Genomic DNA, 104,367 nt, shown 5'->3' with positions numbered 1-104,367 from the left:
CCAGTGACCTCCTGACACCTCCCATGGGAAACTTTAAATTGACAAGAGTATTTGCCAAGTAAATACAAAAAATTGCATTAAAATAGTATTGTTTCTGACTTAATCCTCCTGAACTCAATGAAAGTTAAGTTACGGTCCCCGCAGCGGCTATAATGCACTAACCTCCTTCTAGATGGCAGTGTGTGTGGATACGTGTCAGGGCTGACTGAAAAACTCTTTTACGCACTCAGAAGTAGCATTCACTTGGGAAACCGAAAATAAAAACGCCAAAAGCTAAGGTACACCTTGTTCCTGGATTATCCTCGTATTTTGGTTAAAACTATTGTGTTCCATGTTACGCAACACTACCTAGAGTCAAAACATTGTTAATTTGTCCTACGAAAACAAAAGGCAACGGCATTTCACGGTAGTTATACCCTGGTTGTTTATTCTGCCATGCTTTTGCCGGGGTAAATTACTCAAGAATGATTGTTGGGACTCTTGTGAAATATTCTACCTTTCTTATCTGCCATTTGCCAATTGTTACTCTGCAAGCTGATGATCAGGAATGGAGCGATACCAGAGTATACCGCATCTCAGGTGTCTCCATACCATTTCTCCCCACACCTAGAGAACAGCCCTGCTACCCAGCAACGCTTGCTGGTCATTACTAACTCCGACCCTGCTCGTTAAGGGTATTCCAGGAGACACATCACTCAACTGGGGATCTGTGGTTTAGTTCTAGGAATTGTCCCGTTGCTTCCTCCCCAGCAAATGATTTAATTTATCCTGCAGAGATGACTGCATCTATGTCAGTCATTATCTCCCCTCATTTGTCGTGCCTTCTCTTCCCAGTCTTTTTCATTATTAGTTGCAAAACCTTCAATGTATGAGGTAACTCTGCCTTCATGCTCCCCATCCCCATCATACAGAAAAGGAAGAACATAGTGACTACCACAAATAAGAATGTTTCCAGAATGCAATACCAGAAAAATGCTCACTGACTAATGTGAACTAGCATATAGGGAAACAGCACAGATCATTTGCTGACAACTCTTTGGAGCACAGCTGCCTCAGCTGTATTTCAGGACTGTGACACAGATTAAAAATACCTCCCTTTTTTAGGGTATGTGTGACCTTCGAGAAGAACAGTGGTAGAACTGCATTAGCAGTTTGCAGTGATGCTTGCGAACAGGTTTTTGGCACACTTACCCCTTGCCAGTGCCCTAGTCACATCCACAGGCAGAGAGTTGCTGTTTGCGTTTTCTGGGACACGTGGGAAAACATTACTTGAAAATGAGTTTGACTATAGCTCATACAAAGCGTATATTTAAGAGGTATTTAAGGGCTGATTCTTCGCTAAAGGGATGGAATCCAGCTGCCTGTTTTCTTTGGCCGAGAGTCAGTTTGATATGATTTACATTTTCAGAGCTGGCTTCACAAAGAGCAAACCAGAGAGTTGGTTTTTAAGCTTTTTTTGTGTGTGTGTTTTAGTGAGTAAGTATTTTACAGTCCGAATTCCTGGTTCCACAAAATCAGTGATTCCAGGCTGTGGGACAATATAAGTAAGCACAAAGGCTGGAATTTATTGCTAGTAATGATCTATGAGATAAGATTTTCAACTAAGCCAGTGCAGAGAGGTCTTTTGCCAGATGTGTAGGAGTGAAAGTGACACAAATGTACCAAAAAAAAAAAAATTTTGGCAATCCCAAAGTGATTATACAGCCTTGTAGCGCTAGCAGCCTCAGGGAATTCATTTTGTGTCTTAATGTCTTCATTGACTTAAAAGCCAAGTCCCAAGCTTTATAAAAAAAATCCAGAGTAGTGCCACAAATGCTCCATAAATCTATCTCACTTCCTTAATCTTACTTGGAGCAAAGAAAGGTTTGGGTTTTTTTCTACGTTCCCCTCTTTGTAAAGAACTGTTATAGCAGAATGATAGTGATTCTGCAACAAATCACCGGGGAACTGGTCCCTTCATTCCTTTACTTTCATCCCAATGTAATTCAAAATTTCTCTTTGCAGTCAGGCTGCACTGGAAATCCTTGCTTTTTGCTTCTATCACAGACAAAACCAATGGTACATGGCCGGTACACTGATCACATCCAAACCTCTGCCTGCATCCTTTGCTAAGTGTACAGACATTGCAGAAAACCGAAGCTGTAAAGCAGCTTCTGCACCTTTCAGAAAACACAAGAAGTATAATTTGTGCCCATGGGAATGCAACTTTCCTTGCAGCTCAGGATACATTCCAACAAGGGATGCTTCAGTCAAAGGAAATGCTTTGCCTTGGTATAAGGACACTGCTTTGACTAGTTTGGGATGGAAATGTTAGCACACTTCAAATGCTGTAATGCATTACTTTATATCCTAGTACACAGACCCTTACAAAACCCATCTCATCACTCACGTTATCTTTGATACCACTGCAGAACTGTTCAAGTGTGGCAGAAATGTTTGAAAAGTAAACATGCTGATAATTCTACTTGCCTGTCAGATAGCTCTGCCCAGCAGGCAGTTTTAGTAGGAAAATGCTATTTTAAGGAAATAAATCTTTTTGAAAAAACTAGCTGAGCACGCTCTTAAGAACTAACATAACAAGTTGTTAGGGTTTTTTTTGGTTTTTTGGCAAACTATCAAACTGTTGCAGCACTCAAAATTCTAAAATGGCTTCATTTAGAATTTAAACCAGCTAGCAAATTCTTCTTGTAGATTTTGCTCTAAAAACACATGAGTTTCATATGGAAAAATGTCACATATTTATCCTGGAGCATCTTCCCAGTCCCTGCTCCTAAGCCTGGGAGTGTGGCACAGCTACGTCCAGACTCTGTTCCAGGACAAAACCCAAACTGACTCTCACTGCAGAAGGGATCGAGGTGAAGGGAGCACGATGCTTTTCAGCAGATTCCCTGGTCTGGACGGTAGGAGGAACTGCAGGACTCTCCACAAAACACAAACAAACCACAGTACAGACATGTCCTTGCTGTTTTTATGCACATCCCTTATGCTTTAATGACCAAAAAAGAACAAGTGGTTTTTAAGAGTTGTTCCTCTGTAAATTCACTTTCAGTAAGTAGTGCTCTTAGAATAGGACACCTAGAATAAAGTATTTGTTGAAACCTGCAGAAATTTCTGAGTTTTCATTATGTTGTCGTGCAGTGGCCCAAAACAGAAATATCCCTAAATCACCTGCCATAGAGCCTATGCTCTGCACAGACTTGAAAATTTCTCATCCAGAAAAACCGAAGGGGATGCTTTATATGTTCTGAAGATAGATTTAGTGTGAAAATGTGTCAGAGGTTCCAGCCTGCTATGTTTCGAAGGATGCTTTTCTGAGGATAGGACCCTGAGGCTTCGGCCAGGCATGTTTGCTCTAGCAGGGTTAATTTGAACGCAGGACCTCTCTAGATAAAATAGTACAGCGCTGTGAATTCTTCCCTCTTCATGAAACTTCTTGACTGGCTTTGTCTGTCTCAAAGGATTTGAGAGGGGAAGCTGTAGTGCATTTCTAGAAATACAATAAAAGACAGAATCTAGGAATTGCAGACCTGACGTGATGGATACAGACTTCTCCCAATGCCCACAACCTCCCTCCACACAGCCCACATGCGAACAGCGTCTCTGCCTCTCCTCAGCAGTTCCACCTCCCCCTACCCAATACTGTATTTTTTTGTTCAGATAGTACACATGCCAAGTATCCAGTCTCCAGACGTTCAGCTTCTTTCAGCTACTCTGGTAATGAGGTGTGGTAATGAAGACTAAGTAAACTTTTACGAATGATGAATATCCTTTATGATATTATGTTTTTCCTTATTTTTTAAAAATTGTTTTGGCCCCAGGACTCATCTAATCTGTTTATGTTTTGAAAGCCCCAGACATTTGTCACAGTGTTTCTGAACATAAAACTGGAGTTTAGTCACTCCAGCCCACTATCACTTACTCGAAGTGGTTGCTTGCAGTTCTGCCTGGTCTCAGTCTAGAGTCAGTAACACAATAATTCTACTTAAATATTTATATGGTTACCAGTTTACTTTCATGTGTGTTATGGGTCTGCATGGCAAGGTTTTGGTAGCGGGGGGCTATAGGGGTGGCTTCTGTGAGAAGCTGCCCCCATGTCTGACAGAGCCAGTGCCAGCCAGCTCTAAGACAGACCCACCGCTGCCCAAGGCTGAGCCTATCAGCGATGGTGGTAGCGCCTCTGTGATAACAGATTTAAGAAAGGGAAGAAAAAAACTGCAGTGAGACGGCAGTCGGGAGAGAGGAGTGAGACGATGCGAGAGAAACAACTCTGCAGACACCAAGGTCAGTGAGGAAGGAGGGGGAGGAGGTGCTCCAGGCGCCGGAGCAGAGAGGTTTGCCCCTGCAGCCCGTGGAGCAGACCATGGTGAGGCAGGCTGTCCCCCTGCAGCCCATGGAGGTCCATGGTGGAGCAGATCTCCACCTGTAGCCCGTGGAAGGGACCCCACGCCGGAGCAGGTGGATGCCTGAAGGAGGCTGTGACCCTGCGGGGAGCCTGTGCTGGAGCAGGCTCCTGCCATGACCTGTGGCCCCATGGAGAGAGGAGCAGGTTTGCTGGCAGGGCTTGTGACCCCGTGGGGACCCACGCTGGAGCAGCCTGTTCCTGAAGGACTGCACCCCATGGGAAGGACCCACGCTGGGGCAGTTCATGAAGAGCTGCAGCCCATGGGAAGGACTCACGTTGGAGAAGTTTGTGGAGAGCTGTCTCCCGTGAGAGGGACCTCACGCTGGAGCAGGGGCAGAGTGTGAGGAGTTCTCCCCCTGAGGAGGAAGGAGCTGCAGAGACAATGTGGGATGAACTGACCATAACCCCCATTCCCGGTCCTCCTGTGTCGCTCGGGAGGGGGGAGGTAGAGAAACGGGAGTGAAGTTGAGCCCGGGAAGAAGGGAGGGGTGGGGGGAAGGTGTTTTAAGATCGGGATTTATTTCTCACTATCCTACTCTGATTTGATTGGTGATGAATTCAACTCCCTTTTCTCACCAAGTTCAGTCTGTTTTGCCCATGACAGTAATTGGCGAGTGACCTCTCCCTGTCCTTGTCTCAGCCCTGGAGCCTTTCATCACATTTCCTCTCCCCTGTCCAGCTGAGGAGGAGGAGTGATAGAGCAGCTTTGGTGGGCACCTGGCATTTATCCAGGCCAAACCAAAACAACGTGAAACACAGGGGTCAGGTCATCAAGAAGCTTTGCCCTGTGATTTGTACATAGCCTTTGCAAGTGGGTAAAATATTAATAGCTTTTTAGCCGCTTAAAATTTGCTAACAATATAGCAAACTATTAAAATGGCATGTAAGTATTGCAAAAAGTCTAAGGCAGTCAATAATTCTAAAACTACATCCCGAATCACCTACGAATCTTTGGGAAAGCAGCTCTAAATAGGACTGGGAGATACCTAGAAAAGGATTGAACAGAGAATCCATCATGCTCCATCCCCACAGGAACCTCCCCTGTGGGCACAGCGCTAATTGCAGAGAGGCAAAGGAGCATTATGACTCACTCTGCAGCCTCACAGATGCGGGCTGCAGCTTATCAGCTGCATGCAAGGCAGGAAAAAAGATCATTCGATTCTAGAATAAACTTATTAAGAATGGATTCTTATGTTTCTGTACCTCTTCTAAAATCTTCACAGCTGTGCCACCTAATTTGGTTTCTCTAAATAAAATTTCTCTAAACAAACATGCTTTGCTTTTTCTTTAACCTTGTTTGTAGTAAGGGCAATTTCAAGCTTGTTGGTGAAAGAGATGCAGGCACTATGTTCCCATCAGCGTAATGATCATTCAAATTAAGTTATTGACCACCTAAACACACGAGCACCTTACTGCATTTGTACAAGGTACAGCAGTGGACGCTGCAGCCAGGCTATGTGTCCACCCTTAAGCCCAGTCTTTTCCTGTGACTGGCCTGGAAGAAATGTCTTAAGGCAACAAAGAGCTCCCCCAAACACTGAGAATTTGTAACATGTTTATCCTTTAATGCCACAGCCACTTCTTCTGTTGCATATTCTCTCACTGCAATGCAAATTTAGTTATTAAAAAAGCATCAATACGTGCAAAGGTACAATCTCAGCTTCACCTTGTCAGACAGCGTCAGTTCACAACATTAATACATAAATGATACCCTCCTCAAGAAAACATGAAACTAAACAGTAATCAAAAGTCAAATGTCATCTCTGTCTTGTCAGGTTTGAGACGCAGCCAGGCAACTTTTGTCTATACTCCAAACTAGATGCCTAGAACACAGAATAAAGATGTAAAACTAGAAGCCAAAACATACTGAAAGCAGAGCAACCCATTTCTCCTGCCTCCTCACGAACAGAAGAACAGGAGAGATCCTTCTGGCGGGATGCAGAAGCCTTAGAAGTATATTTGTATTACAGTCATTGATGTGGTTACAACTAGTTCACAACACAGAAAGTGCAGCAGGGGCAGCACAAAACTCAGTTTGCCAGCAAACTGGCTGGATCAATAACAACTGTGCTGAGCTCCATGCTGCCAGCATTTCGCTCACTGTACCGGAGCTAGGCAAGTCAAAGCTAGTGCTCACTGCAGCACAGACATCTTGTAGGAAAAAAAAAAAACAACAAACCCACAAAAAAACCAAACCCAAGACCAAACCACAACCCTCTCAACCACCCCAAAAAACAAAACCACAAAAAAAAATCACCAACTCTTTAATGAAAAGGGAACAACGTCATCGAAGAACATCCTTGCTCATTTCCTCCAGAGACCGAAGAAGCTGGCCACGCTTCACTATGTGCTGTACTCGCCAACACAAGCCACCAATACCAGCATGGCCATCAGCGCTAAACTCTATTACTAAACTGATGCCAGTGGGAGTTTTGGAAAGGAAATCGCCACTGCATCTCCAGGGGTCATTTTATAAGGAAATAAATTTAGCCTTTTTGGTCTGTGCTCAAGATCTATACTGCTTGGGAAAGATGGGCTAATGTGGACATTACAACTGAGGACACATCATCCTTTCTGACAAAAAAAATAGCTACAAAAATAGTTTAGTACAAAGAATGTTATCTCAAAACAAAACCATGCTTATTCTTCCCAGCAGAAATAACCTTAATGTTAAAATTCATTCCTGAACCTATAAATAAAAAACCCTCAATGACTGTCACAAGACACTGTCTTCTGTTATATTTTCTCTCTGACAGGACATAACACCTCTTGTTCCATGATTCTTATTGAGTCTTTCATAGTCACCTCAAGATTTTAAGGATGGAACTCACAAATGAATTAAATATGCTTTTATATGTTTATTCTCACAGGCAAGGGTTTTTCTGCTTGGCACTCAGTGATTCAGTTTTGGTTTATGAACCTAAATATACAGACTGATAACATGACTTTTTCCTTAGGGGTCAGTATTGGGACCGGCACTGTCGAACACCTCTGTCAGTGACATGGACGGTGGGATTGAATGCACCCTCAGCAAGTTTGCTGATGACACCAAGCTGTGTGGTGCGGTCGACGTGCATGAGGGATGGGATGCCATCCAGAGGGACCTCAACAGGCCTGAGAGGTGGGCCCGTGTGAACCTCATGAAGTTCAACAAGGCCAAGTGCAAAGTCCTGCACAAGGGTCAGGACAGTCCCAAGCACAGATACAGGCTGGGCAAAAAATGGATTGAGAGCAGCCCTGCCGAGAAGGACTTGGGAGTACTGATGGATGAGAAGCTGGACACGAGCCAACAATGTGTGCTCGCAGCCCAGAAGGCCAACCGTATCCTGGACTGCATCCCCAGCAGCGTGGCCAGCAGGTCAAGGGAGGAGATTTTGCCCCTCTGCTTGGCTCTGGTGAGACCACACCTGGAGTCCTGGATCCAGCTATGGAGCCCTCAGCACAGGACAGACATGGACCTGTTAGAGCGGGTCCAGAGGAGGCCACAAAGATGATCAGAGGGATGGAGCACCTCTCCTACGAGGACAGGCTGAGAGAGTTGGGGTTGTTTTTGGACTAGATGACCCAAGAGGTCCCTTCCAACCCCTACCATTCTGATTCTGTGATTCAGCCTGGAGAAGAGAAGGCTCCAGGGAGACCTTACAGCAGCCTTCCAGTACCTGAAAGGGGGCCTATAGCAAAGCTGGAGAGGGACTTTTTAGAAGGGCATGGAGTGATAGGACAAGGGGTAATAGCTTTGAGCTGAAAGAGGGCAGATTTAGATTAGGTATTAGGAAACAATTCTTTACTGTGAGGGTGGTGAGGCCCTGGCACAGGTTTCCCAGAGAAGCTGTGGCTGCCCCCTCCCTGGCAGTGTTCAACACCAGGTTGGATGGGACTTTGAGCAACCTGGTCTAGTGGAAGATGTCCCTGCCCATGTCAGGGAGGTTGGAACTCAATGATCTTTAAGGTCCCTTCCAAACCAAACCATTCTATGAATCTATGATTTTTCAGGCATACAGGTTATCCTGCCGTCAGGGTCACAATCTTCCAGGATACTTTGTAGTACTAGAATAGAGATTGGACCTGGCTTTGCTTTCAGTGCATTAGTGTATTTTCGTGCATTTAATGCTTTTGGTTTTTGGTGCATTAGTTTACAAATGTCTCTATGTTTCAAAAGATTTCCATGCTAACAAGTGGAATCTTATTCTGAAATGTCTCAGACTACTACTTAGTTAAATTTCCCAAGGAACTAGATGTAATATATAGTGCATCTGTCAGCCCCTCTTCCCAATTACTTACAATTCATTGGCAAAATCTGACAGAATATTTGTAAAGATATTAATATTCTATATGTTTTATGGAAAACAGCGGTCATATCCAGAAAAGATCTAAAATGTAATGTCTCCCCTACAGAAAAGGGTGCAGCAAAGGTCAGGTTACATCTTCTCGTTAGCCTGCGAGTTCATCAATTAGCCAGTGCTGCTGAATGCCAGGCATAGTATACACTGCCTTCCAATTTCAAGGCAGAGGAAAATCTAAAGATACTTGGAAATGTGACAGAAACAGGAATTATTGCAGCAGGGTTTAAGGAGGAATAGAAAATATGATTTTTTTGGCAAAGAGGGCTGAAGACATGGGGGGAGGCCCGTAGGTCGGGTGGCCCACAAAAGACAGTGAAGGTATTGGCAAAAGGGAAGGAGGAGCACAGAGGACATAGTAGGTTTATTGCACCAAGGATGCTGGACGCAGAACACAGAAAAAAGAAAGAAATCCGGTGTTACCAGTTCTGATACTGCCATTTTGTCTTTTGCTGTTCTGCCTATCGCCCTTTGCTTCTTCATTTACCCAACGGCTTCCAGATGAAAAGAAACGGCATACGCTGGAGAAAAAAAAAATTTGTGCCTGAAAACCAACTTCAGAAGTACAATTTATTACACCAAGAATGTGTAAAATACATTTTCACAAATACGAACAAATATTAATAGACATTGTAATTGTAGAAATCCAGGGATTTCAGTAACTGGAGGGCCTTTTTGCTCAAATCCATAATCTAATGGTTCTCTGCCCTGTGCAACCCATCCTTTGCATCAATTACTTAGTAAAAATTGTGCAAGGAACTAATGCACTGTACATAACAACACAATTGTTTCAAACAGGGAGGTCTCCTTGTGTAAAAATGTGCAAAGCACAGTCCTCTGCTTGTGGCTAGAAGGGAGAATGAATAAATGCTTCAAGGTAAGAGCAGTTCTGTTCCTGTCAGTCCTGGCGTCAGCCCACTCCAGCCACTCCGAGCCAAACACTCCACCTGTGCGAGGGCAGTGGCATACATCAGCACGCACACCCACGGTTTTCTACGTAGATTGTGTTTGTTTGAAAATTAACTACTGCTGCTGCTCAGGAAGTAACATATTTATCTGATGCTCTTTGGAATGTTTACTGCTTTGGCTAGTATCCCAAAATATATTTAGTATTTTACAGACTTTACATAAAACATTACCAAAGACCAGCCCCGATAAAGGGCTAATCTTTTTATCCTGCTTCCCTGAACTTTCATATTGCTTCCCTGGTGCACCACCTGTATTTTAAATTCCTCTACCTTTTTAACACATATTTTGCATTCCTTAGGCAGCAAACCAAGTTTAGACAACAATAATTGTGTTGCTTACAAAACTATGCTGCAAAGGCTGGCAAATTATTACAGGCAACCTGTATGAGATCTTTTGGAAAAGCTACGGCCCAAAGTGAAATCCAATTGTGAGAGGAACTTGTTTAGATTCAACAAGCCCCTATTTTAAACGTACCAATCATCCTTTTTTCTGTAGTGTCAGTGCTCAGACGGCAAGGCAGAGGAACACTACGAGGCATGGGAATATTCTGAAGTATCAGATGTTTATACCCTTCTCTTCTATTTATGTTACAATACTCCCTGGAAAGCACAGACACAGACCAGAACCCCATCTGTAACAGTTTTCCTAAACTCCAGAATTCATGGGGGAGGAAACCTTATTTCTTAATGAACTGTAGATATTTAGCACTTTCAGTATTTCTACTACTAGGATTGTTTTTTTTTTTTAAATTATGTATTCAGTGTGAGCACGCATTTGGAAATCCTGATAATCACAGAATGTCATTACCGTAGGAAACAACCAAGCTAACAAATCCAGACAGCAAGGCAGAGAAGCCTGTCGCGCTATCCACTCACACGACCCTCCACAACCTGTGGAAAAAAAAAAAAATTAAAAGGCTTTTTATACGCACACACAGTTCAGCAAGAATGCCAACAAACCTGAATAGCTCCAAACCTCATGCAAGAAGGAAGCTTTCCGATGGCTTCCTGTTCCAGTTACAGGTGGGATCTCTCACTGGAACTCATAGGCAAACGTACACATTTCGCTAGGTTTCTCTCACCATGCATAGGCAAGGTGCCTCACCCAGTTCAAAGCGTGTGGGTTTTGTTAAATCCCTTTTTGCTTTTTTTTTCTTTTTAATGACAATTTATATGTACCTCGAGGTTTACTTCCTCCTTTACGAGTCTTGTAGAGAAGTATTTCAGCCTCTGAGGCAAGCACCTCACCTCCTGAACATGGCGGGGGGGGGCTGTCCACAGAGACACCTCTTCGGGGCAGTTTCTGCCCCACCTGATGATTTCACCGAGCAAGGCTAACCACTCACTTTCCGTCACCCCGCGAAAGGCGCGCACACCGCCGACCACCGCCTCACGCCGCGCCCGAGCTTCCGGCAGAGCGCTCTGCCAGGGCCTCGGAGACGGCCCCAGGGCAGCCCCTGACGCGCCCGGGCCCCCGCCCAGAGGCGGGAAACGCCGCGGCTCCCCCCTGCCCCGGCCTCACCCCCTAGCCCTGGCCGCGGGGTAGCCCCGGGGGGCCCGCCGGGAGAAGCCCCCGCGCCGCCTCAGGAGCGGCTCCTCGGCTCCTCCTTCCACGACCCCAGGTGCGTGGCCCGGCCTTCCCCCTCCCCAACCGGGCGGGAAGCGCCTTCCCACGGCACCTGGGGCGGCGGGCGGGGAGGAAGCCGAGGCCGCCACGGCCCGGCCCCCGGCCCGCCCCCGCCCGTCAGGGGAGGCGCCGCCGCTGAGGGGAGGCGGCCCGGGCCCGGTCGGGGGCGGCGGGGGGGAGCGGCCCCCTTGGTGGGGCGGTGCCGGGCGGGGCGGTGCCGCCCCTCGCGTCAGCCCTGCGCGGCGGGGCGGGGAGGGGGCGGCGGCCTCGGCGCTGCCGTCCGCGGCGGGAGAGGCACCGGTGGGGCCGGCGGAGGCGACGGCAGCAGCTCCTCAGGGGAACAAAGCGGGGGCGGCGCAGCCCCCCTGGCCCGCCGCGGCGCCGCACGGTGAGCGCCGGGTGAGGGACGGGGAGCGGGGCGGTGCTCGGCCTCCCCGGGGACTCTCCCGCCCCCCCCCGGGGCGGCTCGGCTGGGCTCGGAGGGGCCGCAGGCCCGACCCTCTCCCCGTCGCGGGGCGGGGTGACAGCTCTCTGCCCCGGGGTGCAGCTCCCGGGGGTGCCGGCCCGGTTCGCCCCTCTCCCAGGTGGGCGCGGGGACGAGCGCCTCGGCCCGCCTGCGGGGAGCCCGCCGGGCTGGGTGGCGGCGCCCGGCCTCGGCACGGATCCCCCCCCCCCCCCCCCCCCCCCCCGCCGGGGCCCCGCGGGAAGCGCGGCCCGGGCCGGGGCTGCCGTGGGCACTGCCGAGCCCAGCGAGCCATTTTCTCTCGCCGGCGGAGCAGCCCGGGGTGGCTTCCCCCAGAACGGTTTTGTTTTTTTTCTTTCTAGGGTGCGTTTTGGTGGCGGGATCCCCCCTCCCCTCCCCCTCCCTCCCCGCAGCCACTCGGTGCCCGCACCCGGGCCGGACACGCAGCGGCCGCGTTGTCCTGGCGATGCGGCAGCAGCGCTTCCTGCTGTAAATCACTTGGCGGTAGTTTTCCAAGCGCTCCTTAAAGGCGGCCCTGGAGTGAACCCTCTCCTCAGCGCCCGTGGTGAGCTTCGAGCCCGCTTCTCCAGGCTGGTGCGGGTAACGCGCGCCGGTGGCTTGCGGGGAGATGGTGGGAGTGTGGTCTGCTGTTGGCTTACTCCTGGCGTAATTTCCCTCGCTGTGCCGTGTTGGTGTACGCGCTGTTGTTGTGGACCCAGTTGTGGTTACCGTCGCCGTCTTCTCATTGTGGAAGAGGCTAATTTCAAGGAAACGTTCAGAGGTACACCTGTATTAAGCAAGAACTACGAAATTAAGCTTTGTTATGATGCTGTACTGGGGATAGCTTTTCGTTCTGGAATAATTTGAGAAAATAGAAACGCTCATGATTAAAACTTGTGGGGACTTGAATTTGAAAACTTTAGCTGTTAGCATTTGTTAAAATATTTTAACTAAATAGATATATAAATGTAGATTGCTGTTACTGTTTATTGCTAGTTTAATGTTTCTTTCATTTATTGGATATGTCTTCTGAATTAGTCTGAAGATCTTTCATTTTGTTCCTTGTGTGAGCATCTTCATGTAGAATAAACTTTTTCCAGCTTATTAATGCCTCTTTCACCTCAAAAAATTTCAGAGCACGGTCAGAAGAGGAATGGATGTAACATGATATCCTTGGAGAGCTCAAAACACACAAGTTCTGCAAAGATTTTTGGTTAAGTAATACGAAGAAAATGGATGAATCAGCTTTGTTGGATCTGTTGGAGTGTCCTGTTTGCTTAGAGCGCCTTGATGCTTCTGCAAAAGTCTTGCCTTGCCAACATACGTTTTGTAAACGCTGTCTGCTGGGCATTGTGAGCTCGCGAAATGAGCTTCGATGCCCTGAGTGCAGGACTTTAGTGGACTGCAGTGTTGACGAACTTCCCAGTAATATTTTACTTGTTAGACTACTGGATGGCATCAAACAGAGGCCTCGAAAACCCGGCGCTGGTGGTGGGACTGGTGGCACAAACGCTTTAAGGGTCCCCATCAACACTGTAGCTAACTGTGGATCAAAGGACCTGCAGAGCTCTCAAGTTGGACAGCAGCAAAGGGTGCAAGCACGGAGCCCTCCTGTTAGGGTAAGTACCTTGTGATGGTGGCATTTTGTTGCAGTCGTATCTTTTCCTGCACTCTTTCAAAACGCTTGATGGTCTCTGCTTCAGGATAAGGGCAGTCACATAGTAAATACATCAAAACAGCTTTTTTGAGAATTGTTGTAGATTTCTAGCAAAACACATCAGTGTTCTTATCTGTATTGGTTTAATGTTATGTAGATACCAGTAATAATATGTCCTTATTAAAACACTCAGTTGTTGAGGTAAGGAGAAGAAAAGCATCTTGATACCTTAATTGTCTTATTAAAAGGAAGTCAAGTAGAACGAGATAAATTATGTGGAAGGAAAAACATCTTATGAAGAACACTTGAAATTGTTCTTGGTTTGTGAACTGCAAGATTAGAGATTTTATTTTGGCTCTTGCACTTTCTGTAATGATTCTGACTATCATTTAATTCCAAGGAAATTTACTATAACGAGTATTAAACACGAGCAGGGAAGTTACGTTCTTGTTGAAGTCGATGAAGGTTTTGCCATTGGCTTCTAAGGAGCTACATTTTTACATTCTTTGAAAAGAAATCTTTGAATTACTGTCGTCAGGCATGTTATTTGTACTCTCGGTCCTCGCCCCTTCCTTAATTAGTTTTTCCTCAAAGTATTTTTTCTAAGTGATTTGGAAAATCTATGTACCGTGATAGTAAGACATTGCCTTCCTGTTCCTTCCTAGGATCTATGCAACCTCTAGACTCTGTCATACCTCATAATCAAGCCTCAGTAGCCTCATTTATGGTTACTCATTCTAGAGCCTGTATTGGGAAATACAATTTTATGAGATGACTGACCTTGCTCTGTTTTCTCTAATGACGAGACAGATCAGCTTCTCTGAAAGGTCTTGCTGCCCGTTTTGTGATGCTTGCGTATTTGACGTTCCTGTGTTTGAAGTGAAGTTTCTGAATGGTTTCGGTTGTTTCCTTCTTGTGAAGTTTATTTTATTTTTAAGAAATGTCTTAAGGATTTCCAAGGAGAGGGCTTAAACATGTATTTGGCAGGACTAGTCTTTATTTTGAAGTATAGCTGAATGACCTGGTTTACTTACCCAGTGAAGGAAGTTACACTGATTTGTCCTCAGTTGTACTTACATGATTGGAATCTCTCTAAAACATCCTAGCTACACCTCTTAAATTTACGTGAGGATTTAAAATACAGGTGTTCTTCTATTAGACTGTATTGTTTTCTCTGCTTGGTAGAGACTCTCATTAGGTTCTTTGCTTTATAATATAAAAGTAATAATTAACATGCCACTTCCTGTTGATGAGTTTTGTTCTGTATATAGATTAATTGGTAAGGGAGGAGAGATGATGTAGGTTATTTTTTTTTTTCTTTCAGACGGTAAACTTAAAAAAATACTGCCAAGAAGCTTCAGCAGTATCAAAACCAATCTGGTCTTCTCGAGAACTTAAGGTGTTTACCATGATACCTTGCATTTGCAAAAGCTCTTCAATTTAAAACAAAGCAAAATACCCATATAACTTGCTTATATATTTTCGTGTCGACCTTTGTAAATAACTGTGTGTTTTCAGAGACAGCTTCTCCTCCAAAAAGGCTTCCTGGGCAGCAGTGTACTGCATATGTGAATGCACTTCAGAGTTTCTCAGAGCTTTATTAGAAAAAAGGAAACTGAATACGGAAAATTCTCTCTTATTTTTTTGATGTTCTTTAATATCCTGTTGTGCAACATTTGCATTTCCAGATGTTGTACAGAGTAGAAAGTGCTAACATATGGAATGTTGCTTCATTTTATCAGTTATGCTGTACCGTGTGCCATTAAAATTGTGACCATGTGCATTCCTCATGCAATTAACTGCTACTCGGTGTGTATTAGTGATAGATTTCAACATTTTACAGTAAGTCTGAATACATCTTGGTTTCTGGGGTTTCATAGGCATTCTTGTGTCTTCTTTCCTTTGGGAGACAGGGAAGGATGAACTTCCTATCTTTTGTCCACTTTGTCCAGACCATTTTTTACTAGGAAGGCAATACTCTTAAGAACACAAGCCGACTCTGAGGGATAAGAACTTTCCCTTTTTCTGTATGAAAAGAGTTTTTTAAAAAGAAGTCCGGATAGCAGAATGCCAATTTAATGGACAGTGTTGAAGTGAGTGCCCTATTTCTTTTGCTAACTGTAACATAAAGATGGTTGCAAATACAGTTCCTCTCTGGGAATTGGAGAGGAAAATCTGTTTCTAGATGAGTGGCAGAGTCAGATTTCCTAAACTAATTTTGCTGAAGGGCAACTAGTAAATGAAAGTTGCTGTTACGTTAAATGAAGTGAACGTGGATGAAGGCTGTCAAGTCATAAACATTCTGCTTATACCCTGAAGTAATACTAAGCTCATAAATGCCCTTTCAGAGGATGCCATAATTTTCAGAAAAGGTTAATACAGCCTGTACTGCAGTGTGATTTCCTGAACTGTATCAATGACTATGGAGCTGCCAGCCCTGTTACTGCGCAGTACTATGTATATTGCACTCTCTGTATGTATGTGGTGACACATGGCAATAAATAAACAAATGGTTCCTTGAGTCTTAAAACGCATGAAGCTGGGTGGGTGGTGTGGCTTAACAAATCCTGTGCTGTGTGTCTCCCCCACTGCAATAACCCTGTTTCTTTCCATAACCTCTGTAATCTTTCACCGCTCTAACAACTGCAATTACTCTCTGCAGTTTCTTAACCTCTTTCTATTCCCTGCTGTTTTCATGCATAAAACCTACTGCACCTTTCCCTGGTACTGGTTGGACAAAGGCAGCATACTGCTGTACCTGATGGAAAACTGTTTGCTGACTGCCCAGCTCTTCTGTTCTGAGCAGCCAGCTTGCCTGGGAGAGCAGGTAATAGTTACGGATATGCTGCAGCTTCCTCTCTGGTATAGATGCTAATTTAAAGCCTTTCTCTCTTTCTTTTTTTCTTTTTTTTTTTTTTTTAAGTGAAAACCTTCGGTTAGGTTGACAGCTTGGGAGAGCTTTAAGAACTGCAGCCTGCTGCCAAATCTGCTTGGGACTGGTCATCAGGAGCAAGTTATTGGGGGCTGTTGAGGGGCTACATGATCACATGAGCCTTGTTTCCTTCAAAAGAGCATATGAAAATTTTAGGGTACTTACTTTCGGATTTATGCCCGTGTTATTAATCTTGTCATTTTCACAAAGTATGTCGAGTGGGTATTATCATAATTTCCTTATGGTAGTTCTAGAAGGGTATGCTTATTGCAGGAGTCTTAAACGTAGCTATGTACTTAAGTTGATAGATGTTGGAGAGCTGTTCTAATTTCTGTACTGGAAGATAGATTTAAGATGATACACATTTAACTTTTCCCTTGAATTTGTATGTGCCTAAGACATACCGGTTCTCCAGCTATGTTCCGTTTGGTCCAAGTTTCTGAAGTTAGGGCTGTTGTCTCAGCAGAACCTAGAGCGGAGTTGCCTAGATAGTCTGAAATCTCATCACTGTTGGAAGTATTTTTTAATTATGTTTTCAGTTGTTCTCTGGACCAAGTGTAGGCAGAAAGAGATAAGCAAAGGGTTCAAATGATCTCCCTTTTCAAAAGAAAAGCATGAATAGCTCAAAAGTTGTCTACGCCTAAAGGAGTTGATGCTTATGCTAAATAAGTATTGATGGTGTAATCTGAGTATATATTATACTGTATGTCAGTGGGAAATCTTGTCAAGAAATGTTACAGTGCAGACAGTGAGAAAGTGCTAAAGCTTTTCCCTTTTCTTGCTTTTATTCTGGAAAGCTGATGGAGACTTCTGCTGATAAAACTTGTGGTGAGGTCTTCTTGAAATAACGGTAAAGGAACTTTACAGGCTAGTAAAAGATGCTCATTTAGGTGTTAAAAGGGGGCTCTCTAACTGCATCAATAAATTCTTGCTCCATGCATTCCTAAAACTTTGCTTTTCCATTGAGAACGGCTAACATCTGAGATGTTTGCGATAAATTCTTTTGAGCTGAGGAGGAAAGAAAAAACAGTGAACAGGAGGTTCTTCTGTGAGTTTCTGCTAATGCTCAGCTGTGTTGCATTGTAGTGTAAACCCACATGTCCGTTCTCATGCTTATGTGACACAGGAAAGCAACAGTAGAATTTTAATTCCCACATCCATACTGCTGCAGGAGCGGTCCTTTGTGATACAGTAGGCGTGCCTGCAAACTACTGAAGCAACTTTAATGCCAAAAGGGAAAATAAATGGAGCCAAGTTCTCTTCCTCGAGCCATGGCGTTTGACCTCGGTGCACAGCTTGGGGCAGTAGGGACGATGGGCCACCTTCTGGTCAGTGAGGACTTCAGCAGGTCACGCTTCTCTCTCTGTTGGACTCAGTGCGTGATGTTAGCAATCAGTTTTCTTTTATCCTAACCACTCTGGAGAAGAGAGCTGAGGGGGGCAGCTCGCACAGTTTGACTGTTTCGCAGTGTTCAAAAACCTGACACGAGCTGAAACAAGTGCTGCTGCTGTTGTAGCCACGGTACTCGCTGGCCTGCTGAGATGCCAGCAGAACTTAGTTGTCAAAGGAGACTTCTTAGATTAGAAAACTTCTAGTGATTAGCAAACAACAATGGGACTGAAATGTGTGTTCATAGACCAATAACTGTATTAAAGGATTGAAAATAAATATGGAGATTGCCAAGCATAGCAGTAGGTGTAGATTGAGACAGATGTATAATCGTCTCTGAACAAGAGTTAGCCGAATAAAACAGTACACATCTGCTGGTCAGGTACTCTTGAAGAGGCTAACATTGTGGTAATAGGTCAGATTGTAAAGTATGCCACTTTGGCAGGGGGAAAAATGGTGGTAAAAATATGCAAGAAACAGTGGCTAGTGCAGTTAGTTTCATGATTGGTATTTGTGATGGCAGGCTGGAGAATTGTTACTTGATCATACTGATTTTGAGGACTGTGTTTATACAAATCTGTACAAAATCTGCTTTCTGCCATATTAAAAAAAAGGGGAACAGAAGTGTATCATACTGTTGTCTGTGTAGTTTTAATTATGCATTCCTGTATGTATGCCATCCTAGAAAAGTAAGGAGTGTCAAGGTGCAACTTTAACATGGGAAATATCTTAATTTGAGAATGTGGAGATGGGCGTCTTATTCATATTCTGGCATGATCATTAGAAAACATTTTGGGAAGTCTCTTTAAATCATGTATGCACACTTCTGTTTCCTCTCACACTTTCTGAAATACCAGATTCTGCTTTTACATTTCCAATTGCTTGTACAATTTTAATTAGTTCTTTGTAACACTTTTGTATCCTATGTTAAGCTAGATAAAATTTAATGGAGATTATAAATATAAAAGGAAAATAGACTGTGTCTCATGGTGTTGATGTGTTTCCTCTCAGAGATAAGTAATTAAGTAAAGAGAGGGAGGACAAGCAAAAGGAAGAATTGTCTCTGTATCCAAAGGCATTGGGCTGGGATTGAGAGCTTCCGGGCTCAGTTGCTGGCTCTGGCACAGGCATCCTTTATAACCTTGCACAGAGTCGTTCAAAGCTCTTTGTGCCTGTTTCCCATCTGCAGATATGACTGATAGTACTTCCTTTGTTTGACTCGCTATTTAAACTGTATACTCTTTAGGGCAGAGATTGACTTTTTTATTTTGAATGTATCTATAGGGTGTTTTACAATGGGTCCACAGTCTCAGCTGAGGTCAGTGGATACTGCTGTTCACTCTTTAAATCGTTGACTTCCGCATTAGTGGAGAGCTGTTCATTATCCGTTTCCTGTGCCAAAGATGGTCCAGTGCCTAGTGTTACATTGTTAAAAGGATTTCATTCTGTGTTTGGGTGTTTAATAGAGAATCACATACATGCCTCAGTGAGGAAAAGCTAGACACTTTAAAAAAAAAAAACGAAAAAACTGTGTTCTGTTCTTCAACTAGAGAAATCTGCATCTGACTGGCACATTAGTGTATAGATATGAGTATGTTTTGAAGAGAAGAAAGAGAATATCATAATGTGAATGGTGTTGGTAGCACAGAGATATTTAATTCCATACTTTGAACCTTGATAACAATCTTTAACCTGTTAGCTAACATTAATCTGCTTCATAAAATAGCTGCAAAACTAGTGTAATCCCTTTATTTAGAAAATAAATAAGTTTTGAAGTAAGTTAATTTATAAACTAAAAAACAGATCAACAGTATTTAAGTGTGATAATCGAATCACTGTTTATTTTGTTCTGATACCCTTTTTTGTGTGTGTGTTAGTGGAAGATATTGTTGTATGATTGCTTTGTTTTCAGGTGGAAGAGGGGGCTGTCTTTATTTCCCTTCATTTTCCAGTTTAATATTCTTCCATTTCTGTAATTCGTTTAAAACTGCCTACCTGAAATAAAATGGTGTCTTTTTTTCTACACTGTAATTTGACTGGTGAGTTACAGGTTATTGCTCTACTCAGAAAGCTTTGATCAGTCAGAAAATTTAAACTTCTGCACAAAAAGGAAGTCTAAAGCCCTGACTTTTAGTGGGCTTATGAAAGGGAGCAGTTTTCTTGAAAGAGAATAAAAAACTTTTCATTTTTCTCTTACTACCAACAGAAATAAAATACTAATAAAATTGCTTTACATAGGTGGTCGAGAGTCTGGTTAGAAAGGTCAGTCAGTAGTGCCATTGCTGTGTTTCTCTATGCATGGGGTCTGGCTTTCTGCAGTGGGTGCTACCTCTGGTTTAGTGGCTTAACAGACATCCTTGACGGCAGGAAGAGCTAAAGGGGCTGGGTGGGATGGGGTCAGCTAGAAGCCCTGCTCCTCCGTTCTTCTTTACCTGAGTGAAACCGTTTTCACATGGTACTTCCTCTTCTTACCCCTGTGTTTAGTATATGGATAGGAACTGGGGAAAATAGCAAGCCTCAGACTGCAGCTGTGATAATAAAACTGGAAACTTTTCTTTGGCTCCATTGTTGTCCTTTATTCAAACGTTGTCTCGCCTCTGATCTTAGTGTACTACTTCCAAGAAAAAGAAAACATATATCTTTCTTCCCTCTTGTGTCCAATTTGTCCTTGGCTGTGTCAAACACACGGAAAACAAAATAAGCAATGAGAAAGAAAATGCTCTGTTGAAGTATGTGGACTACAGACAGTATTGTGATATTTATGGCTAAATCTGCTAAATGAATGAAGAGCATAAAAGTATACGTTAATATTACTGTGTTGTTTAGCCTCCTTTGGTTTGAAAGTTTTGGTTTGGTGTTTTTTTTTTTCCTTCTCCTTTAACTCATTGCCTGTATGCATATCCTAGTGTGGGCAAGAATTGTCTCAGTGATTAAAGCCAAAATGCCATCTGGTCGACCCTGTTCATACGTACACCTCAAAGGAAAAGTATGGATCTGTTATGTATCAGTTCCTGTCAGATGCCTCTTTGTTAGTAGACAGAAAAGCTCATCTCAGAAAATCAGCAGTGAATTCTTGGGTCAGTTGCATTAAATAATTTTCTCTGCTTTTCTTTTCACATCACCAAATCATAGTCTTCTTGGAGAGCTATTTTTTTTAGACCAGGAATGGCTTCTTTGAGGTGAGCTGGGTTAATTTTAGGAAGAGAGCGGCCCTGAGATGGGAGAATCACACATCCAAGTACTCTTTTCTGCACTTCTTATCTTTCTTCACCCTACAAACTCAGGAAGATTGCTTCAGCCTTTCTGATCTGTCTTGACATGCGAGTGGGTACCTTGGCTCTGGCATGTGTTCAGAATACTGAAGTATGGTGATGTTGCATGCGTTACAGATTTCCATCTTCCCATAGATCTAAGAGGGAGAGAGGAAAAAAGCTACTTCAAAGGCAATTTCTCAGAGATGACGTGTGTCCGCTTAGGAGTGCTGTGTTGCAATTTTGTGGAACTAGTGGAGTTCAGTTATACTTCAGTGTCTGCAGTCCAAGCCTGGAGCATTAGGACAAGGAAGCTCCACTACTTCAGAAGTCCTTTGCTGTCCTTCGGTTTCCAACTCTATCAAATTCTGCAGTGCTGACAGCTGAAGTTATCATCTTGGCAGACATCTCGTAGACATAGCACTGTCTGTGCAACCGGAATCCTGGGCATAGAGGGGGAGATGGCAGCGCAGTCCTCTGATCGTCGGACTAAACAGCGGGGCTAGTCCTGGTTGGAGCCTTGCTCCACTGAGAGTGCCTGAATAACTGCTTTCATTTATTATTGTCCCATAGATGTTGCTGAGGCTGCCATGCAGTTTGGGCACCAACGCCCTGGCTGGTCTTGGTCAGCACAGAGGCAAACAGTCCGTTTTCTCTTCTGCATGCCCTTAAACACCAGGAAATTGTTGGGACTCAGTAAGATGATCTGGAGATAAGGACAATCACTCCAAAGAGAGAAACTGAGTCCAGTATTTGGAGTTCTTTGACATGTGATGCTTATATGCATAACTTCAAAATGTCATTCAGTGTTTCCTGGAAACATACAGCTTTGGATTCTCCATTTGAGGGGAAAATGAAACACAGAAGTCAAATTCAGCTCTTCATGTTTCATTTACAGACATTGATGCCAATGTGTCTCAGAATCTGAGCCTGCTAGGTATATGAGAATCAACTGTGGTGCATATGAGCAATCCACCATGGAAATCATATATCCCTGTACCCTTAGAAGCTTAGGACTGTGACACTCATTTGACACTTGTTATGGCACTCAAGCACATGGTTTGTTATCCAAAGTTAAGTTTGTGTAGTGTAAGAGTATGAACACTTCAGAATTTAAGTAATTTAATTTCTTGTTTAGATCTTTGTTCCTATTTGGCCCTTGATTAATTCACCACCACCACCTATAGCATAAGCACTGAAATTCTCAGGTATAAAAAAACAGAACCTGCAAGAATTAATCTGATCGCCTAAAAATGAGAACAAGATTCTCTTGCGCATATGTATGCAGTGTCTCTCTCACACAGTAATTTTGTTTGAAACAAAGCTGATACGCTCAGCCTTCCACATATGATTTTAAAAATATGGTGTAAATTTGTGTGTGTTGTTGTTGTTGTTTTTTTAATTGAGCTAAAAGCTCTGGTCTGGTGCTTTAACTGTTCTTTCTTTCAAGTTGGCATGATTCTTCAGAGTCAAATATAGATTGTCCGTTTTTATTTTCTGTAAATGTGCAAAGTATAATTTTACAGTTTCTATCTGGGAAGTGTGCTATTAATCATAAATGCATTTTGATCAAAGGTAAGCATTTCAATGCTGCTTAAAAATTAATACAGATATCATTTTCCTCTTCTCTGAAGTGAAGAAGTGCTGCCAGTGTTGCACGGAAGATAAGCCAGGCACCAGAGAGTGTCCTGCTGGACTCCGTAAGGCCGAAGCACTCCTCAGTCTTCAGTGTTCATTTGTTAATAAAACTGGATTTGTGTCATGGCCTTGGTGTCGCAATAGGGCGAGGTAACTCTGCTCTCCTTTTTATAAAGCAAAGATATGCATATTACCTCTCATGACTTCCTCAGCACCTAAACATGTACATTAAAAGCTTTTTAAAGAACTGAAGCACTGTTTTATCTTGTGTGAACGACAGTTTTACAAGACAAGCTTCTGAAAAGCTCTGGTTAAAGACAGAAGGACTCACTCCTACCAGACTTTCAAGCTGCTAAACTCAAGAAAAGGGATGTAGTCTTACTTACACAGAGGAGTGAAAGGATCAATACTGAATAATTTGAAAGAAGTCTCTTCAATTATTCTTTATCAGCATGCTATCTTAATTCTTTAGGTTATAGACTGCATTTTATTTATACAAGAAAAAGAGGAAGAATGAGGCGCTTCTGACTGATTAAAAAGTGTTAAGATGAGAAGTATTCAGAGATAATCAGATGACGATCTGAGCTGGCATATATAGGGCATAGCTGTTCTAGCAGCTTGTTTTAAACAAATCCAGTAGAGATGAATTCCGTGTGCTGTGGTTATGTGCCTCTGAATAAAGGTGAAGCTTTTATTCTGAAGCTGAGAGCTTGCTAAAAGAAAAATCAGTGTCTTGTGGACCTTTACTTGTTCATGTATGCCAGTGCCCTGGTCTCACATGGTCTTCTTTTTCATGAGCTACATAAACATCTGAGAGGAGGCTCTTAAATCTTATCCACACTGGCAGGGTTAAGCCATTTTCAAAACCTGTTTAATTTAACACAGTTTTAAATCCACAGCCTTATTAAGTTAACAAGCCTTCAGCCTTGCCACCAGGTTCTGTAATCCTCTTAGATCTTCAGTCTAAGCAGGGTAGGGATAGTCAAGAAGTAGATGAATAGATAATCTTTCAGAAGACATATAGATCTTCCAGAAGTAAGTGTTGATATCCACACTGAATTTTGAAAGGTTGAGAAAGGCTGATCTGAACTTCCATTGAGTATAAGACATACTTCCACAGTACCTATAACTAGAGGAAAAGGTTGAAAGGACTATCGCTTTGTTTTGATAGGGGGCAATAAAGGATTTATTTTTTAATGCATTCATTCCTGGTTTGTAGCCCAATAGAATTAGGTTAAATTCTAAATATAGAGTGGGATAAATAAAAACAACAGTTTGTTTCCTTGCCGTTATGCATATGCAGATTAAAAGCTTCTTTGTGGTTGTTTCACAGACTATCTTTGAAAATCTTTCAGGCAATCAGTAGTCTGTGGACTAGAATTTAAAAAACATTAATGCAGATAATGTGGTATTGGCCACCTCTGCAGGCTGCATATTAATTCTGTTCAGTTTTGGCTCTTCTAGCCCTGCTGAACTTCAGCTGTGTCTGTCTCCTGAGCAGAGCTGCTGAGGTAGTGGAGCTGAAGGAAGGAAAAAAACAATTTATAATGGAAGAAGAGTAACTACAGGATCCCTGCCAGGTGTATTCAGCACAGCATGTTAGCAGAGGAGGTGGATGTGGGGTATGAGCCAGGTCTGGGACACGCCAAGGGTGACCTTGTGTTTGGAGAGGGAGATGGAAGAGCTGAGCACAGAGTGAGTGTGAGGCATGAAAGCAGTCGCTCACCTCATTGAAAGAATAGGAGAAGGCCTCTAGCAGGAGATGACTGAACAGCACAGAAACTTCAATACTGATGAAGACCCAGAAGGTCAAGGGAAGAGAGGATAGTGGATTATGTGGAAAGAAAACAAACTATGGTAGATTTGGAACATAGCAATAGACAGATTGGATAAAGAATAATGGGGAAGGAAACCGGATTGAGCAAATGAGTCTCTGCTCACTGGAATTGAACTAGAGACCTGGTAAGGAGGAGGTGCTGGAGGAACAAGTGGAAGAGGTAGCGTGATGTTTGAGGAAGGTTCTGGAGAGCATCAAAATAGAAAAGTTGATACGGAGGAGCTGCCTAGACAAGAGGTGAGAACAACAAAAATTAACTGTTGACTCACATGCCATGTATATTCTTTCAGTATGCGTGTACTTGAATTTTAAAATACTGTATTTATGTTTTCATTGTTTATTTTGAATAGTGTGTCATGTACTATGTGACATGTAGAATATTTCAGTTCCAAAATGGTTGAAGAACTTCCTGTTCAGGACTGTGGGAGTTATTTCTGTCATATCTCTCAAGCACTTTGAGATTCTTCACAGGGTTCTAAAAATGTCACTTTTATTACCAGTAAACTATTCTCACAGTTCTTATAGGACCAATAAAGCTACAAATTTAAGTCTTCCATTCATTGAACTCAGAAAGATTGTACGAGACGGTGGGCTAGTGTCCTAGGAGTTGCTTGGAAATCAGAAAATAGTCTTGAAGAAGCAAGTAAAAAAAAAAAAGCATTTGTGACTATTGTGATTTGGTAGCACTTTCTTTCGCCTTGCTTCCATGTGGTCCTTCAGTTAGTAATAGCTGGAAATAAAGACTTAAACATCCTACCGGCATTACAGAGCATGGGTACAATCTTACATACTATTCGTTTGGTTTTAGTCAGGACAGATAAGAAGAATGAATTTTGTGGTGCAGGTTCTCCAAGCAAAATAACAGAATATTTTCAGTGTGTTTTCAGTCACTTGGAGCAGCTCACCCTTCTGTAATATGCTTAAAAGGACAACTATCCTTCTAGAACTGCGTTTTCAAACTACATTATTTTTGTTCAGAAAGGGAGAATTTCGTTTATCTTTACTTTCACCGGAAAATGGAATTGGTTTTTCAGTGGAGAAATAGAATAGCTAGTGGGCTGTTTGTGGAAACAGATTCCCAGAGCAGTTTACGGTTTCAAGAAATGTTTATCTTCTCATAATGAAACCTCTGAACTCAGAAAGAAACATAAGGGATAATGAAAGATTATTTCTAACTTCAGCTCCTGTTGTGGGTATGTGCTCTTTACTCAGGAAATCATACTTTTTCATATATCCAAGTCAGAATGGTGTTGCTTGCAACAGGGAGCTGATGTCATCTATGCTTCCCTGTTTGTTATTTTACCAGCTCCCTACCTTGAAAAGGAACAGCATAAAAGAGGTCAAAATTGATTTTAAACAGCATAGAAGAGGAACGGGTTACTCTGCGAGAGTTTTACACTGAAAAAAAAGTCTCCCTATTAATACTCTTGTTTCAGATTTTCTGAGTTTGCACTAAAGGGAAGTGTGAGTTAAAAGAGCATAACTGTCAGAAAGGGTTTGTGCCCTCTTTTTCCTGCAGCAATCACACAATTCTACATGCACACTCAAATCAAATGCCATTTAAAAAATATTCTCTGAGTAAAATTTTATGTAATGTGGCATCCTTAATCCTTTTAGAGCTTTTTGAAATGTCTGCAATGCACGTGCAGTTAGGCTATACCACACAATTCCTTATTTTTTGATGTTGATGGGAGTTACTACAGTTAATGAGATTGATTGATGAAGTTTTTGCCCTTGTTTGTTGTTTTTTGTAGACTATGGTTATCCAAGTGGATGTGTATTTTTATTTGGAGTGTACTGCTCAGTTCACAAATAAAGAGGTCAGATTAGAAATGGTTAAAAAAGAAGAAATAAAATTATTTTAGGGCTAATTTTATACTTGCAGTAATGGAAGGGTATGGATTTATGATATTCAGAGGCACAGTCCTCAGAAGAAATATGTGTGTGTGAAATTTTCCATCTGCTTACAAGGAAATTTCAGTGCAGCTTCAATTTGATATAGTCAGATTGAAATTCAAGGTAGTTTACCTGAATCAGACAGAAGCACTGACTTGGTCATTGTAATCAGACATTTCTTATAGCTCAAAAAATCTTGTAGCCCAGTATGCCGTGATCACAGCATATTTGATGGCTGGGCTTGGTTAGTGTGGCCTATAGTAAATGGAAAGCAAAGTATTCCAAATCACGTGTTTCAAGCAAATGTTAAGCGGTTGCCTCCAGGAATTCATAAGTTTTGTTTGCATAAGATAGCTTGTGATGTTGGAGAAATCCTCTTCCTGCTTAAACAGATAACCTCCCCTTCGGATCTGGGTGTTGGCTGCAGTCTCGCGTAGGAAATCATGGCACGCTGTCTCCTAACTGCTATTTATAGCGTAAGGTTAGGACCCCACATCTTAGAAACAGAATTTAATTCTTGGGAAGTGAAATACCTCTGGTTCTCAAAGCTAGAACATCAACAAGAATTTGTAAGATTTCAGATAAGCTGAAATAAAGTTATGCACGAATTTTCCGGGTTTGAATGCATGAATGTGTTTAAAACTCGGATTCACGTTCTTTCCACATATTTCATTTTGGGGAAAGAAGTAGAGTCAATGACACTTTTGGTAGAGTGTGGCTTTCCAACTTAGGGAAAACCCATTGCTTTGTACAAAGGCAGGCCACACTTGGAACAGGATTCGAATGGCAGGGGCTTTCCCAGCACCGCAGAGCTCTGGTTTTGGGTGCAGACTCCAGTTACTGAAGTCTGCACTGAATCTGCTGTTAGGTGACAAACTGTGCTTTCTTGTCGAAGAAGGTTGTTGATTTTTATTAGGACAAACTGATCTGGACGTATGTCTTAGTAGTGGTACTCAGTGGATGAAATAGCCTTTGATTTGTGCTTTTGCTTTTAAAAAAGAATAATTCTTGCAGTTTTCATTCTTCTGTTCAGCATATTGAGTTTAATAGAAGAAATCTGTCCAAAGTGGTTTTATGTAAACACTCGCTGTGTTTATATTTTTCAAGGTCTTGTAGCTGTAGAAATAAAATTGTAGTTTTGAACTTTGCTATTAAAATATACATTGGAAAATACTCTGTTGGGGTACAGACGAGTGTTAATGGCTTCCAGGAAAACAGATCTGATAAAAATCAACAGTAGATACCCTTCATTAGAGGGACGCTGGTCTTGGCATTCCTCTGGTAGCTGCAGCAATAGAAGCTGCTGCTAAAGGTGCTGATCAGTGCCCCTCAGAGCCAGAGAAAGAGCCCTGTGAGGACTGCTAAAACTGACCGAAAGTGCTGGAGCTGGGTCATTGGTTAGTGCCTGAAGAAAATTTGATTTTCTGAGAGGGGGTTAAAAAGAAGGAAGAAAAGAAGCCGAACTGCGCATGAACCGGCCAGGCACCAGACAGCACTCCAGAGAGCACGGGGCTTGCTGGTAGCACTAACAGTCACGGGGTAGGTGGGTGCTGTTTCCTGGTCATGTTCTTTTCAGAGAATCATGATTTCATGGAAGTTCTTGGTAAATACTGTTTTGAATTATCATTTTATCTTTCTAATGTAGGTAAGCCAGCAAGGACCTACAAATGTTGGGTAGCTGTTCAGATCAAGGGCTAACAAATACTTCGTATTTTTCTCTGTGCTTTTTGTTTGTCTTGGCAAAACAACATTTTCAAAAGACACTGGAAAAAATAGCGCTGGATACAGAAGTCTTGTGTTTTTTCTGTTTTATCATTTTGTCAGTGTGCATTGAATCTGCTTTAAGTGAATCACCTTAATTAAGCTAATCTAGCCTTTGGTTCAGTATTCCACATACTGTGAAGATTGGTACTGGTGATCGTAGTGGCTTAATGATGGAGATTTTGGCCCCCCTTTCTAAAACTGAAGTTCTTCCACTGTGTGAAAATAAAATATCAACTGGAAAAAGGATTAAAACCCAAATGCCCACATCCTAGGTGAGTGCTTCGGTCGCTGGGCCAGAGAATGGTTTTGCTGTCCCCTTCAGTGCTGTAACAGAGGTTAAGGGGAATCCAGGCCGAGACATCTGTGGTTTGGTGGTTGGATCTCCTGTCATGTTGGATCATGTATTGCTGGTACTAATGACAGTTTTTATGGAAATAGCACCTTTTTTTTTGGTAACATTTCCTGTTTATGTATCCAGTGAATTATTTGGTGAGATGAAATAGTTCTGATTATATATTTTGTCTAGAAAGCACAAAATTAAATACGGCTTGAACTGTGGTTTTGCTCTATTTTTTTACTTGGATGGGGAACATTTGTTGTTTGTGTTGGCTTAGCTGTGATATTTCTCTTCTCATTTTCCTCTGTAAAATAAAGATGAGATTAGGAGAAAATAGTTCATTTCTGACTTCTGTTTTTAATGAGAAAATAGTTATCTCTTGGGATAAACTTCGAGATGTCGGAGTGCTATTGTTTTGAAAGAAACTAATATTTATTGAAGCATAATTAAGTTTTTTTCACAAGTTAAATCGCTTTTTAAAAGACAGCTTTAAAAGCATACATAACTTTGAATATTACATTTCAGGTTAGCTATATCTCTCTGATCTTGTGGGAATTATATTCCTGTTCATGAATTTGAAGGAAAAACAACAAAAATCGTAATTTCAGTGTAATGTTATTCCCTTAAAAATAATAACCAGCAAATTGGACTTGATAATCTTAAAGGCCCTTTCCAACCTAAATGATTCTATTGACTCTATGAAATTGCATTGAGATGTATGTGGACTTCAGTTTTTTGTATGATGTTGCACATTGTATCTAGCCTTTCACTTTTTCCAATTCAGTGTTCTTAATAAGAAAGGAGTGTCAGATATGTTCTTTCTAGGTGGTAGAAAAAATGATTAAATTTTGTGTGCTTTATGTTACAGCAGAAAATGTGTGAAAGCCTGAGCAGTGAATCTGTATTGAAAACGAATCACTGAGCAATGTAATATTCCTTTGTTTTCTTTTTTAAAAAAGCAAAATAGAACAACAGTCTTCTGCCTCCAAGGAGAGAAAATAACTGAGGCTATACAAATGTAGTATTACTGAGAAGTACTCATATTATGGCTGTAGATGAAGACTAACTGTTCTACTTGATGCATGCAGATGAGGGCATAAAAGTGACTGTAATGTGCTATATAAAATGTTGGCACTGGAAAGCTGAACTGCTGGTGTGTAGAAATCATCCCTTTGTTCTCTTCCCATGTTCTTCATTTACTCTGCAATATTTCAAATAAAAAGCAAAACTGGGATTTTTATGGGTGTATTCTACTGTTTGCCTTTTTTAAACAAAACCACTTTTTTTTCTACATTGCTTGATTATTTTTCTGTTAATGTAAATTATGTATTATTGCTTGAGGGTTTTTTTTAATCCCTTTTTTATTCAAGGTGCTTCAGTGATGATTGTCTTACAGCTATAACAATTCTTAAACCCTTAGCTTTGTTGCAATTTGTGTTGGTGTCAACCATTTAATATACTTTTGAATTTAGAAATGTGGTCACCCAGCAGAGTGTGTGCAGAAGGGGCTGCTGGGCGGGCTTGGCACTCCCTGGTCTAATCTACTCAGGAATAATTAGTACAAGCGTTACAGATAGTTCCAGCCAGGCGGCATTAACACCAAGTTTCTAAGAAACCACTTGCATCTAGTTTTGTTTCATTAGTATTGGCAGTGATAGAAGCAGAGGAGTGTGCTGCCAAGGTTGTTACCAGTGTATGACCCAGGCTGTTCGTGGCTGGGGGGGAACCCCAAACACGGGCGCCTGGCTGACATCAGTACTGTGCTTTAGAGGTTGCTTAGGCCAAGGGTGGCAAAATTAGGAGAAATTCTTACTGTAAGTGAAGTTGCACTGGAAGCTTCTCTGCAGTGAATTGTCCTCGAATGGACAAGACTGTTAAATGCTAAGCCTGTCCACCAGCATTTTCCTGTGTGTGCTTTTCATGTTTGGATTTTTCAAACGATAACGCTGCCATGAAATGTGCCACCAAGGCATATCAAAACTGCTGTGACTGTCAAAAACTAAATGTAGCCTCTAGCACTTTAACAGTAAAAGCTGTTCATCTATCTCTTAATCTAGTACATTGCTGAGATGAGAAAGAAATGTGAATAAGCAGTAGAGTCTTTGTGAGTATAGACTTAATAGTAGTAGAGTAAATGATAAAGTTTATTAATGGAAGCCTTGCCCCACACTTGCTCTTGTTAAAATTCAGTGTACTTTTCATGTCAATTATTGGTGAGAGATCTTAACTTAAATACTATTTTCTGAAACTAATTTTAGGCTTTTTTTTTGCAGCAGGGAGATGTTTATCCCACATGCTGTTCTGCAGAAATCTGTTGTTGCAGCCAGGTGGGCAACATCAGATTTGGCTCTCTGACCCAATTGTGTTTAGATCCTTATGTTCTTTGGCTAGACTGACAAAAATTTGACTGTTAAGATGCTAGATACTGCAGCTTTGATCACGTAGCTGAGCTTTGATGTAGGTTTCCCAACGTATTCCAAAAGGGACCCACTACAGGTAGCCCATAGGTAGCACTAGAAAACAGCACATGTCTAAAATCCTGCCTCTCCACAGCTGAATGAGCTAACTCTGAAATGCAGAGGACTATGTAGCTGGTATTTCACAGTTTGAAATCCTCGCCTGGGAGTTAAATGGTTATGTTGATGATTCCTTCGAAAGGTACTTTAAAAACAAAAAAAGTCCCCCCAAAACAGGGCAGTCACTTAAAACAACAGCAGCAAAAAACCCCACCCGGTATTTCAGTGACTTGAGTACTTCCCAGTATACAGTGGTCTGTTTTTCTCAGTTTGTAGAGCTGTAGACTCTTCTGCTTCTGGAGGGTGGGCACTGTCCACCCACCCACAGGCTGAAGAGCTGTAGGTATCTCCACCCCTCTTCTTCAAGTCATGCCAGGAAGAAAATTTCATTCATTCAATTCTGAAAGGTCAGTAGAAAAAGAATGGGGAGTAAGGCAGGTATCAGGGCTGGTGAGCATCTCTGCTCCAAGAAGATCTGACGTACTTAGTATTGCTGGATAACAGCTGTCTCCAAATCGGCACAAGGGATGGTATTCTCTCCCTAATTTCTCAAAGGTAAAATTGAAGCTTCCTTTAATGCTCAGTGTGGTGAGCTTAGTAAGTGCCGCTAGTGGCAATATGCTAAAATTCTGATATAATACAGTTGGAATAGATACAAGGTAGTAAAAAGCGAAAGTTTTAATCAGGCACAGAATCATGAAAGAGCCATAGCTAAAGATCATCCGTAGACACAGTTCTGCATTTTAGGTCAAATTTTATCAAATCACTTGTATGTAAAGCAGGTGAGAAAAGTATTTCTCACAGTGATAAAAGTATTTTTGTTGGGTTTTTGAAGTTTATGAGGGGTTGTTTATATCTGTTTTGCTTCTTAACGTCTCGGTGACTTTAGAGGACACAGTTTTAAGAAGACAAATTTTAAATGGATGCCGGATGATACTTGGATTAATTTGGACTTGCCAAATGAAAATCAGTCTGATTAACTCCAATAGAAGGTAGAAGGGAAAGAGGTGTCGGCATGCTGACTAGGTAAACAAGGGTCACACCATCTTCGTTTTTTGAGATAACTTATATTTTCTTTCAGATACTGTGCTTGTATTCAATAGTAATTTTTAGTTTCAATATTAAAAATTGGCTTAAAGCCTATTTTACTGTAAACCTTTAAAAAATCAATACTGGATACTATAATGTGAGAATAAATTTTCATTGGCAAAGAAGACGTTCTATGCTACTATTTAGCATATCCTTACAAATTATGTGGGGGAGAAATCCCTTGTAAAAGAAAACCTGATGTGTCAGATGCTTAGAGAGCTTAGGATTCCAAGCTACTGTAGAAGTTGCTTCTTCTGGTAGTATTTCTGACTCAGGAATTCCTTGGGAAATTACTGGGACACAAGCTATGAGCTATTCTGTAGTTCCTGCCCCTAAATTATTCTGGGGTGTGGCAGTGATTGACTATGCACATTGCCTTCTTCGTCTTGATTGGAATGGCCTCATTTATAAATTAATATGTGTATGAAGAAGCCTGGAACAACAGGTTAAATTGTAGTCTTAAGTGGTATAAATAAGGAAGCAGCCACAGGTTCCATCAAGATTTCAGGTCTATGGTACACCTTAATGCATAACCTAAACATAGCTCTTAAAATATATGACTTCAGTAGTAGTTGGAAAGTATTAATTTCTGCAGTGGTAAAATATTTCTTGTTCTCTATAAGTGTGCAAGTGAAGATACTGAAAATTAGTTTCAGTGTACACAACTGTTGAAAAGGCACAAGAAGGTATTGTCAAATAAGAACTTTTATTTTCTTACTAGCGATTCACTTGGTGGATAAACTTATGGCAAGTTATATTGCTTGTATTCCTAGGTTTTTGTGAAGAAGACAGACAAGAAATAATTTTTCATTAATTTCACCTAAGACTATATCTGCGTTTTGACAATCACCATTTTTTCCTGGTGTTATTTTTTTACTTGCCGTTGGATTCTTCATTTGAATCTGAGCCCTTAGTAAAAAGATTGTATTGTGATACCAAAATAATTTATAAAATGTATGTAATGAATTGGATTGCCATTTAGATCCTGTTTTCAAGAGGTGGGGAGGCGAGGCCCAAAGTTCTCAACAACTACATTCAAATAGAACAGAGTTAGACTGAATCTGATTCACAAGACTCTGTCCAGTAGTCAAGATGCATTTTACATACCACTCGTTTGGTTTTTAACTTTCCTTCTCTGCCTGACTTTCTTATCAGAGTAGCTTATCTTCCTGTCCGTTGCAGTAAGTATAGCAAGCTGTGAAAATAACATGCTGTTTTCCGAGGTGTGATTGAAGCACATTATTTCCTTTCAAACAAATAACAGGTTGTACTAGAAAGCCGTTTTCACTTCAGTGCGTGTGTGAAGGTGGAGGCACAGCAACACTATCAGCATACTCCTATATTCAGTAGTCAGTTTATTCATACATTTGTAAATATTGGTATATTGATGTGTTCAGCCAATGCTACATATACACAGTACCTCTTCATACATTATCTGTCCTGTACACTTGTGCTTCCGACCATATTGGCAGTTTTCTCCCATGCTTTGGTTTTACATATGTGTAGGGACCTTTCTAGTGCTACACATTGTGGTCAGGATCTTTATATGGTGCTTTTTTCTGGTGTTCTTTCACTGTTTGAGAAACCAATATAGATGAATCACCATCTCCAGTGTAGTTTTTGCTGTGGTAATCTCAAATACACGTATTGAATAAATGCAGTTTATTTCTGGAGCAAATCATGAAATATTATGTAATGAAATTAGGTAGTTTGGTCTGTTTATTGGAAAAAATGCATTTTTTTTATTTCATGGGCAGATGAAAAGAGAAATACTGAACAAAGTTAATCTTTGTCCAATGCTATATCCAACAAACTCTTTCATGGTGCTTGTATGACTTAGTTTTGTTTTTTCACAGCTAAGGTTATTGCTTCTTTTTTAGTTTCTGTTTATCAGGGGTTTTTTTTCTTTGCTGATGGACTCACACTTTTCAAAAGAAAGGCAAAGCAAACATACTATGGGGAAAAAGAATCCACTCCAACTGAATTTGCTGACTGAGATGGCCTTGTATCACAGCTCTATAATGAATCGAGCAGTTGTCTTTTAGTTCGGATTCATATGGTCGAGGTTGCTCCCTAGCCCAGCCAGAAGAAAATATGGCAGTGCATGAATTTGATAAAATTTATATCTTGCAAGATAGAGTATTCTAGCTGTGGAATTTTTGTAGCTTTTTGTAGGTTTAGGTGGAGTTGTGGATTATGGAAAAGAAAAAAAGACTGGAAGCACTTACAAAAATCTAAAAGTTACAGGATGAATTCAGAAACGTCATTTTTTACCCTCAATAATAAAATGCCTTAATGAACACTATCTTGTAGTTAAGACTGTGAGATACCGTTAAGTTCCAGCTCTTAAATTCAATATATCACATTGGGCAAATCACTTAGTGGCTCTGTGAGCTGAATCATGATCTTTGACAGGTTTATCTCTGGCAATTTAAGCTGTTATCGCTCCTGCCTTCTGCTGAAGGTTGCTGACAAAGTCAGCTGAGACTAATTGGCAGGTTATGAACTATGCCTGCTGAGGAGCCAGCACTTGGGTTTGTTTCCTGTTGTCCTTGCCAAATGGACAATAATCTCCAGCAGGAAAGTGGAGTAGAAAATAGAGGAAATAACATTTTAGATGTTGTAGTAATGTCTTCCAGAGTTTAGCTCTTGATCTGTGAAATGTATAGAATACCTTTTAAAAAAAAAAAACAAACACACAAAAAAACTTTGTCCACTGCTTATCTACTTTGTACCTAAGATTGAGCGAGATTGGAATCATCTTGTGCTGTATTTAGACACTGGAATGAGAGAACATTCGGGTGCCCTAAAAGAGAAATAATGCATTTCTCTAGCTTGTGCAATTAAATCTCTCAATTGTTGTAATTTACAGAAAGATTGCCAAAGTCAATTGTTTTTCATTTATTAAATATGTGAAATGTGCTTTCTTTTCTGCTAAATTTTTAACCCAAAAAACCCATTACACTCCAAACAAATCTTAAAAGTAGTACAGTTTTACATAAGCAGGCATTTGTTACTGAAATAGTAAATTAGTGGTTGCAATAGTGGACTTGCATTGGTAAAGCAATAAATGAGAAAACTGGTAGTAGCAAGCAGACGTAGAGCTGGTTTTTGGACACCATTTTTCTAATTGTATTTTGACGCCTAATTTGATTTTTTAAAAATATTTTTTTGAAGTAGTAAGTGGAGGAGGTCTGTTATCTACTGGATATTTGACATTCAAAAAGCCCTGCATATCTCCTTCTGTTTTTTAATGAAATGAGCACATAAAATTTGTATATTAAACAAACCATTTAGCTTCTAACACATTTAGATCTCCTTGGAGGGTGTAATAGATAAGAAATCTCAAACATGGAAGTACTGCATATTGATGGTGTTTATAGTAGAATATTGTGTGGTATTTTTCAGATGATATATATTGCTCTTGAACTCTGTAACATAAGAAATCAAGGTTGCTTGCTCATAAATGAGTTTTTAAAGATGGTATCTACATGCTTATTGAAATGGAATCATTGTACTGATGAAATGGAATGAATAGAAATTTCCCAGTGGCAAGCAGAATATTAAAAGAGCATAGGCAAGTCTTGGCAAAATTGGTTACAAACCCCCTGTAGATTATAGCAATATAAATCAGATTTTTTTAGCATAAATTAGATTAACTGTATAGGGTGCTCTGTGATTTTTTTTTTTTAATTACTGTTTAAGTATTTCTGGTACACATTTAATAAGCAGAAAAGTGGTCTTTTTCTTGTTCTAGCTGTAAATGTACAGCTTTACTAATATGCAGTTGAATATTCACTTCAGAAAGTTAGAATTAAATAAGCCTACAGTGTGCAATCCTTAATTGCTTGCAATATGTCTTCTTATAATACAGTTTTTAAAACCTTGGATAAATACGTGTTTTGATTTACTCTGCTTAGATCGATAAAACCTTAATCAGTCACGTGAGAAATACACAGTACATTACTGCAGAGCATGCTGTGGATTAAGTGTAGTACCTGACAGTAGTAGTAAAAATTTGAAAACAGAGATTACCCAAGTTTCGTTAAGATTACCCAGCACCGTTAAGTTTTCTATGTCTTATAATACATAATAAAGAGAATTCAGCTTCTCTGCCTAGTTAATTTCTTGATCTTTTGGAAAATTTAGCTGTACAAATTTAACTTTGTAATGAGTGTTTCCTAAAGTATGTGGTAGATGTACAGGTTTCTTCTAACTGGTTTGCTACCATTTGCACAAGTAGGATTTTTTTTGTCGTTGGCATGGTTCAGCCCAGATATGCTTAAATTAATCAGTAATAAGCATGATTTACCCACAGAGCTTCATGCTTTATTTTGGGCTAGTTAATGCAGTCTGGAGGTTAAATACAGAAAGTTTTATCCTATGAAACAGAGAGAGTTGAAATAACCAATTGTGTATGTTACCACGTTAGTTGTAAAAATTCTGTAGTATAAGCTTTTCTTAAAGTCCGTATGTGTGCGTCATTTCAGAGTATGGTGTTGAAGATGCTATCAGATTTCGCTCAAATGATCAGAGAACACACAAGAAGCGTTATGCCCAGTCGCTACTAGTAATCACAACTGATAAAATTCAGAGGTTTTGCTCTCCTCATTTGAAGTCTAGCTATCAGCATCTCATGCTGTTATGAGTAACTACAAATATCTAAAATAGGAATAGGAGCAAATGTTTTGGGTTGCTCTAGGCCAATTTTGATACAGAAACTGTAAACCATGAGCTGTGGCATCCAATATTTTTGTTTAAACTGAGGGTGATTTTTTTTTAAGCTCATTTGCTATTTGAAGTAAAGCAAATCATCAAAATCAGAAATTTTCTGTGTTCTGTGAAAACCTTTTCAACGACCCCCACAGCTGACTACATTTTTAAGGTAAATTTCACTTTTAAAATAAGAAATATAAAAATTAAGGGATTTTTCTTCAAATTTATTCTTCATTCTTCATTGAAACGGGAAAAGTGTACAGTCTATCAGCTGTATGCCTCATACGATCTTCTTGTCCTTCAAAAGCAGACTTGTTTCCGAAGTGCTGGGGGCTTCCAGCAGGCAAGCATCAAGTAGGTTGACTTTTTAGGTTCTTTTTTGAAGTTTCAGTTTGTTAATTATTGTAAAATGCCCTGACACAATACATTTTGTTTTTACTTCTGCCCAGTGTTTTGCTACAGAAAAGCACCTGTTTTAGTAAAGGAATAAAGCAAACTGAAGCAAGTTCCATCGTTTTCCAGTTCTGCTTAATTAGACATTCTTGTGGTTTTAGTTTACATTATTTGTCATCTGGTGGTAGCCAAAAGCCTTTCGTTAGAGGTAGTTAGAATAGATATGATACTGGGAGGAGAAAACTGTATTAATTGTCTATAGTTCTTGCAATCTAAGAATTGAGCACGGTTCAAATCACACTAGGTATGATTAGAATTCCTGTTTGATGGATTGTGCGTATGTCACCTTACATGTGGGGCTGTGCAGGAAAGAATTTATCATTCTTTTTTAAAAAAAAGCCATTTTTGATTGAAGGCAATCACAACATGTAAGCCACAATAACTTGTAAAAGCAGTATGATTTAGGAATTTGGTCCCCCTTGATCTCCATGCTGGAAAAAGGACTAAAACTTTAATCGTTAGTAGCTAGGCAGAGTTGTCTTTAGTTGTAGGAGTGGGTGTAATCACCCCCTGGATGTTCTTCCTACACATCCTTTACACAGTTTTCCAAGCATTTAGGCCTGTGCGGATCAAATCCCAAATGATCACATAGAAACATGAAATTTAAGACTGTAATTGTAAAATGTAGTTTTTCCTTGGTTCCTGTGAATCTGAAATGACACCATGCCCTCCAAGAGAGTGACTCGCACTGTTGTCTGACAGCATTAAAACGCGGAAAAGTTTTCCTGAAGGAAAACTCGCAGAAGAGCAGTTTCTGGTGGGCGGCTCGCCGCTGGGCTGCGAGAAGATGCAGGCTGTTAGGCTCTTCCCTGCTTCTCCTCTGAAGTGACTCGAGCTTTTCACTGTTGCATCTAAAAAGATTAAAGCTACTCTTACGTCGAGTTTTGGTATGTGGGAGGCTATTTGAATCTTTCCCCTGAAGACAGTAGTTCAGATACTCCTGTTGGAATGGGAATTGGTCCCCTTTTAACCAGCGCTGTTATTTGTTGCCCTGTTCAATCAGAGCACGATGGTAAATACTGCTCATCCCAGCAGGCAGCTGGAAGGCAGGCAAGAAGAGCGGCTCTGCGAACTGCCGAGGGTTTCAGTCTGAGGAGAGAGAAGCCAGTTGGCAAGGCTGTAAATGACTTGGGCTGATCTTTGCACCCATTTGTTTGCCAAAGTTGAGATGTTCTGAATTGAGGGGTGGATTGCAGGGGGGCGCATTTTAAATCTCCATGCGAGCTTCAGCGGCAGGAACCAGCTAACACGGTTGTGTGAAACCCTCTCAGTGGTGACTGGTACGGTGACTGGCAGCTGGGTCAGTAAGTGGGATGGAAAAAAGCAGGAAAGAAAAAGGATAAAGAATGAAATACCGTGTTCAATCTATCGACCGTCCTTTTATATGAGGCCTCTGGTTTTCCACAGCAAACAGTTTGATGTGATACGGACGCACTTCGTTGTGCGATTTGACACGATGCTGTAGAGTTTCCAGCGGCAGTTTTCATTGCATGAGACTGAGCTTTTGGAGCCACAGAACTATAAATGAAAGGGAAGGGGGAAACAAAGACTTCATTTTTCTTGCTAGTGTGTAGCACAGGCACGGGGAGAAATATCTGGTGAATTAAAAGAAAAGGAGAAGAAACGTTTTTCCCTCCAGGGTTGCTGTTTCACAGTAGATGGTTGTAATCTTGAATCCTTTCAGTGTCTCATCATCCACATCCTCTAGAAACTTTTTTTTTCTGGCAGAGATTTAAATTGTGCCTTTTTCACTGGGTTGACTAAACTGTCGGTGTGAACAGTGTTGTTAATGTTTTCTATCATTTTTGTAACTCAGTTTTTCCTGTTTGCATGTAATGTTTATTTTTAAAAAGGATTATTCAAAACAATTATTTTAATCTTTGTATCCCCACTCTATATATTTCTAAGAGTTAGGTTTGATTACCAAGGTATATCCTAATATGTAGGAGTGCTAGGGTAGTTTAAAATTTTGAGCTTTTGCAGCTGGCGTTCTCCTGTAGTCTTGGGATGTTTTCATATTTTATTGCTAGTGCCTTTTGCTGCTCTTGGGCAAAGAACTGTGGTCAAGGAAAATTGTATTAGTCTGTATTGGTGGCTGCAAAAATGCCGTGACTGTATAGTAGTTGAGGAAATTGAAGGTCATTTGTGTTTTAGACTCCCAAGGTACATTTCTGCCTTTCAGGTACTTTTTCAAAGAAATTTTCAAAGGAACATACTGTACCTCTGCATAGGTGAGCAATGGTTATTAGAAAAAGTTCAGTCTCTGCTAATTCTGGCTGGACTGCATCAGTGTGTTACAGAAGCAGGAGGTCTGCCTTTGTTCTTCAGTGCCAGTGTATCAGAAATAGCAACCGTGCGAATATGTTGTGAAAACTCTGTTAGCGTAGATAAGGGTTATGTCTCTACTAAATAAATTCAGAGTTCCAAAGGAGAGGTGTGAGTGTATGGAGATCACATACAGATTGGACTGAGATGGGTGAGGGAGCAGCCCCTTGTCCCTTATGAACGTATGATGAAATATTGATGAAGATATGGGAGCAATGAGAAAGAAGAAATAATGAGAGAAAATAGAAATATCCTTAAATTTTATATTTTAATGTGGTATTTCATTGTGTCTATGGTTAGTTCACAAAGTCAGTAAATTCTTTTGGTGAGTTTATGGGTAAAAACTCTTTCAGATTACATTGGAGTACAACATGAATATTTGTCTCTGAGCATTCTCCCAAGTCCTAACGATTTCTTTTTCATTTTTTTTTCCTTAGACTAAAAGAGTATATATGTTCTCTTTTAAAGACCAGAACAAAAGTGGCAGGAAAAAATAAGGCAATAATGAGCTGCAATGTGTTACAAAAGGATGAATGACATTCCTAAGGGAAACAAAGTAGGAGGGCAGGGCAAAGGTCATTTAAACGCTGGACAGTAGCAGCTATTGTCTGCTGGGAAAAATGAGGGCCAACAAAAAAGCATATTTCTGCTAAAGAACCGATATTCCCTGCACCAAATATTCAGAGAAAACAAAACAAACTCTAACCTCCGGCATTCTCCAAGTGCTTCCTTCTGTGACTCTAAGCCCTTAATGCGTCTGCGAAACGGAAACCTATTCCCAAAGAAGTTAGTTATATTTTAACTGTGTAAATTTGTTTCTTTAATGTATTCAGCTACATGTTTTGAGGGATCAAGATGGAAAACTGTGCATTTTCTAACTCGTATGTTAAAATACTTAATTTTTCTGCTGTGTCCAAAACATGCTTCATATTCAGATAGCATAGTAGGTCTTTATCGAAGAAAGCTGCTGCTCTGCTTTTGCTGTCAAGCTGCTAATGAACTAGCCTGTGCCAAAATATGAATGAGTACTAGCACTTGCTCACCTAGAAATGAATGTTCTGTCTAGCTTCTGGTAACACCTGCTAACTTCTAAACTGTATCCTTACGTTGCTTATTTGTTGTGAAAAACAGAAGAATAAGAGATTTTTTTTTTTTCATGGGTATAATAAAATGCACAAAGTCTGCTGTGGTAGGGATGCTGGCTACCCATGTAATGACAAGCAATTTCCAAGATGAGTCTGTGTGCGTTGCCGTAAGTGTAAATGTGTGTGTGAGCATTTTTGAATCATGACTTGTGAGTTTAAAAAGCATTTTGCAAGCTGTAATAACATAGTCATTAACTATTGCAGTAAATATTTTTTTGAAATAGTATTTAGTTTTTCTTGGATTTCCTGACATAATTCATGATTTTTTTTTTGAGTAACCGGAGTCCCACTGTACATCTGGAGATGACTGATTTCTAATTCATAGATCCTTTGAAATGCTAATACACGAACAGTATATAGAGAATAGCTAGGCTGATGGGCATTACCTTTTCCATTTTCAGTTGCCTGCCTCAAATACTGTAATCCTGACTGTGAGTCAGACTTCAAAATCATTTGTCAGAATGGGAAAATATTCCACACAAGGAATTTAAATTGTCTGTTTAATAGAAGGTTTGTGTTTTTTTTTAAATAACTTTAACTGCAATAATTTTCTGGAGTATGTTGATTATTCAACACTGGAAAATACAATTGCAGAGCATAGTTTTTCAATGATATTTGCCTTCAAGTAGGATGTAGAGGATGAGGGGAGAAACCTGTACATTCACTTTTTTTACTATTGTTATTTTTAACAACTAGGAAGTGTACCACAGTTACAAAGTTTTAAACTTTTGTGCTTAGACTTTAAAGTTGAGGTTACACCTCAGTCTGTGCTGATGAAAGTACAGGTGATGATAGTATGTAAGCTCAGTCACAGTATTTGAATCCAGTCTCAGTTGCCCACGTGAGGGAGTGGAGCTCAGTCTGTTCTGAGGAAGGAAAGAGTGAGATTGCTGGGAAGGGGAGGTAGAGAATAAGAACAAAAAAATATTTAAATTGGTAAAAATTGCAGATTGCAGCTGGTTTCTCCTGGGCCAGATGTATTTACATGAGATTACCTATAGCTAACTAAAAATAAAGTCTAAGTCAGGAGAGAATATATGTTACAGGTCTTAAAGCAAGGGACGAATTCTATAATGTGATATGGGCTAATGGGATACAAACAGTGCTTTGTTCTAAGAACCTTGCGTTTGAGTTACTTTAATCATACAATTGCTTGTAAGCGTTCTTTCCTCCTTCTCCGAGGTATTTTAATGGTTATTAGCTGGTCCACTCAGGAAGGCAGGGCCAGGAAAATGCTGCAAACCAGAAATGCAAGGAAGGGACCACGTGTTTTTTTCCTGCAAAGGCCAATACTTTCGCCTCTCTCTGTTGTCAGAGAAGGTTGAGGCTAATAGCTGGTTCACCTTGGACAACCACAACACAAACGCTGATACGGCAAAACTACTTAGTGTAGGCCCCAACAAAATACTGTCTCAAGCATTCTACATAGTAACTGCTCTCCTCACTTTTTTGTCCTTGAATGTTTGGAAAGGAAAAGCATTCCCCCTGTCACCTGTCGATATAGCATCATTTGGTCTCTTGGTAGCTAGCTGAGCCCTTCAGATATTCTGTCTAAAGTAGTGGTTGCATGATGTCTTTTTTTTCCCCAGACATCATAATCGAACAAGTTTCAGTGTTAACTGATAACACGGCATCTGTTCCTAAGTATGCAGTAGTTTCCTGTACGGAGAAGTGTGTGTGTGTGTGTTTTAGCATGCTGATGTTTGAGCTGCCATCACTGGTACCTGTTGTATGAATCTCTGAAGTACAAAATGCTGTCCTGTATTCTGTTAGGAGAGCTAAAGAGAAAGGAAGAAAACAAGTCAGCTGAAGGGAATGAGGACTTTTGGTTGTTAACTTTTTGCCTCTGTCTGTAAAATGAAAGTTACACCACTCCCTCATGGAAGCGATTTTGAATGTTTATAAATAACTTTATTGTGCTTAACATAACTAAAAGCTTATTGAGGGAAACCGAAAATTTGGTATTCCACAATGGTCAAAAGAGTAAGACATGGAGATTTAAGATGACTGATTAATGATAAGATAATACAATGCAGTCTCTTCTCTAGAAAGTTAAAACAGGGATTGTGTGATTAGAGACTGTATTATAGTGCACGTATAGGGGGGACAATGTAAAGTCCTGCAGGCAGTCTCAGCTCAGCATTTACGAACTTTGAGGACTTGAGTGTGTAATGTTACTGGCTTTTAACATAAGTTGTATTTGAAAGGGAAAGACAGTAGAAGAACTACCTTGTGTCTAAATGTGAGTAGTTCCCAGTAATGGACTCGTAAGACTAGCTTTTCTGTGTTGTTGGAGTCGTTGCTTTGTTGTTCGAGTAAAATGCCTTTCAGCTTTCGATCCCAGTATGACACCAATAGGTAAAGTACAATCTGTCTACACTATCTGCTTTTTCTCTGTTTCCAGGGGGAAGGCTTTTTTTGGGATTGTTAGTTTTCCACTGTTGCCTGGATGGGTGAAGTTAAGCATGATATCTTACAGATTTCTGTTGTATATTTTAACCATTTGGTAAAAAGGGAGTGAGGGAGGAGAGCTACTGAGATGCTCCATGGGATGACACCTGTTGAGCTGGTTACTTGGCTGCCAGGAATCTGGGATCTTATCAATCCAATTCATTAAAATTATTAAACCATTGTGTGCTTTGTATTTCAGTCTGTAACCAAGGCAAAATACTAACACTTTCTGAAGCTAATAAGAAAAGTTGTCTTTACATTCAAATTCTAATTTGTGTTGCAATGTGTCTTATCATTAGCCTTCCTCTTCAATATAAAAATGGTGTATTAACTTGGTCCAGGATCTCCTAACTTGCACAGTGCATGCCTTTCCTCACCCTCTCATTTTCCGTACTTCATTTCCCATCCTTCATGTCTTTACTCAAGTGCTGGATTAACTTCCTTATTTGATAAATATTTTAAATAAATTAAAATGCTGATTGGCATAAAGGTGTCTGTGGCTCTGTGGCATCACTGCTGCTTCATCTTTGGACAAAACACAACAAAATGGAGCTTTTGATGCTTCTGGAAGGGACTAGCTGAGCAGACTGGTATCTGTCACGTACCTGATCTGAGGAACTGCTGAACTCCTTGAGAAGGTGGGTTGTTGCTAAGTTGATGTGGGAGGTAAACGTGTAAGTACAGAGTGCTTGTGCTATGGAAGTCTCTTCAGAGGCCTCTTGTTCTAGTCTTGGGTAGACTACTTGTCCAAAACCTTTCATCACTGGATATGTGGAAACAAATGAGGTTTTGGGGGATTTAGATAAATAAATAGTTGTGGGCAGCAGTGAATGCAAGGCAATAGGGATCAGCTAATGTTTGGTGAGGTAATGATGCGGAATTGGTGGCTTTGTTGGAATAAACTAATTGCTGGATATAGGGGGGGAAAAAAAAAAGATCACCGTAAGAATTTGTTTGGCAAATGCTATGGAAAAAAATAAATTGGGGGGGCTAATCCACACCCATAAAATGTAGAGGGTTAAACTAACAGTGTTAGAAGTTTAATAGTTTCTTTTTTTACCATATTGCGTATTTTGGAAGCTTTATCAGGATGGAGTATAAGGAAAAGTTATTCTTACTAGAAGACTTTGGAAAAAGCTATTAATTTTATGAAGAGTAGAAGATAGAACTGAAGCCTGGAGAAGCAGAAAACTGTTAACCTGTAAAATAATTAGCTACTCCAGGGATAACTGCTTGAGGCAAAGACAGGAGGAGGGGAGAGTTTGGCTTGTACTTGCAGTCACAATGATAGTACAGGTACTTACATGGAGCTACACCTAAATATAATTTTTCATCTACTAAGCACCAAACCACCATATGAGAAGAATCTTATTGCTTGAATTAATTTGTAGCGCTTTAAAACTTTGAAGAAGTGCAGATTTCTTCAGTTCCTAAAATTAAAAGGCAAAACTTCATTTCTTAACTGCTACATTGAGATTTAAAAGCAAATATTTTTGTATTATGACCTCTGTGTATGTGTAAATATTAAAAAAAAAAAAAGGATGGTAAATTGGCTGGAGACAGGTAGAACTATGTTCTGTTTTATTTTATACAGTCTAAATACAGTCAAAGTTGTGGTTTTTTTAATAGATAATTTTTATTTTGACTTGTATTTTATTGATATAATCTCAGTTGATTTATCATTAAAATGATCTTTTAGGGGAAATGTAATGGGGGAATAATCTATCTGTGGTTATGTAAAGCAAGTAATTTAGTACATTGTGTGTTCCAAAATGTCAGCTGCATTTTTTTAAAATCTAAAATGTGTGTTGTGGATGACCTCATGGATGATGACCTCAATGAAGATACACTAGACTGGGATCTTCGCCTTTCTCCTCTTGATGTAAGACCTTTCTTTAAACGGGCATTTTGAGTGGCAGAAAACAGTAAATTCTTGCAGAAGGCTTTACGTGTATGTTATATATATGATGTTAAGTATAGGGTTTTTTCTGCGCTTGTTCTTGGAGTTCATTGGCATGATAAGACATGATGTTTTAGAAGCAGCCGTTACCGTCTAGTATTTTTAAGACATAAGCCTGCTTCACTGACTGTGAAGCAATGATGCCATAACAGAAAGTAACAAGTCAGAAGCAGCAATAAATTATTTCAGGTGAATGACTGGCACAGTTAAAGTCTTTAGATACAGCTTGAGAAAGCATACCAAGCTAAAGTCAGTAAGATGTGGTTTGTAGCAGAAACTGCAAGGTGAGCTTTTACATGGCAGTACGTGGGTAGGCCTGGTCCTTACTAAGGGCCAGCTAAGTGATGAGTTGCTCCTCGAGTTTCTGACCTGCAGGGATGCTGAGGCTCCCTGGCGCCGTGCGGGGTGGGGTTTGAAAGCTAGGCAGGTGTCCTGATCGGAGCAGCCTGTCAGAAGTCCTTACGCTCAACGGTCACCCTGTAACACATTGCACAAATTGAGACCTGCTTTATTTTTGTGTGGTGAGCAAGTTATGCTGGAGATGCGTGTTTTATCCCCTTTGCAGGGAGGTGAAGCAGTCATTGCTCAGGTAGCCGCAGGGCTGCTGCAGTCTGGATTTTGATGGTCGTCTTATGCGGTCGCCTGTTACTGTCCGCTCAGCTAGGACCTTTTTTTTAGAGAGGCTGGATTTGTAACTTGCTATCAAGGAAGATAATTTTATTTAACAAAGCAAGTATAAGACGTGGACATTCATCAGCGAATGAAGCAAAGTGGTCAGTGTGTGCTGGGGTGATCTGGAAGCACAGGACTCTTCTTTCTCTAGAGAGACCAGGTGAATCCCGTGGCCTCAGTCTGTGCTTTGCTGAAGCTGCTGTAATTGTGAGTTTGGTGCCTTGCCTGAATGTTTGCATTCTAGCGATTTTTCCATTTACTGGCCGATTGGTCTTTGTTCAATATATTGAATATTAGCTAGTGATAACAACAGGCAAACCATGAACTCAAGCAAAAGAAAGTACTGGGTTTGTTCCTTTGCTCCTTTAGCTAGGAGAGAGTAGAAGACCCACTATGTTATTTCTCTGGTTTATGCACGTGTAACTTGCTTGAAAGGCATTTCTCCTTGAAGTCCTCTCTGGTTAAGAAGGTTGCTTCTTTTCATGAGACTGCCATTTAGGCCTGTCCCAACACTGCAGTGACCTGTGATGCGTCTTCATGTCCTCTCTGTGAAGCGGTCCCACAGTATTTGGGGTTTGCTGGTGTCCCTTATCGCTCTCATGTCCCCTGCCAGCCAGCTGGAAAAGGGTCACCTGTAGCTGGTGTCAAATCATACGCGTCCTCGGTGAGCAGCCAGCAGCCGCAGAGAACCAAGGGGAGGATGGCACTAACATGGCACTCTGCCTTTTTACATGCCTGCTTGTTGTACTGCAGCCTGATAGAGAGGGAAATGGAGCTGGCCAAGACCACGGGGATTCCTTTTCAAATGTAACCAAGCTAAAAATTGCCTTTGGCTCTGTAACAGACATGGAACGTTTCATACAGACTGGATTTTTTTTGTGAAGTTGTGATTGGATCTTGGAATTTTCATCCACGTTATTGAGGTTATAAACCTTCTAGCTCATGTTTACAACAGATGTTAACAATAACGTATATTATTTAGAACAAGTTTCCAAATTATGCGTGATTTTTATTATTGTTGTCTTTACTATTTTAAAAGAAAATCAATGACATGATTTTGAAATACGTGCTGATTTGTAATGATGACAATGCCGATTTGTAAAACACAGTTCTTTCTGGTATGTTTTTATGTTAAGCTCCTCTGTACAATGATCAAAGACTCATGTTGAATTTAAACAGAAGACTGTTGTGCATAGTTAATTTTAGGGACAAGGTTACAGATGGACATTGAATTTCTCAGGAATATTTTTTAATCATTTCTTGTATTTAAATAGCATTTTACACAGAAGCTTGCATCAGCTGCAAAGATAATTTAGGAAACCAAAGTGTACTACATTGTACACATCTGGAGAAGCTTGAATTGTAACTAGTTACTGGTGTATTTGCAGAGGCCATTTAAGCCAGTGCTGTGTTCACCCCCACAAAACAATTTAAGTGCATTTTTTTAAGCAGGGGAGAGAAGAGGCAATGCCTGACCTGTCATAACATCTAAATAATTTAGTTGGAAAAGTCATCTGTCAAACCTTATGCTACTAAACTGTTGAGCAGTATAGCTCTGCAAAAACAAATAAGAACGTGTATTTAGCACTTCCAACTGAAAGTTTGGGAATGCCAAAAATAGTGCGATGCAAGGAAGACTTGAGATACCATCTTGCCAAGGCTGGCCATTTTTACGTAGAGCTAGTTATTTACTGTTCATCTGGAAGTTTAAACTAAATATAAGCTGCTAATGTAGACTTAAAAACTACAAGGAGATTTAATTTGAACACTTGAATAATGGAATAATAGGTTTGATTTCCTTTAAGCGGTGTAATAAGTTTGCAATGTATTTTGTCTGATGCATGGATGATAAATGAGGTTTGCAGAAGTATGTGCATGCCACACAGCAGAGTACTTAGAAGCAGTATGGTGTCATACACATTTTTCTGGAGGGTAGAATTTTGTTTGTACTGCAGGATGATCATGCTGATGCCTATCCAAAATGGAGGCATGTTACAAGGAAAGTACCCCGATATGTACCAGGATAGATTTTCTTGGGGTTCCCAAAAACATGTAAATATAAAATGAAGACATGCTTTAGAAACTATTTTAGTTTAATTCTATGTAGACCTTATATATTCTTAATTTTTTAAACACCATCAAGAATTTATGATGGATAATCAACATGCCATTAAAAAAAACACTTCTATTTCTTCACATTTGATTTGATACTTTAGAAAAAGAGCTGCAATAGCCTTGCTTTTGCATCTTAAGTTGGATTTAAATAGAAAATCCATGGCTTCCAAACTAATGTTTAAAGAAAAGGAAAAAGTCACGTTTGGAGGTAACTTCTATTGAACTCTCATATTTTGAAACTACAGCATTACCTTTTTGGTCTTTTTTTTGTGGCTAGGTGAGTTTAAAATTTATTTGTGAATACATTGGAGTGTATATTTAAGTAACTGTAAAGCCTAGAGTTTTGAAATAAATACTAAAATCAAAAGACTGAAAGTCACAGAAACTGGAATAATGTGACCAAATTATGGCAGCACATGAAAACTGGCACAAGTCTAAAAATTCATATGCCAGTTCTGTGTAAATATTGCAGAGCTGCAGAACGTGCTCCTGTGACTTGATCTTTCTTTGATATTGAGGAGATCCTACTTTTGTGCTGTGCAGCGACATTAACAGTAACATTGATGTGTAAGTATTCTGATTTGGCAAATCCCAAAGTTCAAAATACCTTCTCGGAGTTTGCTTCCAGTATAAGGAATCCCAGATACACATTTCTTTAACTGGAGTTACCTGCAGATAGCTGTAAACAGCAGCTTGTTGTATTGGAAGGATTTTTAATGCATTTAGGAATAGACCTTCCCAGGCTTTCTGTATTTATTCTTACAGTCTGGCTTCTGTCTCCTCCAGGATTCAAAACTGATATGGATGATGAAATAGTATCAGTGTGACTTTGTACTTGAGAAAAGTTAATCTGTTGGCAAATGCACAAGACCTTAAATAGTATTGGAAGGAAGAAGAGAGCAAAGAGAGATTATATGTAATTAGCTGTCAACTCTTTAAATAAAAATTTTTAAAAAGCTTAAAAAAGAAATGAATTCTTTACTTCTTGAACGTTTAATGTAACATAAATGAAGAATTGTCTCAAACTGAAGTTCTTCAGGACAGTAGTCTTATTCTGAATATCTTATGCAGCTTGTATTAACATAATGTTAGTTTCTAAAAATACAGATAATTATTTTACTTTACAGTATGTATTGAAACATATAAAATATGACTGAAGTATAATTTTCTAGTCCAGGAATTCAGTCATTTTTGGCTGTCATAATGAAGTTCAAGACAAAGTATTGATTTAGAAAAATAGTGAATTATGTTCAGTGTAAGGAACCTCTGATGTATACGTTTGGTGATTCAAAAGGGCTACTTTCCCAAAGCTGAAGAAAAATAACAAAATTAGCAAAAATATTCTCACATAACAACAGTTGGAAGGAAGGAATAGCAATTAATACAAGTTAGAGCTTTACGTAATCAGAAGAGTGATGGTAAATAACAGGCTAAAGTTTCAGTGAGTTACACAACTACTTTAAGAAGCATCTAAATCTTTGCAGCATGCTAAGCCAGTGGAAACCTAATGGAAGGGATAAATTGTTCATCTGTTGATGTTTTCAGTTTAAGACTTGGTGCCTTTCTGGAAAAAGTGATTTTCTGCATCACAGGCTTTATGAGCTCTTTAGAAACAACCTTAAATGCAGGCTTTCAGGCAGACTTACAAGCCGGCTCTGTTGAAGGCAGCAAATTTTGGACAGGATGCGTCATGGTATACATCAGTATTTCTATACTATACTTTCCAAAACTGTGTCTGGGGTCACATCAAATCCTAAACCTCAGCCATCCTACAAAGCGAGAAGAGAGTTGAGTGAATAAAGAGAAAAACTGGAATGTCTACAAAACTTGGTAGGAAGGACAGTTATGAGAAACATGAAGATTTTGTTGTTTACAAGATAATTTATTTGGAGCTTTGAGCTCAAGTCAGTGGGTTGAAGAGTGTTTATCTTGCAGGAAAGTTGAATGTATGTGACAACAGCATGTATATTGGGCTAATATCAACGTTGTGTTATGACATGCAAGTTTTGTCTACACGAATATACATGCAGGGCTTTTTATTCCGGAGAGTATTTCTGTGTCAGCACCAGTTCACACAGACGTGCCGAGTGGAACGATTGCAAAGCTGAGGGCCGTGTTAATGCAGTTGTGATTCCAGGGTTTTTATGATACGTTTGTGTTTCTTTTAAGAGCAGTTGATCAGTTTGATTTTTTTATATAAATAAGGTACAATCTCATACAAGAGCTGAGAAAAAAAACAACTCCAGTAGTGGTGGCCCTTAAGGTTCAGGCTGTCCTACCAAGGGGACAGAAATTGGTGGAGTTTCGGTTCATGTGAGTATCCTGCGCAAAGAGTCGTCTTCCGTCAGGCCTTGCTGGAGTCTGAATCGGAGAACTCTGAAGCAGCATGACTGAATTCTGCTTTCCAAATATATCTCAACCAGTTTAGTAGCATGAATAGTTAAGAGAGAGAATTAAGGAGCTGTCAGCCTTTCATTAGCCTATCTGATTCCTAACTCTTGGCTCCAAAGCAGTGCTTTCCCATAATAATGCATTACGATTCAACCGCGTAATTAAAATACTTTTTATCTAAATGAGAAAGTTGTACTCTTGTAAGTTGTTCTTGAGAATTTATTTGTGGAACATAATTATTCTGTGCATTCCCTGTTAATGTAAGTAGGTGGTTATTAATTTGCTTACTATGGAATCTCAAAGGCAGGAGGTCCTTATGCCGTAGGGGCTCACAGGGTCCTTAAAATTTTAGAAGTTAAAATTGCTCAAGGAGTGCATGGTCTCAGCCCTGTGCAAGAGCTTACTCTCTCTTACAAAAGAGTTTCCCATATCTAGTCCATTCTTGTTGTTAGTGATTTTATCTGAGCAGTTTTGCTATACTTAGGAGGCAGGTTTTGGAAAAAATCTGTCTGGATATCATGGAATTAACTTTCCTAGAACAAACCTTTAGTTTAGATTAATCTGGCTGGAGTCAGAACTGTTTTAATTATTTCAAAGAAAACGTTGAGATCATGGCGTGTATTACATCCTACAATCAGAGGACTAAGAACTTCTTTAGGTTGGGAAAACTTTGGCTATATCTACACTAGCCAGTAATCTGCAGTGAGAATGGATCCAGAGAAGAAAAACAGTGGGTGCTGAGGACTTGGTGGTCACAGCCTGTATTTTTTCAGAGGTAGTACTCAGAGTGGGCTCCACTCCGATTCCAGGGAATGTTGGAACAGTAAATTAGTGTTGGAGGACATCTTCCATTTTAGTTTCATCAAGAAGTAGTGCAGTTCATATACTTTAAGACTGCTCCAAAATGAAAATAATATGTACAAGAATGTACTGCTTATTAAACTTTGCCCTACATATAGCTACTTGATTAAAATCATAATATGGAAGTATATATTTTCATTTATGGCAAGAACACATAAAGGAAAACTATAAGCAGATCTGAGACAGTTAATAGTATAAAATATAAATAATCCCCCTTTGTTGGGGAAGGAAAATGGTCATTTTCATTGAACTGGATAAAAGAATGGATTGTTTCTTTTGTGTTTATATCATAGACAAATGGAAAAAATTACCTTCCTTAACATTTCCAATGCTTGAGAGTAAAAAAAAGACCTTGTATAAACTTGTTTTTCATAGATACAGAGACTGGTAAATTGTGGTACAAGTCCAAGAGATACTTCAGATGTTGTTTTACAAAATGACTACAAAGTTCTCGTAACATTTGGAGAGGCAAAGGGCTTTAAGAAAAACGCATATGACAACAGGATACAATTGCTGTTAAGTTGTTGTTTGAAGTAGAAAGGATATGTATTTTGAAATAGAGAACTACTTTCAAGAAGCAGCTGTCTGTATAAAATACTCCAAGCTTACCATTTTGAGGCAGTGTCTACCAAATACAGAAAAGATGGGGAAAGATTTCCGGATGAAATCATCCGTAAACAGAGAGATTTAATCTGTGTTACGACAGCGTAGCAATGATCAACTTGTTACTTTCAAATTTCCTCTTCTTTCTGCTGTGAATGTGAACACAGTTGCTGAAAGACCATTCACTGAAGTAGTTGCTTCTAATTTCTGTAGCTCAGTGAAATCTGTTTGGTTTGTTGTTACCATATAATAATGTCAACAGTGCAAGTGGACTAGAGGAGCAGAGCTGCTGTAAGCACACGCAGACCGACTAGACCTCCCTCCACCGAAGTTCTGGTAGTTTTTCTGTGTGAAAATACTGAGAGATGAATGGGTCATCCTTTCAGTGTAAGCCTCTTATTGCCTAGCATTTCTAACCCTTGTTAGAATCATAGAATCATTTAAGTTGGAAAAGACCTTTAAGATCATCAGTCCAACTGTTAAACCTATCACTGCCAAGTCCACTGCTAAACCATGTCCCTAAGGGCCACATCTACACATCTTTTGAATGCCTCCAGGGATGGTGACTCAAGCACTTCACTGGGCAGCCTGTTCCAGTGCGTGACAACCCTTTCAGTGACAAAATTTTTCCTCATACCCAGTCTAACCTCCCCTGGCACACCTTGAGGCTGTTTCCCCTTGTCCTGTCACTTAGGAGAAGAGACCGACAGCCACCTTGCTACAACCTCCTTTCAGGTAGTTGTAGAGAGCAATAAGGTCTCCCCTCAGCCTCCTCTTCTCCAGACTAAACAGCCCCAGCTCCCTCAGCCACTCCTCAGAGGACTTGTTCTCTAAAGACTTGCTCACCTGTCATGCTTAAAAACAAAACAAACCAAACCTCTTGGCTAAACAACTGCATTTGAAATCAAAATGGAAAATCCTTTCCTGTCTACCCCGTGATACCCAGTTCTGCCTTGTGTACCCCTTGCACAACTTGCCCTGCCTTTGGCGGTGGCAATACAATAGTGAGAGATTTTGCTGTATTTAAGCTGATTTTTTTTTGTAAAAATTAACCACTCCTGTACAGTGAGGGACAGTCTAGAGCTGGACAATTTGGGAGAAAACTTGGCCAAGATCTGCTGGAGTAACTGAGTTTGACACCTTGCTTAAGTATTAGCTCCCACTGAAGACCAATGGCAATTCCTAATGGAACAAGGGGCTAATTAACATAAACAGGTAGAATATAGCTTTCTGCACTGCTTTACAGAGAGGTAGTCACATATTGCTGGAAATGTGTTTGCCAGTTCAGGAGCAGGGTAATGCCAGGCCCCAGGAGAGGCGGTTGATCTCGGGTGAGGGGCGGTGGGTGGGCTTGCAGGGTGGCCCTCGGGTGAGGGGCGGTGGGTGGGCTTGCAGGGTGGCCGGGCCGGCCGAGCAGGATGCTCCACGCTGAGCTCCGTCGTAGAAGGGACGCGCAGGGGAGGTGGAAGTGGGGATGCACGACGCTGGAGGGGTTTGGAAACACTGAGCATGTAGGTATGGGATGAAGAAAGGCAAAACTCAGGCGGAATGGAGGCCGACAGGAATGGCTTGTAAAGGAGCGGTGACAGCAGAGGGGAGCCTGGTGATGCAAGATACGGCTGCGAAACCTCTCTGTACCGATTCAGACCCGATCGGCTCAAGACATGCTGATTGCTGCTGGCTTTTACACGAATACTTTTATGCTAAAATGTCGTCATCTGGGCGATGTGAAATGGGAAGCATCGTACTCTCTGTAGGCATTACGGGTTCAAGCCTGCTGTAGCAGTGCTACACTGAGCAGAAGGCTCGTTTGCGCCAGGCTGTTTGTCTGCTTCTACAGTCTGGCTGAAATAACCAGGAGGTGCAAACTCCAGCAAACTGCACATGAGATAAATGTTAACATAGCATTCTTCGGGCTCACTCAGCTCTTCTGTTATAATAAAGAGCATACAGGAACATTTATCTTGCCAAAAAATGCATAATTTCAGCTAGGATTAGTCGCCTTTTCAAAAGGCCGACCAGCTGCTTCAAGTAGCATACCATAAAAATGTTTTGGAAAAAAAATATGTATTCCAGGAAGCTTTGAGGCATGAAAAATTTAAAGAATAAGTAAAAATCAATAGCAAATGGAGTTTGTCATTTACTCAGTGCATGCAGCAGATATATATTTGTGTATACTGCAGTGACAGCTAAAATTAGCATGTTTCCCTTTCCACAGTAGGCAAGGGGCTGTTTGAAGTCAGGATATTAAAGAAATAAAATTGATTCCAAAAGAATTTCAAGCAAGTGAGAGGATTTTGGGAGAAGGAGACACGATACTGGTTCCAAATCAACCTTAGTAACAGTCCCTCCAGATCTTGGCAAAAAGTATGCAGGGAATTCCAGACACGGATGTGTGACAGTGATGCTGTGTTCGTCTGTAGAAGGTTGGACAAGCACCTGAACACTTATGAAACAGTGGAAGTGACAGGAATAAACCTAAACCCACCTTTTCAGCATGTAGTGGAATGTCAGATGTTACCTTGAATTTTTAAAAATCAAATTCAGATAAGAGAGCTGTGTGTGGTTACTGTCTTTTTTTAAAATCATTGACAGAGCCTTTTTAAATTTAGACCTCGCACTGTTTTGGCAGGGAATACATTAACACTTGATCATGATGGAAAGCAAAGCATGCTCAGATAAAAAGTCATGCCTGTCAACCTTGATAGGTTTTCATCAAAAAATGCAGCAACGTCTTCATTTGCATCTCTGTCTTCCCATTGCCCAATTTTTGGCAGCAAAGTATTTGAGAGTTTAAAGGAACGTTTCTTCATGCTGATCTCATCCCAAGTAATCTTACCAAGTCACTCCCTTGTTCGGAGTCATTTGCTGGCTTCGCTCCTTCTGTATCATGTTCAAACTCCTCACCTTCAAAGCGCAGTAAGAGTTTGCTCTTGGCAATCTCATTTCTCATTTATATTTTTTCAATTTTTTTCAATCTGTCTTCTCACCTGGAATTCCCTCTCCTTTGCTTGATACAAGTAAACATACTCATTTTCACATCACAGTGAGGGAAACTTGTTTACGTTCATTTTCAAAGTGTAAAAACCTTTAGAACAATACAGAGCATTGCTCTTAAATTTTTATGTTGTTGATAAACCCTCTGGAGCTTTTGATACTTGTGTTAAAATACCAGCTCCCTGAAGGAGGGACAGGGCCTCCTGTGTTCCAGTGCTTTGTTGACAAACCAAATGTTCCAATCTTCTGCACTAAGTAGATTAACTTTTTTTTTGAAGTGAGCAAACAGAATGTGTTTTGTGAAGTGATTCGTAAAGTGGTGTTACAAAGTGCAGATTTGTGAGAGAATTTTTGCAATTTTCCAAAATCGATGACTTCTGTTTAATGCAAAAATGAAAGAGAAGATCTGTATTCTGATTAGCTGCATTAAGACTGATAGATGACATAGATATCTCTGTTTTCCTACCGCTACTCCAGCATAGCACAACCTAGTGGTGCCACGGTAAGAAGATAATCTTTTCCAGGTATTAGTGATACCATGTGGGGTTACGTAGACTCCCTTTTATTTGTTTCTAATGCAGTGAGGTTTTGTGTTAGTGTATTAAAAAAAAAAAAAAAAAAAAGACTTTATTAACCCAAAGAAGGGAGAGGTTTCTTAGCGTTGTGAGATGGTTCCTTTCTCCAAGCTTGCTGTTGACTGTGTCCCTGTATCTTTGTTGACTGCTACGTATGTTGCAGAAATTCTCACCAGCTGTCGTGTACAGTATATGTCATACCGACTATATAGATTACAGCAAGAGGTTGTTTTGTGAATGTTTTGTTGAATTAATGTTATTTTTTTCTTCCTGGTGGCTGATGAAAGTTGTTAGAAGGTTAGATGGCAGTTCAGTTAGTAAGGCAGGTGTTGAATGCTAACAGTTGCGGTCATTGATGCTTTATTTGTTTGTGCAATGGTGTACGAAGGTCTGTGGCATGTCTAGCTGCTTCCCGTTAAGCCAATGGGAAAGAAGAGTATTCTGAGTTGATGTGAAAAGTTCTATTTAATCTGGGTTTGGAGCTCAGAATGGCACACATCTTGCTTGAGAATTAATTATTTGGCTGTTTAAGCAACTGCATACATGACTTTTGACAGGGAGAGTGAATCCCAGGTAACTGAATTAGGAGGGTAAGTATCAGTTTAGGCAGCAGCAAAAGGATGCCAAAGATGTGTAATTTCCACTTCATGTGGAAACTAAAATGAAGAGTGAAAAGGGAAGGCTGCACAATAGCCAGGTAAGAATGAATTTAGGGTAAGAATTTAACATTTAGATGTGGTCTGTGCTTCGGTAGTTTTCAGAGGGATTTTTTTTCCCCCCTCTTCTGTAGTTCCTGTTTTGTGATTTTTATGTTCATATAACAAACAAGCAAAAAAAGCAAGTGATATTTAAGAATCTGTATTGACAGAGGAAAGTTGTCACACTTCCCGTAACATATTTTGGATGGGGAGCAAGTAGTTGCGAAAGGCATTTACTGGGTGAGTAGGCGAAATGAGGCTTCTTGCTGAACACAGAAGTGCTATCTAGCAGTTAGGCATTTTGAACAGTCAGATAGTTCTGTATTTTGAACTTCAGTGATACATATCTGAGAAAATTACCTGAGACATATTATTTCTTTTACCAGGTCTTTGACAGGCTCTTGACCTATGTGATTTTTTTAAATTATTTGTTTGCTTCTTTTCTTGCTATGTTTTTCCAATTTACTTTCCCTCCCCCTCCCTCCGCCCCCCCCCCCCCCCAAAAAAAAAGAGTCTTTGCCTAATGATTGTAAGTCACTTTTCTCAAGATGGCTAGAAAAATAAACACACAGCAGTGGATCAGTAATCTACTACATCTGTTTTCCATTCTCCAAAGTGTTCTTTAAAAAGATAAAGATAGTACCTGTGAGGGAAGTTTCTTGCACTGTTGTAGGTGTATGCAGAGAAGGTGGAAACAGCGAAACTTTGCAACGCACTGAGTGTTGAGCCACCTTTGTAACTTTGGATATTCACAGGGTTTTTAAGTTGACAAATTGGGTGTGATTGGGGAACGGTAGATAGTTTTAACATCCCACCCCACACTGAGACTTCTTCAGGGATATCCAGTAGTTAGCGGCAGTTTGGAGCAGGACTGGTGAGTCTCACTACCCAGTCTCACAATTGTACTGCTCCTCTAGCTGTATGCTTGCCAAGAGGGGTGCTTAACTTTTTTTTTCCTTCTGCTTGGAGTATGCGGTATTCTGGTTTTAGAAGCCATAGGTGGTATTACATGAAAACAAAATGCATTGGAAAATACACTGGTAGAAGAGTTTAAGTGGCATGGAATGAACTTATGCTGTGTATCAACTTGACGTGCTTAAGGAGATTAGCAGATCTACAGTGCTGTACAATGGCACTGGGACAAAAAAATTAACAGTTTGATGGAGACAGCAAACGTCAGTGAGTCGTAACAAACGAAGAGAAAAGCAATGGAGACAGTAGCACTTTCAGACTGACCAGTGAGGTTGGTATAACAGCTTATAAGAGCAGATCTTTAAAGCAAACTGTTGCTTTTGGAAAGAACTATTTTATATAAACATCTTAGCTCTACATAGTGCATACTTTAAAGTTTTGTTTAGATGCTTACAAGGATCTGTTTTTTTCAAAGCAAAATGGTATTGTAGTAAACAATCAAAAGATTTTTAAAGACTCTGAATTAAATTGTTTGATATGTGTTGGTTTTCCTTTTCAAAATCAGTGGGAATACAGACCCAAATTCTCTTCTGTATCTTGAAAGGTACATTCTCAGTTTCTCCTTTGCAGAGCAGTTTCCTCATGCTTTTTTTTTGCCTGTGGAAAGAAGCAGTCTTTAACCTGGCAAGTGCATACAAGTTAAAATATTTGGGGACATGCAGTATTCAGGATAGAATTATTTTCTCCTCTCCAATTTTTCCTATGTTTTACTTACTTGTTTGGTTATTTTGAGAGTTTAGTTTAGTGGAAAGTGTTCAAAATTGCCTTTAATAAACAAATCTCAGAAAAGTAAGTAGCTGAGAACTTTGCATTTTGGATAGGCAAAGGACAGAAAGTGGCATTCTGAAGATGCTTGTTTTTTAATTTCAGAAAAAGTTTTCAAAACACAGGTATTGCGCAGAAAGGGACTGGGCTAAGTGCCTTTGAAAAGCTTTGTAAATGTCCCTTTCTAACCTTCCATATTATTAGTCTGATTGCTTAGGCCTGAAGGCAACATTTTAAAATTCCTTTCATTCTCCTGTATTCCAGCTTTAATTTCAAAACAACTTTGTGGGAGAGAGTTGCTCATAGTTATATTAAACAACTTTACAGGTATTTCTTGACATCAGACAAGGAAAAATGCTAAAATGTTTTCTTCTAAAAGCTGTTAAGACAGAGGAAGCAAAAAGGCCTTTCATAAACTGGCTACTTTAAGTCAGTCATTGATAGTTTACCTCAAAAGAACACATAAAAATTGTTTACGTGAGGAGAGGAGCTACCCTTCAGTTACAAAATACAGGGTTTCTCTGAGCCTGTGCCGTGAAGTTGTTCTGCAAGTTACAAAGAGCGAAGTTAGCTGGTAAAGACCCCAAAAGAGTCAGGCAAAAGGCTCTAGGAGTGCTTGGCATTTCAGCCTGAGTTAGATGGCTGAAACCTGGAAATAATAAAGAGTGTTCTGATCTGTCACAAACTATTACATCTAGAGCTGGTACTGGTGCTATATATCATGTATAAGCATTAGAGAAAATTTGCCGTATTTTGTAATAGGTAGCTAGTATCAGAGAAGCTTTGTAGGCCTACTAAATAAAGTTTAACTTGATGGTCGAATTAAATAATTGTAAAAATATCATCCCATTTCTTCATTTAGTAAGAGCCTGAAATTCTTACTGATTGCCGTTGTTCAGCTTTTCCAAAAGTGTAACAAATATGTTGGCTTGATTGTGGCTTTTATCCTGCATGCTATTTTTTTCCGAAAGTGATCTTTCTTCAAAATGATTATTGTTATGTAGGTCACGGTTGAGTTACACACAAATGGGTTTCAAACGTGGTCTCTTTAATCAGGGTAACCTGGTTAGCTAGTTTCCTCTCCATGTACAACTTCTCCTACTTTTATTAAAATCATATCAAGCTGTGACTAATCATATTTGAATATGGCATTTCAAAACGACTACAAATTTTTTAGCTGTTTAAGTCAAATGATTGGTTATTTATTTTATGTGTGAGAGAAAAATGAGATTTAATACAACTATATCATTAGAAACTAGTGGAAATGAATATACTTACCAACATTAACATTGCTCACTTCCTTAATCTTGTGAACTGTCATATAAAAAATACTGCTTCACTGTATTCAGTAGAGCAATAGTAATTCATATCAGATGATAGCAAAGGTTTGTTTTTATGGTTATTACAGCATACTGGCAAATGGATACAGCCTTCCGACAAAAATATCTTCTACCATTTGAATAGCAGGAACCTCAGAGGTGCTTTAACTAGAAATCGTTTCATTTGCACTGATGATCTCTGCAGCCTTCCAAGATAGTTCTGATGTTGGAAGTATGTAGGATTGATTCCACTAACAGTTTAGTGTCAGGTATAGATCAGTAACACTTGAGTGAGCCTTTGTTTGAGCAAGTCTGACCTCGATTGAAGCCAGTTTTGAACATTCTTCTTGGATTATGGAGACCCTTTGTGTTCTGGAACAGAGGAACGTAGTTTCAAATGTTATTGCCTCTAGATTGGTGTGTTCTGCTAAACCAAATATTTAATTTGTTCGGGTGAAAGCAGTATATCTACAGCTTAATATAGGGAGCATGTTTCATTCCTTTAGAAGGAAATCCTGCTGAAGAAAACACATCTTTTAACAGAAGTTGAAGAAGGTCTTCAGTGAAGTATTCTTACACGCTCTGTGTCTCAAAATACGTGAAATTTAAATGCAGGTACAGAAAGAACAAAGGAGACTGAAACAAAGAAAATGGATCTAGACAGATCAGATGGCTTTAAATTAAGACTTGAAAAAAGGTATTGGAGCCAGCAAGATGAAAGAGACATGAATAAACTATAGGTGCAGAATGGGATGTTCTTGCATGTAGGAGTGGACAGCTTGGAAAGGCCAAAGAAGGCAAGAAAGCAAAAATACATGTTAAAAAAGTAATAAGAAGTATACATTTAAAAGATTTGAGTCACGAAGGCAACAATATGAAAGAGAATGGTCTAGAAGATTGCAAGAGGCAATATTGTCATTCAAAAGGTTTGAATGACTAGGAGTCTGAAGAGGACTTCTGGGGTATACCTGTACCTGCTGGAGAAGGTACATGTAAAGAACTCACTCAACCCAAATCTGCCTTGTCAACAATTTGGCTGCAGCGTATTGACAAGCTCCTTTCATTATGCAAAGGCAACTGTTAGTGGCAGCCAAGTATGTCTTGCAGTACTGGTTCTTTGGGGGGAAAAAAAAAGTTAGACTGGTAAAGACACCCTTGTAGCACCAGAATTACTGTACCTACAATTGCTGTGTAATTGGAGTTTTTACATGATAGTTTCTCATCCTGTCCTGGTTATTAATGTGACTGTTGGTTTGATTTAGGAACTGTATGCAAAGAAAACAAAAAGATAGATGAAGAAAAATCATTTTTCTGTCTTTACTTGTCAATAGCTAATGACTATTAAAGATCCTCTTATAACATGGAACAAAATGACAGTAACTTCCAGTTTTTAGATTTTGTGTAAAGAAAGGCAGAAGTTTTTTAGGAAAGCTACACATAAAAACTTCTGCTGAGGTGTCCGAGCAGGCGAGCTCTTTTGGACGCTGATAGAGCTTTGATTGTGCGTATAGACAGCTTCAGAAATCTTTTTTGTCTGTCCTACTACTAACATAAACAGCACTTCTGTAAAAAGAAGACTCGCTGGCCTCTTGAAGACACTGAGTGTCTGAGAACCTTGAACAGGGGAAAACAGCGTAGATATTCTGGGTAAATTCAGGTGGTTCACAGGGAAGCCCAGGCCACATCCCCGTCTTGCAGCCGGAGACCGGGCAATGCCTTGCTTGCTTGGGAAAGTGGCAGCCAGCAGCACCGCAGCCGGGGAGGCTTGGAAGGAACCAGAGATGCAAATGACCCAGTATCTGTTCCATTTGTTTCCTTGGGAGGGGGTTGCTGTTTTTGCTACTTTAGCTGATGCTGGTGCCCAAAGTGCAGTAAGTTATACAATGGACACTCTTTCATGCCAGTGTGAGCATATTTACATTTGGGCTGCTGCCACAGAAACTCCTTTTTAGAAGGAAATCAGATCTCGTGTTTCTGTGCAGGCACAGGTTGCTCTTGGCTTAAGCTCATGAAAAATACATACAGTTGCATATTGTCCATTAAAAAAATAACAGTAAAGTTCAAAGTAAGGTGACTGAAGACAAAGTATAAATCCAAAGAGGAAAATTGTAAGCAAAATCTGTAGGTTTCTAAGACAAAGTATCTGGGTTGGGAGAAGAAATCTGAGGGACCCAAGCCTCATATGTATGATTTTTTTTATATTCTTGTTAAGCTGTTTGTTTTGATGTCATCACATATTATTAATTTTGTTTTCTTTAAAGGAATCTGGCATGTGAAATGTATGTATATCCATGCCGTAGCTAAAAATGAATTTAAACAGTTTGTATATCAGCAGTAACATTAGAAGTTCAAATATTTTTGCATAAGGATTTTGCAGAAGGACTGAGGAAACAATTCTAAGAAACCTATTTTGCGTGGAGTCTTTCTGGGTTTTGTATTTTAATTTCCTAAAATGTTTTTTGTCTGGGTGGGTTTTTTTTTTCCGGTCGCTTTCTCAACGAGCTGGCAGGGTAAATGACAGCTGTAAACCTAAGGGAAGGCTGCAAAGTTTTTCTTCCAAAGCCTTCCTTTCATGTTTAGCCAAGTGAGAGACACGGAGTGAAATGTAAACTCTGGCTCGGCGTGTCCTCGTGGCCTTCTCTCCCGGTGAACAGCCGGAGGGGCAGAAGGGGGGCCGAAGCCGCGCAGGGCTGCTGACCACGACGGCCGGGAGCCACCGACCCCAGTGTGCTCAGGGTAGGAGGGAGGTGACGATGGTGCTCGAGGGCCCTTGGTACCTAACCCCTGAGAACGGCGCTCCCCATCGCACCACGTCCTTCTCGCCTTGTCCTCCCCCGGGACAGCAGGAGAAGGCATTCACTTCACTTCTTTGCCGAGTCGTTTAACGGTTTCACTTTAATCCCTGGCAGTCTGACTCAGAACGAAGTGTGTATTTTGTTGAACTTTGTTATGTTTGAAATTACGGACTGGAACCGTTTAACGTGGGAAACAAGCTTTGCAGAAACTCAGCCTATAGACTGGGAAAGGAACTGCCTATAAAGCATAAACAGATGTTTGCATGTTTGAGGGAACATTTGTTCCTGGGAGGCTTTGTGATAAACTGCATATATGTGATATCAAGTTCTAACAATTAAATGATGACTAATTGATAAGTATGATCACTTTGCCATGATCTGCTGTGCTGGCACTCCTGGTTTGTTTTGGGTTTGGTTTTTAAAGAGGTATTTTTTTCCAGCTTTGTTTTATACACACACCTAATCTTAAAAGTTCTTCCTCAGTGCGGGGACATGGAAAGCTTTCTCCTGGGACAACGGGGAGAACTCCAGCTCTTGCCTCCAGTGCGAGAGAGATGCCTATGCCTTGTTGTAGCCATAATTGCTTGAGGCCCTTTTCCTACCAAGTAATTCTTTGACTCATAATCACTAAAGGGCTGTAATTTTTTGTTTGTTTGTTATTGGGTTGGAAGTGGATAAGCAAGCAGTGTTTCCTCTCTTGTGTAGAGGTGCGTTCCTTTTTGCTTCCAGCCTGCCCACTCCCCTCCAGTTCTCGCTCTGCACTTGTCCTTACCCCATCCACACTGGCTGCTGCTTTCATTCTGTCTGCTTACTCTGCAGGGAGAACATAGGGCTAAAAGACACATACATACAATGTTTTTTTAGTTCTTATGGCGATGAATTTCCCCCTCAATCAGTTGGGGCCCACAAATTCTCTAGCTGATGTCTTAGTCTTTGTCCCTGTCCAGGTTTATACAGAGTATGCCGGTGGCGTTTACATTCTGCACGGGTGCGGTTAAGTGTGGTCATGAAGAAAAATACTGTTTTCATCAGTCTGAAGATCACCATTTTTTGTGAACAATTGCATGGATCCTGCTAATATAATATTTTCAGTACCCATCCCACATGCGATAGAAGGAAGTGTGATTTTCCTATATTCATGTGCAAATCTGTACCTATCTATGTACATACGATTATCCTTTGACTGTTCAGTATAGAAAGAAAATTATTAAATAAACTAATCTTTTAGATGTTACTTACCCATTCATGAAATTATTAATCTGTTTAGAAAATCATACACAAAAATTAAAGATGTCCAAACAAACTGGATTATATTGAAATACAGAATTTTAAGTGTTAAATGTGAAATAAATTTTCAAGCGCTCTGTCTTCTGACCAGTGAGACAGAACTGAAGTGGTAATTCCTTCTGAGAATTTCCTTGCATTATGTGCGTACCTCTTGAGATACTGCAAGTTTGACTCCAATTTACAGTCTGAGCTGGTAGAAGACTTGAAAGAAGACACATACCATGGCGTTGATGTGATGAATAACATCACTGACATTGTATTTCATTAAATTTTGCCTTTTCCTTATGGGATGGCATTAAAGGTGTGGAATACTGTGCTCTAGTGGACCGTTAATGCTGTCTTTGCTATGGAGAGACTGTCTTGGCAATGGAAGTTACTGCTGTTAGCAGGGTGACCTCCCCTCTAGGTATTTAAAGTTGCAGAGAAAAGAGAGGTTTGAAGGCATCAGGCCTAACGCTAGAGTTGTAGAGTTTTATGGCTCGCTCTTGCAAAATGTGGAGGCACAGACTGAGCAATTAAAAAAGAGTATCAGCAGGAAGGATGGCACAGTATCATATTGTAATCCTTCTGATGTGTTGAAGAGCAGCACCAGTGACGTATAGTTTAAAGATACTATGGAGGAATCAAGTGAAGAAAACCCAAGGATACACACATTCAACTGATATTTTTCCAATAATTCTTTTTAAACGTGGTTTTGAATAAATAATTAAATAATTAAATAAAAAGGGTTGTTTCCAGGATAAAATCTTTCACTTTTAATAAAGTGGGATTTGTTTTTCAAGCTGGAAAACACCTCCCTTATGTCCTCGTCCTCAGCATTCTGTGCTCGTGAAATAAATAAGGTGAGAAAGATAATAATCAAGTCAGACAGGCAGAAAACATGCCTCAAAGGTCTTACAGCAAATTTGTTATTCTAGTGCTGCATTTTCTTGCAGCATTTTTCTGTCGGATCTCTCAAGGGGTCAGGATACTTTCCAGTTTGTTTAGATTTTTTTTTTTTAATGTTTAAGCTTAGTGAATAGGTACATGAGGGTTAAAGTATTAAGGTTTTTTGCTACTTGTGTCTGGCAGTGTTGTAGCATTACTGAAAATCATAATGAAATTTAGGGGGATGTTAAGTATGTTAAGACAGAACTGAATTCTTCCTACACGTTTGGGTAAAATCAGTAGAATTATTGCAATAAAATAATTTTATTGCGTACAATTTTAGTTTGCAATTTTATACAGTTTCATTTATAGTCTCCCAAAGAATGTAATATAAATTCTATTTAGTAATGCTCATCTAATTCTAGTGATATTTTTTTCTCCTCCTTTAGGGTGTACCTCAGTTACCATGTGCCAAAGCATTGTATAACTACGAGGGAAAAGAACCTGGAGACCTTAAATTCAGTAAAGGAGACATCATCATTTTGCGTCGACAGGTGGATGAAAATTGGTATCATGGAGAAGTCAATGGCATCCATGGCTTTTTTCCTACCAATTTTGTTCAGATTATTAAACCTTTACCTCAACCTCCGCCTCAGTGCAAAGCACTTTATGACTTTGAAGTTAAAGACAAGGAAGCAGATAAAGACTGTTTACCATTTGCAAAGGTAAAAACACAATACATTTATTATTTTCTTTTAATAATTTCATTCACTTGGGTAAGGAATAACAAGACTGTTCTGTGGTCTTGTCTGCATTTTTTATGATGGAGATACATAAATATGAAAAGGGCAAATAATTCTGCAGGTATTTCTCCTGAGTTGATTAGTTTTACCTTCCTTCTCTTCCTAAATTACATATAATTTCTCTGAGGTTGTATGTTTGAGAAAGCCATTTTTCATAATTGCAGTAGTCATGTTCTTAATTTATGAGAAAGGAGTTATGTTACGAATTTAAAGCGTTCTATCTTCTGAAGAAACGCTCATTTAAAATTGTTGAAGTTGGTACGATTTTCAGCTTTGCATTTAGTAAGCGACATTATTAGGATCTTGATACTAGACACAAAGTACAACTGAACTTTGTCATTCTGTGATATTACTAATTGCCTTTTGGAAAATATGACGTTTCTTCTTATATAGTTTCTATTGTAATTAGTTTTCTGTCTTGCAAGGCACATAGTGATACAGGGTTTAAACGGGAATCAGAGCTGTTCCTTTTTTTAAGTTTCTGATTCTTTAGTTTATTAAATTGCACAAAAATGCTGCAGGATCAAATATAAGCTAATAACGTTTCTGCCCTTGCCTATTAAAAATGAAAAGGATGGCTAAAATTCTAAAAGGGAAAGATATCAACATATGGACAGACAACGGTTATTCCAGTGCAGGACAGCAATGCTGTTGAGGATGATTGGCATTAGTTTGCATATTTTGATTAACTTTTTGGCAAACTGTGTTTTGTTTTGTTTTTTTCAATCTGCAGTCTAGCTTGAGTAAGCCTATATCCAATATGTTTCCGTGTATTTCCAAATGCTTTAACTTGCATATGAAACAATTATGTATCGCAGTGTAAGTGAGAGCAATGCTTAACGTGCACATAAATCCTTTTTTTATGTAAGTCTCAAAACCATATGTAAACCAAATGCTCCACGTAGATATGAAAGAAATCATATCACTTACCAGTGTTCTTAAGTACTTAAGTAGCAAAGCAACATCTAGGGAAGATTAGGTAATGAGTCAGTTGAGGAGGAAAAAGATTGTGGTTCTGCTGATTAATGCCAAGGACTTAAAGGGGGGCTGATGAATACCCTGAACCGAACACGGCAGGAAGTCTGGCACTAAGCACAAAGTCAGCTGGCTGAGATTAGCTGTGGGCAGTTAGCTGAACTCTGACAAAATAGGAAAAGGGATGGCTGGAACCGACTTCAGCCCCCAAGGCGGTATGTTCCTGTTACGGAGTGCCTTCTCTGTGGTTCTTGTGCATGTACCGCCTTCTCTGATTACCCGTGTGTTATGGAGGGAAATTAAATTAGAAGTTTAATTAGAGCTGGGAGACATAATCACTGCATGTTCACACAGGATGATGTTCTGACCGTAATTCGCCGCGTGGATGAAAACTGGGCAGAAGGAATGCTGGCTGACAAGATAGGAATATTTCCAATTTCTTATGTTGAGGTAAGTAAAGTTGTGGACCCTCAGTAAGGTTGTGCCCACTGTGTACTTCATGTTCTAAAAGGGAAAATGATCAGTACCGGTGGTATATATGATATATCCATGTATACATATATATATATGGTGTATATATATGTATATCAGGTATAACCTGGTATACGTATATAGTCTTAGACCTAAAATAATCAAAGATCTGCGTGCTTAATTTGGAAAAGTTAATTGCCTCAGCAGTTGAACCAGTGATTTTTCCTCTGTGATACCTGTTTTCATTGAATGGAATTGGAATGAAAGTACTTGGAGGCAGTCACTGTATTTTCTTGTTATGCTGGAGTTGTGTAGTCAATCACAAACCACACTTGACCACAAAATGAAAGCAATCAGCAAGTCAGAGAAATAATAAGCTTTCCACTGTCCCTAATACCTGCCTGTCAAAACCAAATTAGCCCAACTAGGAAGTCAGAGAATATAGGCTGTTGTTAAGCAGGTAAAGCGTTGACTTTTACATCCAAAAGCCCCTTATATAAAATTTTCTGTATCTTCCTGCATTTCTCATGTGTGATATTGTCACTGAAAATCCAGGAATAAAACCTTGTAACACCAATGTAGTGTTAAAAGGCAGGCATTCTTTATTGCAGCGCTGGATACACGGGGGATAATTCCACCGAACGTGCATACCTCATACCTTTTCCGTGCAGTTTATATAGATCAAAAATATACATATTTATTTTATTCATGCATATTCAGTATTATTCTATTTGGCGATTGGTGTAAACTTTTCTCGCTTCTTACGTAAATGGTTGCGCAGACTCAGTTACCCTCTTCTATTGTTCCTTTTTGGGTAGGTGCTATTACTTGAGTAGGGGGTCTGTGAGTCAGTGGTTGCCATCTCCCCCTGCCGGAATTACCTTTTGCCCACTAGGCTCGCAGTCTTGGCAAACCTGGTCAGTCTCTTCAGTCCGTTTCACAGAACCACACTCCATTGTTTCTCTTGACAAAAGCACAATTGCCCACTATGGTTAGCGTTAATGGTTACCTAGAGAATAGACCCGCCGTTCCCAGACCTAATGTCCAGGTGGGTCGGGCTGTACAAGAGACACAGCAGCACTGTTCGTGTTTATGGTCAACCGATTCTGTCACCTTGGTTACAATATGACAATTTACAGTGAGAGGTGGCAGTTGAGACAAGTTTCCCCAACCTTTTAAGGTTTAAGAGTTGAAAGCTGTATCTTCTGTATAGAAAGACATAGATGATTAAAAACAGTGTGTATAGCTGCAACAATGGTTGTTAAAATTTGCATTACAGAAAGATGCAGAGGTTTGGTTTAGCGTTTGTCTTTTTCTGATAGGTATGCTATGGATATTTAGTAAGATACACTTCTCCCAGTGAAGAGATTTTATTTAAATAAACGAGGCAGAACGATTAAAAAAAAAAGTATTTTCATATTACTTGTGGGATGAAAAATACGTACCTCAGGTCACAGAAGAAATGTGTAACCATACTAAGAATCAAGTCAGGTTTTATTAATTCAATTTCTGAATGCTCTGATGAGATGGGAACTTTTTAAAAAATCACTTTGTTCAACCAACATAGAGGGTGGTTCTTTTTTTTTAAAAGGAAAAATACATATATTCGTTTTTATAGGTTGATGTAGGGATCTGTATATCTGGGGATGGAATTTTCCACATGACTGAAAAAACAACAACAAAACCAAAAGGTTTCAAACATTTTTAGTGCAGTTCTGGCTTCAGTTTAAGAAGTTTTTAAAAGCCAATTTAAGAAGTTCTTGCCCCTGGCTATTCATTTCTAGCTCCTTGCAATTAACTGCCCCTTCAGTTCAGCCAGTAAAGGTTTTTGTGGTGCTTTTTAAAACTAAATCACTGAACTTAGCCAAGTTAGAAAAAGCCCATTCCGAGAGCTGCCACTTGGGCTAACTATTTAGCTAACAGCTGTATTTCCATTTCTACAAAAGTTTGCAAAACTGAGATACGCTTTTGAAAAAAATTATGTAAAAATGATACTCGGTCACAAAATGTATTTCACTGTTGATGTTTTCAGGCAAATTCCATCAACTAAGAAAATGTATCTTCAATTAACTTGCTTAGAACAGGCACAAACACTTCGGCACACAGTCCCAAATCCCCACTATGGGAAATCTAGAACGATAAATAATACACGAAGAAGATACCCCAGGTCAGATAGGTGGGTTATTTTCAGTATATACCAAACCCAAACTCGTGCTGTGATGTAGAGCAGTGAGATACACAGAAAATACCAATTTGAATTTTGAATTACCTGTTTTCTGAGATGATAGAACTATTGTTTTGGAAAATATACAGACAGTTGATACAAAGAAGTATATCAAACCATTCTTTCCTATGTTATTAGTAAAGACACCGAAGATGAGAAGTAATTAATATTTTTGAGGATTTGTTTATATGGTGTTTTTAGTTATATTCCCCAATCCTGTAAACACTGCCTATTTTTCTCATAATGACAGATGTATCTTTGCCTTCTGTATGTTAGTCCACATATTTTTTTTTCATTTTTTTATAAAAATTTGAATTAGTGGCTGCATTTACAGGAGATTTTCTGAATTCGCTAGCTTTAAAATGAACATAGTCTGTGATGTTTATTCTGTAGTTAGGTCTGATGCTTGCGATGTTTCTTGTACGATGAGGTCACAGGATAAACTTTTAGATATGTTGAAATTCATGAAAACCTCTGACTATATCTGAGGACAGTTTTTTACCTGGAGGAACATTTTATGATTCAATGATTGTTAGTCTGCTCTATTCTTTTATATTGCTTTCACTTATTAAAGTGACGGTAATAATAAAAGCTCAGACTGAAAACATTTTGAGAGGAATTTTAATAGTGATTACGTTAAAAGTATAGTTTGTTAATTGACTCGCAAAACATCATGTCATTATCGGCAGACACATAGCACTGTGAAATAATTACTTCTATCTGCAAATAAAAAAATAAATAATGCAAAACATTGCAAAAAAGATTTATATTTTCTAAGAAGCACTAAAATCAAATAAACCCTTTAGTTCTATGAGAGTAAGACCTGATTTAATATATCTAAATTACTAGATTTTTGACTGGTGGAATTTCAATGTGCTTGCATTAAAAGCAGGTCAACCAGGTTCTTGCACAGTGGCGAAATAAAATGCCGTGAATCTAGAAAGTTCATAACACTTTCGTTTTTCTGTGTTCTAAAAAGAAAGATTAATCAGAATTAAACAAATAGTATTAGAATTTTTCCATGTTCAGTACAGTTCTGGGTACAATATACATTTCTTAGAAAGACCTCAAATTTGACATTTTGATGTGGTTAAACAGTTAGTAAACACAGTCCAAATCTAAAAAATATTAAAATTTTTACAAATTATCCAGCACTCCTACAGAACAACTGAAAAAATACAAATGCCCAGAACAGAAAATAAAAAATCAGGGCAAAGGAATCACTTTTCCATCAAAATATCATTAGTAAATAATGACATCTCATGTTTTCCCAAGTTAATGTGAACAGCCAGGAAACACCTTTGTATTAATCCAGCTCCTCTAGTTTTATTTATAAACGATCTTATAGAAATGTAGGGAGAAGACCCCCAAGTGATCTAAAATGTTCACTGCAGTAGAATTTTAAATTCATTGTCATTTTAAACTGCTGTATCCGTCAGTTAAGATGACATTTTAATCAATGACAACATAAGATTTTTATGTACCTAGTGTGTCAGGTTGTTGGGATTTTTTTTATTAACATCTCCTCCTATACCAAACAGGAGTGTTTCAAAACATGTTTATTTTTTATTTTGTCTATACATTTTAGACTGGATTTTAGGCTGGATATCTAGCACAGTCTTTTTAATGCTGTACTTACTAGGCTAAACTTTGTCTATCCCTGTTAGAGGATGTGATCTAATTTAAACTGCTTAGGGAAAAAAAAAAATCAGACTTTTGTATCAATACGGACTCAGAAGAAAAAAAGTAAAACTTTTTATGGGAACTTTCCTCTACTTTTTGACTTTTTTGCGTGCCTGGACCGTAAAACAGAAAATTGATGCAAAAAATGAATGTCATATATTACACCTGAAAACAGAGATTGTTGATTTTGAGTAGAAAATTATAGTCTAATCCCCACTATATTTGAAGGTGATAATCTCCATGTTGTTATTCCACTGACAACTTCTGAGCATCATAGTTTTGATTAATTTTTCTAACAAAAACTGAAGTATGGAAAGATTTCATTTGTTTAAAAAATTAATATAAACACAGCTCTGCTCATGATTGTGATCTGTTCAGGATTTGCAAAATGATTCTTCCCCTGGTTTGGACAAAATATATTCCGAGATTGCAAAGCTGAATTCAGGTTTCTAAGCTATTGCCTATCCTCCAGGATGGTGCTTAGCAAAAATAATAATGTCATTAAGGACAACATTTTGCATTAGTTCCACTTACATTTTACTCCTTTGTTTCCAAATATATGTGAAAGCAAAATGTTGTCTAGAAATTGGACTTTGACTAATTATAGGGTTGGTAATGTGGAGAAGTAAATCTTTGGCATGTGGTGATGCAGAAACATTGCATAACTAAAAATTTTGGATGAACGTGAATAGAAAGATCGCTTAAGGGAGAAGATGGTGTTTTCACTTAATTTCAGAAAGTGATGATATCTGAGTTCTAACTATCTACATGTGAGTGAAGAACACCTGAATTCACTTGTAAGAGAAGTCCACTAAAGCACAACCATAAGAGACCTTGGAGCAGGTCTTGCATGGTGGGCTACTTGGTAATTTCTCCTGATGGCTGGAAGCTGGCAGAAACCTGTGTGCTAGCTGTGACCCTCCCGCGGCACCCAGCTGTGGCTCGGTTGCCACCACGGTCTGCCTCCTGTTTGGAAAGCTGTTCTGTTCCTGGGGTTTGGCAGGAGGGGGAACTGGGTTTCAGGCTACCTGCAACAGCAGAGATTCTGTTGAATGAAAAAATCCCAAATAAATGTGATTATAGAAGTTAAAGTAAAGAAGCTTTGGTTCAAATACGTCTGTTCCGAAAAACAAGTGATGTAGAAAGTGTGGGAACAGCTACAGGGGTATTTGCTGCAGAAGGGAATGCTGTACTGGAACCCTTCACAGCATGAGTGGGGTGCATTCTTGTGGTGACCTTGAATGTCTGCTAGCCATTTCATTGGAGAACACATGCAAGTTCTTCATTTCTCTGCTCAAGGAAGAGGTAAACTGCACTCTGCAAAATAATCTGTGACTATTGCTGCCCTCAGGTTACTTCTAAGGAAAGGCCAGTAATCAGTTCGCTTCCACGTCTGGGTTCATGCTACTGCCCTCTGCTTGCCTCTCTACAGAAGAGAGCTCTGTATGTTGCTTCTATTTGAATCTGTCTTGAGTCGGTCCCGTGGGCGAGCCTTAACTTTTCTCTATATTCACTGTATAGAATAATCAGATTCTTCAGGCATTAATACCTTCAGGAGGTAAACAAACATAATTAGGTGTACCAAGTACCTTGGGTGCTTTGGGTGCTTTTAGCGGAGTGGCTTTTGGGTTTGTTTTTGTTTTTTATTCCTGGGTGTTCCCTTAACTTTTCCAATTAGGTAGTTCCTGTTTTAGAAATGAGTACTGCTTTTCTTTCTCTGATCTGTGTAATTTGTGAACAGGGTCTTTGCTAAATAAGGGAGTAAATTAGATAAGAATAGAAGTGGTGCTGCCATTGTAGAAGACAATATGAAAGACGTTCTCAGGAATGACATGAAGAATTTCAATCTGAGTTGGAAAAAATAAAATGTGCAAAATACATGAAATGATTAGTCTTTGAAAAGCCTGCGTGTTCTTCCATGATGAAGGATAGGACCCTGGCAAGAAGAGTAGCAGGGCAGGCTTTCTTTGGTCTTATTTTCTACTTGTTTCGTATCGTTCAGCCTCGTATCAGTGTTCTGTAATAAAATAACATTGATTTCACTGGTCTGTTAAAGGTATGTCTGCTCTACATGTAGAATTTAATAAATTATAAAAGTAATTAAATAACAGACTTGCAAATTAACTGGAGAAAGCTGTATGGTTGTGTCTTCGGTACTACACAAGTGCTACAAAATTATTTTGTCCATGTGTTCCCTGTCTGGTATTAGCAGGAAGGAAAATCTAGCATCCACCTTTTTCTTAGGAATGTTTACTACTGTGACATTGTCTAATTCTATCCTTCCTGTTGTCTTCAGCTGCTTTCTAAAGGACCAACAATAAGAACATATAGGAAAAAATTCTACATTCTCATCTTCATATCAGGGGGGTTTTTCAGATCCCCCCCTTATGCCTCTCTTCCACTGCAGTGTGTTCTAGGTAGTTCTTCCTCTTCAAGCGTTTCCTAATTTTCATTTTCCTGCTGTTACATCCTAGTGGGTTTTTATGTCAACTCCTCGTTGTCCCAGTAGTTCTAGTTTTGAACTTTGTTTGTCTTTTTCTTGCGTATATGCATGGAATTTCCTTCCCGATCTCATCTTTCAAATCCCACTTGAAAGCCTTTTCTGTATTAAAAAATACATATTCTTTATTCTTTTGTACCACTTCATATATATCTGCTTGTCCTCAGAGATAAGAAAGTGTTCAGGGTATAAGCTGTTTTCATTTGTGGGAGCTGCGTTTAAATCAGTGTTGATGCTGCCATGATTAATGATGTGTTAGTTGTCTAGTAAAGTTTTGATGGGGTAAAATACTGCTTTAAAACTCTTCATGAGCATAGTAGGTAATGTAAGACTTGTAGAAAAACGTGTAAAATAAACAGAAGAAATAATATGCTGAAGAATAGAAATAGTATTTCCACAGTAACTAATTTCATTCTTTCATCCTGATGTTCTTTAGAAGAGATTTTTCCCTTCTTCATAATTGGCTACACTTATCCAAGTAACAGTATTCATATTTAGTGGTACGTATTAACGTTAGTTAACTTGTTCAGAAGACTGGTGCTGGTGTTACTTCAGCTCATGAATAAATGAGAATTCTGACATTATTTCCAATAGCTCTAAAATATAAATAAGATTTTCTGGAAATAAAAGGTTTGTGAAAAATGTAGGGGGTTTTGTTTGGTTTTTTTTTCCCCCTCTCTCTTACATAGCTTACAATTCATCATAAGAAAAAATGTGTGGGATTCCATATTTCTTCATTGGAAAGGAAGGATTTGTTTGCATTTAATATAATATTGTTGAAACAAACAGAGAATTGCATTTTGAACAAAAATTCAGTAGATAAGCTTAAAAAAAATAAAAAACCATTTGAGAATTGTTAGGCACCGAGATGTTGCCTCTGCGTTAGAAAATTCAGAAACTGAGAAGGTATTTCCACAGAACTGCCAATATATGTTTCTTTTCTCCTTGCACTGTGTTATGCTTGTATGGCTACTTGTTATCAAGCAGTATACTGATATAGCTGGGTCTTTAGTCCTAATGTGTTCTTAAAGCTGCATTTAGAAAGCCTAGTTTTTACTACTGGTAGTGTTAAAGATTGTGCATAAATACCAAGAGATACTAGGAGGAATGTCTTCAAAAGCCCACATGCAAAGGTGTGGGCTTACATCATACTTACAAACAAAACAAAAAAGGCTTAAAATTAAATGATTATTCAAGAAGTTTCATAATACAGATTTTTATATTGTAAGGTCAAAGGAGACCGCTGTGATTTAGTCTGACTTCTAGATAACACAGGCAGTAGATATTGCTGAATTAATCCATGTCTGGACTAGAGCATAATGTCATTTCTTGATTGAAATTTTACCTCTGGTGGGCAGTCCGCAGCAGCCCAACGGTGAGTGTGTTGGATTTGTAGTGAAAGACTGGTCACACTGTAATGACTGCTTTGTAGAGTAGGTCAGTATGTCACAGTTTGAAGATGCATGGTTTAAATTCTATTACAAATAAAGGGAAAATAGGTGTGTGGGGGGTTGTTATATTCAGATGTTTTTTGTAAATGAAAAAATACTAATGTGTGACTATGTTTTGTAGTTTAACACAGCAGCGAAACAGCTGATAGAATTGGATAAGCCCTCAGGTTCTCTTGTTGACTCTGGAGAAGGTACCTCTGGGGCAGCCCACAACAATTCAGCCCAAAAGCACACCGATACTAAGAAAAACACCAAAAAACGGCACTCTTTTACCTCCCTCACTATGTCCAACAAGTCTTCACAGTCTGCTCAGAATCGCCACTCAATGGAAATTAGTCCTCCAGTCCTCATCAGCTCCAGCAACCCAACCGCAGCAGCCCGCATCAGTGAGCTGACGGGACTTTCCTGTAGTGCTCCTTCTCAGGTAATTTACATGAAATCAAATATAAATGTTTTTTTTTTTAAATAACTATAAAGGCTTCTGATCTTGTGGGATGGATTACTTCAAATTATTAATTATGTGTAATTAATGTATGCTTTCACAAAGTTTATCTACTAGCATGAGACATTTAAGAAGAACATTTTACAACACTACTTATACAATGATAGCAAGTATTTTTGGTCTTATAACCTAATTTTTTTTCACAGTTGTTAATTTCTTAATGCCACAAAGATTTTTATTAAACTGTGGAAACTAGAAACTGGAGTGACTTAATTTCTTGATTTCTTTCTAAATTGAATATAATACTGGATATTAATAAAGTGGATGCAATAGAAGGTAACTTCAGCTTGAAAATTACATTAATTCTAGAAAGGTACCATACTAATCTGATTGTGATAAGTAGAAATATTTATCTGGCTTTATTTGTTTATCTCCTATTTCTTCACAGCTTGTAGTTACAAGCTATAGTAGTTCTGAACAATTGACTGTTTCACATAGAGATTACGTTTTGGGAAAAGAGGTAGTAATGGAGACTAAGTGTTGGTGTCATTTTACATGAGCTAGTAAATATGTTTATTTGCATGTCTTTGGGATGTGACAGCCCTTTATGGGAAAAAAGAAAACTGACATGGGTAAATTGGGTTTCAGATTCCTAGTTCAATATATCTCCAAAGTTTCTGAAAGGTCAGGAGAAGAAAAAAAAAAAGTGAGCAGTGTGATCCAGTGCTATTTGTATGAGTATCTAACAAAAAATTAGTTCTAGTCTAAAGTTACAGGTAGTAGCGTAGTGGTGATCTTGACCATGAAGCTTACAGCTATGTCAAAACCAGCTCTCATTAAGCTACTCAGAACTGATCCTGCTGGTGTATTTTTTTTTTTTTTTCACAGGTTCATATCGGTACCACGGGGCTAATTGTGACTCCACCCCCTAGCAGCCCAGTCACAACAGGGCCTTCATTTACCTTTCCATCAGAAGTTACCTACCAAGCTGCTCTTGGTGTAAGTACCATTTAAGAAAACTCAGCCTTCCCATTTATCTTTGGTCTGTACAGTAATTTTTTTTTCCTTCAGTTCTGATGCACTAATTTGAAATTATCATTTCATGATTATTGTTTATGGGATAGACTATGGTATAAATTGAACTACAGCAAAAGCGTCATTGATACATGCCTGTCCATTTCTCCAGCTTTCCTCTGTCATTTCTCTATAGCAAACACAAGAAGCACACTTCCTTCCAGAACAGTGTTTCTTTGCAGCATGAGTAGGAAGACTATACTGAGGGGGAGGTTAGGGAACATAAGCAAGGTCTTACAAAAGCCATCAAATTGAGACCACAGCTGCCAGATATTTCTGTCTTTCCGAAGTCAATATTATCAAGATTTTCTGAAATAAGTTTCAAAACTCTGCTTTCTCCTAGTTAAATTAAATTATTTTAGTTGTGTGTACACCTGTGGCAGATGAAAAACATACCTAGCATGTCTAAGTTAGGTTCTTGGAGATCAATATGAAAAACTGTAGCAAATGACCATCTTTTAAAGGAAGGAATACACTGCAATGCTGTTTCCTTTGGACAAAGAAAATGACATTGTCTCTTCAAAAACTGCAGGATTTAATTCCAAAACCAACTGAAATTCTTTATTTTGCTATGCTTGTGGTGGAGAAGCTCTGGAATGTCCTATATCATACCATACTTACAGAGTCTAACCTGAACTGCAGTAAAGATGGTGCATATCAATTTTCAGAGATCTTCAAGGGAACCTAACAAGCCTTTATTTTGGTCATAGGAATTCTTGAAACTTAATTCTTGTTTCAGTTCTAAAAATTGTCTTCCTAATCTTGGTGGGGGGGCTACAGTTGAATAATAAATCTCCACTTAGTTTAAAAAAAAATAAAACACCAAAACAAACAACCCAAACAAAAAAACCCAAGGCTTGGTCTTGTTTAGGTGTCTAATCATCCTTGCAGTCTTCTACAGCAAGTAAAACATGATGAATAGCCTTGCTGCTAAATTTGTCTGGTTTTATTTTTAACTTTTTGCACTTGGATCATTTTACACATTTGTCTACAAAATGGAAGGCAGAATTGTCTGTCTTCTATTATCAACGTTTTGTGGTTTAAGTAAGTGCTTAGGTGTGCCTTGGTCGCAGCCGAGAGGTTGCATTTTGACAGCTTTCTTTGGGACTCTTCAGTCATGTTTTTCAGTCCATAAAATTATGATGCTGTTGTTTTCTGAATTATCTCCAGAACTTCCTTCTGGCATGATAAGCACATGGTAAGTGCATTCCAGAACTGGGTACAGTACTGCACAATCTTTTTCAGTGATGAAAATACTGATAGTGTGACCCTTTTGTCCTGCTAGTCAGATGTTTGTATCTTGAGAATTTGCATCCGTTCATTTGGCCTGGGTGTAGCGCAAAGTTTATGTTCAGCTAAATATCCACCAGGATTCTACAGATTGTCATCGTCATTAGTGATGTAGTAATTGCTCTCATCCAAGTAAATGTATTTCACATTCTTCGTTCTTCACACAGATGGCCTTATTATTGACAATTATCCAGACAGTGTGCTTTTGCCCTGCCTTACTGAGTAACGCACGTTGCACTCTAGCAATGCTGTGTCCTTTTATTGTTAATTACTCCTTCAGTCTGTGGAACATCTGTGCAGTCCTACTGTTAAACGTATGCTAATCTGGAACCAATTAATAATCTCCTTATATTTAGATTCATATTTTAATGTCACAGAGCGATTGAGGTTGGAAGGGACCTCTGGAGGTCATCTAGTCTAACCTCCCTGCTCAAGCAGGGCCACCTAGAGCCAGTTGCCCAAGATGATGTCCAGACAGCTTTTGAGTATCTCCAAGGATGGAGACTCCGTAGCCTCTCTGGGCAACCTGTGCCAGTGCTCAGTTAAAAACTATTTCCTGATGTTCAAACTGAACCTCCTGTGTTTCAGTTTGTGTTTCACTGGACATCACTGAAAAGAGCCTAGCTCTGTCATCTTTGTACCTTCACTTCAGGCACTCGAGGCTGAACAGTCCCAGCTCTCAGCCTTTCCTCATAGGAGAGATGCTCTGGTCCCTTGATTATCTTAGTGGCCCTTCGCTGGACTCTCTGGTATGTCCATGTCCCTCTTGTACTGAGGAGCCCAGATGTGGACACAGTAATCCACGTTTGGCCTCATCAGTGCTGAGGGGAGGGAGTAGATCACCTCCCATGACCTGCTGGCAAGACTCCTCCTAATGAAGCCCAGGTTACCATTACCCTGCTTTGCCACAAGGGCTCGTTTTTGGCTCCTGTTCAAGTTGGGGTCCACCAGGAAGGACCCCCAGACCCTTTTCTTGCATATGAGGTGTACATCTAATACTAGAAATAGTTAGCTGCTTATATACTAATCCATGTGATCTTTTATACTTCTTTCATCCTCTCCTTCAGAAAATGCCTGTGAGAACTGAGCAAACAAAATCAGTTTTGGTATCGTATGTGCTGTTAGGCAGAATACGAGTCTAGCTAACATATATGCTGCAAACATTGAGTAATTGATTTGACTTGTGGCTGTGATACTTGAGTTTTGGAGAGGATAGGGTAGGCAGGTTTCAAAGCATAATTTCAAAAGTTCTGTCAGAAGTTGCTTGGTTTTCTCCTCTCAGTAACAAACACTTTTGGTTTTTATTAAGAATGAGTGGTTGTTTCTTTGATGCCAACATGGAAAAAGACTTTAATTTGGTGCTGATGCAAGGTCATTAAACCACCTCGGATGGGTTAGTTGCATAAGTTTGTTTGGGAGCAATCTCACCATTGGTACCCACAGGAATTAAATTACAGTGCCAAATGCAGCATGGAGTGAAACTCCTGCCACATAATCGTCCTGTATCCTGGAGTGCTGCTTTCTCTTTGTGATAACCGTGTTCCTGGTTATGTTTCCAATTAAGCATAGAATTCCCATTGAGAATCTGAATTAGTCTCTGCCACCCTCTTTAAAAGTCAATAAACTTCTGTACATAATGTTCTGCTGCTTCTTGACTTGTTTTCAGCATGACTAAAACACAAGCTGGCAGCTCAGGCCACAGTCAGGTTGTTCCTGTGTTCTTTTATTATACGTGGTATTAGATGATGATGCAGTTTATAGTCACAGACTGTGAAGTGTGTCTTTTACGTCCACTTTTCCTCTTGCTTCGTAAACTCTTGTTTTAATTTTAGAAACATGCAAAACGGTTCTGACAGGTCAAGAGAGAAAGCAATGTTCTTGTCTCTCTGGAAGTTTCCCTTCTGGAAATACCCTCCCTGATATTCTAAGCATTAATTTTAAGCTACGGAACGGTTGTGTTTGTATGATTAAATACATCACGAGTGGTTGGCTTGAGTCCTTTTGCTTTTATTTTTTACTTTCGTAAGTATAAACTCCTGCATTTCTCTAAGCTTCTCCTTTTAGCTTTTTCTTCATTTCTGAATACTAAGCAGATGGCAAGGGAGTTGGATTGGCACAGGGAGAGTTTCTCTTTAGCATGAAGATGGTTTAATTGGATCTTCTTCCTGTCAATCATTTTGGTGTTAACAGTATTTAATGTAATTGATTGTTCTTTGAGAGCAAGCCATTTATACTTCTTTTACTCCGTGCCAAATTTAGATTAAGGAGAAAGAAGAAATCAGAGAGGATGAGCATGATTCCCCATCAGCAAAGAAGAGAAGGATATATTCCTTTACAGTAATCCTGAAGTTATGCATCTTTCCTACATTTATCTGTCCTGAATCCAGAAGCAAAGAAAAGCTAGTGTCTTCTTGTATCTTCTGTGAGAAAGATGGATTTTTTTATTGTTAAGAGAAGATATTTTGAGCTGTCTTGTTGGGTAGCAAGTTTTTCTAAGACAGTTGAGATGAATTCCTAGCCCAAAGGAGCCTGTGAGTCTCTTTATCTGTGTACACGTATAGGATCGCATTTTAGTTTGTTTCATCGTTATTCGGGGAAATATTATGGTGGTTCAAAAAATGCCAATTATATTAATTTTTTTTGTCCATAATAATCTTTTGTAGATGCTATTTGGTACCAAATGTTGTATGAAGCAAGTAATTTACAAATTTGCAGCTAAATTTGACACGAATAAGACTTGGGAATGAGAGCACTTTTGTCGAGTGGCCATATACACTATCTGCTGCTTGTATAATTTAAGCAAATTCTAATTTGCATTCAGAAAACCTGTGATAATTTATTTAGAAGTTTTATTTTACAGCAGCAGTGCTTTAGCCTAGTTCTTTAGCCAGCAACGTTAATTCCTGTTTTGTGTTTTGAGATTTGATTCTTTGAAATCGAAGAAGCTGTGAACTGAGACCAACTTCTCACAGCTGAGGCTTTTGATTGTGATATTATCACTTAAACTGTTCTCTGGGACTTCAAACCACAGCTTTGCGGCATTAATTGGTCTGCTATTCTTGGCCACTGGCATTTTGAACCTTGTAGGTGCTTAGTATATTTGAAGTTCTTTATAAAATATAAATAGCAGATGTCAAGTTCAATAGATGTTGGGTAAAAATACGCACGTACAATTATGTAAGGCTTATTTACTTGAGAGGAAATTCATGGATGTAATTTATAAAGTAGTTATCTAATGGTGGAGATCTAGTTGCCATAGATTTTGCTGAAAAAACTCTTAAAGGAAGTATGTGATTTGAACTGTGTATGGGAAAAACAGAGACAAAATATACCACAGCAAAGTCAGAATTACATTCAAAAGCAGCAGAAGAAAGACTGAATGTAGCAACAACAGATAACTTACCTTCTTTTCATTCTACCTTTACAGTCTCTAGATAAGTTAAAAGTAGTTTGGACTGCAGTTGACCTAGACATCCATATTGCTACTTCTGCAGGTTGAATACATTGACTTTGAACTGGTGTCTTGCTATGTGCACTTAACTAGCAGGAATAGGTGGTCTGTATTTGTGTGGTTTGCATTCGCTGAAGGTGCTGAAGGTTTCAAAAATTAAAAACTCCCTGGTTTTTCTGGTCCTGTTCTCTTGCCTACACACACAAAAAAATTGCCACTCTATGTTGAAGTATCTGAATTATTATTAATGAGTCACAAGCTGTGAGGGTTACAGTATACTGATGACATTTAGCTGTCTTTCATGTTGTTCCAGCTGATTCAGTAGTGTAAGTAAATCAGGAGGAGGTTTAAATAAGAACTGGCTGAGTTTTAACTAACAAAAATTCAAATCAACTTTTGTTGGGAAGAGGAAGCAGCTGAAAGAAATGATGAGGTTTTGTGTGAGAGGCCTGTTCTTGATAACATGTATTTATAGCTTAGGAATTTTGTTAAACATGAGCCTTCATTTGTTAGCCCTCAGGGGATTTTGCAAGTCTTACGTTTTTCCCTAGACCATGTGGGACCGAAGACAGTTAATGAATGTTTTTTTCCACTGCTGTGCCTTTTGTTGTTCTTTGGGTGAGCTGATTATTGATCTTCAGTTGACTGATATGGGAATGCAGGCTAATTATATATAAACTTAGTAATATGTATGAGCTTCTAGAGCATGAGTATAGATACTATTTGAAGGTTTTTGCAAAAATTAAGTATCAAATTGTGTAATGTTTTATCTTCTATTAAAAAAATTATCACTTATTTGCTGTTTTATATGCTTGAAAGTACACCTGTCTGAATGCAGAGAGGGACCTGGGTGTCCTGGTGGACGACAGGTTAACCATGAGCCAGCAGTGTGCCCTGGCTGCCGAGAAAGCCAATGGGAACCTGGGATGCATCAAGAAGAGTGTGGCCAGCAGGTCGAGGGAGGTTCTCCTTCCCCTCTACACTGCCCTAGTGAGGCCTCATCTGGAGTACTCTGTCCAGTTCTGGGCTCCCCAGTTCAAGAAAGATGAAGAGCTACTGGAGAGAGTCCAGCGGAGGGCTACAAGGATGGTGAGGGGACTGGAACATCCCCCCTACGAGGAGAGGCTGAGGGAGCTGGGCTTGTTCAGCCTGAAGAAGAGAAGGCTGCGAGGGGACCTAATATATACTTACAAATATCTGAAGGGTGGGTGTCAGGAGGATGGGGCCAAGCTCTTTTCAGTGGTGCCCAGCGACAGGACAAGGGGCAATGGGCACAAACTGAAGCACAGGAAGTTCCGTCTGAACATGAGGAAGAACTTCTTCCCTCTGAGGGTGACGGAGCACTGGAACAGGCTGCCCAGGGAGGTTGTGGAGTCTCCTTCTCTGGAGATATTCAAGACCCGCCTGGACAAGGTCCTGTGCAGCCTGCTGTAGGTGACCCTGCTTCGGCAGGAGGATTGGACTAGATGACCCACAGAGGTCCCTTCCAACCCCTACCATTCTGTGATTCTGTGAAAAGTAGTTGGAGAAACTTTCATTTTTTCCCCCTCAACTGCCTAAAATAAAAATACTCTTAATTATTTTGATAAGGATATTTTATTAAATCATGTGGGGTTTGCACATGTTCTTTCACAGAATGTTGAATATGGGAACCATCAAAACTAGCTTGTGCTCTGGAGGTAGGTGCGTTTCTCAGTAGCTAGAAAAATGGTTACATGCCAGAAAACTTCTTGAAAACTTGGCTAGAGCATTGGAGTCTATTTTATCAAGTTGTAGCAGTGCAAGCTGAGGATCGTTAGTCCTCTAAAGCCTATCAGGTAGTTTATTTAGATTTCGAAGTACTTGCCAAATCTCTAGGAGTTTAATTGGGCTGTGGCTCACTGCAGGTTTCATTACCATAGTAATAGACACGGGGAGGGGAGCAGAACCTGAATAAGGCAGAATGGAATAGAGCTGGGAGGTGCCTTTATTGCAGCTAAAAATTCAGTGTGTATTGTGTGTTCAAATGGATAAAATACAATGCCCAGCATTTATAGCTTTAGAGCAGCAAGTGTAGAGTCGTGACAACCTTGATATTGTGCATGAATAGGTTTAATTTTAAAGATTTCCAGCTAATGTGTCCCAGGACACGTCTCCTAACGTGGATTTACAGGTTCTACCATGTAGAAAGGAATCTAGATTCCTGAGACAAAGATTAGAATTTATATTCTATAGACAGGTTGCCTGAAAGTTAAATGCTCACGTTCTTGCTTGGATTCAGCCGAGACATTTGTTGAAGCTGACTGGGACGGGGAAATAACTTCTGCTGTAAAGCAACTGAAAGAGAAGTGTTGGTATTTCAGTATGAATTATCATATTTTTAAAAGATTGTTGGATGGATGGGAATCTAGAATGTGAAGCAAATGCAATCGCTGTTCTTGTAAATGATTCCACTACTAGTACCAGCAAGCTCCCAGTGATGTTTCTCCAGCAAGTCAGGTCTGCTTTGTGTTGGATATAGGAGGCCTGTTTGGTCTTAAGAAGTTGTTAATGTGCGATCAGGAAAAAAGCTTTCAATAAAATAGGAATGTTTCATAATACACCATACAATTTATATCATAACTAAGCATAAGAATTTTGACTGAAAAACTGTAAGAGTTAATCAATTTTCTCTAGATTTGAAAGCATTTAATCATGCAGTTCTGTACTGTGTTGTGACAGCATAAGACTAGTTCAGAGAGCTGTCTTTTTATTAACACTTTCACCAAATGCACAAGATAATAATCACAAAGTGTAGAACTGAAATTTATTTTCCCTATGGGTTTTTGTTTAGAAAAACAAAAGCCTTTAGAAGTAGGCTGTTTGAGGGGAATTAAAATGACTTTCAATTATAGATTTTCCAAACTTATAATGTAATGCTGTGCATTTATATGTTGATGTACTGTATGAGGCAGACAGTACTTCAGGACGTTTTATTAATTCATATTTTTGGTATGTGGTTTTTAAACGTGAAGTGGCGTGGTTTAGAGTTTTGTTTCAGTATGAAAGGATTACTTTAAGTTGAAGATCATGTTTGAAGTGAATTCAGTTTTACATTTTCAAATGCTGGAGGTTTTTTGTTACTCTTTTTGTGTACGTTGCAACACAAACAATTATTTTTGGAAGCCGGGCAAGGAAAAGTTCTCCTGTTGTGAGAGACTTTTCCCAGGAGTGTCAGTACACAAGGTCCTAAAGAATTGTCTGAGGCTTTGCAGAGCAGAAAGTAACAATTGCTCCATTGATTCTCAAAAGGCATAGAAGCCTGTAGGCAGGACCCCCATTACGATCTGCCTGTAAAGGAACGTGCTTTTTTTATTGGGGTGTTTGTTAAAGATTACCAATCTTGATAATACTGAATTTCAAAAGCGAACTCTTTAAACTAGAAGAATAGGAGAAAGTGGTAACAATAAATAGCTCAGTGACTATGGTCTGGTATTGTGCTCGCTTTTGTAACCCATACATCAAAAGAAAATTTCCCCCAGAAGGGGTGGGTTTGGGTGCACTGCTACTGAATTGCGTATTATGTTTCAGCTTTAGGTTACAAAAACAATCATGTTTTGAAATACAGTCAGCAGTAGGATGCAAAATCTACCTCCTGGAAGGCTTCTGAATTTTTGTTGAGTCCTGTCCTAAAGATGTTATAATTAGAAACAATGCTTTCTGTTTTTCCTCTGCTGAGAAACTGCTTGTCATTTGCTTAATTAGCTGCCAAGACTTCAAGATTTTAAACTGGAAAAAGAGAAATACAGACAAACCTAACTCCCCAGTTATATAGTAAAGGAGACTAGGAAAGGTAAAGGAATACTGAACTTTGGGGTTTTTTTCCCCCGTTTCCTTAGAATATCATACTTTTTTATTTGCAGCTGATTCAACTCATCAAACAGTATTGATCATTTGTTGCTATTTTTTTTTGTTCTCGTAAAATCAGAATATGAATCCCCCTCTTCCGCCACCACCTCTCTTATCTGCTGCAATCATGCCATCAGCCTCTTCTGGACCTCAGTCTGCAGGTGTAATACAACGGCCTACATCTGGATCAACTGACCAAATGTCACATTTACGGCCACAAACTCGTCCAAGTGTGTAAGTAAAATTGAAACTTTTCGCCAGTCAGAAAAATGGAACGAGATCAATAGCTTCAGATGTACTTATATCATGCCAGCTGTCTATGTTCTGCTAGAATTCCCAGAAAGCCAAGCATAGAACTCAGAACAAAAGCAGCAAAGCATACATAAAGGTGATATCCCCAAACAGCTTTCATGCTGATGGTTATTTATGTCTTAGGTAAATATAATCAGCTGTTGTGGTGTATAGAAGGGGCTCACTTCAAAAATATGAAGTATTTATCATACAGAAGATGAATGAATCCTTGAGTAAGTGATGAAGACTGTGTAAGTCGCAAGTGGCAAACTCTGGAGTGAATTTATTCAATGTTTTCTGTTATGTGTGGAATGAAAAGGCTCTTCTCATATGGAATAACTTATGCCAAAACGCAGAAAGTGCTGTATTTCATTTAGACTGCTATAGTAGCATGTCATTGTCAGACTGCTTGTGTAAGCTGCGATTGAAATTTTACTGAAGATTCTACAGTTCAGTTAATTAGAGGGTGGCAGCTTGGAAAGAAGGCAGAAAGCTGCTAGTTAGCATTATGTCTTCACACTTGTAATACAAGCAAATGTGCGTCATCCTTCTGGGTGAAAATATTTTGTGTATTAACATGTGCTGCTGACAACATCATTCTTCTTGGAAACTTCTTTGTGTGCAGCTTGGAGAATAAGAACAACATAAAAGAAAAAATAAAATTCAGAAGTGGCTGAACCATCTAATAGGACACGTTTGAATAATGCAAGGACTACTTTTGTTCGGTGTCTTTTATTTTTGTCTTCCCACCAGGTTTCCTCCCACTCCAAAAGAGCGCCCTGCTTGTATAGCAGGTGCATCTGGATTTGGGCTGTTCCTTTAGCGTCAAGCATTTGAACACTGCTTCTTATGGATTATTGTGCTTAGTGCAGTTAATCAAGTTCCCATCTCATTTATTCCCATCCTCCATCTTCAAAGGGTTGCTCTGTATGAGGATACTAATGAAATTTTGAATGATTTAACTAAAAGGGAAGTTAATGAACACCAATTAAAGCACATCAGTTGCTTTCCCTTAGAGCTTCAGTATGTGGCTTTGTAGATCATCTGTAAATCACATACCAGTGAAGCCTTTTGTTGCCAGTGTGTCATATGTTGGACTTGCTTTACCAGGCACCTATATTGTCTTTAAAGCATTTTTGCGGATAATGTAAAGTTTTCTGGGTGGACAGCAAGAAACAAAAATGCAATGTAAAAAGGAGAAGCATACAGTTAATGCTATCATTAATGTGCACAAGAGACAATTTTAACAAGAGAATGTTTTGTAAAGCTGCTTTTTTTACCCTTGGGGTAGCAAGGGGAGTGGGAAAGACTAGTACTGCAAGTAATTGTGGATCCTTTTTCAAAAATGGGGGTATTCTACCAGTCTACCCTAATTGGCTACCTCTTGCAAAAATGTGATATATTAGAATGTTATTTCCCATAGGTCTAAATCTATAATTACATAAACATTTTTATATAAATGATTTAAACAGTTTTCTTATGTCAAACTGTGGCAGAAAATAGAACACTGTGGTGGTTAAAACAGTATCATTTTTTAATGTGATAATAGGAAATTGTGCAATCCCATTTGAAGACTTCCCTAAGAATATTCCAGCCTGCAACTGCAGGAGCTTCAGTTTTATTGTTACTTTTTTTTTCCTAAGAATGTCTTCTGAAAATGAAAATGTGCAAAATGTTTCTGAACTCTCACTATGATTTCAGGTGCACTGTATTATGTGTTAATGTTTCTTAGAAGGAAAAAAAGGAAATAACCTTTACAAGTGAGTAACTTGTAAAGTGTATAACTGCTAGCTACCTTATCCACAGACTTCAAGTTCTAGTAATGTATCTTTTTTTTGGCACTGCCATTGAACAGGGGGATTCAAATTTTGCAGTGTGAAAAGTAGTTCTGATAACTGATCTTTCACTCCTAACTAACAGAACTTCTCTGTGCTGCCCACCCCTCCAAAAGAACAAGAAGTTGGCATGTCACAAAGTGTAAGAGATACTAGAGGCAGGTGTAGGGACAGAGAAGTGGGATATCCTGGGATCTGTAGCTGATAAACACCTATTTAATGAAGTTCACTAACTTAATTTAAAAAATGGACAATCTTATTAGAAGTATTATACATTACATTAAAGTGCAGTTAGGAGGATATTCTTAATGGTCAATGTTTCCCTTAATGTTGCCAGAACTTCTGGTTTAATATTGTAACAGTACAATGGATCGACTAACACATAACCATTTCTGCCACGCCTTCTCATCTCTGCTGAACGCTCTCTGCCAGAAAACACAAGGGATGTTTTCAGTTGTTTTAGGTTTATCAATTGCATCTACCTTCCTGTCTTTTAGGTATATTGCGATATACCCTTACACTCCTCGAAAAGATGATGAACTGGAGCTGCGGAAGGGAGAAATGTTCTTAGTGTTTGAACGTTGTCAGGATGGCTGGTTCAAGGGAACTTCCATGCATACAAGCAAGATTGGTGTTTTTCCTGGAAATTACATGGCTCCAGTTACAAGGTCTATTTTTATACAAGTCTCTAAATAGTTTATCTAATTTCAAGTCCAAAATGATTCTATTCTTATACTTAATGCTAAAATTGGATAATAGAAAAGCTGCAGGTTTTAGTAACTAGCTAATTTTTCAGTTGTGTTTTAGTGTTTTGCTTTTAATTTTGGCAGGACAGTGACAAGTGCATCACAAACAAAAGTTCCCATGTCTACTGCTGGCCAGACGGGACGAGTGGTCACTATGGTCAGCCCTTCCACTGCTAGTGGAACATCTCAGAAGGTCCAGGGGAATGGTGTGGCAGTGAACTCCAGCACAGTACCCACAGCTGTGGTTTCTGCAGCGCATATCCAAACTAGTCCACAAACCAAGGTCCTTATGCACGTGACAGGACAAATGACAGTCAACCAGGCTCGCAATGCAGTTAGAACAGGTAAAATAAATAAATAAAGTAAAAGCTTTTTGTGTGCCGTGGGCAAACTGTAGGGTCTGTCTGGGCAGGTGGCTGGAGTCATGGTATGTGTAAATACATGTTGGGTTTTCATAAGGCATTTTTTATGTCGTGTTTTAGAGTTGCATGCTTTCTGAAATGACAATAGATCTATGAATTGCTGAATCTTTTATTATTCTCCTCGAAGCAACTGTGTGTACGTACATACTTCTACTCTTGCGAATTTATATGTGAGTACTTTAGGTGGAATTTTTTTTATTCCAGCAGTATCTTGGATGGGGGCTATTCTTTGAGCTTCCCCAGTCGTATGCAATTCATATAGTAATGAAAGTGATAAGAACATCTGAGTCGTAGCTTATTTTTTCTTGTTGCCTGCAAAACAGCTACAGATTGCTCTAATTTAGCGTTCACTTTTAAATTCTTTTCTAACATCTTTGACAGCCTTTAGCATTCATTCCTTCTGTTTCAGGTTTCTGGCTCAGGGTTGGTCCTTAGGCATCCCAGTTTGTTCTCTGAACTGGACTGCAACTTCTTTCAGCTTTCACTGTGAAACACTAGGGCTATACTCGCCTCAAGATCCGTACGATCTCTGTCATAAAGTTCTGTATTTCTGACAGGTATAACTTTGCTTTTGCTGTCTGGGGCAGGCCACATCACAGTGAAACATGCCTTCTTGTTATTTAAACCCAGATCCAAAAAGATTGATAGTGGTGTTTTCAGGAGTTTTTGTTTACCAAATCCATGCACTCCTCTGTGGATTTGCCAGGCTAGGAAAATACCACACAACTGGAGCCTAATCTGTTCCAGTTGCTCCTGCGGCCTCAGAGGAAAAGAAATTGAATTTGGGGTCTGAGATCTCTTGACTGAGAGAGTCGTGATTAAAGTTTTTTTTTGATCATGAGATTCTTGCTGGTAGAGCAGAAGAGAAAGCAGAAGATGCAAATGGTATTATCTGTTATCCCCTTAAGGATGATTGCTTCTTTATGAACTAAAGATCCGTGAATTAGCCCACTCCCTCTTCAGTCACGCGTCTCTTAAAACACCCTGTGCATGCTCAGATGTCAGCACCAGGTTTGCTTTTGGAGGTAGGATATGTACATGTGTCTTCAGATATTTTATTTCCTTAATTGGCCTCATCTTTCTCCAGTCTGATCTTAGGCTGGAACAGATGCAGTAGTCATCTGTAACAACTTTTTTCTTTTCCTTTAAATAAAAATAGCCAGGTGCTATTTGCAGCTGGTAAGAGAAAATAAGCTGAGCATCTGTATTTTCCTGCCTCTCCGGCATAGGTAGTTACTACTCTAAATCCTTCTTTTGAGCTGCCTAGGAGCTTGCAAGTGGCGGCACAAAGGAGTAAGCTCCTGTGGGCTCCAGAGGCCTGGCTGTCCCCTCATCTCTGCACCGCTGTCAAGATGAATAAGCTCTTACGGTTCCATTCAGTTGGAAGACATGACAGCGTACCTCCCACCAACTTTTCAGGTCTGAAATGAAAAAATCAAAGGGGCCACACTCTCTTCACAGAGAAGTTAACATTGGATTGCAGTGTAAAGGTGTACTGTTCAGTCACAAATACAGATCTGTCCCTCATAAGGGCCTGAGAACTGAAGCAATAATGGCTGCTTTATGTTCAGATGTTACGGAGAACTTTGTAGTCAGCATCTGAAATGTGATCATCTTGAGCTTTCCCTAGCACCTTTGCTGAGTGTTACTCTCTTGATGAGGCTTCACATATGAATGCTACATCTTGCAGGGCTGTTCTTCAGTTTTAGTTTAGCTCAGGACTTTGAGGACACTTCTTCAAATGATCTTAGTGAGACATTGCTTGACATCACCCTCGCTTAGGGGGTATGCATTCTTTGGTTGAAGAAAAGGTGTATTCTGCCTATTTCATTAAAGGATGAACTGTATGAAAATAGGGTGACTCGAAGCATTTTTCCTACGGATTCCATCAGGGATAAGAAAAAACCAGAAAGCTATTCCATGCTTGTACTCCATTGATTGCATGTAAGTATAGATGTATCTTCAAGAATAGCAGCTGCTTGTAAAGAAACTGACTTTGTCTTATGAACAAAAGGCAGTGTTAATAATTATTTTTCACAAAAAAATCTTGCTGCACTCTCCTTATCTTCCTTTTTGAAATGTTCATGGTACTCAGTTAGGAAGGGTCTGCTACACAGGAAGAGGCTACATATCAAAAAATAGACGTAGCATTTGGTGGTGCTTTCTTTTTAAGAAAGAATGTGTTTCTTATTTTAGAGATTGTAATTGGGTATAATAGTGTAGGATTGTTATATCAAATTCGTGAACTTTGTCAGTCTTCTCTAATATACAGTTGATGCAATTTAACCAAATCATTGGGGGAATTTGTAGAGAGCAGACTAAAGAGAGCAAGTGCTGGAGGCTTGATTCCAGGATATCACTTACAACAAGCCTGGAACTCTAATTAGTATCTGAAAAATCAGAATGAGATTTGAGATGCAGATGCACCAACCTAGAGGGATGACCCCTCCTTAGATACTAAGTTCCAGAGTATTTGAAGGGAAGAGGCTGTGCAGCACTGGGATGCTGCATTCGGCCTCATGTTATTCGGCTCAGATGTGTGCACTTCATCCCACCCAGTGGTGCAGAGATACCCAAACTGTTGAAATGACCCCAAAACATGTATGGTTGACCATATAACTGTAATAGCGGTGTTGCTTCTTGGAAAGGATAAATTACCTCACGCAGAGCTCTGTGCTTTGCAGCTAGGCTGCAGCCCAGGTTAGTATATTCAGCCCTGCGCTGTTCTCCACCTTCCAGTGTACATGTTCCTTTTATATCACAGGGGTATGAGTATGTCCACTTCTATATTTAAACATCCCAGGAGACAATAGCTTCCGTTTTAAGAGAAACCACTCATAGCAGTAATTGCCACTGTACTTATTGTTTGAAAGACCCACTAAATCTGTTGTGGATTTTGTGAATAGTTTAGGGAAAACACTCCAATTATATTTTTAGCAGCTTCTATAAGGAGTGTTTCTTCCTACTTTGTTTTATGTGCCCTGACAGCTACACAGCATATTAAAAGGAACAAACATGTTCCAGGCAGGATTTAGCTAGCTCTTATGAACTCAAATGTAATCTTCACTTTGCATCTCTGTCTGTGAAGCATTTTACTTAGCAGCTTGGATTTCTCCACAGTAGTTGCAGTGCTGTTACTCTTCTGTTGCATACTGGTGCAAGTAGGGTAGCATATGCTACTTCTTTATTCTGGTGAGATAAATTTGAAGCTGTGTAAGATGTCATTATAGTAATATAAATGGAAGTAATGACGGTAAGAAGGAAGATTCTTATACTGATCAGCTGTAACACAGTGACTGTACCTCACTTTGTGTGTCTTGTGAAAAGATGGACTCCCTCACATGTTATTCTTTTGTTCTAGTTGCTGCACACAGTCAAGAAAGACCTACGGCAGCAGTCACACCCATACAAGCACAGAGTCCGACATGCCTTATTCCTGCAGCTGTGATCATTCCCCACCACTCTGCTGCCTCCCAGCAGCTCCAGCCCCAGCTTCCAAATACTGCTGCTTACGTCACAGCTGTGAATGTGAACCGCTCAGCCATCCCGCTGGCATGTGCAGCAGCTTCTTTAAATTCTCCCAACATGGTGGCTTCGTCTTTGGAGGGAGATACTGGTGGGAGAACTGTAAACACTCACCCTGGAGCTCCTGCATCTCCAGAGAGTGCTTTAGCAGCTGGTGGAAATGCTGCTGTCAGTAAAGCGGACAAGGATGGCAAGGTGGGTAGAGAGTAAAATCACTTCCTTGAATTCTCCCATTTTCGACATGCAGACTTTTAAGAGATCTGTATTTTTTTCTTACATTTGCTGAATAGCCGCATTGTAAGGTTTTTAAGACTGAGCCTGAAGCTCAGGCAGCCGTTTTGTGACTACAGCTGTGGGCAAGTTTATTCTTAGCCATACAAGAATAATTTAGGATGGATAAAATACAGAGCAGACCTTGAAGAAGGGTTAAAATAGGATAGCAGGTTCATGCCTTAAGCAGGAAAAACAAAAGGTGAATGGATAAAGTTCAGAAGAACTATTAGCTTGACTGCTGGAATTTTAGGTATTTTGTTTTTCTTTACCTGCAGTCAGTTTCCTGGATACTTCAGAAAGTTGGATGGTTAGTAAATGTTACTAGTAAGTATCAGGAAGTATTTGTAAACTAATAAGTCTGTAACGCAAAACAAAACAAAGAAGAAAAACCCCATGAACATGCAGGAACATAAAAAGTTCAGTCTAATAAAATAAACCTAATATTTAATGAAAATCAGTATTCTTTTTTGCCTTTCTTATTAAGCAGACATACTGAGAGATTATGAAAAACACGTTATCAGCAATGTTTATTGGACAAAGGAAAAAAAAAATATGCAACTGTCTTTTCTAAATGTAGTTCAGTAGAGCCTGTAGTGATTCTGCTTTCCTTCCTTCTATTTTGAGGTATTTTACTCTGTGTCGAAACTCGTTCTCACTGTCCAACAAGTCATGTGATTATGTTACATTGTAGGCAGAATCATTCCTCCAACTTTCTAACTGGTTTTGTTTTGCAGCTGTAGTGTAGTTAGAATTTTGTTTTCTCCTTTTGACAACTTTCTTTACATCTCAAATGTTTCTGACTTTACCTTACTACTTTTCACCCACATGCACTCCTTCATGGAGTTTATGAGGGTTTTAATCATAGACTGTACATTAATCTCACCCACTTTATAATTATTTTTGTTGATTATTGTTGATTGGTGGTACCTGGAACTTTGTTTTCAAATTGCTTTAGCCATAGCCACTGAAATCAGACTGAGGTGCCCTTAGGCAGGACTTTTAGAAAACTTGTTTATAGTTTAAGGTTAAAGATGGGAACATATTTGGACTATGTTCATTTCTTTGAATTTCTCTTTTTCTTTCCCATTTGCTAGACAGCAGTTCTTTGCTGAAATAGCTTTAAGTTATTGGAGACTTGGAAGAAGGACAGAGGATTTTTCGTTCACAGTTCACCAATTCCATGGCATCCCAAGCTATAATAAAAATCTCACATTGCTCATACTTTTCTTTTTCTGTGGTTAAGTAGCGTATTTTTGTCTCCAGGGCTTACAATCTGGCACCTCTCATAAGCACTAAATTCACTCAGTCAAAGGGTTGGTAAGAAGATCACTGCCACACCCCTTAAAAAAAAAAAAAAAGACAAGAAACACAAAAGCTACTTAAATAATTCTTCAGGGTAAGTAATAGTCTTCAGGGATTCCTGTCTGGACAAGCAAAAAGAATGTTTACAATTCTCCCCTCTAGCAGAGCAGCAAAACACAATGCATTCCCCTTGTGGCAAATTTCTGTTAAATCATAAAGGTCTTCCCTTACTGAAGGAGGATAAATAAAAGACACTTATCTAAACAGCAGCCTCCAGGGCAGTCTTTTCTCCCTTCTTGGTTTGAAATGACTCTTTATGCCTTCCTGGAAGCTTCCATGTTAACGAAATGTTTTGCTACTTAGATTCCCATTGTGGGAATCTAACTCCTCGCTCCTTTTTCTAGACAACCTTTTGGGCCAGTGCCATTGGCTTTTAAGGTAAGCCTTAACTAACTAAGCAAAAGGACTGAGTTGGTTTATGGTCTAAATTACTTGCTGTTTTTCTCTTTAGAGTTTTAATAATTAGCTTTTTCCTTTATAATTTTCAAAATTATCTTTTGTAATTTGTACGATCTCAAATATCTCCTCATAATTTACCAACTCCTCTCTGATCACAATGGCATCTGTTGGAGGGAAGTACTCAGCTCTTCACGGGACACTTTTGTTCTAAAATGAGGCACTGCTTTTGATTTACAGAAAGAAAAAAAAGGTTTGCTGAAACTGCTTTCTGGAGCATCCACGAAACGCAAGCCCCGATTGTCACCTCCAGCATCACCAACGCTGGAGGCTGAACAAGCAGCCGCAGAGTTGGCCCTGCAAGGTGCGGTTGGGCCAGAGCTTCCATCAGCAGGTGGTCACAGCAAAGCTGGGTCCTGTCCCACGGACAGCGAGGTCTCTGGGCTGGCACAGGAGATGCTGCATCGCAAAACAAGTTCCATGGATTCCTCTATTCCGATAGCGCCGCCACCTCGGCAGCCTTGCTCATCCCTGGGTCCAGTGCTGAATGAATCCAGGCCTCTTGTCTGTGAAAGGTAAATTATCCTACGCAGCTAGACTCAAGGAAACCGAGAAAAAGATCCGCTCTCTGACACCTGCAGTGTATGTTAGAACTGTTTCAGAATGCTGAGATTTTGTAGCAAAGCGAAACTTACTTTTTTAACAATGCTTTATGTGCTTATCAACTAACATTCATGTGTACGTTTGTTTACTTTTTGTGTTACTTTGAGGTTTTGGAATGAATAGACACTCAAATAGGGTGATCACAGGTCTGGTATGAGAACTGAGGTGGATAAAATAGGCTTCCTATTTTGCAAAACATGAACACATTATAATATTGCATTTATGAATATCAGGTTAGTCTTTTCAGATTATTAGCAGTGCATAACTGCCAACCTATATATATGGTGGATGAGATCCTTATCTGTGAGTAGACTTGGGATGTGATTTCTTGAGCTGTTGCAAAGATACTTTTACTGCCTGAATGTGCCGATACTGTGCATTCCACATAGCAGTCTCTAGGGTAGCCTCTGTGTCCTGGCAAGTGAGCCTGAAAAACACATAGTTGTCTGGACTCTGAAACTGCCAGGCAGTTGCTTTGAAGTTTTCTTTTGTGTCTACCTATTATTTTAAAATTTCCAAGTCATCCGTGGCTTGCAAGGTCTGTGAAGGAAGTGGCAGTTTCCTAACTACTGTCTCTTTTTATTATTCCTCATAGTAGATGAGCAATATGAAAAGTGTCGTAGGATTTCTTTTGCAGTAGCTACAGGATGGTGTACAGAAAAAACGATAGTGGAGTTGCAATGTTGACAGCTCTAGGACTGAACTGATTCATGCTGACTATATCGGACTTTGGTCTGATATGATTAACTCGTGGTGTGTGGGCATACTGTTGTGTTTCCAGAGGGCCATTGATCTTAAGCCATATCCATGTATTAAGAGCCAGACAGCTTGTAGGTTTCTAGTTCGTCTTTGATTTGACTTCTGTCATACCTTTAATATTTTTTAAAAAGTTACTACTGTTTCTATGCAATTCTCTTGTGGGACATTTCTATTTCATACTGAATTTCTGCAGTAGATTTACGCTTACTGATGGAAAATAAAAACTGAAAGACTTCAATGTAATTTGTTTTCACATTGTCGTAAGTCTGTTTGGCACAATAATATGTTTTTATGCTTTGAATGTGAAAATATCAAATTCATTCTGGCACAACCAGTGGATGTTGTGTAAAGCTATTTGCATCTTCACAAAAAGTATTTTTTTCATGTCTGTGATGGAGATTTTGTTTCTCGGAACGACTTAACAGAAAATGACACTGTATACTTTTATTGATCTAGTAATAACATACACTCAAAACATTCTTTTTAATAGATCTCTGTATCCTTACTGTTATTTAAATAATTGCTACTAGAGAAGTGCTACCACAAGATCATTCTCCCATGCAGAATTGTTATATTTTCATCAGTGTATTTAAACAGAATTTCATATGGGTTCTCTTTGTACTTTTCAGGGCAGGGTTAATGCTTTTCCTGCTGATGTGCTCTTGTCATGTTTCCATTTCCTTAGGCTGAATTGCTTAAAATGTGTTCCTTGATAATACCTACCTCTTACATTGTACTCAATATCTTCAGAGTAATTTATAAGCATCAGTTAATCTTCATTAGTCTGTAAGAGGGGGTGATGATGCAATGGTATCTTCAGTGAAAATTTGGGGTTGAGGAGGAAAAATATTCATGAGGATAAGCTCAACGAAAAGCTGAAGAACAGAGAAATTTCCTGCTAAGATTACATATAACATTTTCAATCACAGGCTATGATCTGTTTGGAAAAAGAACCAATACTCTCTCTGTTCTGACTCTGGCTCTGCAGTATGATTATTAGTGTACAAGTTTTATTTTCAAAGGTGACTAGAGGATTTAGGAGTCAGGTTCTGCTGATTATTCTGCATGAATTTGGAGCAAAAGTAGCTGGCTCACCTCTGGAAAGCACTTGAAAATGTTTGTGTTTTGGATACGGAATTTTCCCCAAAGTCCTTGCTTCCTTTAAGATGAAACAGCAAATGCTTATTCTAATCCCACTGTTTCTCCATTCACTAGAATTGCAAGTTGTCTTAGAGTAGCTCTTTCCTGTATGTTCTACAGAAGATTGGAAGTAAAAACTGCGAACTTGTTTCCAATCATACAGAATAAGTGGGTGGGCATTTGATTTGTCTGATAGCAAACAAGCTCTTTGTGGCATGGACTGGTGGCAATTTCTCTAAAGGAAGGGAAGATGATTGACATTCCATTCCATCTTACTGTTACAGGTCTTCTCTGTAGAAAACCACTCCTATATTCGCTCTTCTTGAACTAGGTTGCTTGCTCACTGTGGTCCATGCCATGGTCCTTCATATGTTCCTTGTACAGAAGGAACAGAGAAGTTAGAAAGAAATTTCAGCCAAGTCTTGCTTCCAGTTTGGGGCAGTTTGGAGAATTCCTGTCACCTGAGACTTTGCCATGGTGTTTGGTCTTTTCTTCTGATTCTCCAGCCAAGTTGTTTTTGGGCGTTATGATTGCTTGTGTTGATGCAGTGCTGACAGGGCCAAGGATCACTGTCGTTTCATTAAAGAGGTAGATCCAATGCTCTGTAGTTCCCAGAGGGAGCCATGTTATGCTATGAATACACAGTAATTTAGTTATCTGAGAGGTTTAGTCTTTTTCCATGACAAGAAGTAAAACAGTATTTCAAGCTCTTTTCATGAGCTTTCTCATTTAGAGGGAAACATTGGTTAAATAGCCTTAAGTTTTACAATAAATATACAGCACTGTAATAAACTTCCCAGCACACCACAGTGATGTTAAAGACCTGAAGTTGAACCTAAATACACATCACTTCATATCCTGAACTATAATATGAATCCTTCATCCAGTTACAGTGAAGGACAGCAGTAATTTCATTCTGTGATTAAAGTGACCCTAAGTCATTTCATCCACCACAAAATGACTGGTGTAACATCTGCTTCGAGCGAGCTGGCCACTGGCTTTAGAGGGCAGCAGGTTTTATTGCATCTGGCAGCGCTTCATGCTGGTAGTTAAATGCTGGAATCAGCCTGCGCTACATGGGCATGGATTATCTGTAGGAGTCCAGGCACCTACTCAGCAGACAGGAGGGCTGCACAACAGCACGGCAGAGGTGAGCTGGAAAGTAAAAATTCAAACTGTCAGAAACTGAAGCAAGAAGTTGGATAGTAAGTATGGATTTAACTTGGGTAGTAACAGTAATTCCAACTTTCTGTGTTTTCCTCAGCTAGAATTTTCTGCATGTGAAAAACTATCTCCACTTGGTGATCAGGAAAACCATAGATAAATGTCCAAATATCAACTACAAATAGCTGGGAAGAAAACCAGTATTTTGTGTCTAGTGAAACAGAAGCAATGAAGAAAGGGACAAACACATGAAAGCTAGAATCTTTTTCATGTTATTGAAAAGTGTGAGAAATGCCAATATTAAAAATGAAAAACAAACAAAAAAAATGCAAAACCAAAAAACCCCCAAAACAACTCAAAAAACCCACATAAATTCACAAATACAAAGTGCGAGAGCACTGTGGGATACAGCCAGGTACATTAGGAATATCAGGAAAGAATTGATGGCAAATATGATGGCTGGTTCTGGGAAGCTAAAGTACTTTTATAGTATTAATATTTTATCACTAGGTGATTAAAAAGAATTAGGATTTTTTGAAAATTAACAAAAAATACCGTAAGACAGTCAAAGAAAATAGAAAGAAGAAAACATGTACTGCAGCTTAGGTGCCTGTAAAATGTTATGGATTAGGTGACCATGAAAGGTCTGCAAGTTTGACTTTCAGACATTGAAAACATTTGCAAATACTGAAGAGGGAGATAAACAAGGAAGTGTTTTGGAAGATTCAAACATGTGGGAGGGAACATGTTTTTCCAAAACATGGGCCATGCTTAGTAAATGTGATTATTTTTCTTCGGGGACCTGGCAAAGAACTTTTGAGCTGAAGCACAGGCTTTTATTCTGCACGAAACTGGAAGTTTTGGCAGTATGTTGTAGATGATGAAATAGGTAATGTAAAAGAGTTCTTGTTCCATAGCTGATTGAAGGTGATCTGAATAGACAGCTGTGTGAATGTGTGATGGGTCTGGATTTGATAACTTCTGTTTGGGCAAACAGAATTTGTAAAATGCGGTACAAAATTTGATGGCTTGTCATAACAAAATAAGAAGGACATGTGATTTAAAGGTGCAAAGCCTGATGGGTTGCTTCTCATTTAACATTGAAAAATATAGTAAAATAGCATTTTAACACCAGGAGAGTTGTGCAAGATGGATATCAAAGTAGTTGGGAAGCTAAAAGTTAGTGAGAACTACTAGATTACTGCAGGGTTGAGGAAGTTCAAGACTGTACGGAAAGCTCAGGAGAACAGGATTTCTGCATGAGTTGGTGATCCTCTAGGGAGAGCAAAGAGACGATGGGGTTTTGCAAAGCTGTTGGTTTTAGCACTCAGGAGGCAGCAGCAGAAGCTGGGGAAAAACAGACTGGTCTGTCAGTTCATGAGAGCGCAGAGGTTGCTGACGGACAGTGTTTGAAACCAAGTGTATTTCAAGTCAAATGTTGACAGGACAGCATTGGACAGAATACAAGGTAAGGAAGGCAGGTATTCTTTCCTGAAACTCATTTTTTAACAGGCTTTCTTTTGGATAAAACTAGTGCTATGTGTGTGCTATGTAGTGTGCTGGTTAATTTTTAGCCTGAAAGTAGCCTATTTATTACAGCAGAGGAAGTTTGCAGTTCTTTATCCTTTACTATCTTGTCCTGCTTGAGTAGAGGCTGTTGTTTTATCTCAAGTAGCTTACAGTCTTAATTAAACTTAGTCTGTTAAAAATGTTTGCTTCTTATGTCAGCACTAACAGCCAAGCTGCCCACAGCAGAAGTTAGTGCAGGCGTCTGCCATGCTGCCTGGGTTGGATGAGGAGCATCCTGAAGCTGTACACTAATAAATCTTGTAATTGACTTGGTAACTTCTATGAAGTAAGAATCTAGTAATTCCAGTGCTCTGAAATCTGGGGATTGTCGTAACTGAAACAATGTCATCGTTTTTTTGAGGAAGAACTTCTTCACTCTGAGGGTGACAGAGCACTGGAACAGGCTGCCCAGGGAGGTTGTGGAGTCTCCTTCTCTGGAGATATTCAAGACCTGCCTGGACAAGGTCCTGTGCAGCCTGCTGTAGGTGACCCTGCTTCGGCAGGGGGGTTGGCCTGGATGACCCACAGAGGTCCCTTCCAACCCCTACCATTCTGTCATTCTGTGATTTGTAAGTCACTAATAAATAACATTTGACAACTGATTAAGTCCTAATATGATTTCCTATACATAGATAAAGAGACTTTAATTATTTACACAGTGCTGCTACTCTTTTCTGGATACTTTTAACTATATGGACAGACTTCATTTTTGTCTTACGTGTTCTTAAGCAAAATGTACTACTAAAGTATGGTATCTGTCTCCGTTTCAGTATTACAGAATTGTATTATTACGTGTGGTATTCCATCCTTTACTAGAAGTATCCTGTTATTTTGTGTTTTCATCAGATCATTAATTTATCTTAATTACCGTAATCTATTAAGTAATATGTAATCCTCATGAGTGCAAAGTGTTCTGATTTTAACTGGAAATTAGATTTTGTCCAGCCAGTCTCCTAGCACAGCATTTAAGGCTCTTCACCTTAGAAGCTTTTGTATTCTACAGTCAGCCATGGATTCTACTTGATTTCAACATGCAGACATTATTGGTTGTGTAACTCACATTATTGGTTGTGTAACTAGAAACTGAGTTACAATATCAGTCAGAAAACTTGATCACAAAGTTGACACAATTGTCCACAGAGCTGTAACACTTAAATTTTAGGTTGATATGAATTCAAACCATGGTAGAAGAGATTAGGTGGCGTTAGGTGACACTTAAAAATAGAGGTAGGAGAGTGTAGCCTCTTTTAAATGTGCTCATATTTGAAAAACATTTTTACTGTGAAAACTGAAAAAAGAAACTTTTTTTTTGTGTATCAGGTACTTAAGAAAATTGTTGAGTTGAACACTTTTAAAAATGTTTGGTTTTAATACAGTAGTACACAAATTGTACAACTGTGTCCAAATAAGATGGCATGCATTCTATCCTGAAAAGTTTCTAAGATAAATGAAAATAATTAAAACAACAATGCAGATTAATAGGTTTTCATAGTTGCTTCTTTTTGTTCTGTGCCTTTCCTTAAGCACCTTCCCTGGGATAGTATCCTATTAAACAGTTGTGAAATTATGCCCAGTTACTGCTGTGAATGCTTTGATTATTGTTCAGTCACACTGACTGGAAGTGTCTGCAAATTCATCTCCAAAATATGTTTATGATTTTCTCCTGTTATTTAACCATTGTATGTATTTTTACATGAATCTCGGTGAAAAAAACTTGAAGATGCATACATTTGTCTTAAATACATTACATTGCTATTGTTATTTTCTGTTCAAGATGCACTTAACTTTTAAGTTATTACATACCCAGCAAACAGTCTTAGGCAGTTTCCTATTTTCATAAGTTTTAACATGCACAAGAATATTTTTAAAAGCATTTGTTAAAAAAAAAAAAAAGGAACCTAAAGTAAGGGTTTTTTTTTTTCTAATTCCACAGGTACAGGGTTGTGGTATCCTATCCTCCTCAGAGTGAAGCAGAACTTGAACTGAAGGAAGGTGACATTGTTTTTGTACACAAAAAACGCGAGGATGGCTGGTTCAAAGGTACTCTGCAACGAAACGGAAAAACTGGCCTTTTCCCTGGCAGCTTTGTAGAGAACATTTGAGAAGATTCACTCCAAGAGCTTCAAATCATACTGTACTGCAAAATAGCACAAATATTTTACCAGAAAAAGCACAGTCATGAAATATTTTCAAATGACTGTAATGTAAACAAAAATCTACATATTTTTACAGTGTCTATAGCACAATTACACCAGCGAACAAAGAAGATGAAGGCATCTGCTGGTTTTATCACTTTGGATTCTTAAGTGTGATGTGTGCCTTGTACTGTCTGATTTATTACATAGAGGAACTTTTTTTTTTCCCAAGTATGTTACATAAATGAACAATTGTTTACAAGGCTGTAACTAATTTATTCTTGTTTTTTTAAACTTGAATTTTGTGTAATAGCTAAAATTCTTGTGACTATGATTTTAACAAATTATTAATTTATGAAAGAATAACTAAGGGGAAGCTGGATTCTCTCCTTACGAGCAAGCAATTATATCTGATAAAGAGCCTCCCATTTATCCTCTGGACGTTTTTCCCCTGCTGTGTCTGACGGTGGAGTAAGTCTCTGGTTTATGAGTTAACGTGGAGTCGTGGTGATGTGGTGTCAAATAGAATTTGCCAAGTGGGGAGAAAATGTGTATTTTGTTCTTTGGACAGAGAAAAAAAATAGTCAGTGGTGTTCTTGAGTCTAGTTCTACTTCTTCATAAATCACCCAAGTAGAGTACTGTTTCCAGGAGGCAAAGATACATGTTCACAACTGAATAAAATTCAACTGTCTCAAGGTTAGGATCATCTCAAGGTTAGGAAGGAAGTAATTTAGGAATGCCAATAAGAAATTCCCTATGCCTTCTGTTTATGTGGTAACTTGGCTATTTGAACAAAGCTTAGCTTTGTATATTTGGCCAGTTCTTTGGGCATTTAGCGCTCAGGATCCAACAAAATTGGAAGGAATGTTAAAGCCCAACACTTAGAATGATTATACCTTGAAAACATGTTTGATAAGACTGAATATAAAAATAAAATTATAAGTTGTACTTAATGTCTAAAAATGCCTAAGAAGTGTAATTTGCTGTTTTCTTCTCAAACTGATCTGCATGGCCAAGAGATGTTTTAAAATGTCTGAGCAGTAGTGGTGGTAAGTGATGCACTTGTGTTAAAGTAAAAGGCTGTATGAAACACTGTGAAAACTTTACTAACTTCTTAACCATTGCTACTTTGGTCTATTCTGACCTTTTCTTTGTCTTGCATGTATTACTCAGTTCCTGCAGTAATATAACTGTGCATGGTTGGCATTTTCCATTCCAATTTCCTGTTGCTGGGTTATTTTGCTCTGAAAGTTTCCCAAAAGCCACTTGACCAAAACTAGTGAGCAACTCGCCTTCAACCAGAGCAGGTGTCCAGTGTTTGAATCATTACTAAAATATTTTGATGTCCTTGCAGCTGATGGATATCAAGAATGCAGCCTGCAAGAAATGTTATTAGTCTTTCAGGGTTTTGTTAGAGATTTGACACTGGTGAACACACACGCTACTCAGCTGAACTTTTTTTTTCTTTTCTTTTCTTTTCTTTTTTGATTATAGTAGTTTGATGGTGACTTTTTGCAAGACACTGAGCACCGTCATCTCCAGTTAAATCTGATGTAATTTGGCTGTTACTCAGCACTTTACAAAGGGAAGCCAGTAGTGTGATTGCGAACGCAGAAACAGTGGTGAAAAAGTGCACAGTGATGTGTTAAATCCCTTTTTTTTTTTTTAAGTTATCCATTGGAAAATATCAAATATTAATGACAAGGATTTCTTGCAATATCAGGTAGTATCATGATGGTCTTAAAAATAAGAATAAATATATCTATAAATATATATAGTTGGACATGACAGCATTCCCAAATTAACCATCTCTCTGAAACACTGTATAATTCAGTTTTTGCATTTTAAAATATTTTTAAATAGTTTACGTGAATATTCATGTAATATATAAAAGTTTTGTGAAATTAATTTTAGTTAGAAGGAAGCTGATACCAGCTTTTGTCAGCATAAATTGGCACTAGTGTGTCAAAATATTCTTATTTTGGAAAATTTAGTGCATTTTATATTAAAGACTACTAAAGATTAATTTTTTTTCTATCTCTACTCTCCATATTTTAAACTAAGTGACTAAGGTACCTCTATTAATAGAATTCCATGGTGTAAGGTCAGTTAAAAAGTCAGCTTTTAATCCAATAGTTCTTTTAGATGGAATACATTTTTAATTGATTTTTTTTAACATTAAGTAAATGTTTGTAGAAAGGGCTTATTACATAGCAGTGCAACAATGACAAAAATGCAGTTTATCATGCCTTTTTTATGATCTTTTAGGGGTTATTTTTTGGTTTTGGCTTGGGATTAATTCAGTGTAGAAACAGACAAACCCTGTGCATTTGTTTTGTGTAATTCCGTAAAAAATTTTGTAAGGTATTTTATATCTATGTTTGAAGTCCAGTGAATGTTAAGTGTTTGATTTACTATGTTAAACTTCCAATCCTAATAAATATTTTCTTAGCAAACAGCTAAATCAAAATGTGTATACAAACATTAAACATAAATTACTTGTAAACAATTTGACAATAAAATTACCAGAACTTAATTTCAGAATTCAGAGGAGGATATTTCTGCTGATAGAGAAAAAGTCTTCGAATTCCATAATGTTAGAAGTTTGGAAAGATGGATATAATGCAAAATTTGTAGAGAGATGTTAGGATCTGGCTGATCTTTTCCGTCTCCTTAAATCTGCAAGTAACTTCAGAAGAGGTGGGTAACTTCCTTCTCGGTCTGACCGTGACTGACTGGTTTGGTCTCGTCAACAGCGCACCAGGTGCATAGGAGTTATGAAGTGCTTATAAAGTGGGTCTGCTGTGTGTGTACGGAGAGAGAGTCCCCAGCCCTGAGGGTGAAGCATCTACCCAGGCTTTCACTGAGGGCAGCAGTGTTTGGTGGCGAGAGACCCGTTTGCCCTGGAGACGTTTGCTGTGCACAGCAGTCAGACGGTAACTGCCTAACTAGGAGATCTTCCTGATCTGAATGCGGTTATATCAATATATAATATGACACATGTCATATTTTATATATATATATCAATATATAATAGACACATATAAATAAATTAATAACACCTATATATATCAATATATAATAAACACGTGGCTGCTGAGAATACGGTAGAAAGTTAATCCTAAAAGCATTTGCAAACATGTTTAGACTCTGTAAATGTTTCGGCTATTGTGAGAGACTCCTTGTTAGTTAAGACTGACCAGGACCTAGATTCTGCTAGCAGTGGGTGGCACAGCATTAAGTCCTCTCTGTAAAGAAGGAGCATCCAGTCTGACTTTCCTTAATTAAGGGAGGGAAGGCAACATGATCTGCAGAAATGCAGAACAGAGAATTTAGAAAAGCAGCTGTATTTGTTTTTCAGAATTGCGATCTGACCTCAGCGCATCCATAGGAGAAAAGTACACACAAAGCATTGTGGCTCTGCAGTAGAAGTAAGACTGTTTCTTTGGGTTGGGTTTTTTTGGTATTGAAATTATGGAGTAATTCTAATATGTGTTTAACATTTGGCTTGCCAAAGGTGCCTGCAGTCCTGTTGACCTTCATCACCTCTGCCTTACAGCAGTAATGACAACTATGATGGTTTCGCAAAGGCTTAAAAACACGGCTTCTGAGCATTCCGGCTTTTGACAGAGAGCTGGCAAAATGTTTTAACTGACTTGTTCTTTCCAGTAGCTTTAAGAAAATATGTTTAAAGGTGTATATTGACTTCAATGCAACACAAGAATCCACTCATCTAGTTAAAAAGATTTGTGTCTGGCACAACTAAAACTCCTATGGTGGTC

General features: G+C 39.3%; 1 protein-coding gene and 1 long non-coding RNA gene across 7 annotated transcripts; one reads left to right on the top strand and one right to left on the bottom strand.

Annotated features, from left to right (window-relative positions):
• Nucleotides 1–5,969: 5,969 nt before the first annotated feature.
• Nucleotides 5,970–11,432, bottom strand: LOC142361457 (uncharacterized). Of its 3 annotated transcripts, none has more exons than XR_012764082.1 (4): nt 10,890–11,432; nt 10,519–10,601; nt 9,166–9,263; nt 5,970–6,225 (listed from the first exon to the last, which is right to left on the bottom strand). It is a non-coding gene; the product is annotated as an uncharacterized LOC142361457 (long non-coding RNA). The 3 variants fall into 3 exon arrangements; XR_012764083.1 differs by having other exon boundaries at nt 5,976–6,004; XR_012764081.1 differs by lacking the exon at nt 5,970–6,225 and having other exon boundaries at nt 6,622–9,263.
• A 178-nt stretch (nt 11,433–11,610) lies between these two features.
• SH3RF1 (SH3 domain containing ring finger 1) lies at nt 11,611–103,036 on the top strand. Of its 4 annotated transcripts, none has more exons than XM_075421687.1 (12): nt 11,611–11,725; nt 12,936–13,419; nt 64,523–64,798; nt 66,206–66,301; nt 74,302–74,604; nt 75,511–75,621; nt 84,384–84,538; nt 86,928–87,098; nt 87,261–87,520; nt 90,960–91,318; nt 93,395–93,729; nt 100,383–103,036. In XM_075421687.1, the coding sequence occupies exons 2-12, from the start codon at nt 13,033–13,035 to the stop codon at nt 100,549–100,551; spliced, it is 2,622 nt and encodes an 873-aa protein (XP_075277802.1). In that variant the 5' UTR covers nt 11,611–11,725; nt 12,936–13,032; the 3' UTR covers nt 100,552–103,036. The 4 variants fall into 4 exon arrangements, with proteins under 4 accessions (XP_075277802.1, XP_075277803.1, XP_075277805.1 ...); XM_075421688.1 differs by having other exon boundaries at nt 11,611–11,736; XM_075421690.1 differs by lacking the exon at nt 11,611–11,725 and adding an exon at nt 12,199–12,365.
• Nucleotides 103,037–104,367: the final 1,331 nt, after the last annotated feature.

Source organism: Opisthocomus hoazin, chromosome 5 (assembly GCF_030867145.1).
Source record: "Opisthocomus hoazin isolate bOpiHoa1 chromosome 5, bOpiHoa1.hap1, whole genome shotgun sequence".
NCBI classification, from domain to species: domain Eukaryota; kingdom Metazoa; phylum Chordata; class Aves; order Opisthocomiformes; family Opisthocomidae; genus Opisthocomus; species Opisthocomus hoazin.
The sequence above is the reverse complement of the archived record's forward strand: the minus strand, read 5'-3'. Positions and strand labels throughout refer to the sequence as shown.

Coding starts and splice junctions, on each gene's coding strand:
- SH3RF1 (XM_075421687.1), top strand. CDS start 13,033: ATGGATGAATCAGCTTTGTTGGATCTGTTGGAGTGTCCTGTTTGCTTA. Junction 91,319..93,394: donor AAGCGGACAAGGATGGCAAG/GTGGGTAGAGAG, acceptor TTTGATTTACAG/AAAGAAAAAAAAGGTTTGCT. Junction 93,730..100,382: donor AGGCCTCTTGTCTGTGAAAG/GTAAATTATCCT, acceptor CTAATTCCACAG/GTACAGGGTTGTGGTATCCT.